General features: G+C 45.1%; 2 protein-coding genes and 3 non-coding genes across 6 annotated transcripts; 2 read left to right on the top strand and 3 right to left on the bottom strand.

The window, feature by feature from the left end:
* Positions 1–5,019: 5,019 nt before the first annotated feature.
* LOC118595897 lies at positions 5,020–5,183 on the bottom strand. Its single transcript, XR_004946589.1, has one exon. It is a non-coding gene; the product is annotated as a U1 spliceosomal RNA (small nuclear RNA).
* Positions 5,184–15,071: 9,888 nt separating this feature from the next.
* On the bottom strand, positions 15,072–15,235 carry LOC118595884. Its single transcript, XR_004946580.1, has one exon. It is a non-coding gene; the product is annotated as a U1 spliceosomal RNA (small nuclear RNA).
* Positions 15,236–15,554: 319 nt separating this feature from the next.
* On the top strand, positions 15,555–38,602 carry LOC118595849 (E2F associated phosphoprotein). 2 transcript variants are annotated; one of them, XM_036206669.1, is made up of 6 exons: positions 15,555–16,278; positions 21,179–21,360; positions 22,611–22,706; positions 28,767–28,884; positions 32,459–32,550; positions 38,080–38,141. In XM_036206669.1, exons 1-5 carry the CDS (start codon positions 16,205–16,207, stop codon positions 32,505–32,507), a joined length of 519 nt encoding a protein of 172 aa, XP_036062562.1. In that variant the 5' UTR covers positions 15,555–16,204; the 3' UTR covers positions 32,508–32,550; positions 38,080–38,141. The 2 variants fall into 2 exon arrangements, with proteins under 2 accessions (XP_036062562.1, XP_036062561.1); XM_036206668.1 differs by having other exon boundaries at positions 15,557–16,278; positions 32,437–32,550; positions 38,080–38,602.
* LOC118595872 lies at positions 32,943–33,053 on the bottom strand. Its single transcript, XR_004946572.1, has one exon. It is a non-coding gene; the product is annotated as a U6 spliceosomal RNA (small nuclear RNA).
* A 23,770-nt stretch (positions 38,603–62,372) lies between the features above and the next one.
* On the top strand, positions 62,373–75,302 carry Sptssa (serine palmitoyltransferase small subunit A). The gene is made up of 2 exons (XM_036206116.1): positions 62,373–62,619; positions 74,152–75,302. The coding sequence occupies exons 1-2, from the start codon at positions 62,508–62,510 to the stop codon at positions 74,253–74,255; spliced, it is 216 nt and encodes a 71-aa protein (XP_036062009.1). The 5' UTR covers positions 62,373–62,507; the 3' UTR covers positions 74,256–75,302.
* Positions 75,303–113,129: the final 37,827 nt, after the last annotated feature.

Here is a 113,129-nt window from a genome sequence, read left to right as displayed (position 1 = left end):
GAGATATATTTTAGATAGAAAGATGGTCTTCAAAAACTTCAAAGACCTACAGAATATGGCAGTTAAAAATGTTTCGTTAGCACAAGGCTTTCTATGACAATGAGACACGTCTGCTCCTGGCAGCACCAATTTACTTCAGAGGAGATGATTGGCATCAGAGAACCACCTGTGGAGTTTGCTTTCAATGGGCAAAACTAGTTGTTTGGACAAGAAATTGCTCTTGTCTTGTCTTCGACAGTATGCTGCCCAAACTGGACAAGCTGGTCACCGAGGAAAAAGACTGTTAAACTTTGTCAAGACAAGGTAGGACAGTTCTTCAAAACTCCTGCTTCATAGGAGTCTGTCAGATATTTTAGGCCTGTAGGCCCAAGATGGATGCCCCAACATCGCAGAGGAACCTTGGGTGACTGTCTAAGCAGCCAGCTGCTTCTGTCACTTCTATAGTTTTGGAAGATGTCTGCTCTCCATTTCCTGTTTACTCAGGAGATAGTCTATCCTTCTCGGGTCTCTGATGGAGTCGAAAATGAGATACTAATACTTACAGTTTTCCTTGTTATGGAATACAGAAAAAAACACCTCACAAAAGAGGTATAAAGTCTATAAGGTTGAGAGACATAAACGCTTCAGTTATTTATCAAAGAAAATAGTTTAAGGTCTATAAAGGTAATTTTAGGCCAGTAATACAAGCTATGATATAAAAAGTATAAAACTTTTGACTCACCAAGATAGGATACATAATGGAATCATTTCTCTGAATTTGCCCAATACAGAGAGACTGGACATTGTAAATGCCATTCTTACCTGATAGTTGTTCTTATTGTATATAGTTTTACTATGTTAGAGTTAAAACCTTTCCTTTTTATTTAGACAGAAAAGAGGATATGCTGTGAGATATTTCTACAACCCTGTGAAAATGTATTACTATGATTGATTTAATAAAGAGCTGAATGGCCAACAGCTAGGCAGGAGGTATAGGCAGGACTTCCCGGCAGAGAGAAAGAAATAGGAGATGTATCTAGGCACATGGCAGACACCAACAGGACACAAAGGGAGTCAGACATACAGAATGGAAAAAGGTAAAAAGCCACAAGGCAGGATGTAGATTACTATAAATGGGTCAATTTAAGTTATAAGAGCTAGTGGGACAAGCCTAAGCTAAGACCAAGTTTTCGTAATAAGAATCCTCCAAGTCATTATTTGTGAGCTGCTGGACCACAACAAAGCATGCTACACTCTTCTAGAGACACCGAGTTCAATTCCCAGCACCCACTTCCACCTGGAACCCACATGGTGGCTCACAATCATCTATAACTCCAGTACCCGATGTCCCTACACTTCTTCTCCTGGCCTCTGTGGGCACAGACATCCATGCAGGCAAAACATCCATACACGAGAAACAATACAATTTTTTTCCTTTCCTTTTCTTTTCTTTCTTTTTTTCCCCAGACAATGTTTATCTGTGTAAGGACAGCTCTGGCTGTCCTGGATCTGGCTCTGTACACCAGACTAGCTTCGAACTCAAAGAAATCCAGCTGTCTCTGCCTCCAGAGTCTGTGTGCCACCACCGTCTGGCTCACAATACAATATTTATAACAATATTTTTTGAAAGAGATTTTTTGTTGTTGTTGTTTTTTGAGACAGGGTTTCTCTGTGCAGCTTTGCACCTTTCCTGGAACTCATTTGGTAGTTCAGGCTGGCCTCGAACTCACAGAGATCCGCCTGGCTCTGCCTCCCGAGTGCTGGGATTAAAGGCGTATGCCACCACCGCCTGGCCTGAAAGATTTTTTTTTTTAATAATCTGGGCCATAGTTTTAACCCCAGCACTCAGGAGGCAGAGAGAGGTGGGTCTCAGTGAGTTCAAGGCCAGCCAGGTCTACAGAGCAAGTTCCAGGAAAGCCAGGCCAACACAGAGAACATTGTCTGGAAAAACGATAGAAAGGGGTAGGGGAGAGTGACTTTAATTTTATGTGTATAAGTGTTTTGCCTGTGTGCATGTCTGTGTATCTTGTGTACAGTGCCCAGGGGAGGACAGAAGAGGGCATCAGACCCCCCAGATTCCCTAGAACTGAAGTCAGCATATGTTAGGGACCAAAATTTCAGGAACAAAACATGAACCATGGAAAGAACTAGCTGGGTCAGAGAATAAGTCATAAACCCACCACCCTCCCTTAGAGCAGTAACACCTGTTTGCTAACTGGAGGCTCCCAAAGATAAGAACATTCCACAGTCAGGTACCACGGCAACTGAATGTAAAGAGCATTCCATGGTCAGGTAGCCTAGCAACAGAACAGAAGGCCCCTGACCAGTCACCTTAGCAGACTTCCTGCAGTTGCACGACCTGCATGTCTCTCACGTTCTGCACGCCTTCCACGTCCCTTCCCCTTCCCTCCTTCCTGCCCCTTCCCCTCTTATGCTATATAAGCCATGTGGAGGAAAATAGTTTGGTGGCTTGATCAGAATACTGTCTTGCTGCTGTCTCTTGTGTCCCCTGTCCTGTCATTCACTCCCACAGGTGGGTCGCCCCCATTGAAACCCTGATGGCGGGAGCAAGCATGCTGGGCCATCTTTCCAGCCTCCTCCCACCCTCGTATGTGGTGTGTGTGTGTGTGTGTGTGTGTGTGTGTGTGTGTGTCAGAGAGAGAGAGATTTCTCTCTCTTTCTGTGGTGGTTATAACGATTTCCATACATATTCCCAATCCGTTTTTCACTCCCAGGATACAGGCATCGTCTGGCCCCGAAAATGCAATGCTCCAATACAACTGTACTGTCATCTTCTGCCAGGTGAGGTCACCAAGTAGTGACTTGTACCTAGGAAGTTATGACCACACTGTCCCCCGCCCCCCATAGACTTACTTCCAGACCCTAGAACTGTTTTGATTTTGCAAAAACGGGACACTAGAAGCTTGAACCTAGAGGCCTGCGAACCTCTAGAACAGAGATGCTGCCCCGGCAAAGAACTAGAGTGTGTGTGTGTGGACCGTTTTAATGGTGCTCAGCCAGTCCCCGGGGTGGCCAGGCTTTACCGCATCTTTGAAGAAGTGGCTGCCACGGGACCAAGCCAGAAAAGGAGAGTACTTACTCCCTTGTCCTGGAATCCTTTCTACCAGCTTTGGGGAGGGAATTTGAGACAGGGTGTCTCGTCACTCCGTCGTCCAGGCTGGCCTAGAACTACACTAATTCATAGCGACCATGCCTGGCTGAGAAGTTTTGAAGCTGTGTGAGATTAAGCAAGAGGTCTTCCGGTCCCAGGAATTGCAAGGCTGGGTGGCAGTCATCCGACTTGAGGGATGGACCTGGGACCCTCAACGAGAGCAGAGCGGAAGGTGCTGGATTTTAAGTTTATTATTAGAAAGGCCTTGAGCAGGCAGAGGCACCCCGAATCCCAACAGCTGAGGATGAAAGGTGTTGGTGTTGAGTTAACTCGGGGAGATCGTAAGAAGAGGACGGCTACCCACTACAGGTCACTCCAGGATGTAGTCAGGGTCTGAGGCAGCAGGGCAGTCCAGTCTCGATGGAGTGAACCCCAAACGGCCATGCAGAAGCATATTTATTGATTGATACACAAAAGTTGTGTTTTAGCCAGGCGGTGGTGGCTCACGCCTGTAATCCCAGCATTCGGGAGGCAGAGGCAGGTGGATCTCTGTGAGTTCGAGGCCAGCCTGGGCTACAGAGCTAGTCCAGGACAGGCTCCAAAGCTACAGAGAAACCCTGTCTCGAACGCCCCCCCCCCAAAAAAAAATGTGTTTTAGGGTAAAACGAGTTCCTCTTACCAAAGCCCCTGGTCTGATCTACATGTTTCGTGAAGGAAACTGTCACATCCTGCAACTTTGGTCTTCATGTGCACTGTTGGCAGTACTCAACAGCGCAAGACAGTCCAGGTTTGCCAGGACCATACTGTGACTAAAGTCACGAAAACGCTGTGAAGTTCCTTCTGAAAAACAACTCTGTTTGGGTGGGAGCTCCACCTCCACCCCTGGCACCCTGGTAACCCCATACCCAAAGAGTCTGAAGTGTTCTGGTGGAAGATCTTCCTCAACTGCCCTCCCCATCTCCTTCCCCAAACCTGCTCCTTCAATGCCCGCCAAACACAGCTCCTCCCCGGGGAGGCTCAAACCACAGAGTTTAAAAGCAGCATCCCAGAAAACAGACACGGGGTTCTTCCGGTCTCGGCCCCTTCTCTTCTCTGAGGGGCCGGGAATCACCCGGGAACGTTTTACCCATTAAACCTGGGCTTTTCCAATTCGGTTTAATTTGAATTGCTTTGTCGGTGGAGAGCCCTTATTGGGCCGAAAAGACTTATCAAACTCTATAAATTGAGTAATGATTTCCTAAGTACAGAATCTGTTTTGTGTGATGGAAAAGTCCCACGAATGGACATTACTATCAGGACATAAGATCGTGAATGTAATAACACAATGTAATTAGTGAATATCATAAATATATTTATTGAATGAATACTGAGAATGTAATCAATGAATACCACAAATGTAATTAATATCACATGTATAATTAATACCATGAGTGTAAAATAAATTAATAATAAATTAATTTAAAAAATCACAGAAGAGTTTTTATGTTTTTGTTTTTGTTGAGATAGGGTTTCTGTGTAGCTTTGGAGCCTGTCCTGGATCTCGCTCTGTAGGCCAAGCTGACCTCGAACTCACAGAGATCCGCCTGCCTCTGCCTCCTGAGTGCTGGGACTACAGAGGCGTGTGCCACCACCGCCAGGCCAAAAAATAGTTTTAACAGATTTTCTTGAAAGTCTAAATACTCCCAGAAAACAGTTTCATTCTAATGTTTACCATAGATACAATGACTGTACTATAATTTCCAGTACAAAAACGACGCATCTCATAGTACTCCACTGAACTCTAGCTATTCTCTCTGGGGATGGATAGATGGATAACATGGATACATACTAGTGCTTGGAGAAAAGAACTGACTTAGAGCCTAACGGAAACGACCGTGGTAACTTTTGTTTAACACTAAACTTATTCTTATTTTGAAAACCTCAAAGACCAGGGGAGAGCGCGAACGCAGTCCCCCACTACCACAAATTATGCAGTCGAGTTTCCCGCATTTGGGGAAATCGCAGGGGTCAGCACATCCGGAGTGCAATGGATAAGCCTCGCCCTGGGAAAACCACCTTCGTGATCATGGTATCTCCCCTGCCAGGTAAGTATGAGTTGTTCCTCACGCACGCACGCTCTCCTTACACACGCGCGCCCCTTTAACACACGGTCGCCCACGTCCACACGCCGAATCCTCCTCCACGCCCTCCACACCCGTCGCCCTCTTCCCGTCCCCACGGACCTCACCCTCACCCACGCGGGACGTCACCGCGCGGGACGCCGCCCTCCGAGCCCGCGGGACCGGCAGCCTCTGCGCCCGCCTCGTCTGCATAGCCCCGCCCCGCGGGCTTTTTTTTTCTTTTTTTTTTTCCCCCTTCCGACCGCGATGGCCCCAGGAGCTCCCGAACGTACTCCGTAGCCTAGGAGGACCCTAAACTTGGATCCTGCCCGTGTGTCATCGCCCACAGCTGGGTCACACACTCGGGGGTTGTGCGGCCCGGCAAGCGAGTCTATCTACCGGTCGAGCTGCACGCTCGGCCCTGTGAACGACTCTCCTCTCTCACAGAAAGAAGTTCTACCAGTTCTCAGCAGAAACCCAGACTAAGCTGACCGTGGTGGCTCACACCTGTCGTCCTCACAGTCGCGAAGCAGAAGCGAGGGAACTGTGCAGACCCGCTCGTCCTGATTCTTGACGTCACATTCGTGGCGGCGGGGAGGGGCTCGGAGGCCGGGACGGCTGGTGGTGGGGTCGTCTCCCCACGTGGACCTGGGGGGTCCCCCCAGGTCGTTAGGCACGTGAGCTCGCCTCCGCACCCCTCTAACTGACCATGTGGTAAACACTGCAGGAGTGATTTCTCTCTTTTCCTTCCTTCCCTTTAATATCCAGCCCCAGGCTAGCCTGGCTCTCTCTTGTCTTCCAAGTCATCTTGTGGGTTCTGCAGGGTGACCACCGTTCTGGCCTAGAGTGCCGACCTCTTTAAAAACCCCAGCTAAAACAGCTGCAGCCAGGGAGAGCATCTGCCGGGAAATGAAAATCGAAGACCCTGCTCCGCACTGCTCTACTTGGAAATCAGGCTGAGGCCTGGAGCTGGGGCAGCCGGCGGGCCGGAGACCTCAGGTGGGCCGCTTCATAGCAGGGCAGAACACAGCTCCCTCCAGAGGCTCTTCTGACATTCTGGGTGAGGGAGAAAAAGCCCTTCCTCTCTCTGAGGAGCTTGTTCTTAGTGGTCCTCACTCAAGGTTAAATGCCAACAGAGAGCGCTTCACCGTCTCTTTCTATTTGGCTTTAGCTCAGTGGTACAGCGCTTGCCTAGCAAGGCCCTGGTTTCGGTCCTCATCTCCGGCAAAAAAAAAAAGAAAAAGAAAAAGAAAACAGATGGATGTGGGTGGACATGCTCCACCCGCCCAGGTAGACTTCAAGGAGTGTCTCATCTCCAGATCGAACGCCTTTTTTGATGTGGCGGTTGTTATGTGTTGTGCCAAGCCTTTCCCCGGGACTCAACCTAGCGGGGAGCCCACAGCAGACAAGCCTGTGGATTCTGTATAGCCCACCTTGGTGAACCAATGAGTTTTCTTGGGGTTATTTACAAGGATATGGGTGAGGGGCACCCGTGGGAGCAGAAATGACTCAAAGAAAGCTGTACAACGGCATCCGTCCACAGCACATGGGAACGTAGTCCACAGCAAACAGCCTGCAGACAACTCAAGCAGGCAGGAGCGTGTCCGCGCCGGTGTTTGGGTTGATCTGCAGTTCCTCCAGTGTCTCGGTTGATCTCCACCTCCTCCAGTGTCTAGACCGATCTCCACCTCCTCACAGACAGCTCCGCTGGTTTCTGTTTCCTCTAGGCCACTGCTCTGCTTTCAGAGACTCCTTTGCAGCTAGCTCCTCTGAGAGCGACTCTTGCTAGCCTTTTTTGTTCACTGCTGGGAGGGTGGGGCCTGGTGGGTCTGGTCAGTTTCAGGGACTGTCTAAAGCTATTTTGAGTCGTGTACCTCCTGGCTTAAGAAGTTTCAACCTCCCAGGAAAATGCTACAGCACAACGTACGTGTAAGTGTGTGTTGTGTGCAGGTACCCACAGAGTCCAAGACGGTGCCAGAGACCCTGGAACTGGAGTTACAGGCGGTCGTGAGCTGCCTAAAGTGGGTGCTGAGACCCCACTCTGGTCCTGCAGGACAGGCTCTTGGCAGATGACCTGTCTCTCGGGACTCTCACTCCTGTTCTCGATAGATGAATCTGCCACCAATGGAGCAGGTATTGAAATCCCACTACCCGAGGTTCTCTCGATCAGTTTCTGCACCCTGCTCCGCTTCACTCAGCCTTCCAGCAATCGGCTTCTTATGGTTCCAGCTCGGCCCTTCTTCACACTCCCTTTCAAACGCCGCTTTGACTGCTCAGCTCTACGTCCCAGGCCTCCCACTGGGTAGGCAAAGTCTGCTTCTGGGTTTGGAACACCACATGCTTATGGCAACCTTTAGTGCCAACTCTCCCTAGACACCTGGATGATCGGTAAATGTTCAATGTACACCCCTGTGAGGTAGGTCAACATGTCCTTTAGAGCAGAGAAATGAGGCAGAAGTCTAGAGGATCTTGCCCAACCGGATTGAGGCCACAAGGGCAGCTGGTGAGGGTCGGACGGGTCCAAAGCAAGGGCTCCTGGTCCTGCACTCACCCACTGGTGGACACCGTGTGGGCGTGTTTCTACCAAGGAGGGTCACAGACACGAAGGACGGAAAGGATCTCTCGGCCAACACCAGGAAAACCGACTCTGAACAGCACGGGGACACGTGTCAGTGGAGAGGACACTGACCAGCCAGAGAACATGCGCTGAGGAAGGCTGGGTGGGTGGGGGTCAGGGCCACCGCCTGCCAGGCGGCCCCGGCAATCTTCGGGACGGTTTGGAAAATTGTAAACGAACTAGGAACCTGTTCCAGGGATGACCAGCCCCAATCCCCGTGGTTTCCAAATAGGAGAGGACTTGGGAAAAGACAGAGAAATCCATTCCACCTAACTTTACGCTGGGAACGAGGATCACGTCCTCTCCCTGTCAGAGAGCCCCGGCGTGGCATCTCATCTGTGCACCAACTTTCGTCCCGGGGAATCTACTTCCCTCACTAACTCAAGAGCTCTTCCTTCTAGAAGGCTTTCCCTCTGTGCAGTCAATAGGCTGCCATGGTTGCCATGGTAACTAGGAGGGACGCGGTTGGCCGAGCTAGGGACGGGTCCAGGGAACTGGGATGCTCCTGCATTCCGGAAAAGGCAAATGTCTGCCTCTGTCCAGCTGCTCCTTCGGTGGAGTGCACGCAGAAGACCGGGTCGCTCTACAGTAAAGCGGTCGGTGAACTTGGTTCAATTGGCCATTTCAAAAGAAGGGGAGAAAAACAAAAAACCTGCGCTGTAAAGCTTAATGCCGGAGTAGATTTATTATCACTACCCCAAATTCCAGAGCAATACAAGGAGCTCGGAGTTCAAACGCCGCTGGTATCGCTGGGCGGTTTACAATATTGGTTTAGTTCACAAGTTTAAGGCAAACATACGAACGCATCTGTTTTTCTTCAGAGATCGACCATACTGATGAAGCTCACAAAAACTGACTCAAAACTTTACGTTTCATTAATTCAAAGTAAGTCTCGTTAAGATGTTTACACGGATACATGGAAGAACGCAGGGCACAGGATGCTTTAAAGAAAAAAAATCCAGAAAGGCAACTGTTATCTTGTGTGAACAGTGGACTCTTGAGAATGTTAGAACTGGACAAGTGATGGAGAGGTAAATAAGGCTGGCAGCCACAAGATCGCTACGCACGAAATAAACTCAGTTAAGACAGGCTACTTAAAGAAAAGAGGAAGTTGAACTTTGGGCTTCTCGGAAGGTCAAGTGCAGGGTGGCAGACGCTGCCCTGCGGCCGGTGAGCCCTGCCACTCCATTGTCTCTCAGAAGAAGAGCCGATGCACGGTGCCAGCTGATCTGTTTTTCCCAGTGAGTTTAGATGCCGGAAGTCATCAAGAAAATAACGAGATTGAAGGCAGCTCTTTTCAACAGAAGGCGGGGTGTGGCCTAGGTGTCTCCATTTAAAACAGCAAGGCAGTTCTGCAGCAGCTGGAGGTTGCCCTGGAGGGAGGAACAAACCCAGCCACCAATTTCTTTAGTCCCAGCAGCTTGAGAGTCGTTGTTTGTGAGTCTTTTCTATTGTCTGTGATGTGTACGTCTGCTTTGCCTGTGTGTATGTCTGGGCCCCATGGGTGTGCCCGCGGCCATCAGAGGCATCACCTAGCAACCAAGACAGGATAAAAGATAGAAATCGTATTCTGGTGCCAGAATTCTAGAAACACTTTGTGTTAAAGGCACAAAGTGCCAGCTTGTTCACCAAATTTCTACCTAGACCAGTATTTAGATAGTTTAGATAGTCTGACTTTTACTTTTGTTTTGTTTTGTTTTGTTTTTCGAGACAGGGTTTCTTTGTAGCTTTGGAGCCTGACTTGGACTAGCTCACAGAGATCCACCTGCCTCTGCCTCCCAAGTGCTGAGATTACAGGCATGAGCCATCACCGCCTGGCTTGATAGTCTGACTTTTAAATAGAAGATTTATTTTTAGTTCATGAGGATGAGTGGGCTGTGTGTGTGTGAAGAAGTCTTCAGACCCCCCAGAACTGGAATTACTGACTGTCTGAGCTGCCAATGGGTACTGACTGGGACCCGAGGAACCTGCATCCTCTGCAATAGCAGCCAGCGCTCTCACTGGTTCAACCATCTCTCCACAGACATGTTTTACAAGGTCAAATAACGACTTCTGTGTCCGAGGTTAACTGGTGAACTCGATTTCTGATTGTGTGATTGGCCGTTACAGTAGGGTTTTTTGTTTGTTTGTTTGTTTTTGTTTTTCGAGACAGGGTTTCTCTGTGTAGCTTTGGCACCTTTCCTGGAACTCACCCTGTAGTCCAGGCTGGTCTCGAACTCACAGAGACCCTCCTGGCTCTGCCTCCTAAGTGCTGGGATTAAAGGCGTGTGCCACCACTGCCCAGCTACACTAGATTTTTTAAAAAAACTTATTTTTAAGGTTTTTATTTATTGTGTATAGTTGTGTCTGCATGTATGCCTGCAGGCCAGAAGAGGGCATTAGATCTCATTATAAATGGTTGTGAGCCACCATGTGGTTTCTGGGAATTGAACTCAGGACCTCTGGAAGAAAAGTCAACACTCTTAACCTCTGAGCCATCTCCCCAGCCCCACCTATGCTAGTATTTTTTAAAAAATGCTAACATTATACACAAAAGTATTCTACAGAATTTACATGCAGCTAGCCATTTGCTTCAAAATTTACAAGAGAGCTGATTAAAGCCATGGTGGTACATGCCTTTAATCCCTTGGAAGGCAGACATAGGTGGATCTATTAAGTTCCAGGACAGCCAGGACTACATAGAGAGACCCAGTCTCTTCTCAGTTCCCTCACATCCAACTGTGGTGGTTTGAATAAGAACGGCCCCATAGACTCACATTTGAAGGCTTAGGGAGTGGCATTCGGAGGCGTGGCCTTATTGGAGGAAGTACGTCATTGTGGGTGGGCTTTGGGGTTTCAAATGCCCAAGTTAGGCCCAATGGTTCTCTCTCTGCTGCTTACAGATGCAGATGTAGAACTCTCAGCTACCTCTCCAGCACCATGTCTGCCTGCCAGCAACCATGGTGTCCACCATGATGATAATGGACTAAATAAACCTCTATATAGCAGCCCCAATGAACTGTTTTCCTTTGCAAGTGTTGCTGTGGTCATGGTGTCTCTTATAGCACTAGAACACCCATGAGAAAGCCCCCCCAAAGCAAACAGAAGCAAATGCATTTTAGATGTCTATGAATAAATTTAGGTTTTACACACACACACACACACACACACACACACACACACTTTATCTTTTACTTTATATGGAGGAGTATCCTGCCTGCCTCTATCTAGTCGTCTGTGCACCTGTACTTGAGGATGTCAGAAAGGACATCAGATCTCCTAGAACTGGAGTTAGAACTGGGAACCGAACCCATGTGCTCTGCAAATCCAGTAAGAGCTCTTTTTGGGGGTGGGGGTGGGGGTGGGGAGACAGGATTTCCCTGTTACATCTCTGGCTCCTGAAACTAGCTTTTGTAGACCAGGTTGGCCTCAAACTCCCAAAGATCTACCTGCTTTTGCCTCCAGAGTTCTGGGATTACAAGCATGGGCCACCACACCCAGCATAGTGTTCTTAACTGCTAAGCTGTCTCTTCATCTCCATCTTTTCTGTTTTTAAATTTGAAAAAGAATTTTTGTTGTTGTTGTTGTGTATTGCGTGTATATGTGTACGAGCACAAACATGTGCAGGAGTCCTGTCTCTCCTACGCTTTTCCACTTAAAAGTGATTTACTGTGTGTGTGAAAGGGGAAGGGAGGGCAGGGGAGGGGATGTAAGCACACTTGGCCATATCCCTCCCCTCTTGCAGAGGTCAAAGGGTAACTTGTAGAAGTCAGTCCTCACTCTGTACCTTCTTCCTGCTGCTGTCCTGCACACCACAGTCTGGATGACCCACAAGCTTCTGCACAGTTCTGTCTCTGCCTTTCATCTTGTCCTAGGAGTGCTGGGGTGACAGATGTGCACTAGAGTGCTGGGTTACAGATGTGCACTAGAGTGCTGGGGTTACAGGTGTGCACTAGAGTGCTGGGGTTACAGATGTGCACTAGAGTGCTGGGGTTACAGATGTGCACTAGAGTGCTGGGGTTACAGATGTGCACTAGAGTGCTGGGGTTTACAGATGTGCACTGGGAGTGCTGGGGTGACAGATGTGCACTAGAGTGCTGGGGTGACAGATGTGCACTAGAGTGCTGGGGTTACAGGTGTGCACTAGAGTGCTGGGGTGACAGATGTGCAGTAGAGTGCTGGAGTGACAGATGTGCACTAGAGTGCTGGGGTGACAGATGTGCACTAGAGTGCTGGGGTGACAGGTGTGCACTAGAGTGCTGGGGTGACAGATGTGCACTAGAGTGCTGGGGTGACAGATGTGCACTAGAGTGCTGGGGTGACAGATGTGCACTAGAGTGCTGGGTTACAGATGTGCACTAGAGTGCTGGGGTTACAGATGTACTAGAGTGCTGGGTTACAGATGTGCACTAGAGTGCTGGAGTGACAGATGTGCACTAGAGTGCTGGGGTGACAGATGTGCACTAGAGTGCTGGAGTGACAGATGTGCATTAGAGGGCCGGGGTTACAAATGCTCCCCCACATTCAGCTTTTATTAGGGTGTCGTCAGGTCATCAGGCTTGAGAAGCAAATGCTTTTACCTGTCAAGTCCTCCTTGCCTCCCACTCCCCATCTCAGTTTTAAAATGGCAGGACTTTGCTTGTAGCCCAAGGTGTGACCTCAAACTGACAACGTCCTGCCTCAGACTCCCAGGGGCTGGGGTTACTGGCATAAGCCACTCCACGGCTGTCAAGTTCTTCCTTACAGTACAAAGCAAGGTCTCAGCCAGTGTTCTATTGCTGTGAAGAGGAACCCCGACCAAGGCAACGCTTACAAAAGGAAGCATTGAATTGGGGGCTTGCTTATACTCTCAGTCTTCCCTGCCTCCTACACTTCATTTTTAAAATGGCAGGGTGTCAGTGAGATAGTACATTATTATTGTTTTGTTTGTTTGTTTGTTTATCAAGACAGGGTTTCTCTGTGTAATCCTGGCTGTCTTGGAACTAGCGCTGTAGACCAGGCTGGCCTTGAACTCATAGAGATCTGTCTGCCTCTGCCTTCCAAGTGCTGGGGTTAAGAGCATGTGCCACCATACCCAGCTCATTTTTATTGATTTAGCTGTTCAATGTGAGAGAAGAGAGATAAAGTGCTAGCTAGAGAGAACAAGAGTGAGCGAGAGAGATACCTTAATTCCTGTTGGAGTTATTGGGTTGCATATAGAACACAGTTAATAAGTGCTAATGAAATTTTGCTCAGTTTAGATATACTCAAGGATCTTCCCAAAAGAGTGAGGTCCAAAGAAATGACCAAAGTATACTGTTTTTAGACAAAGAATAACTAAATGTTGAAGAAATAATAGGCCCAATGTATATGTGGTCCAGGGTGATAAATTCTAAGAACATTGTTAAAGATTAGGATGTAGAAGCATCCAGTGAAGGAAAAGCTTTATGTTGAGTTTATTTATTTAGGTCCATTGTGCTCTCAATCACCAGTCTGGTTGATCAGAACTATTTTCTGTCTTGATGTTAAAACCAGTGAAGGCCTGGGCACCCAGGCACCTCTTGAACTAATTGCTATTGCCAATTACTATTACAAGTGGGACGCCTCAGTTTCCAGGCATGATTAATGTGTCCATGGTTTATGGTTAGGGACTGAGGGCCTAAATTCTATGTGTCTCATCTCCTAGTCATTTGCTGACACAGTGTCCACACGTATGTGCTGCTCTCAAAAGAACCAACTGAGTCTTGTGTTCCTTTTCTGACCTTGTTCTTATTTCAATGGCCAAGATGAACAGCTTCAGGAATCTCAGTTCATCTCCTAGACATGAGATGTAACATGCAAATTTAAATACCGACCAATGGAGACCGAATTTTTATTTCAATCTTCCTTTTTTTTTTTTTTCTTCTCAAGACAGGGTTTCTCTGTGTAACATTGCGCCTTTCCTGGATCTCGCTCTGTGGCCCAGGCTGGCCACGAACTCACCAAGATCCGTCTGGCTCTGCCTCCCGAGGGCTGGGATTGAAGGCGTGGGCCACCACCGCCCGGCCCAATCTTCCTTTTCATAGGAGACCAAAGTGGGAATCTGAACGGAACTTTCCTTCGGAATTCCCGCCGCTCTTCCTCCCTCCCAACCTCCCCGCCCCCGTGCTGGGGACTTGACGGCGACAAATGCTTCTTATAGGCTCACATATCTGAACACCTGTTCCCCAGCTGGCCACACTGTTTGGGGAGGCGATGGAGCTTTTGGGACTGGGGACTTGCTGGAACAAGTACATCACGAGGAGTGAGATTCAAGAGCTTATATCTTTGCCCAGTAGCAGTTTGCTCTCTCTGTGGATTATTATGGACTCCTGGGAACCATAAACCAACTTAAACACATTTGTCTCTTAAAAAAAAAAAAAAAAAGATGGCAGATCCCAGGAGGGAGGGGGAAAAAAAAAGAAAGAAAGAAAAAAAAAAAGAAAAGTAAAGAAAGAGATGACTCAGCAGGTGAGGGCCCTTGCCACTGAAGCTGATTGAGTTCCATTCCCAGAATTCACAGGGCAGGAGTGAGCTGGCTCCTGCAAGTTACCCTCTGCAGCAGGTGCTTTCCTCCCCATGGGAACATTTAAAAATGTCTATTATTTTTTGAGACTGGCTCTCACCACGTAGCCCTGGGTATATGAAATGTGGGCAGAAGTTAGAGGTTGCAATAGAATATCTTCCCTCATTTCTCTCTCTCTCAACTGAGGTCTCTCAACTGAGGCAGCAGTGTCTCTTGCTGTGAACCGAGCTGGCTGATTCAGCTAGTCTATAGCCAGCTTGTTCTGGAGAGCCAACCTCCTCTACTTCAAGTCGGAAAGACAGCTATTCCCAGCTCTCCTCCCACAGTCAGTCCTTATATTATTCTGAGTTCCCTGAACCTTGGGTGGGGGAGGTTGGTGTAGACCATCCATCTACAGTTGAGCACTCAGTTAGTTATTCTCAGCATTTTAACCGGTTGTGGATCTCTGCAGTAACCATTGCACCAACATGAAGCAGAGTCACATCAGTCACCCAGGAACTACTTACTGGGCAGACTCTTGCTCCTAGCGACATACTTCCACACACCTACAGACAGGATTAGTGAGATTCACTGGGCCACAACAAATGACGCCTATCTTCGGGCTTTTACTGCTGTGGCAAAACCCCACGACCAAAAGCAACTTAGAGAGAAAAAAAAACACATCATAATTCTCAGTTCACAAGTTACAGTCTGTTACTGGAGAACAGACAAAACGTTAGTGTAAACAACTAGTTTCAAATTCTGACTTTAAACTTTCAAGACCAGGGGAGAGCGCGAACGCAGTCCCCCACTACCACAAATTATGCAGTCGAGTTTCCCGCATTTGGGGAAATCGCAGGGGTCAGCACATCCGGAGTGCAATGGATAAGCCTCGCCCTGGGAAAACCACCTTCATGATCATGGTATCTCCCCTGCCAGGTAAGTATGAGTTGTTCTGCCCGGGCCCAGGCTCTCCATTATTATATACTTACTCAAAACTTACGGTCTTTTCTTTACCGTGCCTTCTTTCCCTCCCATTCTCTTCATCTAACAGTGCCCTCGAAAAACATCCTGGCTCTCATGTGAATCTTATTCATCTACGGCGTGGGAAGTCTACGTGCGGGTAACCGGCATCCTCTGCGTGCATGTCATTTACATGCACCACGCCTCTGTGGTGACGTGAACGCGAGCGTGGGCCCCTAAGTAAGACTCCGCCCGCTGAGGCTGGAGGACGCGGAGGGGCGGGGCCTGTTGTTGATGGAAGGTTAAGTCTGGAAACCAGAAGGGAGATGAAAACCTATCTTCCAGGTTCGAGGCCGCCCAGGGGCTCACAGGCTCTGGGCAAAAAAGAACTTCTAGCTCGTCGTTTCCGCCAGCGGGTGGAACTCATCCTCACAGGATTCAGCTCTAGGAGACTCACCCCTGTAATGCTTAAGTACTTATAGAAAATCGGTTTTTTTCCATGGTATTTTTCTGAGGTCTGTCATTTATTTGCACACAGTCACTAAGCCTAATAAAAACCTGGGGAGAAAGGCCAAAAGAACAACTTGGAAGAAAGAAAAAAGACTGGACGGTGGCGCACTACTGTAATCTCAGCGCTCCGCAGGCCAAGGTGGGCGGAGCGAAGGCAGCCTGGGCTACACGGCGAGTTTCAGGTCAGTGAGACCGTCTCAAAAACTAAAGCAACAACAACAAAAACCCATAAAAAGACAACTGCTGTTTCCAGCGGAAAAGTAAACGCGAAGAGCCGAGTTGGTCCCGCCCCTGCTTTGCGGCTTGGGAAGGCCTGCGCAGGCGCACCGGAAGGACTCGGGTTACGAGCGGAAGTCGAGTCTCCGGACGCTTTAGGGAAGGAACCCACGGAGTACACAGACGCCGGGACCGTCCGGGGTCCCCGTAGGCTCCCTTAGGCCGCCATGAACCGGCTCCAGGATGACTACGACCCCTACGCGGTGGAAGAACCGAGCGACGAGGAGCCGGCTCTGAGCAGGTGGGCCGCTGCCCCGCCGTGTCCGCCCGGCCTTGGCCGGGGCCGTTGTGCTCGCCGCGCCTGGGCGCAGCGTCGTCCGCTTCGCTTGTGGGAGCCTCGGGGTGCCTGGTGAGGCTGCTCAGTCTCTGGGGAGCCAGGATGGACAGCAGTGCGGGAAGAGGGATGCTCCGGAATTACGGGGGCCCCCGAGCGTAAATCCTCAGATGGAGCTTGTTCACTAGCCTTGGGACTGAAGGCAAGTCGGTTCTCGGCTTCGCATCTGCAGATGGAAACACGAGTGTGGAACTGGTGAGGGCCACGGGCCTTAGCATGAAGTACTCATCTGGAAGACTGTCAAATAGAGATAACGGAATACTGAACGCGAGTATTTTTGGGTTACGATAGAGACAAATACAAAATTCTTGTCTTCCATTGGGTTATCTTATAACGGGGAATGAAGTGTGTATCTTCGACGGCCAGCGTAGATGACCTCTGATAGGCATAGATGAAGTTCTGTGGTACTTTTGGAAAGAGTATATTTATCCTACTTGAGGGAACTTGGAGTGTTTTTACATACACACATCTATATCTTTCCCCCCCTTTTAAAAACCTTGCTGAGTATTAAACCCAGGATATTTTTATCTATATGTTGCATTTTTTTTTTTAATTTAAATTTTAGTTTTGAGACACGGTCTCATTGTGTAGCTCTGCCTGGCCTGGAACCCACTCTCCAGACCAGGTAGGTTGGCCTTGAATTCAGAGATCCACTTGCCTTTGCTTCCAAGTGCTGGTGTTAAAGGTGCGCGTGCACACGCGCACACACACACCAGGCTTGTTTACTCCTCTATTAACCTAGATTCTAGAACAGTGGTTCTCAACCTTCCTAATGCTGGGACCCTTTAATATGGCTGTTCATGTTGTGGTGACCCTCAACCATAAAATTATTTCGTTGCTTGTCGGGGTGCTCTGTGTTGTGTGGGTTGGTCAAAGAAAGAACGTCACTCCAAGATGAATTTTAGGCTTTCTGGCATCAGGGAGGAGCAGTTTCTATGAACTGAACCCTGAATAATTGTACAAAGATATATTTATTGATTGTTATACAGAAGTTCTTTTTTGAGTAAAACAAGTTCCCCATCCCGAAGCCCCTGATCTAAAATCATATGTCCTTCTGAAAAAAACATCACACATATGCCCCTTTAGTCCTTACTGTGTACTGTTTGCAGTACCCAATAATCCAAGGTATCTAGAGGTGCCAGGACCATCTTGTGACCAAAGTCATGCAAAGGCTCTAAAGCTCCTTTAGAAAGACAACTCTATAGGTAGCAGCAAACGCTCACTGTTTTCCACAATGATTTCTTCAAGGTCACAGTACTTCTAGAAAACAACTATTCATTTTGAAGTTTACCTTTGATACAATGAAAAACAACTATTTCATTCTAATAGTAGATACAATGATTCTACTAATTCTTCTTGCTACAGTTGCTACTTTATAATTTTGCTGTTATAAAGCATAATGTAAATATGTGTGTGCAGGATATCTGATATGTGACTCACAAGGGGGTCATGGACATGGGTTGAGAACCACTGCAGAAAATTAAGGCATGCCCGCTGGAAGATGGTTTAGTTTGTAATAGCATTTGCTGTGCAAGCCTGAGGACCTGAGTTCTAGCCCCTGAACTCATATAAAAAGCTGGATGTGTTAGTACTCTGTCTTTAATCCCAGCACTTCTGTGGTGAGATGGGAGGTGGAGACAAGTGGAGACAGATGCCATCAGAGGCTTGAGGACAGCTAACATGTAGAATACTGCCAGAAACAAGAAAGATCCTTCCTCCACAAGGCAAAAGTTTCTCTAAGTTGTCTTCTGCCTTCTCAGTGCGCTTGCACACATAACAACAGACATGATGTGAACACTAAAACCGTGAAGATACAGAACACGGTATTACAAGTATCCTGTTCACTGCCTGTAAGGATGCTGTTCTCCTTCCTCTCTGCTCTTGGTACTCATGTATCTCATGCTGGCCTCAGACTTCTGCAGTCTTCCTGCCTCTGGTTTAGTTGTGTGTCACCACATTAGTTCTTTTTTTCCTTCCTGTCTCCTACGTGCTGCAGGGTGTGCACCACTGTATCTAGCTCCCCTCTTGCTGCTGTTTTTATTTTTTATTTATTTATTTATTTATTTTTTTCCGAGACAGAGTTTCTCTTTGTAGCTCTGGCTGTCCTGGAACTTGCTCTGTAGACCAGGCTGGTCTTGAACTCAGAGATCTGCCTGCCTCTGCCTCCCCTGTGTGGGGATTAAAGTTGTGTGCCACCACCACCTGGCAAATAATGTGCGCTTCATATTTTGGTCAGACTAGAGTATAGGAACAGTCTTCTGGCCTGAGCAGTACTGGCCTTTTTGGATAGGGACATAGAGGGTAATTAGTAGTGGGCAGTAAGGTGGGAAAGATAAGTTGGAGCTACCTTGTGGAAGGCTATTTTGAATGCTGTGGTCAGAGAACTGGCTCCTGAGTTGGGTGGTGATGTGATGAGTATATCGTGCTGACCAATTTAAGGCATTTTCTTGGGAATAGATTCTGGTTAAAACCTTAGCCATTGTCAGGTGTGGTGGCACTTGCTTTTAATCCTGGCACTTGGGAGGCTCTGTAAGTTTAGGGCAGTCAGGCTGCACAGTGAAACCCTGTCTCAAACAGGCAAACAGACAAGCAACCCACCCATAGTCATCAGCAAAATTCACTGGAGTGAATTTCGTGTTTTTTTTTGTTTTTTTTTTTTTTTTTAATTAACTCTCTGGTGGAGCCTTGAAAAGCATTGTTCAGTAAAAAAACAAGTCAAGCTGGGCGGTGGTGGTTGGTATATCCTTTAGTCCCAGCACTCGAAAGGCAGAGGCAGGTGGATCTCTGTGAGTTCAAGGCCAGCGTGGTCTACAGAGCGAGTTCCAGGACAGCCAGGGCTACACAGAGAAACCCTGTCTCAACAACAACAACAACAACAACAACAACAACAACAACAACCAAAAAACAAAAAAAGAAAAAGAAAACAGAAGTCAGGAATATTCTGCTTATGAAAAATCTGCTGTTACTATTGATACAGCATCTCATGTATCCCAGACTAGTGACGTCTGATGCTCCTGCTTCCACTTCTCAAGTGCAGGGATTACAGACATCCACCATCACGTGTTTTGTGTGATGCTGGTGCTCAAACCCAGCCTTGTGCCTGCCAGGCAAGCCCTCTTCCACCTCAGTTACAAGCTCATCCTTGTGATCACGCATGTTCTTCATATTGTATTTAGAAAGGTCTTAGACATTGACAAGGGCTGGCTTTAAATCCATTGTGTAGCTGAGGATGCTCTTGAACTCTTCACCCTCTGGCCTCCTAGGTGCTGGGATTATAGGATCTCACCAACCTGACTTAATCCATTCAAATATGTTAAATAACTTTTTTTCCCTTAAATTTGTGTATGTGGGCATGTGGGTCCTAGGGATTGATTGTCATCAGACTTGGTGACAGGTACTTTACCTGCCGATGAGCTATCTTGCTGGCCCCAACTTAATTCATTTTTGTGGTTTTATTCCTCCTAATTTCTGACTTAATCTATTATAATTCTGTTGGTAGGAAACTAATCACAGAAGGCAGTATAAATTGACAGAAATTGTTTAGGAGAATTTGGAATGTAATGTAAGTTTCTTGGGGCAAGTGATATAGCTCAGTGGTAGAGCAGCTGCTTAGTGCGCATGAAGCCTTGGGCTCAGTTACTAGCACCAGGAAAAAAAAAACTATTTATCATTGTACATAGTTTTCTCCTTTTACAGTTTCTGGAGCACTGTGTCTTTTAAATTACAATATTTAATTGCTTTATAGTTTATGTTGATATGTTAACTGTATATTAATTGTATATATATTTTGTCTAAATAAAACTCTCAGTTCTGTGAAGTAAGCTTTATTTAGTTGATAGAATTATGACTTGGTACAAGTATTGGAAAGCATTATGATAATACAAATGTTGAAAAGAGGGATGGAAAGATGGCTCAGTGTTTAAGAGTATTGGCTGCCCTTCTAGAGGACCTGGGTTCGATTCCCAGTACTCACATGGCAGCTCATGACCATCTAACTGAAACTCCAGTTCTAGGGGATCCAATGCCCTTTTCTGGCTTCTGTGGGCACCAGGCAGCACAGTTGATGCATAGGTATACATAAGCAGAAACACCCCCCCACACACATACACACAGGAAAGAAGAAGCCAGGCAGTGGTGGTGCACACCTTTAATCCCAGCACTCAGGAGGCAGAGGCAGGTGGATCTCTGGATTTGAGGCCAGCCTGGTCTACAGATGAGTTGCAGGACTATATAGGAATCTTGTCTCGAAAAACCAAAAATAAACAAACACCCAACCAAACAACCAAATTTAAAAACAAACAAACAAACAAACAAAAAAAACAGAACAAACCCCCTGAAAATTGGAAGGATTAGCTGATCCATTGCCTATTAATGATCATTGCTATATGTAATGTGATAAGCATGTCAGATGTAAATTTGTAAATCTTGTATTTGCTGTTGAGCAGTAAGATGATAGAAGTGTTAAGTGATTTTGTTTTGTTTTGTGATGTTACACTTCAAACCCAGGGCCTTGCACATGCTACATGAGTGCCCTATCGCTGTGCCACATCCCAGCCCTGATTTCAATATTTTTAGTATTCGGGGTTGGAGAGATGGTTCAGCAGTTGCTCTTCCAGAGGTCAGTCCTGGGTTCAATTCCCAGCAACCATATGGTGCCTCACACAACCATCTATAGTGGGATCTGATGCTCTCTTCTGGCATAAAGGCATATGTGCAGATAAAGCTCTCATATACATAAAATAAATAAATAAGTAAATAAATAAAATTAAAAATATTTAATATTCCCTGTGCTTTCAATGTATGCTAGCTCTGAAGATGAAGTGGATGTGCTTTTACATGGAACTCCTGACCAAAAACGAAAACTCATCCGGGAATGTCTTACTGGAGAAAGTGAGTCATCTAGTGAAGACGAATTTGAAAAGGAAATGGAAGCTGAATTAAACTCTACCATAAAAACAATGGAGGATAAGCTATCCTCTATGGGGACAGGTAAGCTTTGAGCTCAGTTCTCATACATAGCCTGTAATGGATTGTGTTCTTTTGTGTCTCTCCATGTAGGTACTCAAGAATCACTGTGTGTTTGTGCATACATGTGCATGCGTGCATGGTGTGAAGTATATGAATGATGGGTGGTGATGGGGGATAAACCTGGGTCTTGTGTTTGCTAGGCAAATGTTCTACCACCAAGTTAAAGCCCAGCCTCTTAAAATTTTGAGACAGGGCCTGGCCAAGTTACTCAGTCTGGCCTTGAACTCACTGTAACCTACGTGAACCTTCTGCCTCTGCCTCCTGAGTAGCTGGTGGCAGATCTGCATGAACAGGTCTGATTAATACAGTACTTACTAAATGAAGGAATGAATGTGCTTGACAGTCTCTGCCAGAGTTTTTGCTAATGACTGAAATGTGTCATGTGTTATTAGAAAGATATTATTTAGTAGCAAGTACTTGTATTATTTCCTTTTGTAGTTTTTTAACACATGCCGGGCATAGTGGCACATGCCTTTAATCCCAGTACTCGGGAGGCAGAGCCAGGTGGATCTCTGAGTATGAGGCCAGCCTGGGCTACAGAGTGAGTTCCAGGACAGCCAGGACTACACAGAGAAACCACAACTCAAAAAAACTAAGAAAACCACAAGCATACAAAACATTTTTAGGGTTTGATGGCAGACTTAATGGCATGTCACTGCAAATTCCTGTCTCTTTGTAGTGAGTAATAAACATATTCCTTTTTTAACTCTTTATGTATAATTTACTTGACCCAAAAATTGGTTTGTGAAAGTAGGACTGGTAAGAACTGGTTTTCATGGTGGTATGTGTTATAACTTAAGAACTGAAAGATGTAATTGAAGCAGAGGAGAGTCAGGGACACAGGCATTAGAACACAAGCTGGAGAGAGGAAGTTTGTCCTTGGTCCATCGTCTTGTCTGAGGCCCCTTGAAGCAAGACATCTCTTTCCTATTCTCCACAGTATTTTGAATTAAAAGGTAGGAATACATTAATTGGATTTTTGGGGAGAAAGAATGATTTTCTCCTAATTTGGAAAACTCATCAAGGAGTAATTCCCTATATGTGCATAGGACACAGATACCACATAAGTCACTGGTATAAAAATATCGACATACAAATGAGATTGTGAATACATTAATACTATTTGAAGTGATGGGAGTATATGTGGAGACTTTTGTTTTCTTGGGGATCAGATGTGGTTTAGTTAGTAAACTTCACTTCTGGTTTGGTAGGCTCTTCCTCAGGAGTTGGGAGTGTTGGAGGAGTTACAGCAAAGTACTATGATGACATTTATTTTGATTCCGATTCTGAGGATGAAGACAAAGCGGGTGAGTACCTTTTTGTTTAGCAGTGTATTTTATGAATAACATCTGCCATAACAGTTACTTGATACTAGATTTTTCATCTGAGTTTTGTTTATTTTATTTTTTTAATCTTATGTTAATGGATGTTTGGCCTGCATGTATACCTGTGCCCCATGTGCATGCCTGGTGCCTTTGGAGGCCTGGAGAGGGTGTTAGATTCCCTGGAACTGGAGTTAGAGATGTTTGTGAGCCACTATGTGCGTGCTGGAAATCAAACCTGGGTCTTCTGGAACAGCAGCCAGTGCTCTTAACTGCTGAGCCATCTTTCCAGCTCTTCTATTTAAAGTTTATTTTTAAGGAGCTATAGACTAAGCCAGGTGTGGTGGCTACATCTTTAGTTCCAGCACTCAGGGAGGCAGAGGCAGGCCAGCCAGAGCTACACAGTAAGAACTGGTCTCAAAAGAAAAAAAAAAGAGAAAAATTGTACGTTGATGGAGGTGCAGAATTGGTTAGTAAGAGAGGCAGGGGGTGCAGATGTGTGCATTTACAACAGCGGTTCTCACCATGTGGGTTATGACCCCTTTCACAGGGGTTGTCTAAGACCATGAGAAAGCACATATTTCCAGTGTTCTTAGGAACTGAGACACTGCTCCTCTATCTGCCTTTAGGTAGTCTGCCCACATGCAGATACAACCACATATGAGTACCAACCCCTTCACTTACACCCCACACAAATACAGGTGTATTCCAGCAGGTTTGGTGCAGTAATGTACCCATCACACATATGTAGAGAGCAGCTAATGTGTTGAAAGCAGCAATATTGGAGGTAAAACTACACTTGATGAATCGTGATTACTGGGTAATGTAAAATTAACTAATGCAAGAAGAACAATCTGTACCATGGGAACTTTTATCTGGCTGCTGATCGGTCTTTTATATTCTGCTGTGGTTGATGTGAATACTGCCCCTATTAATAGTAACAGGTATGTAAACAAGCCACAAAAAACAGAGAATGGTAAATCATAGGAATTTTTTTTTTTTTTCTCCTGAGACAGGGCTTCTCTGCATAACATCTCTAGCTGTCCTGAAACTCACTTTGTAGACCGGGCTGGGCTTAACCTTACAGAGATCCACCTTTCTCTGCTTCCCAAGTGCTGGGATTAAAGGTGTGTGCCACTATGCCAGGCCAGTCATAGGAAATTTTAATGAACTGCATTGACTGAAATATGCTATGTATCATCTTTTGTCTTATAAAAGCTAATGTTATATATTGTTTTCAGTAGAAAACCATCCTATGACAATGGATTATGTATAGAAAAATGTTAAGAAACTATAGTGAGGATTTGTTTACAGTATGGTCTTACCTCAATAATTACAGCAGAAATTTAGAAATCATGATGTGTTATTTGTTGTGAAGTTCTATTAGCAACATCGATGAAGGTGAACAAACAAAAATGCCATTTTGATAGCGAGCCTCTGAGCTCTGCTGGTAAGGACACCAACTAATTTAGAAGCAAAGCCATGGACTCAGGAAAGTCAGACTTGCCAGGTGGTGGTGGCACACGGCTTTATTCCCAGCACTTGGGAGGCAGAGGCAGGCGGATCTCTGTGAGTTTGAGGCCAACCTGGTCTATAGAGCGAGATCCAGGATAGGCTCCAAAATTGACACTGGTGGCAAGTGCCATGAACAAAGTAGATCAGCCATTGAAGCTTCATATTTAGTGGCACTCAGACTCGCCACAGCTATGACATCTCACACCATTGCTGAGGATTTACTGTTGCCCGTGGCCAAAGACAGTGTTGAAGTTCTGATGGAGATGAGCTTGTTCCATGATTAATGCAGTGAGTGTCCTTAGATAAGGACACTGTCTGCAGAAGAATAGATGGCATGTCTGCTGATACTCTTGATCAGGTAATCCAGGAAATCAAATCTGCTCCACTCCATTATTTACTATCCAGCTTGATGAATCCATGGACATTGCAAACTGTTCACAGTTACTGGTTTACATGAGGTCTATTAATGATGGCAACATTAAAGATGAGTTCCTTTTTTGCAAACCTCTTGAAGCAACAACCACTGCATGTGAAGTATTTGACACGCTTGGTTCACTTCTGAAAGCGGAAGATTTCTTGAGAAAAGGCTTGTGGCACAGACGGTGCTCCAGCTCTGCTAGGATGTCGTCGATCTGGACCTCAGTGTGGCGCTCAGTGAGGCACCAAAGTCATCGGGCCTCACTGTGATTCACGGGCAGATATTAGCAGCGACCGTGCTGCCACAAGCGTTACAAGAAGTCATGGAAAACGTCGTAAGCTCTGTCAGTTTGTCGGTGTGAGAGCACTTTAAACAGTCACTGTTTGTACACTGCAGCCAGTTGGATACTCCCAACAAAGCTCTGCTAGTTCACACTAAAGTGTGATGGTTGTCCAGACGAAAAGTTTTAAAACGTGTTTTTGAGCATCGTGATGAACTCAATTTTTTTAGACTTATTTCCTTATGTATTTTATGTACATGAATGCTCTGTCTTCATGCACACCAGAAGAGGAGGGCATCAGATCACGTTACAGATGGTTGTGAGCCACCATGTGGGTGCTGGGAATTGAACTCTGGACTTCTGGAAGAGCAGCTAATGCTCTTAACCGCTAAGCCACCTCTCCAGCCCCCTCAGAAAGCAAGACCACAGTTGGAAGCACTTTTCAGCGATGAAAATGAATTGCAGAAGACAACTTACTTGGTCAACATCTTTGCCATCTTGAATGAGTTAAATTTATCACTGCAAGGAACAAATACAGCATGCCTGGATTTATCTGAAAAGATCCGCTCATTCCAAATGAAAACTTCAGCTTTGGTAAAAAAAAAAAAAAGATGATAATAGAATTCACATGCTGCCTAGCTAAGCTGCCTTCTTGAGGAACATGACAGTGAACCAGACAGAAGGATTAGGATGATAGTTTCTGTGAAAGAGCACTTGCACATGCTAGCACATGAAATTTCATTGTATTTTCCAAATCTACCAGACATCCATTTGCCTCTGTCAGAAGCCCATTCACAGTCGGGTTGAAGGTGTTCCTGAGACAGCACAAGAGAATTCACTGAATTTAAACAGCCATGCCGTGAGAACTGACTTCTCTACGACACCATTAAGAATTCTGGAGTGTCTGCAATCATATCCTCTTTTCTCTGAGACTGAGTTGTACCTTCTTCCATTTCCAACACCATATCTTTGTGAAACAGGGTGTTCCAGCTTACTGGTTATCAAGTCTAAATACAGAAGACTCTGCTTGCAAAGACTGCCTTGAGAATTTCTGATCTTGTGAGAAAGAAGCAGTCTCAACCTTTGCACTGAGGTTGGCTTTTATATACACTGTCGCAAAATGTAGCAATGTCGTTTACGTTTACTGTTCTTATTTTAAGATTGTTTCCCTTGCTACACCTTTCTTCAAGACAAAATTTCGTTTATTTGTAATTAAAAATAAATATTCCACAATATATAATTACATATTGTTTTTGTAATTAATCACTGTGCTTTAATTATGTTCATTTTGTAGCTGCAAATACATCCTGCTTATCAGCTATTTACATTATTACTCATAACAGTAACAAAATTACAGTTATGAAGTAGCACCGAAAATAATTTTATGGTTGGGGGTCACCACAATATGAGGAATTGTATTAAAGGATCAAAGTATTAGGAAGGTTGAGAACCACTGGATTAAAGGCATGTGCCACCACATCTGGCTGGAAATATATATATACACATATATATTATATTTATGTATCAATGCATACATGTTTAGATACATCACACATACATGTGTATATATAAATATGTGTATGGATGTGTGTGTATACATACATACACACACACACACACACATATATATATATATATATATATATATATATATAAAAAACATTTTTTTCTCTCCATTTTCTTTTTTTTTTTTTTGTGGGGGAGAGGGGGATTTTTTGAGATAGGGTTTCTCTGTGTAGTTTTGGAGCCTGTCCTGGAACTCACTCTGTAGACTAGGCTGATCTTTAATTCAGATATTCCCTTCAGGGGCGTGTGCCACCTCTTAGGTTTTTATATTGACCTCCACCTATTTGTTCCATATATTAGGCTGGCCTCCAACTCACAGAGGTCCAGCTGCCTCTGTCCTGCCCTACTACCCTCCACCCCACAGTGATGGGATTAAAGGACCACACTCGCCCTAAAAGCATAGTTTTAGAAGTCTGCTTTTTTGTTTTGTTTTATGTACTTTGGGTCCTCAAGAATGTTAGTCAAGGGGCTAGAGTAGTGATTGTAATCCACAGGTTGAGAAACGCTGGGCTAGAGAGATGGTCCAGAGGTTAAGAGCACTCCCTGTTCTTGTAGGGGGCCTGGGTTCAGTTCCCAGCACTAATATTGCACCTCACAGCTGTCCATAACTCCAGTTCCAGAGGACCTGGGGGCCCTTTTTGGCCTCAGCAAGCATTAGGCATTCATGGAGTATATTTGTATACATTCAGGCAAAACACTCATACATAAAATAAAAAGCAATAAACCTTAAAAGAATTACCATTTCGGTTTTAAATATTTTTGTTCTGATTTTAGTATTTATTTGAGAGATGGTCTCAGAGTGTAGCCCCATGTGACCTAGAATTCACTATGCAGCCCGGGCTGGCCTCAAATTCTTTATGTTTGAGAACTGTGTCGAGCTTATATATGAAGAGTAGTTTATAGGATTGCTTGCCTGGTGTACACAAAGCCCCAGATGTGATCCCCAGTAACTGGGTGCACACCTATAATCCTAGTATTTGGGAAGTGAAGGCAGGGGTCTCAGAAGTTTAGGATCATCTTAGGCTAAATAGTGAGTTTGAGGCCAGCTTAGGCTACACAAGGCCCAAAGCACATTCTGGCATTCTTTTTTATTTTTTAATTAAAAATTTTTTATGGCCTGGCCATGGTGGTGCCTGCCTTTAGTCCCAGCACTTGGGAGGCAGAGGCAGGTGGATCTCTGTGAGTTTGAGGCCAGCCTGGGCTACAGAGAAACTCTGTCCTGAAAAACCCAACCCAAACAAACAATATGTGTGTGTTTATGGGAGTTCATTCTGCAGCTCATGTGTGCTGTAGAGGACAGCCTGTGAGAGTCAGCTCTCTTCCACCAAGTGAGCCCAGGGATTGGACTCAGAGTGCCAGGCTTGATAGCAATTCATGATCCCACTGCCTCTGTCTCCAGGCACTGGGATCACAGACACGTGTCACCATGCCCAGTTAGTTTTAAATGGGTTTTCGAGACTGTGAATTTTCATTATTTGAACTTAGCCTTTTGGCCTCCTCTATCTTTTTAAGTTTTTTGAGTGTGTGTGGCCATCCCCCACCCCCACATTTCCCCAGAGTACTCTTGAGTAGAAGCAGCAGGAAATATTAGTTAGAAGGATAGAGGGGAGAGAAACAGATAGAAAACACAGGATAGCCTCGAGAGGGCCCGGATCCTAATCCATCAGGCCCTGACTGTCTCTGCCCTAGGGTTTTTAAAGAATGCCAGGGGGTAGAGCAAAGGACCTCCCCCCCCAGCACAGCCAGGTGCAGGACCATCTTAGACACCTGGTACCCAGGCCCATGGGCCAATCATCCTCTTTATGCACACCAGCTGGGTAAAGCTCCAACATTTGCGACATCCCTGGCTGTCCTGGAACTCACTCTCTAGACAAGGCTGGCCTTGAACTCACAAAGATTCACCTGCCTCTGCTTCAGGAGTGCTGGGATTAAAGGCGTGTCCCTCCTCTTTAATTTAGTGTCTTAATTGGGCAAAACTCTTATTTGAAGAATAGTTGTATTTTATTTAAATTTATGTAATGTTTTTTTGGGGTAGGGTTTTGTTTTTGTTGCCAGCGTGGCCTGGGACTCACTGTATAGTCCAGGCATGGCAGTTCTCCTGCCTCGACCTCCCGAGGGTTGGAATTGCTGGCTTTAGGCATCCTTTTAAAAGATAATATAAATAGAATAATTACATAGTATGGGAATTAGGATAGTCATTTTATATTAAAGAATTGTAAACTTTAAACATGATTCTGATCCATGGTCTCATCCTTTTAAAAATTAGCACATGTGACCAAGAAAAAGAAGAAGAAACAGCGCAGGATCCCAACAAATGATGAGCTGCTGTATGACCCTGAGAAAGACAACAGAGACCAAGCCTGGGTTGATGCACAGAGAAGGGGGTAAGAATTTAAATCTGTAATCTTTAGAAAAGAGTGCTTTTTCCCTGCTTTCATATTTTACTGTATTTGTATTTATTTTCACACAAACTTTCAAAAACAATTTGAGGACAAAAACTTGAATGGTTTATTTGAAAATAACCAGCAGATTTTAGTCAGGTAATTGATTATTTATTCATTTGTTTGTTTATTTATCTATCTAGTTATTTATTTGCAAGGCAGGGTTTGTCTGTCTAGCCCTGACTGTCCTGGAATTCCCACTATGGACCAGGCTGGCCTTGAACTCAGATCCACCTGCCTCTGCCTGGGATTAAAGGTCTGCTCCAATACTACCTGGCTGAAGTTTTATTTATTTTTAAAATAGATTCTGATGTAGCCCCTGCTGCTTCAAAACTTAGTTGGGGCTGACCTTAAACTCCTGATCTTGCTGCCTCCACCTTCCAGATGCCCTCTGGAGTTAGAGGTTTGTGTCACCACAACAGTTAATTGTTGAGTTATTGATGGATCCAAACCGTCATAGTCAGTCTCTTCATTTAAGAATTGTTCTTGTGAGACAGGGTCTTGCTATGCAGCCCTGGCTGGCCTGGTACTCATTATGTATGTTGCTCTGTACAGCAATCCTGCCTCAACCTTGTAAGTGCTGGGATTATAGGTATGTGCCACCATGTCTGGCCTTCCCTCTTGCCATCACTCCATGGTACTAAGAATTGTTTGAACCTAGGCTCTTGAGCATACTGGGCAAGTCTTGAAGTATCACAGATCTCTATCCTTAATCTCCTTTTTGCTTTTTTTTTAAAGATTTTATTTATTTTATGTATATAAGTACTCTATCTGCATGTATGCCTTTATGCCAGAAGAGGGTATCAGATCCCACTGTCGATGGTTGTGAGCCATCTATCATGTGATGGTTGGGAATTGAACTCAGGACCTCTGGAAGAGCAGCCAGTGCTCTTAACCACTGAGCCATCTCTCCAGCCCTGGATTTTTGCCTTTTAAAACAAGGTCTCATTAAGTTGTTCAGGCTTGAAGTCACTCTGTAGCCCAGTGGCCTGGAACTTGCAGTCCTCCTGCGTCAGCTATATCAGAAGCAGGGATTATAGGCTTGACTATAAAACTAACTTTTCCCTAATAGACATGTTAATACTGTTTTTAAGTTTTTTTGTTTGTGGAGACAGGGTCTGTCCCAGACTGGCTTTGAAGTCTCAGGGATACTCTTGGCCTTCCAAATGCCAGGATTTTGAGTATGTACCACCAGGCTTATTTTGAGAACAGGGTTTTAGCATCTAAATTGTTAATTTTATTTTTTGATATCTTGGAACTCACTATGTAGACCAGGCTGGCCTTGAGTACACAGAGATCTTTCTACCTCTGCCTCCCCCCAATTTTTTTTTTTAAAGATTTATTTATTAATTATGTATACAGTGTTCTGCCAGCACGTGTCCCTACAGGCCAGAAGAGGGCACCAGATCTCATTACAAGTGGTTGTGAGCCACCATGTGGTTGATGGGAATTGAACTCAGAACCTCTGGACCTCTGGAAGAGCAGTTGGTACTCTTAACCACTGAGCCATCTCTCCAGCCCCTCCCAAATGTTTTTTGTTATTTTGTTTTTTAGTCTCAAATTCTGAGATTAAAAGTTTGCATCTCTTTGCAGGCCCAAGAGCAAAATGCTTTTTAGGCTCATCTGCATTGTAGCCTGTTCTTTTTATGGCTGAACAGTGCCATTGTATGTATATCTTGATTTTTTTATCCAGATGTCCACCGAAGGATGTCCTAAATACTTTTTGACTGTCATGAGTAGTGTTGGCAACACTGGTGTACAGATGTTTGTTTGAGTCCCTACTTCTGTGTTTTTGGTTACAAATCTAGGAGGAGCATTGCAGGATCACATGGTAATTTCTGTGTTTTAACTTTTTGTGTGCCTGTGTGTATGTGGTGCCGGAGATTGAATTTATGTTAGGCAGGTACTATGCTGCTGAGCTACACTCGGTGCTTAGGAGGCTGTGCTTCAGTCCAGATGGGGATGGCTGTCTGTTTTCCAGGTCTGGAGGGTTGGTGTTGCTGTGGGATCTCTGTACACACCCGTAGCTCCAGTTCTTTCCCTGTGTCCTTTCCTTCATCCGATATGCCTGTGCTGCTTTCTCTTGCTCCCCCTGCTGTTTACTTCCTGAAACTTCCTTTATTTTGTTTTGGGGTTAGGATTGCCGAGGAAGCAGTTTGTCCTGGGATTTACTGTGTAGCTCAGGCTGGCATTGGGAGCTTTGTTCTTCCTGCCTTAGCTTTCCAAATGTATTTTACTTTACATTTATTTTTTAAAATTTCTTCTTGCTGTGTGCATACGTGGCAAGGCATGCTTGTGGAGGTTGGAGGACAGCTTCTGGGAGTCAGCTCTGTTTCCATCATGTAAGTTCTCCAGGTTGAATCTGGTCATCATGCTAGTGGCAAGCACCTTTACCTGGTAAGCTGTCTTACCAGCTCCGCTATCTTCAGTTTTTGAAACAGTCTCTACTAAACCCAAAGTTCTGCTCGGCTGAGATCCAGGTATCTGCCTATCTCCATCCTGCTGTCCCTGAGAGCACTGTGCGGTGCCTCTGTGCCTGCTCTTTATGTGGGCTTTGGGCTCTTAGCTTAAACTTTGTACATCAGGTGCTTTACCAAGCATCTCCCCAGCGTGCCCTGCCCCTCCCCTCCGAGGCTGCTCTGGAGCTCACTGTACAAGTCCAGGTTGAATTTTTAATCTCCTGCTGTTGTCTCCCTAGTGTTAGGAATACAGGTGTGGGACACCTTGCCTGGCCAACGTAAGTTTTTTTTCAGACAGGGGACAGAGTTTCTCTGTATAGCTCTGGCTGACCTGGAACTCACACTGTAGCCCAGGCTGGCCTTGAACTCAGAGATCTGCCTGCCTCTGCCTCCTGAGTGCTGGAGTAAAAGGCCACCAGTGCCTGGCTTAAGTTTGTGACTACAAACGTAAAAATAGTTTCTTAGACTTTCCTTGTTTTTGGCCTCTTAAGTATCTTGAACCATGGCTAGGTGTGAGAAAGAGTTAGTTTCCTGTTAGAATTCACCTGAGATTTACTCACAATCACACTGATATTATGGGTTTTGGTTTGTTGTTAGGTTTGGTTTTTACGAGTTACGCATTGTAGTTCATACTGGCCTGCCTCTCCAAGATGTTTTAGACAGATCTCGTAGACCAGATCCCTAGAATTACCCATTTCTGGTGCTGGAGAGATGCTTATCGGTTAAGAGCACTTGTTCTTGCAGAGGACCTGAGTTTGGTTTCTAGTGCCCACATGGTAGCTCTCAGTTTCTGGAGATCCCATACCTTCTTCTGACCTCCCAGGGCACCAGGCATGCATGTAGTGCACTTAGCTACATGCAGATAAGACATTCATATACATAAAGAAAAATAAATAGATCAAAAATATAAATAATAATAATAAAGTAACTAGCCATTTCTCTGAGTACTGATTCTGTTTTCTGAACAGTGACATTAGAAACCAGGATTTGGTTGATTAATGTATTTTTCCTTCTCAAATTTATTTTTCTGTTTTAGTTATCATGCTTTTGGATTGCAGAGACCACATCAGAAACAACAGCCTGTTCCGAACAGTGATGCTGTTTTGAATTGCCCTGCCTGCATGACTACTCTGTGCCTTGATTGCCAAAGGTAAATATATCACATGCACCCAGACGAGCTTACCCCCACCCTCAGACAGACCTTTCCTCGAACCAAAACAGTTTGGTGGGCCTTTGTTTAAATCAGAAGTAGACTTTTTTTGCTGTTTATATAAACATTTATTTGACCAAAATGTAGAAAAGTAGTAACTGTAACGTACGGTAAAGTTGCAGGAATCTAAAGAACAGAGTGGGTTTCTAAAAGTTCATCTCTATGGTAGTGAGATGCTTAAAACAAAGGAATGAGAGCAGGGCAGGGGTGGTGTACCCCTTGATCCCAGTACTTGGGAGGCAGAGGCAGGAGGAGCTCTGTGAGTTAAAGGCCAGCCTGGTCTACAGAGCGAGTTCCAGGACAGCCAAGGCTACACAGAGAAACGTCTCAAAAAAAAAAAAAAAATTTTTTTTTTTTTTAATGTCATCCTTGCACAGGGGCATGCTCATTTTCTTTGTATTGTTTCAGTTTTAATATATGTGCCACTGAATTGAATCGAGCCCAAGGGTCAGTTTTTAAAAATAACAGTTTTTGCTGGGTGAGGGGGTATACACCTTTAATACCAGCATTTGGGAGGTGGAGCAGGTGGATCTCTGTTCTATGAGTTCAAGGACACCCAGATATATACAAAGAAACCCTGTCTTGAAAAGCCAACCAACCAAACAAACAAAAATGCTGCTATTAGTGTAATTATTCACTAATAGTAATTCAGACCTCTGCTGGTCTATAATCCCAGTACTTGCTGGCTGAAACAGGATGATTGCTATAGGATCAAGACTACTCTCAGCTACAAAGTGAGGACCTGCCTCAAAAAACAAGAATGGGCTGGAGAGATGACTCACTGGTTAAGAACATTTGTTGTGGGCTCAGAGGTTAAGGGCACTGGCTGCTCTTCCAGAGGTCCTGAGTTCAATTCCCGGCAAACATGGTGACCCACAACTATCTATAATGAGATCTGGTGCCCTCTTCTGGCATGCTGGCATACATGCTGGCAGAACACTGAATACACAATAAATAGACACATCTTGAAGAACTCAGGTTTGGTTCTCAGCACCCAGTGGGCAGCTCAGGGGATCCAGCACCCTCTTCTAACCTCTGCAAGCATCAGACATGCATGTGGTGTACATACATACAGGCAGAACAGTTGTATACATAAAAATACAATATATCTTTTTTTTTTTGAGACAGGGTCTCTCTCTCTGTTGTATATCCCTGACTGTCCTTTGGAACTTGCTTTGTACACCAGGCTGGCCTCGAACTCAGAGATCTGCCTGCCTCTGCTCCCCAAGTGCTGGAATTAAAAGTGTGCACCACCACTCCTGGCCTAATCTTTTTTCTTTTTTTCTTTATATTTCATGCCAACCACAGCTTCTCCTTCCTCCTCTCCTCCTGTCCCCTCCCCCACCCTTCTTCTACCCCCTCCCCATCACTCCTCCTCCATCTCCATTCAGAAAGGGGCAGGCCTCCTATGGGAGTCAACAAAGCATGGTACATCAAGTTGAGGCAGGACCAAGCTCCTCCCCCCTGCATCAAGGTTGGGTGAGGCAACCCACCATTGGGAATAAGTTCCAAAAAGCCAGCTCATGTACCAGGGACAGGTTCTGGTTCCACTGCTAGGGACCCCGTAAACACACCAAGCTACACAGCTGTCACCCACATGCAGAGGGCCTAGGTTGGTCCCATGCAGGCTCCCTAGTAGAGTTCGTGAGCTCCCATGAGCTCAGGTCAGCTGTCTGTGGGTTTTCCTGTCATGATTTTGACACCCCCTCCCCCACCCCCACTTATATAATCCCTCTTCCCTCTCTTCATCTGGACTCCTGGAGCTCAGCCCAGTGCTTGGCTGTGGATCTCTGAATCAGCTTCCATCAGTCACTGGATGAAAGGTCTATGATGACAATTAGGGTGGTCATCAATCTGATTAAAGGGGAAGGAAGGCCAGTTCATGCATCTTCTCCACTATTGCTCGGAGTCTTTTTTTTTTCTCAAGACAGGGTTTCTCTGTGTAGCTTTGCGCCTTTCCTGGAACTCACTCTGTAGCCCAGGCTGGCCTCAAACTCACAGAGATCCGCCTGCCTCTGCCTCCCGAGTGCTGGGATTAAAGGCCTGCGCCACCATCACTTGGCTTATTGCTAGGAGTCTTAACTGGGGTCATCCTTGTGGATTCCTGGGTGTTTCCCTGGCACCAGGTTTCTCCCTAACCTTATAATGGCCCTCTATCCAGATATCTCTTTCATTGCTCTCCCTCTCTGTCTCTCCCCCAACTCGGCCATCCCGATCCCTCATGTTCCCTTCCCTCCACAGCCCCCCTCCCTCAGTTTACCCAGGAGATCTCATCTATTTCCCCTTCCTAGGGTGATCCATGTGTTCCTCTTAGGGCCATCCTTGTTACCTAGCTTCTCTTGGGCCTAAATTTTTTTAAACAAAACAATATAAACCTCAAATAATTCAAGACAGAACATTAAATGTTTCTGATTTTAATTGAAATGTCAGCCACTGTCGAGAGGTATCATGGTCCTTATTTGCATTTTGTTTCCCTCCAATTTGATTTTAGACTTGAATCAGTTCAATATTTCTGCACATATGGAGATTTGAAGTGTGTTTTGTCGTTGTTTGTTTTGGAGACAGTCTCGCTATATAGACCAGGCAGGCCTCAAACTCTGGGCAGCCCTTTCTCATCTCCGATACACTGTGGTTCCTTACTGGCTCCTTCCTGTAAGAGTTCTCTAGAATTTGGTTCAAACTGCATAGAGCAGCACACATCTAAAACCACAGCATTTGGAAGGAGGAGAGGAAGAGCCTGATTTCTAAGCTTACTTCAGCTACATATCAAGTTCAAGTCCAGCTTGGATCGTATAGCAAGACCTTGTCTTGAAAAAAAATTAGGTTTGGTGAGATGGCCTAGATGATAAAGGTGTTGGTAAACCACCCAACCTGAGATCCACTCCAAGACCTATGTCGTGGGAGAAGAGAACTGGCTCTGAGCCCACACACATTCTGTGCTGTGTGCCCACCTCTCCAAACCCCATCTCCACAGATGCAGGGCTGGCATGGTGGTGCACACCTGCATCCCCGACCTGGAAGGCAAAGCATGAGGACCAGGAGTTAGATGCCAGCCTTAGTTACAGAGCTGGTCTGAGGCCAGCCCAGGTTATGTAAAGACCGGCCTCAAAAAACATAGCAGGGCGGTGGTGGCGTACACCTTTAATCCCAGCACTCAGGAGGCGGAGGCAGGTAAATCTCTGTGAGTTTGAGGCTAGCTTGGTCTACAAAGCGAGTTCCAGAACAGCCAGGACTGTTACACAGAGAAACCCTATCTCAAAAACTTAAAAAAAAAAAACCAAAAACCCCAAAACTTAATTAAACATTATCTATCAAGTTCCCAGCAACTTTTTTGTCTTCCTAAGTTGTTTGTTTATTTTTTGGTTTTTTCGAGACAGGGTTTCTCTGTGAAATAGTCCTGGCTGTCCTGGAACTCACTCTGTAGACCAGGCTAGCTTCAAACTCAAAGATCGGCCTGCCTAAAGGCATGTGCCGCCACCACCCGGCTATCTTCCTAAGTTTAAGAAACAAATTTAAAAATTATTCTAGAAATAATTATTTTTTTCTGAGATCAAAGTTGCTCCTTCCCCCTTATTTTTTAATTTTATTTTGTTCTTTCGAGACAGGGTTTCTCTGTGTAGGCGTGAGTCCCCACAGCCTGGCTTTCCCCCTTTATTTTTATTGTATGTGTACTGTTTTGCTTGTACATAGTCTGTGTGTTGTATGTGTGCAATGCCCACAGAGGCCAGAAGAGGGTGTCAGATCCCTTGGGACTGGAATTATAGATGGATGTAAGCTGCCATGTGAGTGGTGGGAATCGAACCCAGGAACTCTGGAAGAGCAGCCAGTGTTCTTAACAGCTGAGCCATCTTAAAGCAATAGAAAAAAAATGCTCAGGTGGCAGAGGCAGGTGGTGAAGGGACACTAGCCCATTCGAGCATGTGGCTCTGGCAGGCCTTGCCCTTTTGTATTTCCTCTGCCTAGCTAAAAACTGTTAGGTTACGTCCCTGAAGCTAGCCCCTAAGGACCATCCCCTTATTTGGTCACTTCCTCCTCCTGAGGCTGATTACCAAGGACCAGCTATCAAAGTACTGAAGTCCAGCAATCAGAAGCTTCCTTTGGCTCACCTAATTAATATGCCCAATCCAGATGTACCACTGCATCCCAGCCCACTCTAACATAAACCTCTCTCCTTTTAAACATCACACCTGCCTGAGGCAGAAAGCAGCCACTGTAACTTTTCTTCCCCACTTAAGAAAGGATCTCTCTGTGAAAATAGGTGTTTCTATGTGGTTTGTGCCTGATCTGGGGTCCGTGAGGGAGCCCCTGCTGTACGGTGGTCTCTTTCAGGTGGGCCTCTGAGCATTCCAGGCCAGCCAGGGAAACATTTGAGAACCTGTCTCAAAAGGAGAAAACAAATTTTAAAGGCTGCAGGGCTGGTGCCAGGCATAGTGGCACATGCCTTTGAGCCTGGTAATCAGGAGGCAGAAGCAGGCAGATCTCTGTGAGTATGAGACCAGCTTGGTTTACATATGGAGTTCCAGGCCAGTCAGGGCAACATAGTGAGACCCTGTCTAAAAAAAAATTCATTTTTTCAGTGCTGGAGATCAAACCTCAAGACTTTGGACATGCTTTACCATTGAACTATATTCCCAGCCCAGCAATATGTTTCCATTCATTCATTCGTTCATTCGTTCATTCATTTTCTGTCTGTCTGTCTATCTGTCTGTCTATCTATCTATCTATCTATCTATCTATCTATCTATCTATCTATCTATTTTTGAGGCAGGGTCTTTGTGTAGCCCTGGTTGTCCTAGAACTCACTATGTAGTAGTCAGTCCGCCTGTCCGTCCGTCCATCCATCCATCCATCCATCCATCCATCTGTCTATCTATCATATATTTATTTTTGAGGCAGAGTCTCTATGTATCCCTGGTTGTCCTAGAACTGTGTAGATCAGGCTGGCCATGAACTCAGAGACCCCTCTGTCTCTGTCTCCTTAGAGTGCTGGAATCTAAGGCATGTGCCACTATGCCCAACCTTATATTCCATTTAAGAAATATATTTCTCCATGGAATGACAGTGCATGTCTGCATTCTCATTACTTGAGAGGTTGAGACAGGAGGATTGTGAGTTCTAGGTTAGCTTTTGTAGGTCTATCTCAACAAAATAAGTAAATAAACGACTCAGGTTTTTTTGTTTGTTTGTTTTGTTTTGTTTTGTTTTGTTTTCCGAGACAGGGTTTCTCTGTGTTGTTTTGGTGCCTGTCCTGGAACTCACTCTGTAGACCAGGCTGGCCTCGAACTCACAGAGATTCGCCTGGCTCTGCCTCCTGAGTCCTGGGATTAAATGTGTGCACCACCACCGCCTAGCTGACTCTTTCAAATTTAATCCCCATCTTTATTTTGGTGGCTATTGATGTAGGTGTTCTCAAATGTGATCTAAAGTGACTACTATTAAATCCAAACTCTCCGTTCGTTCTCCTTCTAGGCATGAATCCTACAAGACTCAGTACAGAGCCATGTTTGTGATGAATTGTTCTGTCAACAGAGAGGAGGTTCTAAGATACAAGAATCCAGGAAACAGGAAGAAAAAGCGGGGTGCTAAGAAGATGAGGTCTAACACTGAAGGTCCCGTGGAGACAGACGTGGAGGAAATCTATCACCCTGTCATGTGCACAGAGTGTTCCACTGAAGTGGCAGTCTATGACAAAGATGAAGTTTTTCATTTCTTCAATGTTTTAGCAAGCCATTCTTGAACAGTGTGACAGGTAATTGACTTCCCGCACCGTATAAAGCAAATGTGGACTCCTGTTTTCCTCTTTCCTAGTCAAAACTTTCAGTGACATTGAGTCATTAAAACAGTATTTACCTGTATGAAAAGAATGGTTATCAACCTCTATTTCTTCTCCCTTTTTTCTTCTTAATTGTCTCATGATTATTCATTTCATTTTTGGTGCATCTTTGAAGACTTTGGGGTTCTTTATTTATTAAATTAGCTTCCTAGAATTAAATGGTTTTGGAGTATTTGTTTCTTAGTGTTTGGTCCATTTTCTATTGCTATAACAAAGTCCTAGAGGTTGGGTGCTTTATAAAGAAATGAGTGTTAGGGGTTGACAAGATGGCTCTGCACTTGGCATGCAAGCCTCACAACCTGGGATTGTTCGGTCCCTGGGACCCTCAGTGGAAGGACAGGGTAACTTTCAAGTTTTCCTATGACTGACCTAAACATACATGCATATGCGGACACACACACACACACACACACACACACACACACACACACAGCGTACACACATCCACAGAGGACCTGAAAAGTGGGGGAGTGTTGACAAGTTGGTGGGGTAGCAGACAGAAATGGGGCAGCAAATCAGAGCAAAGTTGAGTGGTGCGCATGTGAAAATGTTTTGTGTGCTTACTAAAACCAACACTAAATCAAGTACTCTTAACAGCTGTTGTTCACATCCTTTCACTTGGAAAAGACTTGAGATATCAGGTATTTCCTGAGGCTATTTGGGCTGGACACAGGTGTGCTACAGTGTCCCTCTGATTTCCATGCATAGCTTTGAATATCTTCCTGTTCTTTATCAGGATGATTGCTATAACTGACCTGTAGGTGATTGTATCTGAGATGATAGTGTTTTCAGCATAGCCTTCTCATATTTTATCACTGTACGTATTTTTCTCTTTATGTTAAGCAGCTGCCCATAATCCTTTGAAGGATCACTTATGGCCTTCTTTTGCCTCAATTCTCTCTTAACCTTCACAGGGCATCATTGTAGCCCAGGCTGCCCTTATACTCACCATGTAGCTGAGGATGACCTTGAGCTCCTGATCCTCCTGCTCCGACCTCCCTGTTGCCGCAATTGTAGATGTTCACTAGCAAGTTTGCTCTACCTCCATTTTAAATGGAGCCTAAAATATTTTAAACAGATTCCACTGCAGCTAGTTGTTCCTTCCTCGGCTTGGCTTATTGCTTCCTGCCCTGTTGCTATGTAACCTGACCTCAGGCGTATGGAATAACGTACGTACATTCGTTGTTGTAATTTTTTTTGTGTCAGGAGCCTGGCCACAGTTAAGCAGTGCATTCAACATGAACTCACAAAGGCGATAAGGAACTGGGTTAAGTAGTGTTCTCTCTTGGAGACGTGGCTAGGCAAGTGTCTGTTCCATTGTCTCAGGCCATTGGCAGAGTGTGTATGCATCCTTAAAGCCACAGGACTAAAGTGCCTTGTCCCCTTTGCTGGTTGTCAGCCAGGAGGAATGAAGGTCACACTTTGTTTTTCCTCATTGATTAGCCAGGAGATGCTCTAAGCTCCCAGAGGCCACCTGCCTCCAGATATAGAAACACACAAACTATTAAATATCACTTGTTAAGGGTTTTATTATGTTTCAAAGGAACACACACACACACACACACACACTTCTATCTGTATGGCAGATGTTGACCGTGGTTTGTTTGTTTGCTTTCTTGGTTCCTCATCTGAACTCCTAGACACTCTAGGAGCGGACATTGCCCTGGGCTTTTGATCCTCACCAGGGATCTGGAGCAGAACAGGTCAAGATGCTGTAATGAGGGAAGCTGAACAGGGTTAGGGAGCAGGGGCCTCTACCACATCCCAATCTGAATGCTTTTTTTGGTCAATTTTTGAGTGACTTCTTTACATTTTTGATATTTGACTGTCACTGACTCACTGGTTTGCTGTGGTTTTGTAGCAATCATGCAGACATGGGAAGTTTTGGTTGGTTGTTTCGCTTTTTCCTGTACTGGGGATTTTACCCAGAGTCTTTTGCATTCCAGGAAGTGCTTTACCTCAGAGCTATAACCTAGCCACAGGCCTTGGGGAACTCACTTCCTAAATGTAAATCAAAGAGGTTACCCCACAAATATATATAGTTACTGTGCCTATAAAAAAATAAGCATTAGCTAGCCATGGATGTTGCATGCCTTTAATCATAGCACTCAGGAGACAGAGACAGGCAGATCTCTATGAGTTCAAGACCAGCCTGGTCTGCGTAGCAGGTTCCAGGTCAGCCAGGGCTGTATAGAGAAATCCTACCTCAAAAGTAAATAATTTAATTAATAAATTAATAAATTCATGTTTAAATACCCCTTAAGCTTACAGTTTGACTTTTAGCTGGAATCAATGCTTGCCTCTACCCTGTCCACTCCCCTGTGTACTGGAAAATTTGGACCTCTGCACTCAGCTGCAGTGCTGGTTTGGGTGTTTCTCAGAATTAATATGTTGGGAATTTAATCCCTAAAGTCATAGGGTAATGGCTTTTGGAGATGGGCCTTTGGGAGGTAGTTGGGGTTAGATGACCCCCCCCCCATGATGGCATCCATGGGCCTTTGGGAGGTAGTTAGAATTAGATGACCACCCCCCTCCCACCATGATGGCATCCATCAGCCATCCCTGGGACAGACCTGGAACTGGTGTGTCACAGCACTAACTTTCTAGGTCATCTGAATGGAAAGATGGAATGGCATTTGCAAACCTTATCTAAAGGAGTAAGGTACCCCACCACAGGACTGTGATATACTAGCATTTAGTCACTGTGAGAGGATTCTTCAATTTGTACTATCCTGAAAGTTCACCTGAAACTCAGGTAGTGTGACCATTTAAAGGTGACTTAAGTTCAGTACTCAGAAATAGCCCCTAATGGGGTTTAGTTTAGCCTAATATGTAAGTGGTCCGAACAGATCTCATGTACAGGTTTGTTGTTGTTGTTGTTGTTGTTTTTCGAGACAGGGTTTCTCTGTAGCTGGCCTCGAACTCACAGAGATCCACCTGCCTCTGCCTCCCGAGTGCTGGGATTACAGGCGTGCACCACCACTGCCCGGCTCATGTACAGTTTTATAATCATTTTATAGTGGAGGAGTTCCAGAGACGTACTGCCTATGAAAGTCTCTGTAGGGAACCAAATGTCTGAAGCAGGTGAGTTAGGGATGGTGTTTGAGATGCAGAGGTCTTGAGAGTGGCAGTGGAAGCTGAGAAGCCACAGTAAGGTGTGGGAGTGGAGACCCTTGATGAACACTTACAGAGGTTTCTCCATACAGGGCACAGAACTGTCTCAAGGGGAAGAAAAATTGCACCAGTCTAATAGGTCCATTTGGGATGCTTGGGGTCTAGGAAGCTGGCTCATTCAGAATCTTTTTGTTTTTCAGACAGGGTCTCTCCTTATAGCCCTGGGTGTCCTGGAACTTGCTCCATAGTCCAGGCTTGCCTTGAACTCACAGAGATTTAACTGCCATTGCCTCCAGAGTGTTGGAGGCTGTAGGGCATTTACCACCAACCCCACAGCTCCCCAGAGTTGTCTTGAGTGTGAGCAGCAGGAAATATTAGAAGGATTTATAGTGCGGAGATAAACAGATAGAAAATACAGGATAGCCTCGGGAGGGCCTGGAACCTTTTCCAACGGCCCCCGACTGTCTCTGCCTCAAGAGTATTTATAGAGATGCCAAGGGGTAGAGCAAAAGACCTTCTCCCCCAGCACAGCCAAGTGCAGACCATCTCAGACACCTGCACTCAGGCCCGTGGCCTCTATGCAGACCTGCTGGGTAAAGCCACGAAGAACCCGGAAACGGGCTCCCGCAGGAGGCACCACCACGACCAGACCAATTTTATTATTTGTAATCGTGTGTATGTACCTGTGTGTGGATGTGTGCATGTTTGTGCAGGTGCCTGAGGAGGCCAAAGGCATTAAATGGCTCTGGAGCTGGAGTTACAGGCTGTTGTGAGGACTCTGGTCCTCTGGAAAAGCAGTACATGCTCTGAACTGCTTAGGTATCTTTCCAGCTCCCCACAACTATCTGTAACTCCAGTTCTGATATTTACAGACACCAGGCATGAATGTGGTACACATACTTACATGTTGCAGGCTGCAAACATATATGAAGCAGGAATTCAGCTGATTATGACAAAACGACACTTGGAGGAGTTAAGAACCCTTCCAGAGGTCGAGCCCAGGCTCAAGGAGTCTTGGTGATACTGGCTTTTGATTATTAGCTGTTTCCTGCTATGAATTTCTCGTGTGCTATTGTAGCTTTTCCATCATTCATTGGGCACGATTTCCCCTCTACACTTAAAGTATTGGTATAACTTTCTCCAACTGTGCTAACAACAGACATGGGCAAAAATCTTTAATTTCAGGCCTTTCTGTAATTATCGTCATTAGTAGCATGTGGCCAGGACCATTCCCAGATGGACAGACGAAAGTATCTTATCTGAGATTCCTCACAGATTCTCTAAGAACAGACTTAAGCATCCAGACTATCTGAGAAGGCCTGGCGGATGTGCTAATTAAGCTTAACTTTCTCCTTTTCCAAATCTTATCTCTAGTTTTAGATCTCCTTTTAACAATGACCAGGTGCATCTAGCTGTGATGGAAGTTGCCTAGAGACAGAGCACACTTCCCCGCCCTGCCAGAAAACAGCTCGGAGAGATAAGGGCCAAAGGGGTAAAAGGCAGTTTTATTTTCAGAGCAGGGATGGAGAAGAAAAAAGAAAAAGGAAGAACTAGATGGGTAAGAACTGGAGAGGAAGGAACTGAGATGGGGAAGAACTAGATAGGAAGAGAACTGGATTAGAGGAGAACTAGATTGAAGGACTAGAGGAGAAGAAAACCACAAGGATGAGATGGAAAATGAGGAAGAGGGGAAGAACTAGCGGGGTAAGAATGAGATGAGAAAGCCCAAGATGGGGCAGAATTAAATAAAGGAATTGTGATATTTTATTTGCACCACAATAAAGCTTATCTGAGGATCAGAGGAAAAAGGCAGCCACTATATTAAACATAGGAGTCAGGCAGTGGTAGCACACGCCTTTAATCTTAGCATTCGGGAGGCAGAGATCCATGCGGATCTCTGTTCAAGGCCACGCTGGGAACAGGGCCAGATGTGGTGGCACATGCCTTTAATCCCAGCACTAGTTAACCATAGAGGTCTGTAGATCTGTACAGACAGACAGGAGGTGATAGAGCTGGGTGGAAAGAAGAAGTGATGGAGCTGGATGGAGAGAGGAAGAGGGCAGGGACAGAAAGGCATACAGGCGTGGGTAGACAGGAAGTAGCTCTCTCTGGAGGCTGAGGGGTGGTGAGGTGAGGTTGGTTGGCTGGGGCTTGTCCTATTCCTCTGATCTCAGTTTTCACCCCAATATCTGGCTCTGGGTTTTCTAATTTTTTTTTATTAATAAGACCATTTAGCAATTCGTCTTACAAGGAAGTAAGGTAGTCTTAGAGGGAACAGCAGAAAGATATAAAGAGAGAATCAGGCGAGAAAGGAACAAAGTGTGAGAGCAGCAAAGAAGCTGTGTGGAGAGAACTGACTCAGGAGAATCAAGTGTGTGGACTAAAGAATTCCATGCATGTAGATTCATTTCATATCATTAAAGATTAGATTATCAGCTGGTTGTAGATTCTTCCACAGACCCTGGGAGAGGGCTGTCGAGGGGTTGGACTCCAATAGTCCCCATTACTTACATGCAGGCAAAACACCCATACACATAAGCAAGATTGTGTGTGTGGTGTGTGTGTGTGTGTGTGTGTGTGATGTCAGGTGAGTGCAGGTACCTTAGGAGTCTAGAAGAAGGCTCTGGATCCTTTAGAGCTGGATTTACAAGCAATTCCCCATGTAGGTGCTGGAAACCAAACTCTGGTCCTTTGGAAGAACAGGAAGTGCTCTTACGGCTGAGCCATCTCCCTAGGCCTTCATTAAGAAAGTTTGAATTGGTGAGGGACAGCTGGGATGTAGCTCAGTTGGTAGAGTGCACTCAGCATGATTGAATGGGACAGATGAGACTTGTCTTGGGAAGACTACCTTTGTGATCAGGGAGTCCTGCCGGGTAAGCATTTCCTTCCATGACTGACTTGCTGCTTCTCCATCACTGTTTCCTTGGGGTCAGCTGCTGCGACAGTTGCTTTTCATTGTCACCATGGCTGAATGTAGAGTCCCCATGGAAACACCCGTGCTGTGGATGCCTTTCTGTATGCTGTGAATATGTGTTCCTCTGATTGGTTGATAAATAAAGCCGTTTGGCCTATGGCAAAGCAGCTTAGAGGCAGGCAGGAAATCCAAACAGACAGGAAGAGAAAGGAGAGGCAAGGCAGACACAACCCAGGAGAAACAAGATGTAAAAGTATCAGTAAGCCACGAGGTAAAGTATAGATTTATAGAAATGGGTTAATTTAAGATATAAGAGCTAGCTAGCAAGCCTGCTGTGGCCATAGTGTAAAAATAATATAAGCCTGTGTGTGTTTATTTGGGAACAAGCAGCTGCAGGATGGGGTTGGAGAGATTCTGCAGGACCGGAGAAAACTTCTCGCTAGACACCTGTGTGTGTGAGAGAGCGCATGCTTCCAGGATGATATAAATGAGGAAGGAGAACCCAGCCTGATGTAGGAGCACCATTCCGTAGGCTGGGGTTTGGGAGTGAATAAAAAGACAGCAAACTAAACACCCACACTTACCTCTCTCTGTTGGCAGACAGCATGGCAGCCATCTTCCACATCCACCACAACTTCCCTGTCCTGATGGACTATGTCCACACACTCTGAGCCAAACAAACCCCTCCTTCCTTAAGATGGTTTTTATCAGATACTTCGTTACAGTGAGAACAATAACTGATACAGAAAATTGGAGACTGGGACTTCTCTGTGATAAACCTATGTGGTTCTTAGGCCTTTAGAACTAGTTGGCAGGAGAAATGGGGGAGAGTTGGAAGCTGCAGGCTAGAGAAGCCCTAGAATACTGTAAGCAGAGCTCTTAACAGGGCCATTCTGGTGGGAGTTTAGAAAACCAGAATGAGCTGGGTGGTGGCCCACATCTTTAATCTCGGCACTTGGGAGGCAGAAGCAGGTGAATCTCTGTGAGTTAGGGGCCAGCCTGGTCTACAGAGCGAGTCCTAGGGCATATACAAAGAAAAGCTGTTTTGAACCCCCCCCCAAAAAAAAAAAAAAACCAGAATGCTAAGAGAAATAGAACAGTGGAGGCCCAGCTCATGGGTTTCAGGAGGAACAAGTACTATATCAGGGACTATGTTAGAGGCAGTTTATTACACTCTTGAGAAGAAACCAGCTGCAATTCTGCCTGTGTCCTGAAAACTTGAAGGTGGTGCAATTAATTTTTTAAAGTTTATTTATTTATTTATATGTGATGTGTGTGAGTGGGGGGTATATGTACATGTGTGTGGCATTTATTTGCGTGCACACACATATGGAGGATGGAAGAGGAGGATAGGAGTCTCCCTTTACTGCTTATTTTAATTTTATTTTATTTGAGGCAAGGTCTCACTATGTAGCTTTAGCTGGCCTGTAATTCACTATTTTCAATACAAAACCACAGCCCTCATCTTAAAGGAATAAGAGGTAGTTTATTCTAGAGACATTTTGAGTGACCATGGCCCAGGAACACAGATTTGGGTTACCCCAAATTCCATGCTTCCAATGGAAGAGGTTTCAAGAAGTTTTTATAGCTTTACAGAACAAAGGAAGTCATAAATCAAGGCAGGTTTCAAATACGTTGGTCGGTACAACAGAGAGGCACATGCAGGAAATGGGGGAAGCTTTTCTATAGGCCCAAGATGGTGTCAGTAGGGAAAAGGGGCCAGCTAAAGAGACCCACCCTGACCCCAGAGCCCAGAATCAGTGAAAGAAACACAGCCTAGATCTGGGACCCAAGCCAGAGAAAGAAACACTTTATCCCTGAACTCAGAACCAAAGAAACACCCTGACTCTCTAACCAGTATCAAAGAAACACTTTGTTCCTGGAGTCAGAGGCAGTGAAAGAAAGAAATATGCCCTGGCCTCCAAGCCAAAAAGCTAAGAAAGACCAGTGCAAGAAACACAGTTAGGCTCTGAAATTAGGGCCATCTCTGCCCCTGACCAGTGAAACTAACCAGTCCCTGAGCAGGAAAAACTAACCAATCCCTGAACAGAAAATCTCCCTGGAGAAACTCCGCCCCTAAGAATCCCTATATAAACCACCTACCTGCCTGTTCAGTTGTTGGCTGTTCTTTCCTACCCTGGCTGAGGCAGCCACTCTCCTGGACTCTTCTTTCCCAAATAAATCTCTTTCTCAAAAGAATCTTGGGTGTGAAGATCCTCATTTGCCAGCACCACAACGAGAAGTACCTTGCTAAGACTCCCTTAGGGGACTGAGCAGAAAAAACCTTGCAGAGACGTTCCCTTAGGGGGACTAAGCATAGGGGCACTAAGCAAGGCGAAGCTCAACAGAAGAACCTTGCTGAGACATCCCTTAGGGAACTGAACAACGGCAGAGCAGAAAAAGTAACAACTTTTTGCAGGAGCGGAGGAGATTGCTACATTTCTGCAGGAGTTCCCCCTTTAGTGAAGCAAAAGAAGCAACATCTTGGGCTGGAGAAGAAGCAGAGCTCTGCTAGGAAGCCCCCTTAAGTAGGAGCTGAGCAAATCTGCTGTAGCAGCTCTCCAGGAAAGGAGCAGGATTGCTGTACCCTGTGAGGAGACCATCCCCCACAGCAGCAGGCATAGCCTGACTCCTGAACAGTCAGGATACCTTTCCCTCCAGAGCCGAGCAGCCGAGGGTTCCTAGCAGCTTTCCCCCAGAGTTGCAACACTAGCTTACAGTATCTCTAGGCTTTTGGATTTGTATTGGTCTGCTAAGTTAACAGACAACAAAAGGTTCCCATTAGTCACAAGATGTTAGTTTTGACACAGGTGGGTAAGGATTGGCTGCTCCAGAGGGCTAGAACTAGCCCCCAAAGAGGTAATTACCCTCTGGATCTGCAACATCTCAGTCTCTCCACAGTACTGAAAATTGAATCACTCTGTTTCTCCAAACATAGTTTCTTTTCGGGAGTTTTAGTATATACTATGTAGACTAGGCTGACCTGAACTCACAGAAACGAATTTGTCTCTGCTGGGATTAAATGAGCCAACAGTCTATTTTATTTAAAAGACATGGTCTTTTCCTGGACTGGAAACTGGCATTTTGAGCTAGGCTGCTGGTCAGCCAGTAAGCCCTTGGGATTCATCTGCTCCCACTCTCCAATGCTGGAGTCACAGGCATGTATGTATAGCCTTTGTTTTGTTTTAATCTGGTTTGGAGAGGGACAGGGTGAAGACATAGCTCTGGTTGAGTACTGTTGCTCTTGCAGAGGACCTGGGTTCAGTTCCTGGTACCCATATGGTGGTTCATAATTATTGGTTAAATTATTAAGGCCACTCCACGTAGTTAAAAGGGAGGTTTATTTTGTGGGGTAACTTACAAATGAAGGGGTAGGTTACAGGGTCTGGCAAGGGTATAGCGCAGTCCGGCGGTGTTCTCTGGAGAACTCTGCTCGGTCTACCTCCCGCGTCCAGAGTCCGGGAACCAAGAGACAGAGCTCTTCCCGATCCTTCGTCTTCCGCTTCCTCCTCTGCCCCGCCTTGTGGGCGTGACCATTACCGAAGCCTCAGTGGGGATTGGAACTTCCAGGCCAATGCTGGGATGGCTACCCACTACACATAATTGTGATGCTATTCTTGGTTGTCAGCTTGACTACACTAGAATTAACTAAAACCCACGCAGCTGGGAACACTTGTGAGGGATTTTTCTTGACTGAATTATTTGAAGTGGGAAGACCTACCCTAAATCTGGATCTTCTGAGGTGAGAAGATCCACCGTAAATCTGGGCCACACCTTCTGTGGCAGGCTGTTATAAAGGACATGGAAGAAAGAAGCTTTTTCTCTTTGCCTGCTTGCCCTCACTCTCACTGGCAAGACCATTCCTTCACTGGTCTTAGAGCCTACTGCTTCAGGATTCCTGCATATACAGAAGACCAGCTGAGAAATCCAGCCTGAGGACTGAACAACCACTGGGTTCTTGGATTTTCCATCAGGAGACCGCTATTATTGGAACAGTCAGACCATAATCTATACCTGTAAGCCATGCTAATAAACCCCACACACATATAGAATATATATAGTCTCTCAGTTCTATCTGTTTCTCCAGAGAACCCTGACTAATACAATAGCCATCTGTAACCCCAATTCAAGGGGCTCAGGTGACCTATTCCGAACTCTGCAGGGTAGCAGGCATGCATGTGGTGTACATACATACGTGTAGACAAACACTCATAAAATAAGTCTATAAATGAAGAAGTGTGGTTGGTGGGGTTTTGAAAGCAGACCCTCGTGCTTTCACAGCAAGCACCCTTACTTACCCACTGAACCATCTCCCTAACCCAAATGAAGTACAATTTAAAAAAGTGAAGTGCCAAGTTGACAAGGGGTACAACTGTGACAGTTAACCTTTATTGCAAACATGACTGGATTTAGAATCACCATGGAAACACATCTCTGGGTGTATCTATGAAAGTGTTTTTAGTCTATGGCCGTACCACCCTGAATGCACCTGATCTCATCTGTTCTAGGAAGTTAAGCAAGATCAGGCCTGGTTAATACTTGGGTGGGAGACGGCCTGGGGATACTGCATGCTGTAGGCATAAAAAGAAAGAAAGGATTTCTAGAAAGGTTTAACTTTAGTTTGCGATCTCCCAGGGCTGGCATTCCAGACCAGGAAGAGAAGAGTTAGCCGAACACCAACATTTTTCTTTCTCTCCTTCCTGGCTGTGGTTGTAATGTTCCTGCTACAAGCTTTCCTTGCAGTGACTGCTCACACTGAAAGCTGAAAACGAGCACTTATCCTTTGAAGTTGCATTTATCAAGTATTTTATCAAAGAAGAAAAGAGTAGACTATAAAAGAAACTAACTTACTTCCCCAAAGAAACTGTCAAATCCTAGGCCCTGTGAATACATTTGGAAACCACTTACCTAGACAGGACCACTTTTTTATTCTCCTTGTTCTGCAATTATTTATTATTATTATTATTATTATTATTATTATTATTATTTTGTAGTTTTTTTTGAGACAGGGTTTCTCTGTGTTGCCCTGACTGTCTTGGAACTCGATTTGTAGACCAGGCTGACCTCACAGAGATCTGCCTACCTCTGCCTTCCAAGTGCTAGGATTAAAGGCTTATACTACCATGCCTGGTGGTGTTCTCAGAATTTACAGTGATGCGTATTTAATTTTGGGGGTTAAGGAACATTAACATAAACTTTTTATTTGTCTGTATGAGTGTGAAGGTGCAGAGGCCTCAGGGAGTAGGAGGTCCTCTTCCATCACCCATGGTTACCCCTTTCCAGGCAGAGTCTCTCCTTACATCTGGGGCTTGTGTGTTCTTGGGCAGGAGGCTGATCAGCCAGCCCCCTGGCTATCTTCCTGCCTCTTCCCTTCCTGAAGCTGGGGTAACAGGCATTTACAGCAACGCCCGGATTGTTCATGGATCCAAACTCAGGTCCTCGTGGCACAGGATAGGCTCTTGACCACTGAGCCATTTCTCTCGCTCCCAAATGTTTTGAGACTCATAGAATGGGCCCCTCAGGTGCCCTGTTCACTTTGGATTTTCAGTTGTGGAAGTGTTTTATTCTAGAACTCCTTTTCCATTAGGTTCTGTTCTTTCTTAGGATCTGTTTGTTTGCAATAGAGCCTTCTGATTTTTATTCTCATGCTCTCAGGTTTCTCCCCATACTTATTCAATATAGAACTTGAATTTCTAGGCAGAGCTATAAGACAACAAAAGGAGATTAAGGGGATACAAATTGGAAAGGAAGAAGTTAAACTTTCCCTATTTGCAGATGACATGATAGTATACATGAGTGACCCCAAAAATTCAACCAAGGAACTGATACGGCTAATAAACACCTTCAGCAACATAGCAGGATACAATATCAACTCAAAAAAATCAGTAGCCCTCCTATATACAATAGACAAACAGGCTGAGAAGGAAATCAGAGATACATCATGCTTTACAATAGCCACAAATGATATAAAATACCTTGGGGGTAACTCTAACTAAGCATGTGAAGGACCTATATGACAAGAACTTTAAGTCCCTGAAAAAAGAAATTGAAGAAGATGTCAGAAAATGGAAAGATCTCCCTCCTCATGGATAGGCAGGATTAACATAGTAAAAATGGCGATCTTACCAAAAACAATCTACAGATTCAATGCAATCCCCATCAAATTACCAACACAATTCTTCACAGATCTGGAAAGAATAATACTCAACTTCATATGGAAAAACAAAAAACCCAGAATAGCCAAAAGAATCCTGTACAATAAAACAACCTCTGGAGGCGTCACGATCCCCAACCTCAAGCTCTACTATAGAGCTACCGTAATAAAAACAGTTTGGGGGGCTGGAGAGATGGCTCAGTGGTTAAGAGTACTGACTGACCAACTGCTCTTCCAGAGGTCCTGAGTTCAATTCCCAGCAACCACATGGTGGCTCACAACCACTTGTAATGAGATCTGGTGCCCTCTTCTGGCCTGCAGGGACACATGCAGGCAGAATACTGTATACATAATAAATAAATAAGTCTTTAAAAAAAAAAAAAAAAAAAAAAAAAAAAAAAAAAGCTTGGTACTGGCATAAAAACCGGCATGTGGACCAATGGAATCGAATTGAAGACCCTGACATTAAGCCGCACACCTATGAACATATAATTTTTGACAAAGAAGCCAAAAATGTACAATGGAAAAAAGAAAGCATCTTCAACAAATGGTGCTGGCATAACTGGATGTCAATGTGTAGAAGGCTGCAAATAGATCCATATCTGTCACCGTGCACAAAACTTAAGTCCAAGTGGATCAAAGACCTCAACATAAATCCAGTTACTCTGAACCTGATAGAAGAGAAAGTAGGAAGTAGTCTTGAACTCATTGGCACCGGAGATCAATTTCTAAATATAACACCAGCAGCACAGACACTGAGAGAAACAATCAATCAATGGGACCTATTGAAACTGAGAAGCTTTTGTACAGCAAAGGACACGGTCAACAAGACAAAGCGACAACCTACAGAATGGGAAAAGGTCTTCACCAACCCCACATCTGACAGAGGGCTGATATCCGGAATATATAAAGAACTCAAGAAATTAGACATCAAAATGCCCAACAGTCCAATTAAGAAATGGGCTATAGAACTAAACAGAGACTTCTCAACAGAGGAAGTTCAAATGGCTGAAAGACATTTAAGGAATTGCTCAACATCCCTAATTATCCGGGAAATACAAATCAAAATGACTCTGAGATACCACCTTACACCTGTCAGAATGGCTAAGATAAAAAACACAGAAGACAGTTTATGCTGTAGAGGATGTGGAGCAAGGGGAACTCTCCTCCACTGCTGATGGGAATGCAAGCTTGTACAGCCACTTTGGAAATCAATATGGCGCTTCCTTAGAAAATTGGGAATCCATCTCCCCCAAGACCCAGCTGTAGCACTCTTGGGCATATACCCAAGGAATGCTCAATCATACCACAAGGGCATTTGCTCAGCTATGTTAATATCATCATTGTTTGTAATAGCCAGAACCTGGAAACAACCTAGATGCCCTTCAACTGAAGAAAATATGGTACATATACACAATGGAGTACTACTCTGCAGAGAAAAACAATTACATCATGAGGTTTGCAGGCAAATGGATGGGTCTAGAAAAAAATCATCCTGAGTGAGGTAACCCAGACTCAGAAGGACAAACATGGTATGTACTCACTCATAGTAGGATACTAGATGTAAAACAAAGATGACTAGACTGCTACACAACTCCAGGGAGGCTACCTAGAAAACGGGACCCTAGGAAAGACACAGGGATCGCCCAATGACAGAGAAATGGATGAGATCTACATGAACAACCTGGACGACAGTGGGAGTAATGAAGGGCAAGGTTTGAGGGAAAGAAAGCTTAGGGGATCAGGAGATCCCAGCTGGATCAAGAACAGAAAGGGAGAACAAGGAATAACAGACCATGATAAATGATGACCACATGAGAACAGGAATAGGCAGAGTGCTGGAGAGGTCCCCAGAAATCCACAATGATACATCCTCTGTAGACTGCTGGCAATGGTTGAGAGAAAGCCTGATCTGACCTAGTCTGGTGATCAGATGGCCAAACACCCTAAAGGTCGTGCTGGAACTCTCATCTAATAACTGATGGAAGTGGATGCAGAGATCCTCAGCCAGGCCCCAGGTGGAGCTCCAGGAGTCCAATTGTCGAGAAAGAGGAGGGACTGTAAGAGCGTGAATTGTTGAGACCAAGATTGGAGAGGCCCAAGGACAAATAGCCAAACGAATGGAAGCACATGAATTATGAACCAAAGGCTGTGGAGCCCCCAGCTGGATCAGGCCCTCTGGATAAGTGAGACCATTGAATAGCCTGAACTGTTTGGGAGGCACCCAGGCTGTGGGACCGGGACCTGTCCTTAGTGCATGAGCTGGCTGTTTGGAACCTTGGGCTTACACAGGGACACTTTACTCAGCCTGGAAGGAGGGGACTGGACCTGCCTGTACTGAATCCACCAGGTTTAAATAAATCCCCAGGGGAGTCTTGGCCCTGGAGGAGATGGGATTGGAGGGGAAGAGATGGGGGGAAGGTGGGGGTGGGGGCGGGAATGGGAAAAAAAGAAATATAGTCCAGTATTCTCAATACTCTAGAGCAGTGATTCTCAACCTTCCTAATGACGAGACCTTTTAATACAGCTCCTCATGTTGTGGTGACCTCCAACCATAAAATTATTGTGTTGCTACATCATAGCTGTAATTTTGCTATTATTATGAATTGTAACGTAAATATCTGTGGTTTTCATGGTCTTAGGCAACCACTGTGAAAAGGCTGTTCAACTGTCACAGGGGTCGAGGTCCATAGGTTGAGAATCACTGCTCTGTAGGCTAAGGCAGGAGAATTGACAGTTCTAAGCCAACCTACACTACATAGTGAGTCCCAGGATGGCCTGGGCTACACAATGAGATCATTTTTAAAAATGAAAACAGAAAACAAAATGAAGAGGAAGAAAATAGAAAATCAAAATCAAAGGGATGTGGTACTACAAGTCCATAATGCCAGTGATCAGGAGGTCAAACAGAAGAACAGAGTTCAAGGCCAGACAGGTCAGAGCTGGACTCTGACCTGTCAAGGGTTCTTGGAGAGAGGAGTGAGGAATGAAGAAATGTTAGATAGAAATATAAGACGTAGATGGAGAGAAAGACAGAGACACAAGATTGCTTCTGGAGGGCCCCAGGTCAATACACAGTCGCCCTGACTTTATTCATAATGGGCCTTTTATCCATCATCAAGGGATGGGCAAAAGACCTCCCTCTTCCAAGGTCGAGGTATAAAGTGTCAACAAGTTTAGAGCCTTCAAAACACCTGGCAACCATACCCTTGGCCAAATCATTTCATTATGCAGCCCTGCTGGGCAAAGCAGTCTCAGACTTTCTGACCTTGAGTAAGGCCTTACTAGGGAGCCTCTGTGGGCACCCATAAAGCCTGTGCTGTATAAAGCTTCTCTCTCTCTCTCTCTCTCTCTCTCTCTCTCTCTCTCTCTCTCTCTCACACACACACACACACACATCACACATACATACACACATACACCAAAGCACAAAAGGAACAAAAAAAGGATAGTTAAAAAAAAAAAAACAAAACCTATTTCCAGGTGAAGTGGTGCATGTCTGTAATCCCAGCACTGGGGAGTAGAGGCAGGGGGATTGGGAGTTCAAGTCATGCTTTGTTGAATTCTAGGCCACCTAGGCTATGTGAGGCTCTGTCTCACAACAGTCTGTTTATCCCACCTAGGCTAAGATACTGTCCAATCCTCATTATTTATTTTATGTTCTAGTACACTTAGATTAGTTTTGTTTGGGCGATCTTGTTTATTCATTACTTGAAACGTTTTCCTCCTCTTCTCCTTTTCTTTTTCTCCTTCTTTATTCTCGAGACAAGGTCTCAGTCTGCATCCTGACTGGCCTAGAACTCATAATGTTGTCCAGGCCAGCCTTGAACTCTTGGTTCTCCTCCTGCTCAGGTCTCCCAAATGCTGGGATTGCAGGTATAAGATATCACATCTCGGGGTTGGGGATTTAGCTCAGTGGTAGAGTGCTTACCTAGCAAGCACAAGGCCCTGGGTTTGGTTCTCAGCTCCGAATAAACAAAGAAAACAAACAAACAAAAAAGATATCACATCTCGATTGTTTTTCTTTCGATTGTGATTTTTTTATAACATTCTCATCTTGTTCTAGGAATATTATTATCTTGGGGAGTTGGGAGCTTGAGACAGTGCCTCACGATTTAGCCCTGGCTGGCATTGAACTCACAGAGAGCCACCTGCCTCTGCCTGGGATTCAAGGTGTGAACCACAATCAATGTTCGGCTCACTCTTACCCATGCAATGATTTTAATGTTTCTGGTTCCTCATATGGCTCCCAAATTTCCAGCTTTGGCTTTATCTATATAGAGAACACAAACAGAATGGCTGGCCTGAGGAGACCGTGAATGAACTGCTATACAGTTAGAATAGCCATTCCTTCACTGTGTGATTTAAATAACTTCCTAATGGGCCTTTCTGTCTCCTGTCTCTCCTTTCCTAAGCTCACGATTTGCTTAGTTCTAACTCACACGGTTCTCATAAAACTTCCCTGATCATCTAACCCTTCCATGTTTTCAACTTGACAGACTTCCTTCCCACTCTCCCTACATTCGACCCAAGTTCTTGCAGGTTGCAGCCAGATGGATCACGGGTTTTCTTTCCTGCTCACTGAATAACTAGCTGGAAGGCCCCACACTTGCTCACCTTTCACCTCTGTTCGTTTGCCCGAAGCCTTCCCTGTTCGACTTCCTTCTTCATTTACCACAAAGCTGGAAGGACTCCCTCCCTCTGAGCCGTCCCCATTTTGTTTGTGATCTGGATGTACCATGTTCACCTTTTGGATTCAGCATGGCAGAATCTAATTATACCAAAACCAGAATGGCCTTCTCAGCCCATAATCTTCATATGTCTAATGCTGGTCAGTAAACACTCAGTGAAAGCTCTTTCTAAAGGAACCAGGAATTCAAGTGCATTTTAAAAAACTTTGAGGCAGTCTTATTATATAACTGTGGCTAGCTTGGAACTCACTCTGTAGATCAGGGTGGTCTCATACCTGCCTCTGCTTCCCGAGTGCCAGGACCAAAAGTGTATGTCACCACACTTGGCCGCCAGTGATTTTTTTTTTTGGGGGGCGGTTGAAACAGGGTCTCTCTGTGTAGTTTTGCGCTTCTCCTGGAACTCACTCTTGTAGCCCAGGCTGGCCTTGAACTCACAGAGATCTGCCTGGCTCTGCCTCCCGAGTGCTGGGATTAAAGGCGTTCGCCACCACTGCCTGGCTAATTTTTTTGAGGACTTAACCTGTAAAAGTAAGAGGTGGTTATGGTAACGTTACCAAGGAGCTGATAAAGTTCTAGCTTATTTGGGCACTTCGTTCCTGTCCTGCCCTTCAGATGGATTCCAGTAGCTTCATCTTTGAATGGGTGGAGATCCCTGCTGCCTGGGGGCTTTCCATCTGCGATCTGAAGATCTCCAAATGACCCGTCCTCAGGACAGTGATATCTGGGACATATCTCCCAGACTGAGTCTTCTCAGGTCAGAGAGGGTCTTACCTTCTACAGAGTGTCCAGTACTGACCCAAGGGGTGAGGAAGGAGAAGTCCATTGAGGAGGCAAAGAAGGGAAGGTAAGTTTATAGGTGAATGACTATTTTCTCAAGTATTTGAAATATCAGAAAATTAGAAATGTTTTAAAAACAACTTGCTACTCATGTTATTTTCATATCTTCTGATCTCTAACCTTTTCCTAGGTACAACTTGAACACGAGAATGAAAAATAATTTCTGGCTTAATTAATTATGGCTATTGCTTAGATATAATTCCTTTTCATTCTTTTAACTCAGAGGATCAATTTGCTGAATTCTTTCCAGTTTGACTTTGTATTTTTTAAAAAGATTGTTTACTTACTTTTATGTGTAGGAGTGTCTTGTCTACATATGTTACCTGGCACCTTGTGCCTGGGGGGGTCAGAAGAGCACATCTGGCCCTTCGGAACTGGCACTGTGATTCACAGTGTGGGCACTGGGAACCAAACCTGGGTCCTCTGCTAGGGTAACAAATGCTCTTAGCCATTAAGCCTTCTCTCCAGCCACTATCTTTCTATTTATAAAACATAACTGTGTGACCTTCAGTGTAGGCAAATAGAATACATTAAAACATGCACATCTGGGGCTGCAAAGTTGGCTCAGCTGTTGAGAGCACTTGTTCTTCCAGAGGACTCAGTTCAAATCCCACAAACTGCGTGGCAGCTCATGACTTGTCTCTAACTCCAATGGCCACCCTGTCCTCTGCAGGTATCAGTCATACACACAGGCCCAAAACCCATACCCATAAAAAATAATCAAAAAATATGGATGCTATATTTATTTTCATTTTCTTGAATTGTGTACTGTGGGCCAAACATGGTAGGTACTGTCAGAATAAAGAGTTTTATTTTCAGTAGCAATGACTTAGAGAAACTGTGCTCCTTCTATTTTCTGAGATGGAGTCTTTGCATGGGTTCAGGGTCTCCAACCCTGGGCTCAAGAGATCCTCCTGTCTTAGCCTCCTGAGTGCTGGATGGCAGGTGTGTGTCACCATACCTGGTTGATGTGTGTGGTAGTTTGAATGTAATTGCCCCATAATCTCATAGTACTGCTAGGAGGTTGGCTTTGTTGATGTGGGCAGGCTTTGAGGTTTCCTATGCTCAGGATACTGCCCAGTGAGTCAGTTGACTTCCTATTACCTGCAAGATATAGGACCCTCAGCTGCTGTAGCACCATGTCGGCCTGCATGCTGCCATGCTCTCTATCACAATAATGGACTGGACCTCTGAAACTGTAAACATGCCACCCCAATTAAATGTTTTCTTTATGAGTTGCCATGGTCATGGAGTCTTTTCACAGCAATAAAAATCCCAACTAAGACAATGTGTGTCTGATGCTATTCTTGCTAAAACATTCTTGGAGGCTGGGTCTGTTGGCATAGGCTGGTGATGGAAACTGTTTGGGGCCCCGAGGGAGGAATATCTCAAGTTCTGGGTCAGTCTGGACAACAGTGTGAGTTCAAGGCCAGGTTGGCAAGTTAGTGAGACTATATCTTAAAGTCAGGCAATCAAAACAAAACAAAACAAAAAACAAAAACAACCAAGTTAAAAAAAAAAGTCTTGAGGGATGTGGCTCAGTGATACAGATCTTGCCTAGTGTGTGAGGTGAGTTCAGTCATCAACACTGCATAAAAACAAAACCCAAGAAACAAACCTAATCCATCCCCAGTTTTTGGAGCACTTCATCCTTTTATACTTATTTTATGTTTGACACAGGTTCACTCTATTATGTAGCTCTGGCTGTCCTGAAATTTGATATGTAGACTAGGCTGGCCCAAGTGCTGGGATTAAAGCAGTGCCTGACCATGCCCAGCCCTGTAAATTTTTTTTTTTTTTTTTTGAGACAAGGTTTCTCTGTGTAGCCCTGGCTGTCCTGGAACTTGCTCTGTAGACCAGGCCTCCCTCAGACTCAGAAATCTGCCTCCTGAGTGCTGGGATTAAAGGCCTGCACCACTACTGCTCTGTTAATTTTTTTTTTTAAGTTACATTTATGTGTGTTTGTGTGTGAGCACAGAGGATAACTTTCAGGAATCAATTCTCTCCTTCCAGCGTGTGGGTCTCTGGGGTCAAATGCATGGGATAATCAGGCATGGTAACAAGCACCTCTACCTGCTGAGGTGTGCAAGGTGTGCAAAGCAGTACAAGAATCTGCTTTGTCCCAGGCCTTGCCAGAGGCATAAATGGACTAGTCCACAGCTTGTTCTCCAGGAACTCATTTAATGGCACGTCCAGCCCCCTAGGTAGACAGTGCCAGCACAGGTATCAGGAGCTCCGGGCGAGGGCTTTTCTGGGGTCTGTGTCCTTTGACAATGGGGTCGATCCTTGCTAGATGAACTGGAATCCAATAAGAACAGGGAGATGTGGGCACTTCACAAAGAGAGCATAGTTTTTCCAGTTGTTGTTTGTTTTTATGTAAGCACAGGAGAGGGGAAAGGGCTCACACTCCAGACAGTAGTAAGAACCCCAGGTACCCAGAGGAGAGATCAGAGTTAGAGTGCTTATCCTGTGGAGGCAATGCAAGTTGTGGGGTGACTGAGAAGATTCATTGGAGCACCAGAGGGGAAGGCCTGGGCTAGAGGACAGAGGAAGAAGATGAGGTGTGAGACTAATGTACAGCAGGTACAGGCTGTACCTGCGGAGGACAGCTCCCCTCTACATCCTACCGGGAACTCTCAGAAGTTGGACAGCACTCTGTAATATTCAAAAAACCGTAGAGATCTATGGTGCAGATTGATTGAGTTCGTTTTTCTGATTCTGTTGATAAAACACCTGAGACAGTCGATGTGAAAGGAGGGAAGGTTTATTTGGGTCACAGTTTGGGAGTTTTCGGTCAGTGGTTGATTGGCCTTGGTGCTGTGGCTCTATAATGTGGCAAGCTGTTTGCCTGAGGGAGATGGGGAGCAGAGAGGGACAGGGACGGGAAGGTGCTGCCAGGGTACCTCCTCCAAGACATGCCCTGGATGACTGACTTTCTCTCAGTAGGTGCTACCCACTTGTGGTGGCTTGAATTAGCTGGCCGCCTCGTGTGTCCAGAAGACCGTGTTTCACACCAGTCCTTCTTATCTTCTGCAACTTCCCTGGGTCTTGGAGAGGGTGACCCAGATGTTTTGTTCAGAGTTGAGAACCCAACAGTCCCTTATTCTCTGCATTTTGACCGGTTCTGAGCCTTTGCAAACCAAAGCTCCTTTGATCAAGGCTGGGGATGAATGTAGTTATTTAAAGCACGGTTAACCGGAAGCCTGTTTAGCAAACAACAGTAGCAGGTTCCCTCCTTGGGCCTATGACATCCCCAGCCATGGGCTTTTGACCAGATTTACAGTACCAGAGTTCTCTCTTGTGGAGCAGCCCTGAAATCCTGAGGAAGTAGCTGATTACCCCCATAATAGTCATGCATTATTGCACCAGTTAGCATGTCTTGCCTGGCAGGTTAGTATTGTAGCTCACAGGGTTGACAACTGGATGGGACTACTGATGAATTTTCTCCCTAAGCAGCTTAAACCTTTTGGCACAATGAAAGCTAGCCAGCAGGAAGAAACTTTCAGCTCAGATCCAGTTTGATTTCTGAGCTTACTTCTTACCATCATGTACCTGAAGGATGAGTCCAGGCTAGTTGTATCAGTGCGTGCCTAGAATCCCAGCACTCAGGAGTCTGAGACAGGTGAATTCCTGTGAGTTAAGGCCAACTTGGGCTACGTAAAGAGACCCTGGGTACTGGTTAGTTTTTATTGTCATCTCCATAAAAACTGGAGTCAGCTGGGAAGAGGTGCTGATCGAGGGGCTGTGGATCGAAAAACAAGAGACAAAAGACAGCAGGTCATTCGTGCCAGGAGATGCTGAATGCCATTTATTGAAGAAGGGAGGGAACCTTAAATACAGGCTTATAGCACAAGGGAGGAACCTCGGAGGGCAGAAGTTCGATACTGAATGTTCTACATTCTTGCATCTAAGCTGTTTACACCAAATGCAGGATACACAAACAAAGAACCGGCAGGAAATCAGCATAGGGAGGACATCAAGATCAAGGTCAGGCAAGCAGGGCGGCAGTTACCCAACTTGGGAGTTCCAGGGCACTACAAAGAGGGAACCTCAGTTGATGAACTGTAACATCAGATTGGTCTGTGGGCGTGCCTGTGGGGGCACTGATGTGGTTGGCCCCAGCCTACTATGGGCAGTGCCATTCCTTAGGCAAGTGGGTCTGGGATGTTTAAGAAAGCAAGCTGAGCCAAGCCAGGGACAGCATGCTAGTAAGCAGTGTTCCTCTGTGGTTTTTGCTTCAGTCTCCTGCCTTGGCTTCCCTCAAGGATGTCCTGTAACCTACAGGATGACATGAATTCCTACTCAAGGTTTTCTTTTTTCTTTTTCTTTTGTCATAGTGTTTACTACAGCAGCAGAAAAACAAACTAAAACATAGTCTCCAAAAACAAAAAGAAAAGCTAACAAAAGGTCTGAGAATGAGTAATAGCTTTGGCTTCATCACTGGACTAGTGGGGTCCTGTCTTAGGGTTTCTATGGCTGTAACAAAACACGGTGACCAGAAAGCAAATTGGAGAGGAGGAAAGGTTTTAATTTGGCCAACACTTCCACATCACTGTTCACCACTGAAGGAAGTCAGGACAGGAACTTAAATAGGGCAGGATCCTGGAGGCAGGAGCTGATGCAGAGACCACGGAGGGGAGCTGGCTTCCTTCCTATGGCCTGCTCAGCCCACCTTCTTACAGCACTCAGGACCATCAGCCCAGGGATGACACCACCCACCATGGGCTGGGCTCTCCCACACTGATCACTAATTGAGAAACTGTCTTGCAGTTTCTCATGGAGGCATTTCCTCAACGGAGGCTCCTTCCTTTCTGATGACTCTTGTGTCAACTTGACACACAAAACCAGCCAGTACAGATCTTTAGTCTTGGAACCAAATACCAGACTTTGATGTGGGGGTGTTATAGAAGTATCACCCATGTTTCTGTTAGTACACCTCCTTCAGCAGTTAGTTCAAGTTCTGTTTCCCAGAAACCTTTCCTCTTCTAATCTAATACACAGAGCACAGATACCATTTATCACAGCACATTTTACTGTAGTCTACCTGCCTGCCTTCTCTAGTAAATAGGTACTTCATGAAAGAAGATTTAAGTCTATTACTGTTTGTAAGGTCTTCGCTCATAAGGAACTCTTGATATTTCTAAGTTAATAGCTTGTCAGCCTTGAAAGTTTTAAAGCTTAAAGCATTAGGCTCAAAACGTTTTTTTTAATTTTTAAATTTTATTTATTTTTATTTAATGTGCACTGGTGTTTTGCCATGGGTGTCAGGTCCCCTGAAACGACTTACAGACGGTTGTGAGCTGCCATGTGGGTGCTGGGAATCAAACCTGGGTCCCCTGGAAGAGCAGTCAGTGCTCTTAGCCGCCAAGCCATCTCTCCAGCCCAAGCCATCTCTCCAGCCCCAAAACTTTTAAACACGTAAATTGCGGATCATTTAATTATATCATCTTACACGCAGTGTATGGACTGAGATTTAAGACTGGAATACAGCTGTTCCACTGCAGGTAGAAAAATCTTAGGAGTGCGTCTCTAGGAGACAGCTCCCACACTGACCTCAAGTTGTTTGTAGAACCCACGAGATCAAGTGCGTGTCTCTAGATCCTGATCTACGCGGTTGTTTCCTAAGTGCAGCCACGGGAAAGATGGGCAGCTGTTTATGGTCAGTTCTCTTGTCTTTAGGCTAGGGAGTACTGGGTGGGGGTGGGGGTAATGTGGCCTACGTATGTGTGTTTTTCAATGCATGTGCCTGGGCGAAGAAAAGAACTGATGTACACGTCACTTTTACAGTTTTCAGCACCTCCTAGGCTGGGTGACATTTGGCATCCGCGTTCTTTGATCATTTTCTCTGGCACAGGACACTGTTTATTTGCACGCCTATCTCCTTGCATTCACACCCAGCCCTAAAATCCCCTGGGCCAGAGGCAGGAGAGAGCTAGCCACACACTTGTTCCTAGAAGAACCCTTTTGGGCTGGTCTGAAGGAACCTGCCTCCAAAAGACATGCCCTCGACTGAACACCAGTGGGCCCTGAAGCCGCTCTCGCAACCGCCATGTGGGCGCGTGGGAATGCAGAACGAGCGCTTAGATCCAGACCGTTTCCCGGGGCTGGGGAGGCACCCGCGGCGAGGCGCGGGGCGGAGCGCGAGCATCCGAGGAGGCCTCCTGGCCAATAAGCACCGGTCAGGCGGGGCCGGCGGTGGCCGCTCGGGTGCGCGCGGGGCTGGGCGTGCACAGTGACGCGCGGAGCCGGCAGGGCCAATGGGCGCAGGGTGGTGGCGGGCGGGCCCGAGGCCTGGGGCTTTAGGAGGTGAGCGGGCCGCGGGCCGGCCTGACGCTGCTGCATCGCGGGAGGCGCATGGCGGGCATGGCGCTGGCGCGGGCCTGGAAGCAGATGTCCTGGTTCTACTACCAATACCTGCTGGTCACGGCACTCTACATGCTGGAGCCCTGGGAGCGGACCGTGTTCAGTATCCTCTGTTGCCTGGCCTGGCCTGGGCTTGGAGGGGTGCCCGCGCATGGTTGGGGGTGGGGGTGTCTTGGGGCCAAGGGAGGTGGAACCGCGGAGATCGGGGTGTAGGGCGCACTTCCTCTGCCCAAGGTGGAGGCGTCCTGATTTCTGTAAGCAGTCCGGAGGGCGATGTCTCCCCTGGGGCTTCCTTGCCCCGCTTCGGCCGCGCCTGCCTTTGCTTCAGTCCCCTGGTAGGAGGCAGGGGTGATGCTGGTGGAGCAAATCGCTCCGGGCTTGGGCGTCTTTGACCCTTTAGCTATTCCTGATTTGATTGGCTTTGGAGCCACAGAACTCTAACCAGTTCACCAGGTTGTGAGTACGTGGTCGTGGCACTCCCATACAGTTTTGGAAAGCAGTTTATAAGTTACTGGCAGACCTTTGGGTCTTCAAGATGGCAGTTTAAGGCGTGTGTTTTATTTATGACTTTTTTGCACCGTAAGTACGAGCTGTGTCCGGGACAGATTTGTGGTTAGTTGTAGATGGGGTTTCAGGCTGTGCTTTGTTGTGTAGTTAATAAATAGTTAAGAACTACTGAGTGATGACTTGGCCGAGCACTTGGTGTATACCTTACTTAACCTAATTTTGACAGCCCCAAATGAATAGCTCAAGGTTGTGAAATCTGTGATGTTTGTTGTCTCCTAATGTCTTCGCTGATACCCTCTGATATTATTCGTGTGGACTGAATACTAACAATGCCTTCTTTCCCCTCTTCCACTCCCTCTCCTTAATTTAGACGGAATTAGTTCACGTTACATGTGTATTTCATCCAGGCTCAGCTTTCTTAGGTTAGCTTCCTTAGGAACAACTTCACACATGCATTGTTGCATTCTGATGACTGAGGAAGCTAGCGCTCACTCCGAGCGTTATCAAGGGTTCTGCTGGTGTTGAAGTTTGGAGCTGTCTCCTGAAAAATTTTAGCTGCTCTCAAGACATTTTATTACCACTAGTATTTCTTTCCTAACCTAGAGTTTAATAACCAGAATGTATATCTGGGGCTTTGGAATATAGAGTCTGCTGATTTCCTGCATTGTTTGTTTGTTGCTTCACTTTGGTCTTTGGATTTTGTAGGTCAGGTAAAATGTACATTTAAATGCATGCATAATTGAAACTTCTCGATAGTAGCAGGTAATCTTGACTGAAGATTGTCTTACTACAATTAAACAGTGTTGGCAAAGCCTCACAATAATGAAAGCCAGATTCATGACTGATTACAACGCTCAGGAGGCTGATTCAAGAGGATTGCTGGGAGTTCAAGGCTGCGTGGGCTGCATGATACACAGCCAGTACTAGGCAAGCCAGGGTTACATGGCAAAACTGGAAGGAAGGAAGGAAAGAAGGACAAAGAAAAGAAACAGTGTTGGGATAAAGTTTGAAACTAAGTCAGGTTGATGGTGAGAGCTTAGTGTAGACCTGTATACTTGGAAACATTGGTTGGCTTATGGATAAAAGATACAGTGGCAACAGTGTTAAGAGTTTTCTGTGCTAATTGTGGAAGAAATAGTGTCCTGTTTTGAAGATGGAGAGAGAAATGACCAAGGGAAACCTAGTGCCGCAGTAGATTTTGGTTTTGATGTTTTTGAGTAACTGGCTGTGGCTATGCAGCCAAGCTTGTCTATGTTGTTCAAACTTGCCTCGAACTCAAAGTAATCCTCCGGTCTTTGCCTCTGAGTACTGGTAGGTGTTGGCCACCCTGTCTGCTGTTGTGTATTTTCTGCTGTTACCTTTGGACTTTCCCTCTGTAGGAAGGGATGCAGCTTCCTGTTACCAGGGAGGGCTAAGTAGATGAAGTAGAAACTTAGTGAACCCTGTTTCAGAAAATAGTAGCAGCAGCAGCATTTTTGGAAACCATGTAGTACTGTGTGTGGTCTTCAGACATTTGACTTACATCACACTCCAAAGGGGGAAAAAGGGTGGATGATGTTCCCTTGCTCATTTATGTTGACATAGGAGTCTTTTATAGTAAATGTAGACAGCTAGAAAGAATTTATTTGTACATGTATTTTTAATACTTTTGTTAAAACAATTTTAACAAAAATATTTTTTGTTACTTTTGTAACTGTATACTCTTGTCAAAATGATTTTCTTTCTCTTTATTTTTTATTTTTTTGTTTTTATTTTGAGACAGGGTTTCTCTGTGAAACAGCCCTGGCTGCCCTGGAACTCACTCTGTAGACCAGGCTGACAGATTCACCTGCCTCTGCCTCCAGAGTGATGAGATTAAAGGTATGCGCCACCACCTCCGGGTGATTTTCTTATACAATTCATAGAAAATGTTCATGGTATAACTGGTAAAACCAATCTGCATGGTGAAGCCAATAGGAAAAAAAATCAGCTTTAATTTCTGTCAGAAAAAAGCTCCCATTTTCCCCCCCAGTTCAAATAATTGTGTGTATGGCTAGGTGTGGTGGTGCATGTCTGTAATCCTAGTACTTGGAGAGGTAACTGCAGGGGCATCAGAACAGGTATTCAGGGCTAGCTTCAGCTACAGGGTGAGATTGAGGCCAGCCTTGGCTTCATGAAACTCTGTCCCCCCAAAAAACCACAAAACCAAGCCAAACAAAAAAAAAAATTGTGTTAAAATAACTCTCCTGTTTTCCTTTGGCTAAATAGACTGCTTGGTGCTGTGCCAGATGCCTGTTATCTGAATGAAAGTAAAACCCAAGTTAGTTATTATCCCTTTCTAGGCTGTTAGAGGTTCTTTGTGTTCCCTGGGTCATGAGATTGAGGAAGATGGAGAGTATGAGGAGCGGGTGGGAAGATCTGGTTGCCCAGGGGCAGTTCTCAGAAGACCGGAAATAGATCTCTATCTGGCTTGTCAGAAACTGCCCTAACTTCCTGGGAGATTGCTTCCTCACTTCCAGTTTCTAAGCTTTGGTTTGTTTTCACACTGTGTTTGTATTGAGGATGTTAGACTATCTACTGGCTGTACTCAGGCTTTTAGAGGATGTTTTTCTTTAGTAGCTTTTAGGGAAGGTGTGAGGTTATGAAGACTACTTTAGGGGCTGGAAAGCCTAGGAGGGACTGCCCGTGGTCTGTGTTCCACACTGCTCCAGCTTGTGAAATTAGCCATTTGTTACAATTTGTTCTGAGCAATGACTGAAGGCCCCCTGAAGCCTTGAGTGTTGTGACGTCTATGGCTTTTCTGAGATAAACTAAGACAGATTCATTCTCTTTTATTTTTTCTCTTATTTTTAGAGACAGGGTTTCACCGTATAGCCTTGGCCTGAGACTCACTATAACAAAGCAGAGATCTACCTGCCTCTGCTTCCTGAGTGCTGGGGTTAAAGGGATGTGTTACCATGTCTGGGCCAATTTGTTTTGGTTTGGTTTTTGTTTGTTTGTTTGTTTGGTTTGGTTTTTTTGAGACAGTGTTACTCTGTGGAGTCCTGGCTTTGCTGGATCAGACTGGCCTTGAACTCAAAAGATCTGCCTGCCTCTGCCTCCTCAGTGCTAGGTTTAAAGGCGTGTACCACCATGCCCCACCCCCTCGTGGTAGCATACCCCTTTAATCCTAGCACTTGAGGATTTTTGAGTTTGAGGCCAGCCAGGTTTACAGAGGAGTTCCAGGACAGCCAGGGCTACACAGAGAAACTCTGTCTTGAATAACAAAAAAAAAAAACCAAAAAAACAAAAAACAAAAAACCAAAACCAAAACCAAGCAAATAAAAAGAATAAATTGGGGATTGGGGATTTAGCTCAGTGGTAGAGTGCTTGCCTAGCAAGCACAAGGCCCTGGGTTTGGTCCTCAGCTCTGGGGAAAAAAAAGTTTAAAAAAAAAAAAAAAGAATAAATTAGAGGCTGGGCAGTGGTGTCCAATGCCTTTAATCACAGCATTAAAGGGGGAAGCAGAGGCAGGTGGGTTTCTATGAGCGAGGCTAGCCTGGTCTACAGAGTTCAAGGACAGTCAAGGCTACATAGAGAAGCCTGTCTTGAAAAATCAATAAACTCAAGGTGTTCATATTTAATAATTAAGAGCTAGGTTTCAGAGCTACCAGACAGAGAATATATTGGAATGCTTAAAATAGTTATAGAGTGTTTGAAAGAGTATTTATGCTAAGTAGTTATAAGTAGAAATTTCACTCATAAATTTTGGCCAGCATGCATTATATACGTTCTGGACAATCCCCAAATAGTAGGATTTCTTGGAAAACAGTATTTTGGTAGGCCATTGGGACACGTGCAACTTACCAAGCAAGCCCTAACGGAAACAATCATTGTGATCTTGGGGGACAACTTGATTAGCCCAGGTAGGCTGTGGAACCCAGTGTGGCTGGAAGCTGCCCCAGGCTTCATTAGAAATGCATGCATAGTGTTCAGTGGAAATACTGGTTGTCAGGGATCTAAGACCACTATAGGTGCTCTATGGGATACAGTGCTGCTAGCTGGCATCAGCGGAGAGCTAGGCCAGTCTAGAGATGTGTCTCTGGAGGCTGCGCTGCTGCAGATGCTAATTTCTAATTTTCTTAAAATAGAATTCAAAGGACTTCTGCTGTGCAGCAGCTGAGCTGAGAGATGTTTCCTGCTGAAGGTTGTCAGCCGCTGCCCTCTAATCTGGCTTCCCTGACATGAGAAATCCCATATGAGGGGCTGGAGGGATACTCAATGCTCTCCTAAGGACAAAGGTTCAGTCTTTAGCACCCACATGGTGGTTCATGCCTATCTGTAAACTCCAGTTTCAGGGGATCTGAACTGCTTCTCCCCAAAAAAGAGGAAGAAAGAAAGAAAGAAAGAAAGGTCCCATGTGAATGATATAGAACCAGTTGCATGGGAGCTAACTGGTATTCTAGAACTATGTGTTGCTTGTTTTTGCTGTTTTGGGGGACTCGCCACCCAGCTCCCAAATAATCACATGTGGAGGCTTATTATTTATAAACACTTGGCCTTCCTTAGCTTGGCATAGTTTCTTGCCAGCTCTCCTTAACTTTAAATTATCCCATCTGTCTTTTGCCTGTGGGCTTTCCCGTTCTCTGACTTCTGTAAATCTTACTCTTACTCCATGGCTTGCTGTATAGCTGGGTGCCTGGCTCCTGATGTCCTCCTCCTCCTCCTCTGGATTCTTCACCCTTTTTTCCACCTCCCAAATTTCTCCTTCTACATGTTCTCTCTGTCTGCCAGCCCTGCCTATCCTTTCTCCTGCCTTGCTATTGGCCAGTTCTTTATTAGACCATCAGGTGTTTTAGACAGGCAAAGCATCACAGTTTCACAGAGTTAAACAAATGTAACATAAACAAAAGTAACACACCTTAAAATAATATTCTACAACAAATATAGACTGAAGCAGAACCCTGGGAAATTCATACACACACACAGCCCTCCCCCAGTATTGGGGCTCTGTTTGTAAACTGGTGTTTGGATTCGGAACTACAATTGATTTCCAGGAATTTAGTTCAGGGTGAGGATTTTTTTCAGGGCATGCCCAGTGTTCAGCAGCATGATTTTACTTTTTCCTTAAAACTCTGTGTGTGTGTGTGTGTGTGTGTGTGTGTGTGTGTGTGTGTGTATACATACGTGTGTACGTGTGTACTAGTGTACACACTAGTGCACGTGCAGAGGACAACTAGAGGGAGTAGGCTCTCCTTTTACCATGCAGGTTTCAGGGATCTAATTCAGGGCTTCTTCACCCATTGAGTACTTAGCAGCAAGCACTCTCATCCACCTTCCCAGTGGCATTGGTTGGTTGGTTTTGTTCTCTTAGTTGTAAAGAGCTCCTTGTAAAGTTCTGGCTAGTGGAAACAATTCTTTCTTCTTATGGCACAGATTAAGTCCCGGGGATGGGTTTTACTTCAGCACAGGACCATCTGCTGGTGATGGGATTTTCCGCGATCTGAGAAGGGCTGTTGAGGGAGCTGACAGACACAGGGCTGTAACAGTATCAGCCCCTTACACTTGCTGTCATATTAGGCAGCCAGAAAAGTATCAAGACCCAGTGGATACATTGGAGACAAATAAACTTTCTTAACATTTCTGCTGGGAAGATCTCCAGTTATTTCAGGTCACCAGGAGAAGTAAAGATTTCTTGTTTGGAGTTCAAGTTTGTAGCTGTCAGCTGCTTTCTTTTCTTTTCTTTTCTTTCTTTCTTTCTTTCTTTTTTTTTTTTTTTTTTTTGGTTTTTTTTTTTTTTCAAGGCAAGATGTAACAGTTCCAGCTGTCCTGGAACTTGCTTTGCTGACCAGGCTGGCCTTGAACTTACAGAGATCCACCTGCCTCTGCCCCCCCCCCCCCCAAGTGCTGGGATTACAGGTGTGCACCACCACCACTGCTAGGCTCTGGCAACTTCTTTTGTGTAGGGCTTTGCTTTTCACTAAATATTCTATGATAACAGTCAAATGTTGTTCTCCCCCACTCCCCAGATGGCTCTTTAAAATAAGTTGCGGTTTATCAAACTTTTGGATACTTTCAAGAGGTAAATAGCATTTTATAATGGTTTTTACAAAGGACTTTGACCAGTGTAAGATTAGATCGTGCTGAGTGCTATGTCTCTTGCTTTTGAGCCCAGCATTTGGGAGGCAGAGGCTGGAGGATTTCTGTGAGTTCTAGGCCAGGTCTACATAGCAAGTTCCAGACAGCCATGGCTACAGAGAAACCCTGTCTCAAAAAAAAAAAAAAAAAAAAAAAAAAAAAAAAATAATAATAATAATAATAAGAAGAAGAAGAAGACAGGATTGCTTTAGAAGCTTTTTGATGTGAGCAGTGTGATCATACTTAAAGTATTCTGTAGGGTAGTAAAGTAGAGCGAGCCTCCCCCCAACCTCTCCTTGGAGATCCTGACTTTCCTAGAGAGAAACTGCTTTCCAGTTTTCCAGTCTTGTGAATGGCAGGGTGGCGGTGTTATTGTTTGGGGTAGGCAGTGTTAGTTGCTGGTCTTGGTTCTGATGAATGGTTCTTGTTTTTAAATCACTTCCTGCCTTTGTTACAGTACTTTTTTTTTTTTTTTTTTTAAAGTTGCTGGAATAAGTGCTGGCTTAGCCTGTTTATTTTTTTATTCTCTAGCTGAAAACTTATCAGCTTGTGATTAGTTGGCTAATCTCTTAAAGAGACAGCAAGCTACCGACAAATATATAGTTTTACATCCATCTGATTTTTTTTGTTGTTTGTTTTGAGATAGAGTCTTACTGTATGTCATTGGGTGTCCTGGAACTAGGTAATTCACAGAGATCCACCTGCCGCCACCTCCTGAATGCTGAGATTAAAGGTGTTTAACCACCATGCCTGGTTCCATTCGCTTTTATTCATGAATATACTAAGGTGTTTATGTTACATCTTGGCTATAAATAACCTGTTTTTCATTCAGCCCTTGTGCAAATATTCGTCTGCAGGGCCTTCCTGCATCCCGGCACATGGCTGTTGGTACTGGAGTGATTTATGGGGCAGCTCTGTCGTATGGTGTCCCACAGGCACTTAAAATCCAGTGGCAGAGACCAGCTTTCCATTTTGAGCTTTTTAGTTTTGACACAGGGTTTCTCTGTGTAGCTCTGGCTGTTCTGGATCTCACTCTGTAGCCCAGGCTGGCCTCGAACTCACAGAGATCTGCCTGCCTCTGCCTCCCGAGTGCTGGGATCAAAGGCATGCTGGCTTTGTAATAGAAGTATTATTTGTGTATTACCTGTCTTTTTTTGTGTGTTGTATATAATCAGATTTGTACTTTTTCCTTTTGTGTCTGTCTCCAGGAGAAGATGACTTAAAGGAGATTGAGATGTGGTAACTAAATGTCCTCTCCAAATAAATGGGATCCTAACATGTTAGGAAAGAAAGGAATCAATCTCTCTCTCTCTCTCTCTCTTTCTCTCTCGTAGAAGGCCAGGCCAGACAGTGGTGGCACACACCTTTAATCCCAGCATTTAAGAGGCAGAGGCAGGCAGAATACTGTGAGTTCAAGGCCAGCCTGGTCTACAGAGCGAGTTCTAGGACAGCCAAGGGTGCACAGAGAAACTCTGTCTTGAAAAAAACAAACAAAAAAAAACAAACAAAAACAAAAGAAAGAAAGGAAGAAAGGAAGGAAGAAAGAAAGAGAGAAAGAAAGAAAAAGAAACCTCAGCCAGAAGATAAATCGTAACGCTTTGGTAGCAGGGTAGCTGTGGGAAAATGCCAAAGAGGTCTGAGTTGGGGTGGCAGATGTTTAACCCTTGAACTGTTTTAGAATTATGTGGCCTAATTCTGCAGCAAAGTGGATTGGATTCCTAGTGTCAGCTCTCAGATAGGTGATGTGTCAACACTGTATAGATTAGGACACCAGTAGAGTTCCTGACACAGGTAAGGACAGCAGGGCTGTGCTCTAGAGTAGTACTCTTTCAAGCACTCCCTTCTTGTACCTTACAGTGTCACGGATAATTTATTATCCTTTTAAACCATGCATGTGTTCATGTGTGCAAGATGCCCACATGCCATGGCACACTTGTGGAGGTCAGAGGACAGCTTCCCATGTTGCTAACCCTTGCTTTCCACTTCAGACAGGGGCTCTTGTTACCATCTAAGGTAAGCTAGCTAGCCTCTTAGCTCCCAAGGATTCTTCTGTCTCTGCCTCCTGTCCTGAGGAGGGAGCCCTGAGGTTGCAGGCCCGTGTCACTGCCCAGCTCTCTGTGAGTTTTGGGGAGCTGAAGTTGCATGATTTACCCGCTGATCCATTTCCCTTGCCTATCAGGGATACTTTGTACCTGGAGAGATTTGGGACAGACTGAGACAGACTGAGAAATCCATTTAAACACCAGATAGGAAATTTTATAGCTGGCACGCTCTAAATGGTACATGTTTACCTTTGTTTGTGAGGACCCATTAAGGGACTGAAGAGAAGGCTCAGTGGTTAAGAGCACTTGGTGCTTTTGTAAAGGACCTGGTTCGATTCCCAGCACCCACATTGGGCAGCATACATACAACTGTGGTGCCAGGGGATCCATTGTCCTCTTTCGATCACATTCTCTCTCTCTCTCTCTCTCTCTCTCTCTCTCTCTCTCTCTCTCTCACACACACACACACACACACACACACACAGATACACATGAACACTGATCTTTTTTTTTTTTTTTTGAGACAGGGTCTCACTGTACTTTGTTGGTCTGGAGTTCTCAATGTAGACCAGGCTGACCTTGAGATCACAGAGATCTGCCAGCTTCTTCCTCTGGCTACAAAAGAATTTTCTTTTCTTTTCTTTTTTGAGATGTGGTTTCTCTGTGTAACCCTCGCTGTCCTGGAACTCACTCTGTATACCACCTCCAGAGAGTGAGAATTAAAAGTGTGGGCCATCATGCCCAGCAGGCTAGAAATAAATCTTAAGATTTATTTTATTAATATTATTTTATTTATTAATATTATTAAGGACTAATATTGCTAATATTAAGGACTAATATTGCTTCCATCATTTTTCATTGGTGAGGAAAGGAGAGATGAGATAAGGATTGGAGAAGTGGGAGGTCTTAGGAAATCTGAATGTGGGGTGAAGGAATCAAAGAAGCTTCTGTATTGGTGAAATTATTAAGGCCACTCCACTTAGTTAAAAGGGAGGTTTATTTTGTGGGGTAACTTACAAATGAAGGGGTAGGTTGCAGGGTCTGGGAAAGGTGTGGCGGAGTCCGCCGGTGTTCTCTGGAGAACTCTGCTCAGTCTACCTCCAGCGTCCAGGGTCCTGGAACCAAGAGAGGCCTCTCCTCTCGATCCTGGGTCTTCAGCGTCCTCCCTCAGCCCTGCCTATGTAGGTGTGACCATTACCGAAGCCTCACTGGGGGTTGGAACTTCCAGGCCAAGGCTGGAATGGCTCCCCACTACACTTCTGTTTAGACAATTGGTTATGAGCACTGCAAAAATTAACAGGCTGGGGATGCAGCTCAGTGCAGGTGAGCTAGCATGCCCAAGGCCCTGCTTTGAACCTCAGGCCGGAACAGGAGGGTTAGGGCAGCAGGGACCAAGCCAGTTCCCAGTTAGCTACTGGGTTTGATAGGCCACTGGAAATCTTAGGGATTATCTGTAGTTAGTGTGGGTGGGGGGACGTCCGTTGCTAATGATGAGAGTCGGTAATTAGGCAGTTTTTGTTTGTTCATTTTAAAGAAATGAGGTGGTCTGATAAAGAGAAAGGTAGAGATTTAAGGATAGACAAGATGAGATGCCAGTGGTGCACTGGGAGGCAGGGGCAGGCGGATCCGTGAGTTCCAGGACAGCCAGGGCCACACCAGAGAGACCCTGCCCCCCATCCCCACCCCCACCCCCCACCAAAAAAGAACAAGATCAGGGGAAAGTACAATGTAAGGTTAAAAGAAAAAAGACGGCGAGAGAGTTTTCAGTCACATTTGCTCCGTGATGTAAGTGAATTTCGGTTTTGAGTCTTGATTTGACCTCTGGTTCTAGCAGCAGCTTTGGTTTGGCTCCGGACAAGTCACTGTTTCCTCAGCCTCTGATGAGTAATAATAACTACAGTGAACAGCTCACAGAGGAGCTCTGGATTAGGAGATTTGCCAGCTGAACTGTTAGACAAATATTAGTTTGTAGTAAGCACGTTGTTTATATAAACCCTGTTGTCTCTTGGTTTTTCGAGACAGGGTTTCTCTGTGTAGCTTTGCGCCTTTCCTGGAACTCGCTTTTGTAGACCAGGCTGGTCTCGAACTCACAGAGATCCTCCTGCCTCTGCCTCCCAAGTGCTGGGATTATAGGCGTGTGCCACCACCGCCCGGCCCCCTGTCGTCTCATAAAAGAGCGATAGGCTAAGAAGAGGACCAAATAGGGAAAGTGCTCACTGCACAGGCATGAGGACTCGAGTTTGTGTCCCGAGCATCCGGGTAAAAAGCCAGGCATGTTGGCGCATACCTGTAATCCCAGTGCATCGAAGCAGTCTGACCTCAACGTTGGCACCTTCTGCCACGTGATAGTTTAAACTTAAAATACCTAGGTCGAACATTGTTTTTTTGCTGTTGCTTAAATTGGTAGACTTTAAAAGTTAAATATAATCATATTCTGTGCCCCCCCCCCCCCCCCCCCGCCTCAGTTTCTCTCTTCCCCTTTATTTTTATGTGTATGGGCATTTTACCTGCATGTACGTCTATGCACCAGGGAGGCCAGAAGACGGTATCAGATCCCCAGGGACTGAAGCTAGCCACCGTTGGGAGCTCCCGTGTGGGTGCCGAGAATTAACTGAACCCGGGTCCTCTAGAAGAGCCGCCAGTGCTCTTAACAGCTGAGCCATCTCTCCAGCCCCAGTGTGCACTTGTTTCTCAGGTTGAACACTGTATATGCTTCATTTCAAGTCATCTGATGTTTTCGCCTCTGTCTAATAGGGAGAATAATAGTGCTGACTTTGCATGATGCCAGTAGAGATCAAATGGGCTAAAACCCACTTGAGACGTTGCAATGGCAAGTGTCCCATTCTGCACCGTTAGTTCTTCATACGTACTTGATAAATATGAAAACGTACCAGGTGAGTGAGTGCCAGACAGTGTCAGTTGTTGAAAAAGCTGTGTGATTTAGTTTTTGAATAGACTAAGAAAAGGAACTTTCCTTAACCGTAACACAGATTCAATGCTGGTCTCTGTTGTGGGGATGGCGCTGTATACTGGCTATGTCTTCATGCCGCAGCACATCATGGCAATATTGCACTACTTTGAAATCGTACAGTGACGAAGATGTGACCAGGATCCAGAGGTTCCTCGGGGAAGATCCACCCTGGGAAGTTGGAATGAGACCTCATCAGATATAAGATGCTCTACGGATGTCAACATAACCAACCTTATAAATAACAAAGACTAAAATTCATGAGTAGAACAGGAAAATCATCCTGACTCATGTGTTGTGTTCTTTCTTTTTTGATTTTAAAAGAGGCTCTTATATAGTAGCTTTTGTCTATTTTAACATTGTAGTCATTTGTACTTTGATATCAGTATTTTCTTAACCTTTGTGACTGTTTCAATATTATCCAGTGGAAGCTTTTCTTAATGTAACTTTGAGTACATCTTAATTGCCTTCTATTTTTAAAACCTGAGGTCATTAGTTGGGCTTTACTGTTCTTGCTACTGTATGGCATATACATCTGCCCGGATATATTTCTACTCTTGACCAAAGTTTTGTAAGAAACAATACAGAATTTGGGGATGGGAGGGAGGATACCTGGAGAACTACTTACAAAAGATTTATCTGAAAGCTTGAACTCAGGAGTATGATTTTAGCTCTCTAGACTCCTAACAGCTTTTGCTCTAAAACTATTAAAGTGTTTCTTAGCAATGAAAAAGTAAAGATCTTGCTAAAATTAATACAAGGAATGTTTCACCTTTTAGATATCTAATTCTTACGTGGACTTCTTTCCAACCAACTTCGATGATCCTTGTGGGGGTGGGTGGTCAGCAGCAGCAGTGTCTAATGTTTAGATATACTGTAGAGCTTTTCACAGAAGACCAGGCAGTTTCCTCTGAGGCAATGTTGACAGTGTATGTGCTTCAAAGTTAGTTTGCTGATTGTGACAGGTGCTGTGAAATCATTTTTGCACATTCATTGTGATACTATGTGATGAGATGCATTGTTCAGAACCAGAGCCAAAAGAAATGTAAGCTTGGTTAAAAACCCTTTCACTCTTTGTATTTTTTTTTTTTAAAAAAGGTTTTTATTCCTTAGATGTAAAATGACACCCTAATTTTTTTTTAATGTAAACTCATTAAATTCAAAGGAAAAAAAATCAACGAGTGTAGCAGTGTATCTTTTCTTTTATGGTTAAGTATTGATCTAGTTATTTTGTGGGTTGATTGCTGGAGGACTAGTTAAACAGTAAGTATGTCTTTGCCTATCTCTGAACATAAAAGTTCTGGTAATTAGAAAATATACTATGTATTATAAGACATCTTCTAGCATAAGTTTTGCTGTATATATTTATTCATTTATTTACATTGGTGTTTTACCTGCATGTATGTCTGTGTTAGATCCCCTGGAACTAGAGTTACAGTTGTGAGCTTTGGTTCGAAATAGTTAAAAAATTGGGTGGTTTTATATGTGAGCTTTACTCAGACTAAAAAATGAATAAGAGCATTTAGCTTAGGATTTGTTCAGTTAATGCCCATTTTTTGCCTATTAAGAACCACTGACAAGTGGATGTCTCATGTTCTCATGTCCCCCTAGTGAGCTGAAGATAGAAGATGAGAATCATTACTTTTTAGACAGGTACCCAGATTGCCTACCTGGCCGTCTTCTCAGAAGTCTTTAATTATCCTCATTCTTTGCCAAAATCTAGTAAATTGCCTTTGTGTAGCTGATGATTGGCACAAACACTGGCCTCATATGAGGTATGTTTACCCTCATAGGAAATCAAGATGAGTTATAAGGAGAAAGGAGTGTATGCATTGAGAAGTGTTCAGGGAAATACGTTTTCACCAACTGGTCCAAATGTCTGGTCTGTCTGTCTGTCTGTCAGTAAATGACAAACAGGGAGGTCATTTCCACTTTCTTTACTTGAAGATTCATCAGGCAGTTCTCTGTGCCTGCTTTTCTTTTTGTCTATCTTGCAGGGAGAGGTACTGACCGCTTTTGACTATAATGTTTTCAGAGATAAATAGGGAAGGATGGAGAAAGAGCCAGTGTCTCCCCCCAGAGCAAAGGGCAGGTGTGCTCAGAGCTCAGGAAAAAAGGTCTGTCCTTTGGAGCAAAGGCCTTTATGAAAGCCATAGGCGAGGAGCCCTGAGCTGTATGCCACTCTAGTATGGCTATCCTCTGGCTATTTGCATGGCCCCGGGGAACTGGGGCTTGGGAACCAGAACAAGAAAAATCTTCCTACCCTGGAAACAGCTATAACGAAGTCATTTGTCTCCAACTCTAGGACCCCGTGTTCTCTGCCAGCACCAGGCTAATGTATTAGCTTGCAGATAGAGTAAAATCTTAGCTGCTTCCCAGGTCTTGTCAGTTTGGGTGATGATAACAGGATGTTGACAGATGGGGGAAGGTAAGGGTGCCTCAAGCCAGATTTGGAGATGGGACAATGCTATAAGATCATAGTAATGCTTCTATCCAAGTTAGGGAATGGGATAATAAATGGTTAGGGGCTGTGTGTGTAGTGAAAAGGAGGAAGGACAGGCTGCCTAAATGTTACCTTGATTGTTGCTCATTTGTCCCCGGGCCCATAAAGGAGGGATCGTAGGACAGTCTGATCATGGACTTCACAGACCTGAGTTCGGGGCGGTATGACTGGCTGCTCAGGGCAGCAATAGTGTTATCGATAAGGAACATGCTGTTCAGTCAGACCCTGGAAGCTCTTGCAGGGGACCACAAGAAGGTGGCCACTTGAAGCTGAAAGATGGCAAAGCCTAAATCCCTCAAAGAGCTGTTCTTTCTCTCCGAGTCCTTGCTCTCCCTTCCCATTTTCTTCTCTGACCTGATCTGTATTGAGAAAGATGATTAAGAATGAGATCCAAACTGGGGGTGGTGCACGCCTTTAATCCCCAGCACTTGGGAGGCAGAGGCAGGTGGATTTCTGAGAGTTCAAGGCTGGCCTGGTCTACAGAGCGAGATCCAGGAAAGGTGCAAAGCTACACAGAGAAACCCTGTCTGGAAAAAACGAGAGAGAGAGAGAGAGAGAGAGAGAGAGAGAGAGAGAGAGAGAGGGAGAGGGAGAGGGAGAGGGAGAGGGAGAGGGAGAGGGAGAGAGAGAGAGAGAGAGAGAGAGAGAGAGAGAGAGAGAGAGAGAATGAGATCCAAGCTCAGTGTTTTATAGAAGGGAGAGATTTTATAAATTTTATTGTTATTATTGTACAGCCACATGAGGCAATAGCTTTCCCTTTGGGAGGTGGGCACCTTGATTCATCAGATGGCATTCAAGTGACTTGCTCTGAAGAAGGGAAATTAATATGCCCTTGTTGCATGGAGGTAGGATTGTAGTTTCCTCATGAATGTGTGATTGGTATTTGTGTGTCTAGACTTTGAATGCTTCTGAGTGTAGAAAGGTTCTAATGAGTGCGTAGACTAACAAAGAAGCATTAGTACCTTTGGGTCCCAACAACCCCCCGATGACTCCCTTGAGAGCCAAGTCTTGAATGGTTCTAGCCCACTAGTCTGGCAAAAAGAGGCATCTTCTGCCTGGTGGCTTCGGAGACACTCCATGCCCCTTCTGAAAAACTACTCTTCTCTGGACTGATATGTGGAGGCCTTGTGACTCTGACATGGAGTCGCCGCTTTGGGGTGTGTTACCTGGACAGGCACATGGTCGTCGTCAAGTGGAAATGTCCTGTTCAAGAACACAACCGAGTTGTCCATCAGCGTCTCCACTTCACAAGAAGCCTCGGCTGTTGTCCCTCACTACTTCGCCGCCTGCTGTCCAAGGCAGAATTGCTGGTTAGTGAGGACCTCCATTCAGAGATTGCGTCTATGACTGGGCCAGGCTCATGCTAGTCTGGAAGCTTATCTCGGATGGTATTCTCTGAGCTGTGGCTACTACTCAGCCTGGTCTCTGCTCTACATAACCAAATGTGGAGAGAGTTGCTTAGAGCTATCTGTGTAGAACTCAGGGCTGTCACCATAGTTCCATAGATAGTCCCTTTGCTAAAAGCTTGTTAGGTTTTCATTCACTCCTGGGCTTGCTCCAATGGCCTAAAAGTTTAGTTGTATATTTGAGAAACACTACAGACTGGTAGGTTAATGACTCTCCTCATTGGGGCCACAAAATGTGATAACAAAGCTTATTAAGCTAGCTGGCTCGTTCATGTAGATATCCACAAGGGCAAGCCTTCTGGTGCCACAATGCCAATCAAGACACCACTCAGATTGCCATCAGCGTTGCTCAGGTGCATCAGGTGCCACAGCCACCATCACAGGTGTGTCAGAAAGAACCTCGTTTGTGGTGCAAGGGTGACTACCCGGCAGACCTGTGAATGTTGGGGAAGAGGTCATACAGAGTGAGCTATCTCCTCTGCCTCCTCTCAGAGGTACCCCCAGGGCCTCACTGGTGTTAAACCTTTTCAGGTTACAGCATTGGGGATCCAGACTGACCAGCAGCAGGTTCCAGCCACCCTCTTACAGTCCTTGCAATGAGCCTGTGTCATGGTTTGGCTTTCTGGGTCATTTGCAGCTTGATAATGATACAGTTTTTGTTTTTGCCACAAAGGGCACTCAAGAGAATGCTCATGCCAGTACTCAGTGGGAAGTTCACACTCCCCTACCGGTCAGAAGCATCTCAGATTACAGATCATTTAGAACGAGCTCTTTAATCCCAGCACTCGGGAGGCAGAGGTAGGCAGATCTCTGTGAGTTTGAGGCCAGCCTGGGCTGCTACAGAGTGAGTTCCAGGACAGGCTCCAAAGCTACACAGAGAAACCCTGTCTCAAAAAAAAAAAAAAAAGTCAGTTCAAGTTGGGGTTGTGGTACACGCCTGTGATCCCAGCACTTGGAAGGTGGAGGCAGAAGGATCAGAGCTCAGGGTTATCCTCAGTCATATAGTTTGAGGCCAGCTTGAGATATGGACCTGTTTCAAAAATAAAACATGGCCGGAGAGATGCGTTGGTGGGCAGAGGCGCTTGCCAGCAAGCTTTGCAACCTGAGGTCAATCTCTGGAACCCACATGGTATAAGGAGAGAACCTATTCCCACAAGTTCTCCTTTGACCCCCACATGGGCATGACGTCATCATCTCCCCTTCATCAAACGAGTGTAAAAGAAACGAAATCAATGAAACAAAAGCTCAGAGCCAAACCACAAGAAGCCAAAAGCCAGCCTTATCTCTTCCTGGTTCATGTCGGGCAGTTTGGTCACTGAAGTACCTCAGAGAGAGGTCACCTCAGCTGCTTCCTGCTTACTGATCAGGGTGGCCTGTTGCTATTCTGAAGATTGGGCTTCCACCCCCCACCCCACCCCCATTTCCTGGGCACCCTGCGTTTCTGTTTCCTAATGGTAGCCTGGGCCAGGGTGGCTTAGGAATGTCACTAATTCCGGCTCTTTGACCTCCCTGCTTGCTGAATTTGTGTGACCCCGAGGTCAGTGACACGTGGTTGAGTCCAGTGCTGTGAAGGTGGGTGGCATGACAAATCTCTTAAGTTTTAAAAAAGTGTCACAGGCCAGCCTCAGAAAGACAAATAGCATGCTTCCTTGCGTTTCCTCAGATTTACATAGATATGCAAGAGGACACAAGTAGGGATAAAATTGCCCGGGGTCAAAGGGTACTTACTAATGGGAGGTAGAAGGCTTGATCAGTATATTATCATATATACATGTTTGAAAATGTAAAAGTTATCCTTTCTGCACCTGACTCTGTTTGTATTTAGGAAATTCATCTTATTATTGTATTTTTAAGGCGAGATTATGGTAATTATCTTTAGGCACAGTGTTTTTTCCCCCCAAACCTCACCATTTCTTTCTTTTCCATTTTTCCTCTTAGATTTATTATTTAAAACAATTTTAAATTTAAATATATTTTGGTCATATTCTTCCCCTCCCCCAAATCCTTTCAGATCCTCTCCCTCTCCCTTCCCTCCCAACTTTAATTTATTTCTCAAAAAAACCAAACCAAAACAAAACAAAAAATACTGCCAAGCAAACAAAACTCCCCCAAACCAAGAAAACTAAAACACCTAAGCAGAAAACAAAAGCAACCCCCCTTCCCAAACTGAAACCAAGTAAAAGTACATTAAAAACAAAAAACAAAAAAACTGTGGGGTCCATTATATGTTGGTCAACTACTCCTGAACATGAGGTCTGCCCTGGGGTGATTGATATACCCAGTGTCACTTCATTGGAGAAAACTAGTTTGTTAACCTCTACCTTAGTGACTAGATTTTCATTCATCATTCATTCATTCAGTTTTTAAAATACAACAATAAAATGTAATCAGATAAAACAAAAACCATCACACTGTAGTTGGACAAGACAAACCAACAAGAAGGAAAAGAGCCCAAGAGAAGGCACAAGAATCAGAGACCCCCCTTGTTCACACACTCGGGAATCCCATACAAAACACCAAATTAGAAGCTGTCCATAATTTTTGCAGACCTGTATAGACCCTGTGCATGCTGCTTTAGTTCATATGAGCTTTGATCATGTTGATTTAGAGGGTCTTGTTTTCTTGGTGTCCTCCATCCCCTCTGGCTCTTACACTATTTCTGCCTCCTCTTCTTTGGGATTCCATGAGCTCTGAAGGGTCTCTCACTCTCTATCTACATAATGTCTGGTTGTGGGTCTCTATCTGTTGCAGACAGAAACTTCTCTGATGACAGCTGAATAAGGCATTGATCTATGAATATAGCAGAATATTATCAGGAGCTATTTTTCACTACATTATTTATTATTTATTATCACTGCCTTGGGGACCAGCCTCCAAGTAGCACAGGGCTCGAAGGGAAATCCACAGTGTTGGTACATACTAGATTTTTTTATCTGAGGGAGTTAGGGAAAAAATATACTCACACACTCTCTTGATGGTTTCCTTCTTTATAGGGAGACACAGATGAGGTCCAGCCTCTTCTGATGGACTGACTGAACTGGACTCACTGGGGTGGGGTGACTGGACTAGGGGTGAACAGCCATACAAAAGCATATTTATAGATTGTTACATAAAATATTTCCTCATTCCAAGGTTCCTAACCTTAATTTACATGTCTTACTGAAGAAGACCATCCCATTCCTCCATGACTCTAGTCCTTCATTATGCATTGTGTGTAACACACAATAATACAAGAGCCCCAGGTGTGCCTGAGAGTCTTGTGACCAAAGTCATGGGATGGCTGCAAAGTCTCCTCAGCAAAACAATCATTGTTTTCCACAAGGATTCTTCAAGGTCAAGGTACTTTTTAAAAACAGCTGTTCAGTCTAATATCTAACCATACAGTGATTCTACTAAATTCCTACAGAGTACAGGTAACGCTTTGTTTCAGCCAATGATGCACACTGAAACCTGTGACTGCGTCTTTCAGCATTAGCATCTTTCAGCATTAAGATTAAAGGAGTTTGAGCCAGCCTGGCTCCTGGGATTCAACTGTTTCTCTAATCATTAACTTGGGCTATGATCTAGGCAGCTCCTTAAGTGAAACTCATAGGCTCTGACTGTGTGACATTTCCTTGCATTTGCTTTTATTCATCAACACTCTGTATAAGCTAACATATTTATCAATTAGACAGTACAGTTTAAAAAGAAATCTTCATAGTAATCCACAGGTAAAAATGCCTAATAGAACAGGATGTTTCCATGAGATAAACACATTACCTGACAGGCAGTGGGGAATTTCCTCATACCCAATTCAGTCTTGACAGATATCAGAGAAAGATAGCAACAGCAAACATATAAGGCACAGCAAAAGCAAAAGACATTCCAAGGTCTGTGGTCTCGGGAGCCTTGGCTAACCAAGATTTATTCATTAGGGGGTTGCCTCCTGGTGGGCGGACACCCTGAACCTCAATCGCCACCCACTGCTCCTCTGACATGGCCACCAGCAGTTTATTATTTTTCTTTTTATCTTCAGTTCCTGGGATATCTAGTCTCTGGTTCCTGGTCACCCAAGCAGTGTCAGGTATGAGTTCCATCTCATGGAGTGGGCCTTACATCAGTTATTGATTGGTGACTCCCACAGGCTTTTGTACCACCATTGCCCCAGCATATCTTGTAGGCAGGACACCGTTGTAGATCAAAAGGTTTGTGGCTGGGTTTGTGTTTGTGTTTCTCTTTTGGTAGCATGCACCTGATTCTTGAGTGAGAAGCCTGGGTCTGAGCTGAGATGAGAAAGGATGATGTAAACCGTTGTGGTGGAGGAAACTGTCAGCAACATCAACATTTAGAAGGAGAACATCTGAGGTGCTGGATGTATAAGGCACTGGAATAACCTTTTGTCTTTTAGAGCACCCATGGATCCTTCAGGAAGGATAGTGAGTGTCCTGGTGCATCTCTCTGAAGGCTGCAAAACCATTAGTGGTGAAACTGCCTGAGTTTGCCATCTTTGATGGTTGTGACCATGATTTTGATATTCATTTCCTTTATCTTAACAAGATTCTATTGGATAAAGCAGATGACAGGCCAGCTTCTGTACCTCTCATGGAAAGCAATGACACACACACACACACACACACACACACACACACACACACACTCCTCTGCTTCTATCACCCTTGCTTGGGCATTCCATGGGGTGAATGAATGTCTAAAGACAAAGATGCATAGAACAGTTTGGACAGACAATCTCTCCAAAGACAGGGATTAGACTCAGTTATCCAAACAAGGCTGGGAGTCCTGAGGCTTATCAGTTTGCCATGCACCCCTGTTGGAGGAACTGTCACCCTCTGCCCCAGGCTTTTATTTCCTGTGTGGAAGCCAACAGTTTGCTTGTCTCTCCTGACAACACACCCATTCGAAAAGTTCTTCAGATGGTTAAGGAAATTGTATCAATAGATCATGTAGTGCTATGATGACCACACAGATTTCTGCAAAAGGAAGCAACTCTTAGTTGCTACAGGGATCTCCCTCGGGAGAAATGGCTTCATTATTTATACACTCTTGCCAGTGGTTATCTGTATAACAGTAGCCATCTAACTAGAAAGGGCAGTGCAAATTTAGCTGATACACACAACCCCACTTTGACTCTAGAAGGAACTCAAGTTGCTTCAGCTCATTGACTGGGGGTGTTGTGGGTGACAGAATTGCCTTCAACTTCCTCCTTGGTGATGTCTGTGACTCTTATGCCTGAATTAATGTCTCTGACCAGCTGGAGAGGTCAGCTTGCTTTTAAATGTGAAAACCAGTGGGGCATGGTGGTGCACACCTTTAATCTCAGACCCAGAGGCAAATGGATCTCTATGAGTTCAAGGCCAGCCTGGTGTATGTAGTGGTCTTTAGGCCAGCCGAGATTACATAGTGAGACCCTGGGTAGTCCAACAGTGGCCCTCTGCATGCTTGGAAGGCTGGGAACCAAGAGCCTGGTTCCGCCTGGAGATGAAGGCCTGGAAGGTGCCGAGGACCACTGGCCTTCTGTCCATTATGTTTTAGAGATGGAGAGGAAAAAGAAGGGTAGATTCCAAAGAAAGGCACTGAGGTCAGTGTCCTTCAGGAGACAGTAAGTAGCACAGCTGGGATCCAAAGCAGGAGAGGACTCTGTCCCACCAGACAGCAAGGCATCTACTCTGAAAGGTTTCTGATGGGAGGTCCTTAAACCATAAGGAAGCAGGCTTAGTTAATATGTTGTCTTGGTTAGGGTTTCTATTGCTGCGAAGAGACACCATGACCACAGCAACTCTTATAAAAGAAAAACATATAATTGGGGTGGCTTACAGTTTCAGAGGTTTAGTCTGTTATCATGGTGTGACATGGCGGTGTGCAGGCAGACATGGTATTAGAGAAGAAGGTTCCCCCATCTGTAGCTGCCTCTCTGGTGTTCTCACCAACATTTTAATTTTATTTATTTTTAATTATACGTAGGTGTGTGTGTCTGCATGTGAGTTATGTGCACATGAATGCAGGTACCAGTGGAGGCCAGAGGCATCAGATCTCCTAGAGATAGAATTACACTCAGTTGTGAGCCACCTGACATGGGTGCTTGGAACTGAACTTGAGTCCTCTGGAAGTGCAGCAAGTGCTAACTTGCTGAGCCACCCAGCCCTCCACTGACATATTTTAAAATTGCCTTATGATTGTTTTTGTTCTGCTACTAACCAAACTTCATGAAACTGCTTCCTCATTGGAACATGGAACACATGGGTATGTGCATGTGAGTGCTGGTGTCCCCAGAGACCAGAGGTGTCAGATCCTGTAGCTGGGGATTCAGGTGGATATGAATTGCCTGATCATGGATGCCAGGAGTGGAACCTGGGTCCTCTGCAAGAGCAGACTGTTCTCTTAATTACTGAGTCATTTCTTCAGTCCCTTTACCTTATTTTTTTGAGTTCTAATCTCTTATTAAACTGGCACTCACCAATTCTGCTAGACTGGCTGGCCACAGAGCCCTAGGATCCTCTTGTCTCTGCCTCTTGAGGGCTTGGATTGTAGGCACATGGTGCTGAGTCTGATAAATTCAGCCCCTCAAGGTTATGCAACGAGCACTTTGTTGACTGGACCATCTACCCATTTCTGATTCTTTGAGAAAAAGCTACATTGATTTCCAGTGGCTGTAACATTTGATGTTCTATCAACAGTGCATTGAGAGTTCTAATTTAATCACATCTTCATTAGCTTTTGATAGTGACTGTTAGAAAATTGCAACTCTGTGGGGTTGGTGTCCCTGGTTTCGGCACCAAAACGTTAGTAAATTGATGGCTGAAACTGCAAGGAGACAGTTCAGCCCTGGAGGGCAAGGTATTCTGGACACCTCGAGCTACTTAGAATAAGAGCCCTGCCCTGAAGGTGTCCTGGACACCCGGAGCTGTTTAGCTCAGCTGTGATGGCTGGGACTGCAAAGAAACAGCCCCACCTTGGAAAGGAAATAATTTCTGTCTTCTCAGGAGAGTCAGGCCTGGAACTGCTCCAGCAAGGAAGGGTATCCTGACTCTTCGGGAAAGACAGGATATACCTGGTGTGATGGGGGATGGTCTCCCTGCAGGACACAGCAATCCTGCTCCTCTCTTGGAGAGACACAATCTCAGGCTCAGTGTTACCAGCTCTTGCTTGCTCAGTCCACTATGAGACGTCTTAGCAAGGTTCTTCTGTTCACCAGTGAATGAAGGGCTTCACCCAAAACTCTTTTGAGAAAGAGGTTTATTTGGGAAGGAGGAGTCCTGGAGAGTAGCTGCCTCTACCAGGGTGGAGAAAACAGCTCACAACTGACCGAGCAGGGCAGTTTATATAGGATACCTAGGGGGTGGAGTAAATCTGTAATTGGTTAGTTTTTTCTGCCCAGGGATTGGCCAGTTTTGTAGGCAAGGGGGAGAGATGGCCCTGATTTCAGGGCCAAACTGTGTTTCTTTCACTGGCCTTTCTTGGCTTTTTGACACTACCTTTAAGGCCAGGGTACATTTCTTTCACTGACTCTGATTTTAGGGGCCAAGATTGTTGTTTTGGTATTAGTTTCAGAGTCAGGGCATATTTCCTGTGTTCTGGGTTTGGGGATAAAGTGTTCACTTCTTTGGCTCAGGTCCCAAACACAGGCTGTGTTTCTTTCCCTGGTCCTGGGCCCTATGGCCAGGATTCTGCTGTCCTACTCTGTGATTGGTTGATTTCACAAGTCACTTGGGACAGGGGCAGAGATGGCTCTGATCTGAGCTAAACTGTGTTTCTCTCACTGGCCTTATCTGAGCCATCCTTCCCTAATTCTGGGCTCCCCGGTCAGGGTGGGTTTCTTTAGTTGGCCCCTTTTCCCTACAGTGGCATCTTAGTGAGTGTAAGGAGGCATCTCATATCAGTCTTCATTCCTCAATGAAGGAATTCCATTGCATTTCTTAATGATTAGTGATGTCAGAGATATTTTTAGTGATTACCAAGAGACCTTTATTTGTTTTGTTTTGTTTTTTCAAGACAGGGTTTCTCTGTGTAATCCTGGCTGTTCTAGAACTCTCTATATAGACTAGACTGGCCTTGAACTCAGAAATCAGCCTGCTTCTGCCTCCTCCTAAGTGCTGGGAATAAAGGTGTTTGCTACCATGCCTTGCTTTTTTTTTTTTTTTTAAATGAGGATTATCGTTTTTTTGTGGCTCCACCCCCAGGATAGTTTACCTTTGGCTGCAAAGACTCAGCTTCTTGCCTAGTTTTTGGTACAGGCTGTGGAGTGGGACCCAGGTCCACCTGGGTGTGGGTTTGTCCTGTCTTTCAGGTTTCATGTGAATGGCATGACTCAGGAAATGATGTCATTTATGTGAATGGCACAACTCATGAAGTGATGTCATTTATGTGAATGGAACAACTCATGAAGTGAAGTCATTTCAAATGCAGCATGGGAGGAACATGGATATCAGAGTCACTGCTTGGAAAATGTCCTTCACAGCTATTCTTTAATGGTAATGTAGGCTTACTCTAGATTTATTGCGATTTTTTTCTGACAATTCAAACACTTTCTTATTTTGGAAAGTTGAGGGGGAAGCTGGCCCAGAACTTGTGATCCTTCTGCCTCAGTCTCTGAGTATCAGAGTTACAGGGGTGTGGTACCATACCCAGTTTACATACACATTTTTTTTTTTTGGTGGTGGTTTCCACCAGAAATTTGTTACAAAAGATGAAGCAAAGTACCCCACATTAAAACAAGAAAACAAACAAAATGAAACAAAACAGAATTTACCCACAGAATTTGTTAATCTCATGGCTTCTGGGCCTTTGGACTCATTTTCCATTGGTTTATAGCTTGAATTTTCTTGGATTATAGCAAGGCCAGAAGAAGGTGAGAACAAACACCTCTACAAAGTGTATTTTCCATAGTTTTGGATAAGTACTTGGCTGCTGTAAAGAATGAACTGTGACACCCAGGCACATGTGGGCAGCACTAACTGCACTTAGTGGGTCATCAAAAAAAAACCACACACACACACAAAAACAAACAAACAAACAACAAACAAACAAACAAAACCCCCAAAAACATGAATTTGGGTTTGGGTGCGGAGCAGGGTAGGATAAGGGTTAGACAAGCTCATATTTCATTATATACCTATATGAAATGATCAAGAATGAAGAAATTAAAAATCTCTAAAAAGGTAATATTAACCACATGCAGCAGGCCAGGGAGAGTTCAGTTCTTTGTGCCAAGCAGAGAAAGCTCAGTGCTGTAGGTTATGTGGCAGACTGCATTATCCATCAGAAAGTTCACAGGGCTTTGGATTCTGATGTATTTCCTGCCAGCTGTCTTTGGGCTGGTGGTTTATAGCACTCCCGTTCAGATAAGAAGCATCAGCGCTGGAGGATTTATGACGCCTAACCTAATTTTCCATCACCGTACCTTGACTTTGGCCTTAGAAATTGTAGCCCATATAAAGCAATTGATGGCTACCCTCTGGAGGCAAATGACCCCCTTTAACTCCAGGGCAATAGCTAATAAGGTCTTGATAATTGTGGCTCCCTGACTGTTAGCCATGGCTTCCTGCCTCTTCTGAAGTTGCCTGGGATTGATGGATTCAACACATATGAGAAGAGGTCATTCTTAGTGACTTTCCCCTTTTACCCTTCGCTTCACCAGGGCCCTTAGAACAGGAGTAATGAAGCCATTTTTCTTCTGGTGTGGTCTTCTTATAATGAAATATGGAGGAAATTCATCTTCTCCTGAGCACACCATTTTTCCCTTGTCAGATCTGCAGTCTTTCCTTGACTGAACCAATTTGTTATCTCCAAAAGCCATGGCCTTATATTTCCCTTTTGATTCTAGGAACTCTGGGTTGGGCCAAAAGAACTTTCAGCTGTAGATTTATAAAGAGTCAGCTCTTTCCTCAACCGAGACATCTGGTCTACCCTTGAATGGACTGGAGAGAAAAAGAAATGTATATTATTGGTAAGCCGTTGCTATGCTTCAAAGTGTCATTTCCATAGTTGACTAAACCTCTAGGCCAGCTATGCTAGCAGAAAGGAAAACTAGTTTTTCTATACACCCACAAGTGAGAGATGCCTTAGTCATGATCAGAAACAAAGATGGGATGGTTCAGTTTCTCTTTGACTGAGTCGTCACTTAGGAATCTATGGAATCCTGAGTCAAACCCATCATGTTCTGGCTCGTCCGAAGCAAGTGCTTCTTTTATTTTACTTTTGGAGTTCTTTATAGATTCTGCACATTAATCCTTGGTCAGAGGTGTAGTTGGCAAAGATTTTCTCCCAATCTGTAGATTATCTCTTCTCTCTGCTGCTTTTTCCTTTCAGTATCCCCCATTTTTTTCTTTTTTCTTTTTTTTTTTTTTCTTCCAGAACTGAGGACGGAACCCAGGGTCTTGCACTTGCTAGGCAAGCACTCTACCACTGAGCTAAATCCCCAACCCCATCCGCTTTTCTTTTTAAAGGCAGGATTGCATGTAGCTGAGGTTGGCTTCTAGCTTGCTGTTGCATGCAGGCAAGGCTGACCTTGAACTTCTGATTTTTCTGCCTCTACTTCTTAAGTGCTGGAATTATAGGTGTTCATTACCATGCCTATCTGTCTGCCTGCCTTCCTTCCTTCCTTCCTCCCTCCCTCCTTTCTTCTTCCTTCATCACAAAGCCTTCTATTTCTAATTATACCTTATTTCTTATGCATGTCATTATTATCTCAGAAGTAACTCATTTGTTTCACTTTTTCTTTCTTGGGCACTTCTGCTAACTCCCAGCTTAGTTTAAGCTGCGTTGCTAGCCACTGTCTTCCTAACATGATTGGCACCACTGGCTGTCCTGGAACTCACTATGTAGATCAGGCTGGCCGATTACTCAGAGATCTGCCTGCCTCTGCCTCCACAGTGCTGAAACTAAAGGCATATGTCACCACCACCTGGCTTCTTTTTCTTTTTTTTTTCCCTTTTTTAAAAAAAAAAAATCTGGAGCTGAGGACCGAACCCAGGGCTTTGCGCTTGCTAGGCAAGCACTCTACCACTGAGCTAAATCCCCAACCCCTCTTTTTCTTTTTTTTTAGTTAAAAAAAGAAAAGAAAAAAAAGATGCCTGCAAGTGTTTTGTCTTGACTGTGCACCAAGAGCATGCCTGTGGCTACAGAAAGCATCAGATCTTAGGAACTGAAGCCATCGATTGTTTTGAGCTGCCATGTGGGTCCTGGCAAGTCTGCTAGTTCCCATCAAAATCCATTCTTCCCCTACTTTTTTCTTTTTTGGTGCTGGGAATGGAACTCAGGACCTCTCACATACTATGCAAATGGCCCACCACTGAGTGAAGTCCTCAGCCTCTTTTGTCTGTAAGGTTTCTGTTTTGAGCTAAGGTGCGTGGCTGTCCTTTACAGATACTTGGGACTATGTGACTACATTCTGGCCAGTGGGATATGAAGAGAAGTGATCTGAGCCATTTCCAGACTGTGACTTTTGAAGGAGAGGACAAGTTGTGGTGTCGCCCATCTGTCCAGCCAGTCACCTAAGACTTTGTAGAGGATGGCAACCATCAAGGGTTGGTGGACTTAAGTGACACTGGCCGGGAAGACAAGGTCGGAGTTCAAGTTCCAGCCTCCACAGGCGGTGATGAGAAGCTGCTGTGGTCAACGTCAGTTCCTGTCTTCAAGTGGCATTCTGTCTCTGATGCAGGAGCTGCCCCCATGGTGCATGGGAACCAGGGACATTTTTGTTGTTGGAAGGAATGGGTGAACACTCTCAGATAGTGCATCTGTGCTCCTTTCTAAGCTGGACGACTCTTTTTCTTCCTTCTTATGTATTTATTCACTTTTTAGAAAAGTATATTTCTAGAAATAGGGATCTTTTAATGTGAAGGACAGAACCCAATTCAAACTAGATTAAGTATAAAATAGGAGTTTGTTGACTTATTTAATGATGAAGTCCAGGAGTAGAGCTGGATCCAGGCTTCTAAATCTCCCCTTCTCTCCCTCCCCCTTCTTTCTGCTTCCTGTGTCAGTCACATTCTTTCTGATTGTGACATGTGTCCCTGTGTGTACTGGGGAAGGGTAGCATGGCTGCTGAGCTCAAAGCCCAGGCCATTTCTGGCCCAGCCACCAGATAGAGTCTCTCTCTCTCTACATCTCTCTGTACACTGTGGATGCTCATGTGCCGCCCCGCTACACCCTCCCCTCATCCCTGGGATCAAGAGGAAGAAACACAAAGATGGTTAAGAAGTAGGGCACTTTGGCACTTCCTCCAGAACCACATAGAACCAAGGAGGTAGTTCCTCAAAGAAAAGGCAGAGAGAGAGGAGAAGGAGGAGGAAGAAAAATATGCAGAGAGGTATCTGTATAACTACCGCTGGTGCTTACCGTCGCTGCCGCTCCTACCGTGATTCTCCATGGCTGGCAATGGAGCAACTGCTGTGGTCTAGGCGCAGGGCAGTTCCTGCAGCCATGCAGCCTCTTTCAGAAAACTATATCGTGATAGTCACTATATAGTCTAGATCTGGTGTGTGTCCCTCCCTCCAATGTTGTTGTAATGTGAGCCAATGTGGCACTCTGGAAAGGACTTTAAGAGGTGGGCAGAGTGGGAATCTTAGGTCACTGGGGATGTGCCCTTAGAAGGGACAGTGAAGCCGGGCAGTGGTGTCGCACGCCTTTAATCCCAGCACTCGGGAGGCAGAGCCAGGCAGATCTCTGTGAGTTCAAGGCCAGCCTGGGCTACCAAGTGAGTTCCAGGAAAGGCACAAAGCTACACAGAGAAACCCTGTCTCGAAAAAACAAACAAACAAACAAACAAACAAACAAAAAAAAAAAAAAAGAAGGGACAGTGAGACCTCACCCTTTCCTCTTTCTCTTTTGTGACCCTGTCATGAGATTAACTAGCTTCCTCTGGTATGCACTCTTGTCATAATATTCTGCTTGACTGAGAACCCAAAACAATGGGAGAAATCAACTCGTGGCCCAAACCTCCCAAACTATGAGCTCAGGTATCTTGTAAGAATGATAGAAAGCTGACTAATATGCTACCATTCCACAGAGGAAAGAAACAGGCTTTGAAAATACAATACACTGGCTTGAAGACACAGAGCTAGTCTGACTCCAGGTCCATGTCCTTTCTGTTATACACCCACTTTATGCCATGTCAACCTTTGCCTTATGGGGGGTGGCTTCTGTCCGCCATTCACAAATAACCCTCCATAAGGGGGATCTAGAAGAGTGCATTGCTTTTTAAATCAACCTCAGTCACATTGGCCAACCTTTTTTTTTTTTTTTTGAGAGAAGGTCTCACTGTGTTACCCTGTGTAGTCCTGGAACTCTCTCTGTAGACCAGGCTGGCCTAGATCTCACAGAGATCCTCCTACTTCTTCTGCCTGAGGATTAGGTGTGTGCCACCATTCCCAGAAATCTATGAATGTTTTAAATATAGTGTTGAACATCTGTCTGTTAGTCAGTCTGTCTGTCTGTCTGTCTGTCTGTCTCTCTCTCTCTCTCTGTCTTACTGGGCATGATGAGCATGTGTATGTAATCCAACTGCTGAGGAGGCCAACAACTGGAGGCGAAGCTCAGTGCTGTAATACTTGTCTGTAGCAGGAGGCCCCAGGCTCACTTCCCAGCATGGAAAACAACTTTTACAATAATCTTGCCTTTTTTCTTTCTTTGCACTGTTTCAAGTAATTTGCTGTTAGCCATTAAAGACTATAAATACATGGGCAAATAGCTTTTTAAAGCTTTGAAATACAAGTTAGCCTCGATATACAAGCTGTGTGTAGTGGCTAGGGGAGAAAACCAGTGCATCTGCTGTATCTAACTTAAGTGCGGCTCATCTATTCAGTGGAGACATGGAGAGGAAGGAATGAGTATGGATTTAGGCTAGGAGGATGCTCAAGGCACTTGAGACACGGTAAGTTGCAGAGAGTCAGAGGCCCCGGGTACTAGTGTCTGGGCTGGAGTTTGGTTTCCTGTGGTTGCTACTAGAAGGGTGTTAGGGAGGCTGCAGTGACCAGCTACGGTGCTCTTCCCCGGGTTTATGGGTGGGAAGGTCATTTTTGTTTTATTTTATCTTCCTGGTCAGGGCTGGATGTCTGGTCCAATGTTAGTCCGTGTATTAGATGGCTGCATACCAAGGAGCTCACCAGAACAAGCAACTTCTTGTTTAAAGAGAATCAAGCTGCACAGAAGTTGAGTGGCTTTTTTTCCCCCCTAGGTGAGGGATTGGGAGCTGAAAAGCCATAGAGAGTCTGAGGATGCCACAGTCCCTCCAAACTCAAGCAAGCTGAAGTCAAGAGGAGTTCTCAGCAGCATAGCTGAGCTATGTCGGCCAGTGGTTAACACATGTCCCTCAGAGTTTGCATATTAACAGTTGTAACTCCTGCAGGCAGGTATTTGTCTGGTGTTAACTCAGTGCTCTCAAGGGCTTCCTCAATCAATGGGGATTCTAACCTGTTAACGTATTTTACAATACTGTGCTCCACTGAACAAACAGCAAAGCAGCCAACAGGCCCTTTCTCAAGGGAGCCTGGAAACTTCTTTGCTTAGGGGGTCATGAGAATATCATGTCGTTAGATGTGTCACATTCCGCACTGCCATGATGCTGTGACAGTTCTTTATGGCCAGTGCTATCCTATTTCCAAGTCCAACTAAGTAAGATTAACAGAGCCAGTGGCTTTCCTCTTGGGACCGAGAGTCTGATGAATTTAACAGGATGCTAGACCTGGTTTCCCAGTCGCTCCTCAGAACACTCTGACAGATGACGAATGTCACCACTTCCTCATTAAATGTTGGAGCAGCTATGTGACCCTTGCTGAGAGATTATGGAACTGACATTGTCAGCAGCAGCTCTTGATTTGTTCTAGGGGAGGGTGGTGAGGGACAAGGTGAATAAGGTGAATTCAGTCCTCAGTGGAATTTGTTTCGGTGCTCAGGGGTTCAGGGAGGGAGCCTTCAGAGTTCTACAGCTGTGAGGCCCAGGCCTGAGGAGAAGTTGGAGGAACGGTATGCTAAGGTGTGGACAGGTGAGGACCCAGGGCAAGAGGAGGGGCTCAGCTTATCTTGAAAAGATCTGAAGGGTGAGACAGATCCAGCAGGGCATGGCTGAGGGGATAGCATCAGTGGCAGCTGGAGGAGGACCCACTGCTTGCCAGAGTCTGTTGCAGGGCCCTCATGGAGACACGGGTTGTCTGAGGAGGAAGATCCAATAACTGTGTATCTGCTGCTCACTCCACCAATATAGCAAGAATACCATGTCTCATGTCCCTTCCTCCTCCTCCTCCTCCCCTGATTCCACTTCTTCCTCAACCCGGAGAGGAGTTAAAGATAGCTGAGGGATGGAGGGAGGAGGCATAGAATACATTGACCACATCTAACTCCTGTCTTTAGCCAGTTTCTCAGTAGAGAGAGCTCCGAATTTGGGGCATGAGGACATTTTCATTGGGTAGGGGATTGGAGGTAGGCTGTTGAGCTACTCCAGGATTTACGCCTAAAGTTTTTCTGTGGCTGGAGAATGGATGAGCCAAAGGCCAGGGTGGAGATGGCCCACGCAGTGCTTTTACAGGAACGGTCGTGCTTTGGGCTTATTGAATTCAATTCTGTGCCCCATACGGTGAGACTAGAACAAGGCGCCAGAGTAATTTTATTTTTTTTCTGGAGCTGAGGACTGAACCCAGGGCCTTGCGCTTGCCAGGCAAGCGCTCTACCACTGAGCTAAATCCCCAACCCCTTCCAGTGTTATTTTAAATAGTGTGTAAATGTTTATACTGCTTCCTACGCAATTATACATGAACTAATTCTAACCTAGACAAACATAGACATAAAGTATTCATACTATTAATATGCCATTCATTAGTAAACATTTATTACAACCAGCTGGGTCCTGGGGCAATGTGGACCTCTAAAAAACGGTTCCTTTAAGAACGTGCTGGCTAAGTTGGTGTGGTTGTTGGAAAGCTGAGACAGAAGGGTCACAAATCTGTAGAGTTCAAGGCTAGCCTGTCTCATAAAACACACACACACACACACACACACACACACACACACACACACACACACAACAAGCTCCTTCCTTTCTTTCTACCTTAGGGCCTTGTACATACAAAGGTAAGTTATATATTTCTGAGCTACATCCCCATTCCTAGCCTGAGGCAGGAGGACCACTGCAGCTTTGACAACAGCTTGGTCTACACAGTGAGCTCCAGGCCAGTTAAGGCTTCATAGAGAGACCCCACCTCAAAAGACCCAAATCTAAAGCAGAGTTCCCGAAATCATCCTCCGCCGCCAATCCAGCACTGCACATGAAAGCACAGCTCTGGAGCCCAGAGCCCAGGACAGTATTGCTCCTGTAGATAAAATGAAGTCAACACCTGTTCTTTATTGCATCCAATGTGAATATCTAATCTATTCTTACCAAACAAGAAAAGCATGTTTAGGGTTGTTTGATTTAAAATAGGGAGTAAAGGAAATTTATTTTAAGACTTCCTGAGGAGGCGTGTCCTTTAAAGAGAAGCGGCCATCTTGGGAGCCATGCCAAGTGTGTTCTCCCACGAACAAGCTGGTCTCAGGATGGAAGCAGCAGGAATCTATCAATTTAACGATTCAAGCAATCTAGAGGAGGCCAGGTACCACATACGGGAATCTTTATAAAAATAGATGTAGGAGTAATCAGGTATGCTCCCTCATGCCTGTAATCTCAGAGCTGGAGCAGCCAGCCTGTTCTGTGTGGTGAGACCTTGTTCCAAAGTGGGTGGTCTGAAGGCCTAGACTTAACTTTACAGACTCCATCTCAGGGATGGGCCACCATCCTAGGCCATCTGGTGACTGGGGGCTGAGCTCAGTTCCAGGAAGAACCTCAGGAATGTGCCGTGTGACAATGACATCCAGATATCCTAGAAGCAGTCAATTAAGAAACAAGGCAGTAAAATTGAACAAGAACCAGATGTTCCTGCAGATGTACTGTTGGCAGTGGCTATGGACTTTGCAGATATCCAGATAATCCAGATGTCAGCAGGTTGTGGTTTTGAGACGAAAGTTTAACCAATAGTTTCGAAAAAAATCACCTTGCCCCATATCCCTTTACCCAATCCTGAAACGCCAAGGCATGCAACTGCAGACTTGCAGTTTTTTCCTTTAAAAAACCCTCCAACCCCTGAGCTTGAGGCTGCCGCATTTCCTCCATCCGCTGTGTTGGAGCAAAGGGTTGGTTATGGTCAGGTTCAAGCCTGACAATAAAGACCCTTGTGTGCTTGCATCAGAAACCAGCTCCTCGTTGGTCTCTGGGGAGTTTTGAGACATGGGTGAAACAATGGGAAACAAAACCAAACAAAACTACTGGGGAAAAAAAAGGGTGATTTTTTTTTTCTGTGTATTTTATGAATAGAATAAGTGGGGCAAGCTGAAGCTTTGGCTTAAATATTACATTTCTGCAAAACGTATTGTTTTGTTTCCTTCACTGTTGATTTTAATGACTTGGGGCATGATATGATATTTTAAAAATTTCTTTGTTATTCAAAATTTTTCTATTCATTTTACATACTAACCACAGATCCTCCCTCCTCCCCTCCCATAACATGATTTTAAAATCACAAGTAATTAGATTAAGAATCAGAGGCTAGGAGATGGCTCTGTTGGTAAAGGGCTTGTTTTACTAGCATGAGGACCTGAGTTTGATCCGAAGCACCCATGTAAAAAACCCAGGCATGGTGACATGTGTTTGTAATGTAAACTCTGGGAAGGCAGAGACCTGAGGATCCCTGGAAGTCACTGGCCAGCTGGTGTAGCCAATTGGTGAGCTCCAGGAGCAAAGAGAGACCCTGTTTCAAACAACCCGAACAACAACAACCAGACAAAAGGTATGGATGGTGAGATGGCTCCACAGGTGTGGTACAATTGAGTGAAAACTGTCTCCCATAGGCTCAGATACTTGAAAACCTGGTCCTCCATTGGTGGCACTGTTTGGGGAGGCTCTGGAATCTTCAGCAGGTGGAACCTTGCTGGGGGAAGTATGACACTGGAGCTAGGCTTCAGAGCTTATAGTCTCACCCTATTTCCAGTTGGCTCTCTGTTTCTCTCTCTCTCTCTCTCTCTCTCTCTCTCTCTCTCTCTCTCTCTGTGGTTGGAGATGTGATCTCTCAGCTTTCTGCTCTGGCTGCCTTTGGCCACACTTCTCCCATCATTATGTACATTCCTTTGCAACCGTAAGCCAAAATCAACTCCTTATTCTTTAAGTCACATTTGGTCATGGTGACTTAACCATGGCAATAAGAAGAACGTGACTAATCTGGAAGGTAAAGGTACTTACACAGAAGCTGGGGAGCTGAATTCATGTGTACCCTTCATATACAATAAAAAATAAATAAATGGAAATAAGGCAGAGAGCCACCGTGGAAGACACACAATATTGGTCTCAGGCCTACACACGCGCACACACACACACATGCATGTGCACCTGTACTTACCACACATGCAGACAAGAACATGCACACACACACACACACACACACACACACACACATAAACACATGCACATATTCTAACACTAAGACAAGAGCAATTGGAAAACCAGTCATAGTTCTAGAGAGTGGAATAGGTTTTTAGTGGTAAGATAAAGGAGAAGCATGCTAAGCAACTGTCTTAGGGTGTTTGTAGCTGTGATAAAACACCACGACCAAAAGCAACTTGGAGAAGAAAGGGCTTATTTCAGTGTACAGTTACACAACACTCCCATCACTGAGGGAAGCCAGGGCAGGAAGCTGAGACAGGAACCGACGAGACCATGGAGGAGTGCTGCTCACTGGTTTGCTCCTTGTCACCTGCCCAACCTGCTGTTTTTTTTTTTTTTTTTCCAGTTTTTCAAGACAGGGTTTCTCTGTAGCTTTGGAGCCTGTCCTGGACTAGCTCTGTAGACCAGGCTGGCCTCGAACTCACAGAGATCCACCTGCCTCTGCCTCCCGAGTGCTGGGATTACAGGCGTGTGCCACCACCATCCGGCCTCAGCCTGCTGTTTTATATACTCCCAGGTACATCAGACCAAGAGTGGCCCTGTCTACAGTGAGCCGGGCCCTCTCCATCAATTATCAATCAAGAAGATGTACCACAGGCTTTCCCACAGGCCAATCTGGTGGGGGCATTTTCTCAATTGAGTTTCCCTCTCCCCAGATGACTTTAGCTTGGGTCAAGATGGCATTAAAAACTAGCCGTCATGTCAAGAGACCATGGTCTTAACACAGAAATTTATATTCTTGTGGTTATTAATTTGCTAAAGACTGTTAAGCCACAGATATAGAAGAAAATCTATGGAAAGCTGACATGTGTACTTAAATTGGAGCACTACATCACCACAGCTGAGGTATGGGGCAATAACATAGTTTTAAATATTAAACGTAATGCTATGCCAATGTAATTACACGTGTGGCATTATCATAATGGGAGCTGATTAATGAGGGCGACAGAAAGCAAGGGCGGATATTAGCTCTTTAGACACCAGCGCTCAGATCGCTTCCTGAGAAGTCATTTTTCTCAAAGCTCTGTTCCCCAAGGATTGTAGAAATGCCAATTGTTTCTGCAGTTTCCACTTCAAGAAGCTTTTATTCATAATCCCCAGCAGACGACAATAAGACTTGAAATTAATGGTGATGACATTCTTGATCTAAATTACTGCCTTCATGCTTTAAATAATTACTCACATTCCTCATGTAAGGGACTTACAGATTCTTCACGTCATTTCTTTCTTTCTTTCTCCCCCCATTTTTATGTCTTATCTGTCATCTCCACTGCTTGACTAGCTCCTTGTCCCTTACAACTGAACACAGGGTGACGCCCCGACTCCATGAGCCTCTTTTGAGCTTGTCCTTCCCACTCGACTCCTAGGGCCCTGAAATCTGCCTCGGATGCAGTCCTTCCCCAAAGGGCACCCGTCCGTGCCTCACGCATGCGGGCCAAGCACTACCTCAGTGAGCCACACCCTGCCCCAGCTCCAGCAGGCAGTTGCTTTGAATACAGACAGACTGCTGGGAAACAAGACCTTGAAAACCTTGACATGGGCTGATCTGGTTTCCTGGCCTGTCAGCTCCTGGGATTCTTGTCCTGATTGGCTGTGAGGGGATACACAGGGGGACAGACAGCTCTAGGTACAGGAAGTGCCCTCTGACCTTACCAGCTAAGTGACACCAAGCATGGAGGAGGGATCATTTTAGTCCGAAGGTGGCAGATTTCCTTCAGGGAATTTCTCTGAAGTCCCCAGTGTTCCCACAGCAAGCCCTTCCTTTGAGGCCCTTTAAACACCAGCCATGGTTATTTGCTCAATAATGTATTCTAAAGAAATTGGCCTTTAAGGCTGGGTTTGGTGGTGCATGCCTTTAATCACAGTACTTGGGGGACAGAGGCAGGAGCAGCCAGGACTACATCAACAGAACCCGGGCTTTCACCATGCACCACGGTGTGCATGTCTGGAAGCTGAGGCAGGAGTGTCTTGAGTTCAAGGTCAGTCAGGACTACACAGCAAGAAGCGAGGGCCTGTCTCAACAGTGGCTATGAGCTCTAGCTTTATACTGTCCATACAATGAGAGTCCATAAAGGGCTTTTACTCAACTAAAAAGACAAAAATTTAAAGAAACCAATTGTGTTTGTATTTTATACTACATTTTAATGTGCTTTTTGAGACTGTGGGTACCAAAGGTTTTATTTCATTTCATTTTATTTTCTCCAATGGCAGTCACAGCCCTTGGATTGCATGGCTCTGAATGCAGGCTGGTCACTGGGTGGTGGTTCGGCACAGAGGCCTCAGCCCTGTGAACCCTGGATGCTTACCGGGTTCTTCTGACTTGAGCGTTCTCAAACTGTTTCTTTACTGACTTACTGATAAGGAGGTTAGGCAGACAAAAGCATGTGTCTGGTGTTTTTGAAGACGATATTGTGGGAAACTCAAGAAGGTCTTGGCTGTGGAAACTGGGCGTGCAGCTCAGCACAAGCCTGGTTCTGACTCACGGTGGAGCCGGGCACGATTGTCCTTGTACCTTTTCCCTAAAGGGACGCTGACTTCAGGGCTCTGCTCTGGTTGTAGGGCTTTAGTGTTGGAGCCTCCTGGAGAGAGTGAATCAATAAACATGATTCAAGAAAGTACTTATGGGGGTGGATATTTATTAGGGTTAATTAATTTATAGGAGTGACCTTTGCTTCTTAAATGATCTCGAGCTACAAATAGGAAAAGGGAAGCCTCCAGGCTATGAACTATAGATGTGGAATTTGAACTCTTCACAGGCAATAATCTCAGCTCAGTTTTTTTTTTCTTTCATGTTTTAATGTTGTTCGAATCTTATAATAAAAAACTTAGTACCAGATGTTGGGGTGAAAGCTGAAAGATCAGAGAAGCAGAACAAGCCACAGCTACCTCACCTTACCAACTCCTCAGTCAATCCTGATTCCTCAGACTGAAAGCCTCTGAGTCCTCACCCCTGAGGGTCTTAGCTGAACTGCCTTAGTTCCTGTTTCCTTACACCTTATGTACCTTTCTCCACCCTGCTGTCACTTCCTGGGATTAAAGGTGCATGTGCTTCCCAGTCCTGGGACTAAAGGTGTGTGCCACCACTGTCTGGCTCTGTTTCCAGTGTGACCTTGAACTCACATAGATCCAGATGGATCTCTGCCTCCAGAGTGATAGGATTAAGGGTGAATGCCACCACTGTCTGGCCTCTATGTCTAATCTGGTGGCTGGTTCTGTCCTCTGATCCTTAGGCAAGTTTATTAGGTTACACAATATATCTCCACATTTTAACTTGACCATCTACAAGAGTAAATACAAGTTTCTACTTGTGGTACAGGTGAAGACATTTTTCAAAGATACTGTAAGGACAGGCTATTTCATATATTATTGTATTGGTAAAGGAATGTGCTGGTTGGTTTGTCAGCTCGACACAAACGTAGACACATCTAGGAAGAGAGAATCTTAATCCAGAAAACGTCTCAATTGCATTGCCTGTAGGCAAATCTATAGTGTGTTTTCTTGATTAATGGTTGATGTAGGTGGGTCTATTCTACAGGGGTGGGGTATGGGGAACAGGTGGGGAGCCACCCCTGGGCAGGTGGTCCTGGTCATAGGTCGTATAAGAAAGCAGTCTGAGCAAGCCATGAGGAACAAGCCAGTAAGCACTGTCTCGCCATGGCCTCTGCTTCAGTGCCTGCTTCTGGGTTCCTGTCATGACTTCCCTGGGTAGTGGACTGTTACTTGGAAGTAGAAGCTGAAATAAACCCTCTCCTCCCCAAGCTGCTTTTGGTCATGGTGCTTCATTTCAGCATTAGGATCTTTAAGACAGCAGGGACTGGACTGTAAACCACACCTTTATCTGAGTGTTCTTGGGTTGTGATTGTGGAGGGACAGGTTTAGGAAAAAAAATCTAATGATGTTGCTTAGAAATGCTTACCTGTGGATAATACTCAATATTAGAGGAATCATATTGATTTTTTATTTCAAGACATTTTTTCCCCCAGAGCTGAGGACTGAACCCAGGGCCTTGTGCTTGCTAGGCAAGTGCTCTACCACTGAGCTAAATCCCCAACCCCTCAAGACATTTTTAATAGATATATATTTCTGTTCTTTAGTTAACTATTTTTATAACTATGAAGTTATCATAATCTAATAAGTCAAAATTATTTTAGTGTGTCTATGTGAGTGCAGGTGCCCTTGGAGGTCAGAAGGCATTCAGTTCCCTGTCTTACTCTGCCTCATGTTCCTCTGCAGCAGAGAGCTGATAAGGGATGCTAAATGCTTCCTAGTATATCCTGGTGACTCCTCGTGGTTGACCAACTAGGTGACTTGAGTACTCGAAGGCTAATATTGTTTTAAAAGGGCTTTGTAAATTTAAACTAGTGAGAATTTCAATTTGAGTAGCATGTTTAAGTGGTTTCCAGTATCCAATGTTTATTACTACAGGCAATCAAAAATGAGATAAAAGGAAGGAAATGATCAGTCTATTGATTTTTGTTGTTAGGACCCTTGTTGTTATTGTTTATGACTCTAGACCTGCAGGTCTCAACACGGATAGCACTTTTATAAATCTTTGCTTGAGCCCCATTTTAGAGAGATTTCATTCAATTATTTGAAGGTGGGCTTTACATTTTTTTTTTTCTTTTTTGGAGCACTGATTCGCCTCTTCCATTCCTGGACTGTGCAGTCAAGGTGAGAAAAATTAGAAGAATGGTTTTTCCCTGTTTAAAGGAGAGTGCTAGTTTGAACTGAAGCAGTGTCCATGAGTTTTATCCTTAGTTATCTAACTAGATTATTGTGTTACAACGACTATTTTATTGTTATGTAGTTTATGTTTGAGTTTTGTATCAATGACTAATTTAATTTTTTTTTTCCCGAGACAGGGTCTCTCTGTGTAGCTTTGCACCTGTCCTGGAACTCACTTTGTAGCCCAGGCTGGCCTCGAACTCACAGAGATCCACCTGCCTCTGCCTCCCGAGTGCTGGGATTAAAGGCGTGCGCCACCACTGCCCGGCCCCTAATTTAATTTTTGTATTGCATCCAGAATGTTGGCTTGGTTACTGAATAATTGGTCCATATTTGTGTATCTTTGACATTAAACCTGAAATTCAGAAATGATAGTTGATATCAATGAGGAGAAAAGTGAGAAATAATAAACTGTATCTACCTAAAAAAACAAAACAAAACAGAAAGTACCTCTTACTGATGTAGGTTCTGAACCCACACCTTTGCTCTCCAGGTTTCTTGAACCTGCAGGGGTAGAATGGGTCAGCTTTTGCTGGAAGTTCTGTTTCTGAATGCATGATGGAGGGAGGGGCTTCTGAAGAATGCTGGCACCAGGCTCTAGGGACTCAGATGGTAGCCATGCTGTTTGCCCACTGCCTGACTTTGGGCAAGGCACTTAGATTCTCTGACCCTGAAGAAGCTCACTGATGATAGTTGTACTTCTTCTAGTGGCGTTGGGAGCAATGAGAGATGTCTGTTAGCAGCTGGAGGCAGGGGCTGCAGACAGGGCCTGGAGAGTGCCCTGGGACAGCTGCAGGCAGGGTCTGGAGGGTGCCCTGGGACAGCTGTAGGCAGGGCCTGGAGGGTGCCCTGGGACAGCTGCAGACAGGGTCTGGAGGGTGCCCTGGGACAGCTGTAGACAGGGCCTGGAGGGTGCCCTGGGACAGCTGCAGGCAGGGCTTGGAGGGTGCCCTGGGACAGCTGTAGACAGGGCCTGGAGGGTGCCCTGGACAGCTGCAGGCAGGGCTGGAGGGTGCCCTGGGACAGCTGCAGGCAGGGCTTGGAGGGTGCCCTGGGACAGCTGTAGACAGGGCCTGGAGGGTGCCCTGGGACAGCTGCAGGCAGGGCTTGGAGGGTGCCCTGGGACAGCTGTAGGCAGAGTCTGGAGGGTGCCCTGGGACAGCTGCAGACAGGGTCTGGAGGGTGCCCTGGGACAGCTGCAGACAGGGTCTGGAGGGTGCCCTGGGACAGCTGTAGACAGGGTCTGGAGGGTGCCCTGGGACAGCTGCAGGCAGGGCTTGGAGGGTGCCCTGGGACAGCTGTAGACAGGGCCTGGAGGGTGCCCTGGGACAGCTGCAGGCAGGGCTTGGAGGGTGCCCTGGGACAGCTGTAGACAGGGCCTGAAAGGTGCCCTGGGACAGCTGTAGGCAGAGTCTTAAGGGTGCCCTGGGACAGCTGCAGACAGGGTCTGGAGAGTGCCCTGGGACAAGACCTTTTAGAAAATGAGGAGTGCTCCTGAACTCCTTCCTTACATGGGGTTCGGCATGTTTTCCACCTGCAGGCAGGTGGGTCTGTCCTGGATGTCCAACGGAAGGACACTGAAGTCCTTTCAGCGCCACAGGATTTAAAACAGATGTCTTTGGAACACTTGAGAGCTCACACATATGCATAAAATGAAAAACCAGTGCCTGAATGTGGTAATAATTGCACTGTTAGGTTCTGGCGAGCAGGAAGTTGTTCTGAGCGAGCAATAACTGCAGTCCTGGAACTCTGGGTAAAGGCAGAAAGGGGAGTCATAAAACACCAGGAGCACATTTTATGGTAGTGTTTTCCTGAGTGCCTGCTCTGCGACACTGAGCACTCAGACTCTGGGATAGAAGGAGTCTGTGGTTGGAAAGGGTGGGAGCAGCAGGCCTAAGACATGTTTCTTCGCTATGTTGGCAACCCCCCCCCACCCCAAGAATTCCAGCAGTAAGAAAACTCAGAACTTGGTCTTGTCTACACTCATTTGAACAGGTGATGCCTGTTAAAATCCAGGGGGCCGAGGCTGAGAAGTGCAGCCTGTAACATCGGGGGGGGGTGTGATTCAGGTTGGAGAGATAGGTTCAAGCTGGGAGCAGATTTTCTTGGAAATTTCTCAAGAGAGAAGTAGAACAGAGGGAAATTATTTGGCCATGTGAGTAGATTTTAATCTGTTTAAAGATTTCCTCAACTCTCAACTTTCGATGTAGCTCAGGCTATAATCCACCCCTGACTGGATCATAGACATATGACACTATGCCCTGCTCCTCAACTTGTTTTATATTATAAAATATTTCAAATATACTGAAAAGTCGAAAGATTGTCACAGTGTACTATTAGATCCCTCTTCCTGGCTTTAGCAATCGTTGATGTTTTGCTTGTTTCTCAATGCTTTGCTTTCTTGTTGCTCTTGAGCCAATTGAAAGCGCCAACCACTGAAGAGTACAGGTATATTTGTCTGCAGAACACAATGAACTATTCAAAACCTTAGAATAGTAGCTAAGTGTTGGTGACTTTTCTGGCTGCTGTGACCAAATACCTGATAAGATGGAGATTTAAGGACGGAAGGTTGACGTTGGCTCCTACTTCAGGGATTTGGGTCACCACTGGGGGAAGTCACGGGGCAGGAGCAGCCTGAACTTTCTCACATCTGGCCAGGTCAGGGAGCAGGTGCCTGACTTCAGCCACCTTCTTCCTTTTTATTAGTCCCGGCCCCCATGGGAATGGGTGCTGTCCACATACAGGATGGGACTTTCCTCCCAGTTAATTCTCTCTGGAAAAACACCAACACCTTTGGGTGTGTCTCCTTACTGCTCTAGGTGTTTCTTAATTCAGTTGAAAGTGGAAACCAGCTATCACACCATCTGCAGTTAAGTTAATATTTAAATCTCCCCAGTTGGCCTACAGAATGACTTTGTAGTCGTTTATATCTCAAAAATTGTTATGGTCCAGCCTTAATAATCTTCTTCCCAGGGGCCCAGAAGAGAAGCTAAGAATGCAAGAATTATTTTTGGGAAAATAATCTAAGTACACTGAGCTCTTTTGTCCGTCTACTTTATTCCTCTGGGATAAAATTCTATCTACACAGCTTCAGTTCTGCTCTGATGCCTAGCTCCTTTCTTGCCTGATTTCTCTCTACACTTATCTGCTGTCCCCTCTAGGTTCTATCTTAATTCTTTCATCTAGTTCTGCCTCCTCTAGGTTCTCATCCATCTAGTTCTTACCCATCTAAGCTCCTCTCCCATCTCCTTCTTTCCCATCTTGTTCTTCCTCATCTTGTTCTTCCCCATCTGACTCTTCCTCATCTTCCATCTCATTCCTATAGTACTCTCTTCTAGTCCTTCAATCTAGTTCTTCCCTGCCACGCCCACGACGGTGTCGCCCGCGAGACAAATGCCTTGGATGAGGTAGTTACGTGGGAAAGGGGGGCTCGCGGCCCTTGGGTCTATGCCCCCCGGCAACCCCTCATCAATCTGCCCGAATCAAGGTACCAGGCTACTCGGAACCACGCAGATCTGCTTGCAGAGGCTGGCTGGCACTCTGCCTTCTTCTCTTTGCAGCTGTGGTTATTGCTGTTTCCTTGTGTATTGATTCCAGGAAGTTAACCCTTAATGTTCCTGATGTGCCCCATAAAGAGAGTTATGATTCCTCAAAAGTGGCTTCAATACCCCCACCTATGACTTAAGCTCTTAGGCAAACAGTTCAAGAGGGTCCCAAAAGTTTAGGGAAATTCATAATGATTTAGAACAAAAGAACTTCTGATTCAGAAGGACGAAGACTCTAACACAGAGAGAATGAAAGTAAAGGTTCAGGCACTCATAGGCAATCCACACGCGCAGCCGACAGCAGCTGCAAGGAAGCAGTTACAGGAATTAGCCATTCCTACAAGAATTATCCAGAGACAGAGTTTCTCATCAAGGGGTGATGGTGGCAACCCCCTAACTTTATTCCTAGACATAATAACTATTTAGAACCATTACCTTTCACGGGAGCTTATAATAAACATGGGAACTGATGGGTGAATCATGATGGTATGAAAACAGAATGACATAAGTTACAGTTCAGGGAAAGATTAGCTAGGTCCCAACCCCCCTGGTGCCTTCTCACCCACAGGCAAAGGTTAAATATTTTCACACATATAAGACCATGGTTAGAACTATGGTGGGATAGGTTTAATTTTGATACAGAACAAATGTTTAATAATTATGTAGAAGGAAAGCTACAGCTAGGGCCGTAATGTTCTCTGCCTGGATGAGGAACCACAAAAGGGGAAATAAAGGCTGTACTCATGAGACCTGTTAGTCATTCTGAGAAAATTGTGTTGATTCTATGTCTGTCACCTTACTGGCTGATTGCCATGTTTCCTCAAATAACTGTATAAAATTCACTGCTTGGTCTGAGTAAAATTGCAGCAGCTTCACAGCATACTCTCGTGTCTGTGTCTGTCTGTCACTCGCCGAATCCCACTTATCCTGAGTACCTCACCCCGTTCTCCCTCAGTCTGGTGGTCCAGCTGAGACCCAGTCCGAGGCACTTCCCCATCTCAGTTTGTTCTTCTCCAGTTCTTACCCATCTAGGTCTTCCATTCTCTTTTCTCTTTTCTGTCTCATTCTCCCAGGTGTCTGAGGTTTACAGTTATATACCCATGTAATAGCAATGCTCTAGTTAAAGCGAGGTCACCAGGCTTGAATTCCCTCAGGGTCAAAAGGAGGAGCAATGCAATCCACACAAAAGAGCAGTAATTGGAGCCATCATCTGCAACCCAAAAGGGAAGTGACTGATGGGAAATAGAATCAGCTGAGGGCTAAATTTGATTAATATCTGAGCAACTATGTTCTTAGAAGTGGTTAGTTAAAGTGTGAGGAGTCTATCAGTGATGAGTGAAAATAAAACTGCCTTATTTTCCTTTAGCCCCTTATCTGTCCAAGCTATCTTGGTTACTGCTCTCTGGCAGGGCCTGAGAGTGTACTCATGGCTGGGCAGCCTGAGTCAGCTTGAGGTACCTGTATGTAGAAACCCTTTAGTTCTGAGTTAAAGTTAAAGGTAGATCTAAAACTAGAGATAAGACCTTGGAAAGGGCGAAAGTTAAGCTTAATTAGCACATCTTCCAGGCCTTCTCAAACAGATACTCTGGAAGCTTAAGTCTGTTCTTAGAGAGTATAGAGGTATCTCTGATAAGATACTTTCGTCAGTTGGGAGATAATCCTGGCCAGATGCTGCTAATGACGATAATTACAGAAAGGCCTGAAATTAGGGATCCTGGCAGCATTACTGCACAGAAGGTTATCTAAATATTCCTTTAGCAGAGGGGAAAATTGTGCCCAATGAATGATGGAAAAGCTACAATAGCACATGAGAAATTCATAGCAGGAAATGGCTAATAATCAAAAGCCAGTATCACTAAGACTCCTTGAGCCTGGGCTTGAACCTCTGGAAGACCCTGGGCTTCTTCCAGGTATTAGCTTTGTTGTAATCAGCTGAAATCTCACTTCATATTATTGCGGCTTGCAGCATTTATGCTCTGATGTACCCAATGAATTATTTACTTTAACAGAGAAGTGTTCTTACCTCTTCGGTTCCCTTGGTGACACTGACTTTTTTTTTTAAAGTATTATTTCCATTTGATTTTCTCATATGTTTTTCCTTCTTTCCTTATGAAGCCTTATGTGGACTTTGGTGGAAGTTGTGGGGCAACATCAGCCGGTTTAAACTGTGGTAGGGGTGTTCAGTCCTCCAGGCTTCCCGGGATCGATTCCTGGCACCTTGCTATGAATGGCACAGCTCATGTGGTAAGGCAGCTTGACAGAGAGCTTGCGAAGCACCTACGCATTAAAGACACTTGCTTTAGTATTGTCCCAGATGGCAGGGCCTCTGCAATGATCTGAATAATGAACTTCTTCAATTCAATTGGCTGTACATGGCTGAGCCCCTTTGTCATGTTTCTCCTGTTTTTGATCATTTTGGAGTCAAGATCTGAAAGAGCAACACCGACTTCTTGGAGAACTCACGCTAACCTTCCCATCTTCTAGAAGTTTCTGCCCTCCATGATATTCATTTCTTCACTAGCTCAGAAGTTCTTAACCCCAAAGCACATTAGACTCTCCAGTCCCGCTGAATTGGTCTTACAAGGGAAGGGCAGTAATGGAACCATTCTGTTACTGCTGGAAGTTACTTAAATACAACAAATGGAAAAGGAAATACAAACCCCAAAGTTTTACTGAAACACATTTAAATCAGGACCATTTGGATGAAGCTCATTCAGTCATAATTTCAAAATGTTCAAGGTGCCGTTGACATTAAGTCAGCATTCCAGGACAGGCTCCAAAGCTACAGGGAAACCTTGTCTCAGAAAACAAAACAAAACAACAATAACAACAACAACAACAACAAAAACCAAAAAAAAAAAAAAAAAAAAAGAACCACTTTAATTCTAGCACTGAGGAGGTGGAGGCAGGCAGATCTCTGTGAGTTCCAGGCCAGCCTGGTTTACATAATGAGTTCCAGGAAAGCTGGAGCTACATAATGAGACCCTGTCTAAACAAATCCACCACCACCACAACAACAAAAAAACCCCACTGCCCTATCTCTGGTAGATCCTTGATATGTGAAGTTAGAGCTAGGTTCACAGTGTTGTCTATAATACACACACACACACACACACACACACACACACACACACACACACCACACATACACATCTAGTTTTTTGAGACAGGATTTCTCTGTGCAGCTCTGGCTGTCCTGAGCTATACATTTTGTCTACACTTCCTGTCTACTTGCTCTGTAGACCAGGCTGGCTTTGAACTCACAGAGATCCACCTGCCTTTGCCTCCTGAATGCTAGGATTAAAGGAGTGTGTCACCTCTGCCTGGCTTTGTCTATAATATTGTCAACAAGAAAGATAGCTGTCACTCTAAAGGGAGCGAGAGATTCCCCAAGTGACATGTTCTCCTGTGGAGGTGGTTATGTGACTCAGAATCCCAGAGCAACAGTCATGTCAACGTATACATTGGCGAGGACTGTAGTAGATGCACGTTGTAGGAGAGTGGGAAATCTGTGTTTCAAACACAATCTGGTGGCAGTCTTGGCTTTGGGGTTGATGAACTCTAGTGGTCTGCTGAGAATACATTTTGAAGGTTTTTCCTTGAAGTCAAAAGGACGTTAGGTTAGATACCCAGGTGATGGCTAAGTGGCTACTAAGGGCACTAAAGATAGCACAAGGCAGTTGGGTTCTTGGTGTGAAACATTTGAAACTCTAGAACTGATCAGTCTGCAGAATCTTCACTATAGGTGGCTTTTCCAGGGAACTCGAGTTCACAATAGCTTTTTTCTTTTTCTTTTTGAGGCAGCCTTGCTATAGAACCCAGGCTGGCTGCAAATTTGCCATCCTGCCTCAGCCTCCTCAGTGCTGACATGATACACATAGTCACTACACGTAGCTTGTTGTCTACGTGTGTGTGTGTGTGTGTGTGTGTGTGTGTGTGTGTGTGTGTGTGTGTACACATGTGGGGGGTGCATGCATGTGTTTACACGTATGTGTGAAGGCCAGAGATTGACACTGGGTTATCTCCCTCAGTTACTTTCCACCTTATGTTTTGAGATTAAAGTCTCTCACTGAACCTGAAGATTGCTGTTTCAGCTAGGCTGGCTGGCCGGCTAGCTCCCAGAATCCACCTGTCTCCCCTATTCCTCCTAGCTGGTGTTACAAGCATGAGTGACCAGCTTTTATATGGGTGCTGGAGATTCGAACTCATGCTTGTACAGCAAATGCTTTTACCCACTGAGTTATATCTTCCATGTTCTCCTATGCTAAATCTTTTTTTTTTTCCAGATTTATGTCTGTGAGTGTTTTACATTCTGTATTTGCACCATATGCTTTCAGCACCAGAAGCCAGAAGAGGGAGTCAGATCCTCTCCAACTAGATGGTTGTGAGCCACCATGTGGGTGCTGAGAACTAAACCCTGTTCTTCTGCAAGGTCAATACGTACTCAGTATGTACTGAGCTGCAGCTCCACCTTTAGTTATTTCTATTTCTACTTTTTAAATTTAATTTTGAGATTTTATATGTCTGAGTGTTTTGTCTACATCACATTGAACAGTACCCATGGAGGCATTGGATCCTCTGGAACTGGAGTTACAGACAGCTGTGAGCCACCATGTGTATGCTGGGACCAAACCCAGGTCCTCTGGGACAGCAGCCAGTGGTGAGCCATCTCTCCAGCCTTCCTCTATTTCTATTTCTAACAGATGAGAATGTCACATCTTAGACAAAATGGGTGGGGTCTGTGCTCTGTGCCCAGGGATAGCATCAGGGTAAGGAACAGACTGATGATGGGAGAAGGTCTTTCTGTATGCTGCAAATATGTGTTGCTCTGATTGGTTGATAAATAAAGCTGTTTGGTCTATGGCAAGGCAGCTTAGAGGCAGGCGGGAAATTTAAAGAGAGACAGGAAGAAGGTGGGGGAGAGGTGGGAGGGTGGGAGAATGGGGGGGGGGCATGGGGAAGTGGGAAGTTAGGTGGGGGAGATACCAGTGAGCTGCCCAAGGAGCAACATGTAATGGGATGCAGGTAAAGCCACAGAACATGAGGCGATACATAGATTAATAGTTATGGGCTGATTTAGGATATGGGATCTAGCTAGCTAAAAGCTTGAGCCATGGCCATGTGGTTGTTATAATTAATATAAGCCTCTGTGTGTTTACTTGGGGGATGTAAGTGGGAGAGATTTGTCCCCACCGCCGGCAGGCCAGGACACAGGAAATCTTCCAACTACAGACTGAAGTCACCCAGGACACAGGTGAGGAGGAGCAAAGTGAAAGGTAAAGGGCACCAGTGACGGGTGGGTGCAGGGAATGAAGTGTAAGAACATGTTTTCTGTGTTTGGAGAGGTGGTTTAGGGCACTAGGCTCCCACGGAGTGCACATATATACATTGAGGCAAAACACTCATAGACATAAAATAAAAATAAATCTTTTAAAAAAAGGATCCTGTTTCCCCTCTCACTCAGAACTTGGCTAACATGGTGTTACCCACAGCAGGTGTGGGTCTTATTTTGAAAAGGAACCAGACTTTCCTCCTAGATCAGAAAGCTTCTGAGGTCCTTGGTTTATTGTTCTTGTTACAGGCTCGGTAGGACAGGCTGTGTGCATATGCTGCCTGATGTGGCCCATATTTGGGAATTGCTTCCCCTCAGCAGGAGAAGGCAGTCCAGACGATGGCTTTCATCCTTTAATGCACAGGGGCCAAGTCACCTTTACTCACCCTGAGTTATGAGACAGTTGGCGGTTGTTATGAGGCAATGCAGGAATTTCATCAGCTTTTCCTCCTTAATCCCTCTTTCATGAGGAGGAGACTTTGGCAAGAGAGAGGAAAATCCAGAATATTAGTGAACATCAAGCTATGCTACAAGCCAGCAGTATAAACAACAGAATTATTGATTTCTGGGCACACTTCATTCTGGGACGAATATGCTCCCCCAATGATGCCCAGTAGGTTTCTGCCACTGGTTTTTCAGAAAGGAGTTATAAACTTGGGGGAGGATAGAAAAGGTGGGTGAAGGCCGAGGGTGGTAGCAGAAGCAAAGAAGAGCAGTGAGAGAGGTCGAGACCCCAGATACCTGGTGGGTGGGAAGACCTTTCCATCATCTTCTTGACATTGCTTATTCATAGGCATCCCCTACTGGCACATCCCCCTTCACTACTGACTGAGTCACATGCTCTGCTACAGACAGTAAAGCATCGCTCCCCAGACAGAAGGGCAAGTACTGAAGCCTTCTCAGGATTGAAATCTGATTGGGGTGCCCCATTCAGGATGGGTTTTGCTGAGTGCCATAGAGAGCGGGACCAGAGCATGCTCTTATGAAGTCAGTCAGGTTTCAAACCTCAGCTTTGCATTTCAGAGGTATGAAAAGTTTGATCAGTAATGTAGCTTCTGTGAGCCTGGGTTTCTTCAGCTGTAAAATGGAACCGGTAACTCCTAGATCTCTCAGGGGCTTGTGGGGATCCATTGAGGTAGTTCAGATAGAAGTATTCAATAAATAGTTCTCATGGTTGAGATGAATTTTTGGGCTGCCTTTCTGGGTGGGTTTGGTAGGCACTCTCAATGTGGGCTGCCCGCTAGAATCACTTGGAAAGTCTCCACCCTGTATCCCAGACCCATTCCATGTTAGGAGCTCAATCAGAAAAATGAGGTTGCAACTCTGTGGTGGGAGTGAGGCCAGGATATAGTCGCAATATTTTAAAGTGATTGTAAGGTGCTGATTCATAATTCCACCATTACCAACTCAGAATAGGTGTGTACCATTCCAGTCCAGAGCCTGTGCCAGAGAGATCAACATGTTGTAATCTCTCCTTGCAGAATTAATGGGACAACGAGGTTCATGTTATGAGGCTATTAAAAAAAACCCAATGTGGTAATCCTCGCTAGGTCAGATAAGGTGTTGGGAAATAAGGAAGTGAGTAGAGTACTAGATGGTGAGTGGATTTGCTGGAGGCTCAGGGGTCTGGGAGCCCAGTGGGCATCTCAGGTTCACAATTTATCCAAAGACTTAAAAGACAGAGTGCAGGGCAGTCAAGTGTCCCAAGAACATGGCATATTGACTCTTACTGTGGTGGGAAGCAGTCAGGCAAAACAGTGAGCAGGTACTAACGAGTCAAGAAGGAACCAGGAAGAGAGGGAAGGGTATGGTGAGGAAAGGTGCTGCCAGGGACCTGCCACCTCACAGATACGTCATCCTGCAAGTGTTGGCAGTGTGGTCATCATTGACACAGCCTCCATTCATCAGGTGATGAGTATACCAAATGCTAGGCAGTCAGCCTCCTTAGCACTGGCATCCTTGCTCCTCCCGTGGACAGTGGCAAGCACTCAAAACGGACTGCTCTACCAAGTGTGAGCTGCTTCTGTCTCACTGCGTCCGGAACATCAAGAGTGGTTTTGCTGTCTCCTCCCTCCTCTGCTCAGCTCTGGTTCTCCCAGCGGGTGGTGGTTGTGGGCAGTGGGTGATAATGTGTTAGTTGTGTGTACAGGGGTGGGTAGGGATGTGTGAAATGGGAAGGAAAGAGATAAATGTCAAAGGGACCTGATGCTTAGATCCTGCATGTATCACCTTCTGTGCCCCTGGGTTTGCCATTTAAAAAAAAAAAGGTAAATTTTAATTAGGAGCAGCTTGGTAAGCAGGGAGAGAAAACAAGTTAGGTGAGTTCAGTCTACGATGGCATCAGATAAGAATCTCCGCCATAATGACAGAGCTGCCACTCTCCCAGGCTGCTCTAGTCCCTGAGTCTTGGTTCTTTTCCTTAGGCCTATCTTGAGTTGCTACAGATAACTTCTATTCTGATTTTATTTCTGTCCTTTCGCATGCAAATGAACGTATTTCACCGGAGGCATCGCCTTGTTTTAAAGTCTGGGTCATTCTAACCTTTCACCGATTTGTATTTATCTTTCTCAGAAGACTGCCTTATTTTAAATTTTTGAAGGTTGTATTCTTTTTGGATACATTTTTGGATTTTTTCTTTTTTGAGAGACAGAGTCTCACTGGTAGCCCTGGCTAGCCTGGAACTCATTTTGTAGATCAGGCTGGCCTTGAATACCCTTTGCCTCTTAAATCCTGGGATTAAAGGCATGTGATACCACACCCTGCTAAGGATAATTCTTAAGTCCCTAATTATTAACAGTGCCACACACATAAAACTCCAGTGTTAGCATTCATATCCAATGAAGTAATATATCATTTTATTAAAATCATACATGTTCAGAGAGACTAATATTTATGATTTATACCTTGTTTACCTCTTAAACAAATTCAAGACTATTTCTAACCCAGGGTGGCAATGTAAACATGAATAACTGACATCAGGTCTTGGTGATGACTAATCAGAATGGATTGGCATCAGAAATAACCATTATTGC

Source organism: Onychomys torridus, chromosome 14, assembly GCF_903995425.1.
Source record: "Onychomys torridus chromosome 14, mOncTor1.1, whole genome shotgun sequence".
NCBI lineage: Eukaryota > Metazoa > Chordata > Mammalia > Rodentia > Cricetidae > Onychomys > Onychomys torridus.
The sequence above is the reverse complement of the archived record's forward strand: the minus strand, read 5'-3'. Positions and strand labels throughout refer to the sequence as shown.

Excerpts from the sequence above, each read along its gene's own strand:
- LOC118595849 (XM_036206668.1), top strand. The coding sequence starts at position 16,205 with ATGAACCGGCTCCAGGATGACTACGACCCCTACGCGGTGGAAGAACCG. Across the intron at positions 28,885-32,436 it reads GTTGATGCACAGAGAAGGGG|TTATCATGCTTTTGGATTGC; the intron begins GTAAGAATTTAA and ends TTTCTGTTTTAG. Across the intron at positions 32,551-38,079 it reads CTGTGCCTTGATTGCCAAAG|GCATGAATCCTACAAGACTC; the intron begins GTAAATATATCA and ends TTCTCCTTCTAG.
- Sptssa (XM_036206116.1), top strand. The coding sequence starts at position 62,508 with ATGGCGGGCATGGCGCTGGCGCGGGCCTGGAAGCAGATGTCCTGGTTC. Across the intron at positions 62,620-74,151 it reads CTGGGAGCGGACCGTGTTCA|ATTCAATGCTGGTCTCTGTT; the intron begins GTATCCTCTGTT and ends ACCGTAACACAG.